Below are 144179 nucleotides of genomic sequence, written 5' to 3' on the forward strand. Positions count from 1 at the left end.
ACCGGCCACTAGCACCACCCAGGAGTGGTTGCAAACAGTACCACCAGTACTTGGTTGCCCCAGCAAAGAGTGCTTTTGTGGTAGACTGTGTCGCTGCCTCCAGTCCTTCAGCCCTTTGTGACCTATTCCCTTTGCCTTGTAACTTATTAATGTTTGACCACATGACCTGCTTGAGCCGAAAGAATGAGGTAGAAGTGACAGTGCAGCTGGAAGCCTAGGCCTTGAGAAGCTTGTCTGTTTCTCCTAGCTCTACTGTGTTTCTGTCATTCTCACGAGAAAAATGTGCCTGAGCTGGCCACTTGGTTACAGCAGGAGGCTGAGGCACACGTGGAGAAGAGCTGAGTCATTCTTGTCAAGGTGGATGCAGATCACCTAGACAATGACTTAGCTTAGGTAAGATTAGAGAGCTGAACCCCTCCGCTATAAGAAATCGCTGAGATGACAAAATGGACCTGTAACAGCTTCTTTTGCAGGCATTCCAGCAGAAGCTCCAAGTCATCTGCCCAAACCCAAGCCAGTCTATACGGTTCTTTGTACTCTCAAACTACAATGGACTAAGGACTTCCCTGGTAAAAGTGGTTAAGAATCTGCCTTCCGATGCAGGGGATGCAGGTTTGGTCCCTGGTTGGGGAACTAGGCTCCCACATGCTACGGGGCAACTAAGCCCAGACGCTTCAACTAGAGAAACCTGCATGCTGCAACAGAGAACCTGAACTTCGAAGACTTAGCACAGCCAAAAAAAACCCCAAAACTACAATGGGCCAAAACTGAGGATGGTTGTTTTCCCAAAGGAAAACCGGAAATCTGTTAGAGAAAGTAGAGAAGACAGTCAGAGAACCACTACCAAATGCTTCACCCATGTTCTATGCAGGAGATTTAGGGACTTAGGGCTTTTTATCATGGCTTCATCCATGTTCTCTGCAGTAAATTTGGGGACTGAGGGCTTTTATCCAGAAAGTCAAGGAGTAAGACTTCCTGATCTCCATAGGAAGATCACCAGTTTGTCCTCTGTTCAGGGTACCAAAATCGATTGTTTCTTAGCAGCATTAAAGATCATGCTCTGAGATGGAAATGTGACAAGGGTCTGTCTCAGAGTCCTGCTAAGACTCGAGCTTTTCTCTACTCAAGGATTTTTGTGTACAAACTAAAAATATTATGAAACAATAAAGTGAAACATTAAATTAATGCTCATATGCATGGCCTCTCTAGCAAAGAATCAACATATGCTATTTAACATTTTAATATGCATGGCCTCTCTAGCAAAGAATCAACATATGCTATTTAACATTTTGTTGTTCAGTTGCTCAGTCATGTCCGACTCTTTGTGACCCCATGGGCTGCAGCATGCTAGGCTTCCCTGTCTTTCACCACCTCCTGGAGCTTGCTCAAACTTATGTTCATTGAGTCGGTATGTCAGTCAACCACCTCGTCCTCTGTCAGCCCCTTCTCCTCAGGGAGCAGGTTCAACCCCTGGCTGGGGAACTAAGATCCCATGTGCTGCAACCAAGACCTGGTGCAGACAAAGGTGTAGTCTCCAAAGGAGAGTAGAAGCAAGCCTGGAAGACATTTAAAGAGGCAGAGGCCGGCATTTGAGAATATATTTATTAACCTCCCCCTCCAAAATTGGTAATTATTTCTAGTGATATGATTTCATGAATTCAATTGCAAATTTTGCAAACAAGCCTTTAAAAGATTACAGATATGTACCTATAAGCCAAAACTTTAAAAATAGAGGTGTTACTGCTAATGTGAATGAATAATTAGGGCTTGAGATACATCCAAAAGTACCATCAACAGCAGGTCCTGAAAGTTTCCTAACTGGAAATGTAGAAGTGCCGATAATGTGCTCCAGAAATCCATGCTAGAGAACTTGAAAAGGGGCATTGTTATGTCAAAGACCAGATGCTACAGGTGCAGGTGAAGATCTGAGTGAAACTACTGCATAAAAAGTGCAGGAAAAGAGCAGTATTTCTAAATTAATATACATTAGTATTAAATGAGTGAGTCTAAATATGTATGAATAGCATCATTTTTTTTTACATACTATCAGTTTAGTTCAGTCGTGTCCGACTCTCTGTGACCCCATGGACTGCAGCACACTAGGCCTCATTTTCCATCACAAACTCCTGGGGTTTACTCAAACTCATGTCCATTGAGTCGGTGATGCCATCCAACCATCTCATCCTCTGTTGTCCCCTTCTCCTCCCGCCTTCAGTCTTCCCTGCATCCGGGTCTTTTCCAATGAGTCAGTTCTTCCCATCAGGTGGCCAAAGTATTGGAGTATCAGCTTCAACATCAGTCCTTCCAATGAATATTCAGGACAGATTTCCTTTAGGATGGACTGGTTGGATCTCCTTGCAGTCCAAGGACTCTTAAGAGTCTTCTCCAACACCACAGTTCAAAAGCATCAATTCTTTGGCACGTAGCTTTCTTTATAGTCCAACTCTCACATACATACATGACTACTGGAAAAAACATAGCTTTGACTAGATGGACATTTTTCGGCAAAGTAATGTCTCTGTTTTTTAATACGCTGTCTACGTTGGTCATAACTTTTCTTCCAAGGAGTAAGCATCTTTTAACTTCATGGCTGCAGTCACTATGTGCAGTGATTTTGGAGCCCCCCCAAATAAAGTCTGTCACTGTTTCCACTGTTTCCCCATCTACTTGCCATGAAGTGAAGGGACTGGATGCCATGATCTTTGTTTTCTGAATGTTGAGCTTTAAGCCAACTTTTTCACTCTCCTCTTTCACTTTCATCAGGAGGCTCTTTAGTTCTTCGCTTTCTACCATAAGGGTGGTGTCATCTGCATATCTGAGGGTATTGATATTTCTCCCAGCAATCTTGATTCCAGCTTGTGCTTCTTCCAGCCCAGCGTTTCTCATGATGTACTCTGCATATAAGATAAATAAGCAGGGTGACAATATATAGCCTTGATGTACTCCTTTTCCTATTTGGAACCAGTCTGTTGTTCCATGTCCAGTTCTATCTGTTGCTGCCTGACCTGCATACAGATTTCTCAAGAGCAGGTCAGGTGGTCAGGTATTCCCATCTCTTGAAGAACTGTCCACAGTTTGTTGTGATCCACACAGTCAAAGGCTTTGGCATAGTCAATAAAGGAGAAAGCAGAAATAGATGTATTTCTGGACCTCTCTTGCTTTTCTGATGATCCAATGGATGTTGGCAATTTGATCTCTGGTTCCTCTGCCTTTTCTAAAACCAGCTGGAACATCTGGAAGTTCACGGTTCATGTATTGTTGATGCCTGGCTTGGAGAATTTTGAGCATTTCTTTACCAGCGTGTGAGATGAGTGCAATTGTGCAGTAGTTTGAGCATTCTTTGGCATTGCCTTTCTTTGGGATTGGAATGAAAACTGACCTTTTCCAATCCTGTGACCACTGCTGAGTTTTCCAAATTTGCTGGCATATTGAGTGCAGCACTCACAGCATCATCTTTCAGGATTTGAAATAGCTTAATTGGAATTCCATCACCTCCATTAGCTTTGTTCATAGTGATGCTTTCTAAGGCGCACTTGACTTCACATTCCAGGATGTCTGGCTCTAGGTGAGTGATCACACCATCGTGATTATCTGGGTCATGAAGATTTTTTTGTATAGGTCTTTTGTGTATTCTTGCCACCTCTTCTTATTATCTTCTTCTTCTGTTAGGTCCATACCATTCCTGTCCTTTATTGAGCCCATCTTTGGATGAAATGTTCCCTTGGTATCTTGAATTTTCTTGAAGAGATCTCTAGTCTTTCGCATTTTATTGTTTTCCTCTATTTCTTTGCACTGATCACTGAGGAAGGCTTTCTTATCTTTCCTTGCTATTCTTTGGAACTCTGCATTCAAATGGGTATATCTTTCCTTCTCTCCTTTGCTTTTTGCTTCTTGTCTTTTCACAGGTATTTGTAAGGCCTCCTCAGACAGCCATTTTGCTTTTTTGCATTTCTTTTTTTTGGAGGGATGGTCTTGGTCCCTGTCTCCTGTACAATGTCATGAATCTCCATCCACAGTTCATCAGGCACTCTCTATCAGATCTAGTCCCTTAAATCTATTTCTCACTTCCTGTGTATAATCATAAGGGATTTGATTTGGGTCATACCTGAATGGCCTAGTGGTTTTCCCTACTCTCTTCAACTTATGTCTGAATTTGGCAATACGGAGTTAATGATCTGAGTCACAGTCAGCTCCCCGTCTTGTTTTTGCTGACTGGATAGAGCTTCTCCATCTTTGCCTGCAAAGAATATAATCAATCTGATTTCAGTGTTGACCATCTGGTGATGTCCATGTTTAGAGTCTTCTCTTGTGTTGTTGGAAGAGGGTGTTTGCTATGACAAGTGCGTCTTCTTGGCAAAACTCTACTAGCCTTTGCCCTGCTTTATTCTGTACTCCAAGGCCAAATTTGCCTGTTACTCCAGGTGATTCTTGACTTCCTACTTTTGTATTCCAGTCCCTTATAATGAACATCTTTTTTTGGGTGTTAGTTCTAGAAGGTTTTGTAGGTCTTCATAGAACTGTTAACTTCAGCTTCTTCAGCATTACTGGTTGGGGCATAGACTTGGATTACTGTGATATTGATTGGTTTGCCTTGGAAACGAATAGAGATCTTTCTGTCATTTTTGAGATTGCATCCAAGTACTGCATTACAGACTCTTTTGTTGACTATGATGGCAACTCCATTTCTTCTAAGGGGATTCTTGCCCACAGTAGTAGATATAATGGTCATCTGAGTGAAATTCACCCATTCCAGCCCACTTTAGTTCACTGATTTCTAAAATATCAATGTTCATTCTTGCCATCTCCTGTTTGACCACTATCAATTTGCCTTGATTCATGGACCTAACATTCCAGGTTCCTATGCAATATTGCTCTTTACAGCATTGGGCCTTACTTCCATTACCAGTCACCTCCACAACTGGGTGTTGTTTTTGCTTTGCCTCTGTCTCTTCATTCTTTCTGGAGTTATTTCTCCACTCTTCTCCAGTAGCATATTGGGCACCTACTGACCTGGGGCATTCATCTTTCAGTGTCCTATCTTTCTGCCTTTTCATAGTGTTCATGGGGTTCTCAAGGCAAGAATACTGAAGTGGTTTGCCTTTCCCTTCTCCAGTGGACCACGTTTTTTCAAAACTCTCTACCATGATCCGTCCATCTTGGTTGGCCCTACATGGCAAGAATCATAGTTTCATTGAGTTATACAAGGCTGTGGTGAATGTGATCAATTTGATTAGTTTTCTGTGATTGTGGTTTTCAGTCTGTCTGCCCTCTGATAGAGAAGGATAAGAGGCTTATGGAAGCTTCCTGATGGGATAGATTGACTGAGGGGGAAACTGGGTCTTGTTCTGATGGGTGGGGCCATGCTCAGTAAATCTTTAATTCAATTTTCTGTTGATGGGTGGAGCTCTGTGTATATATAGTATATATTACATACTATAGATATTGACTATTTCATCACAACCATTCATGTGTTTACTGCAGTTACATAATAAGTCTTGAAATTGGGTAAACTAATTTCTCCTACTTTATTATTTTTCAAAACTGTTTAGGCTATTGTAGTTTTCTCACCTATCCTTATGAATTTCAGAATAATATTGTCCAAATCTACAAACATCTGACAAAGATACGCTGTAAATATGGGTATAACTGGCATCTTTACTAAGTTGAGCCTTCAGCTATTTTTATCAGTCGTGGCTGGTGGTGGTAGTTATGTTGCCTTTTGGATTTTTAACCAGACAAAATCTTTGCTGCACTGCTAAGAGTCATCTGTGGTCATAACCTTCAAAGAGTGTAAGAGTGAAAGTTGTTCAGTTGTGTCTGACTCTTTGCGACCCCATGGACTATACAGTCTGTGGAATTCTCTAGGCCAGAATACTGGAGTGGGTAGCCTTTCCCTTCTCCAGGGGTTTTTTGCAATCCAGGGATAGAACCCAAGTCTCCCCCACTTCAGGCGATTCTTTACCAGCTGAGGCTCAAGGGAAGCCCAAGAGTCATTTCATCTCCTGGCTATATTCTTACGCAAGGAGGGTACTCACGGATCCTAAGGTATTAAGGCTGAGGCAGAAAATAGGTGAGCTTACTGCACAGGGTCCAACAAGATGCCTGTCAACCCATCCCGTCTCCCACTCACTCCCAGGAGAGGGACCTCTTAGCCTCCAGCTAGCTAGGGACAGGGTTTAGGGGCATGACCTCCGCTCCAGCGGCCGAAGTTCCTCCTAGGCGCGTGGGGGCGCTCTAAAGTGGCTGCAGGTCCAAGCGGCGCTCTTTCTCAGCCTCTTTGGTCCGGACTGAGGCTTTCGGGACGGCGGTGGGAAGATGGCGACCTCCAGGGACCGGCTTGGAACCTTGGAGGCAGAGGGGAGCTCAGGTCGCCAGGGATACTCGGGAGTCGAGGTGGTGCTTTCTTCTGATCCCGCCACCCCCGCCCCGCTGTGCCCTCACGGTGGGTCCGCGTCTGGGCTCTGCCTGGCTGTCGAGCGCCAAGGGGCGTGGTTAGCCTGAGGGCGCCTGGGGCATTTAGGGCTCCCAAATTTTTATCTGCCTCTCTCTCCCACTGAGTATAGTTCTAGAAGACGCTCCTTCCTCGGGAAGTTGAGCTTTTCCACTTACTTAAGAAACCTTCAAAGAAGCCTTCCTGTTGTGATTTTGGCTCCATCGCGGTGACATCTTTTTTAAAGGGACGAGGCAGAGGCTAGGCACAAAGGATGTGTGTTATCGAGTAATTCCCAGTGCCAAGTACTTGGATATTTCATTTGTTGATTTGCTTTATTTTTAGTTAAAAAAAAGTTAGGGAGGCGCGAAATCATGAATTCTGCTTAGAAACCAGACCCAGGTTTTCTCTAACTCGCGGAGAGAGAGTGTGTCCAAATCTAAAAGCTGAGGGTTTCACTGAAAAAATAACTGAGCGGAGGTAACAGTTGTTCGAACTCTGTTGTGTCAGGACCTAGACGGTTCACCATGTGGACTGCAACTGTACTGGCACTAGCATTTTCTTTCTGGAGAGACTGGTTTTCAAAATATATTTCCTAAGTAGTCGGTGCCTGAATGTTGTGACTTTCGGTAAAAAAAAAAATCTATATCTATCTCAAAGTATTGCATTTAAGCTCAGAAGGTAAAGCGTCTGCCTGCAATGCGGGAGACCCGGGTTCGTTTCCTGGGTCTGGAAGATCCCCTGGAGAAGGAAATGACAATCCACTCCAGCACTCTTGCCTGGAATATCCCATGGACGAAGGAGCCTTTTAGGCTACAGTCCATGGGGTCGCAAAGAGTCGAACACGACTTCACTTTCACTTTCATCCATAAAACTAAAACATTTTATTTAAGGTCGGTGAAAACTAGAAATTTGATTGATATCGACTGTTTGACATGTTTTTTCTCTTGGAACTAGGACCTACTCTTCTGTTTGTAAAGGTGAACCAAGGGAAAGAAGAAACACGGAGGTTTTATGCCTGCTCAGCTTGTAGAGACAGAAAAGATTGTAATTTTTTTCAATGGGAAGATGAAAAGGTATATCACCTTTTTGGATATATTTATTTATTTTTGACGTGTGTGACATTTTGTTGAGAATGTATGAGATAAACCTCTTAAGAGATGAAGATACCATGTTTTTTGGTCCAGAGATTGGAATTTATATTTACTTTGAACTTACTCTATTGATGTCTTAAACTACTGTCTCAAAGAATGAATTTCCTTTAAAACTTTCTGAGGTATTAATATTGAGTTTGCAAATATAGATTTCTTTGTGAAGAATGCAAGTCATGATCATTCCAGGAAATGTTTTAGAAAAACCCTTTTTGGGAAGTGTTTGCATCAAAGATCCTTTTTTCAGCTACTGGATGGCTGAGGAAGGCACTTAGAGATACATTTATGAGCTTGGTATCCTCTTGGCTCAGTGCCAATTCAAGTTTCTGAAAGTTTTGACTAGAAAACTTTCAGCTTTGTTAGGTTTATTGGCAAACAATCTGTGTGCCACTCTTTTGTAGACTTGTTAAGATCACCATGTGTGAATTAATCTCTCAGTGCTTCAATACGTTGTTTACTATTTGAAACTGTTCTAGAGTTTCCCCAGGTTAATGTCTTTTGTTTTCCCCTGAAATGAATGCCTGTTTACCGCTTTGAGCTGCTTGAGTTTCTGGCTTCTTGGTGTTTGAATATGATACCACTTTTTCTAGGATATTAGCCAGTTTGATGATTTACTAAGTGGGTTTTGTACTTTCTTTCAGTTGTCAGGAGCCAGACTTGCTGCCCGGGAAGCCCATAACCGAAGCTGTCAGCCTCCTTTATCCCGATCTCAGTGTGTGGAAAGGTACTGATGGGATGTCACTTTTAATTTATTATCCCATTGTTGATTTTTTTCGCTGTGCCTTCAAGTTTACTTTAAGTAATTAGTGTATTTTTGTTGTGGTAAAATGTATATTTAACATTTGCCAGTTCAGTTGCTCAGTCGTGTCAGATTCTTTGTGACCCCGTGAACCACAGCACGCCAGGCCTCCCTGTCCATCACCAACTCCCAGAGTCCACCCAAACCCATGTCTATCGAGTTGGTGATGCCATCCAACCATCTCATCCTCTGTCGTCCCCTTCTCCTCCTGCCCTCAATCTTTCCCAGCACCAGGGTCTTTTCAAATGAGTCAACTCTTTGCATGAGGTGGCCAAAGTATTGGACTTTAAGCTTCAGCATCGCTCCTTCCAATGAACACCCAGAACTGATCTCCTTTAGGATAGACTGGTTGGATCTCCTTACAGTCCAGGGGACTCTCAAGAGTCTTCTCCAACACCACAGTTCAAAAGCATCAATTCTTCAGTGCTCAGCTTTCTTTACAGTCCAACTCTCACATCCATACATGACCACTGGAAAAACCATAGCCTTGACTAGACGAACCTTTGTTGGCAAAGTAATGTCTCTGCTTTTTAATATGCTGTCTAGGTTGGTCATAACTTTTCTTCCAAGGAGTCAGCGTCTTTTAATTTCATGGCTGCAGTCACCATCTGCAGTGATTTTGAAGCCCAGAAAAATAAAGTCTGACACTGTTTCCACTGTTTCCCCATCTATTTGCCATGAAGTGATGGGACCGGATGCCATGATCTTCATTTTCTCAATGTTGAGCTTTAAGCCAACTTTTTCACTCTCCTCTTTCATCAAGAGGCTCTTTCCTTCTTCTTCACTTTGTGCCATAAGGGTGGTGTCATCTCCATATCTGAGGTTACTGATATTTCTTCCAGCAATCTTGATTCCAGCTTGTGCTTCCTCTAGCCCAGCATTTCTCATGATGTACTCTGCATACAAATTAAATAAGCAGGGTGACAATATGCAGACTTGATGTACTCCTTTTCCTATTTGGAACCAGTCTGTTGTTCCATGTCCAGTTCTAACTGTTGCTTCCTGACCTGCATACAGATTTCTCAAGAGGCAGGTCAGGTGGTCTCATAGTCCCATCTCCTTCAGAATTGGCAGGTCAGGTGGTCTCATAGTCCCATCTGTTTCAGAATTTTCCACAGTTTATTGTGATCCACACAGGCAAAGGCTTTGATGTAGTCAATAAAGCAGAAATAGATGTATTTCTGGAACTCTCTTGCTTTTTCGATGATCCAGCGGATGTTGGCAATTTGATCTCTGGTTCCTCTGCCTTTTCTAAAACCATCTTGAACATTTGGGATTTCACGGTTCACATATTGCTGAAGCCTGGCTTGGAGAATATTGAGCATTACTTTCCTAGTGTGTGAGATGAGTGCAATTGTGTAGTAGTTTGAGCATTCTTTGGCATTGCCTTTCTGATCACATGGACCACAGCCTTGTCTAACTCAATGAAACTGAGCCATGCCATGTGGGGCCACCCAAGATGGCCAGGTCATGGTGGAGAGGTCTGAATGTGGTCTACTGGACAAGGGAATGGCAAACCACTTCAGTATTCTTGCCTCAAGAACCCCATGAACAGTGTGAAAAGGCAAAAAGATAGGACACTGAAAGATGAACTCCCCAGGTTGGTAGGTGCCCAATATGCTACTGGAGATCAGTGGAGAAATAACTCCAGAAAGAAAGAAGGGATGGAGCCAAAGCAAAAACAACACCCAGTTGTGAATGGGACTGGTGATGGAAGCAGGGTTCGATACTGTAAAGAGCAACATTGGATCAGATCAGATCAGTCTCTCAGTCGTGTCCGACTCTTTGCGATCCCATGAATCGCAGCACGCCAGGCCTCCCTGTCCATTAACAACTCCCGGAGTTCACTCAGACTCACGTCCATCGAGTCAGTGATGCCATCCAGCCATCTCATCCTCTGTCGTCCCCTTCTCCTCCTGCCCTCAATCCCTCCCAGCATCAGAGTCTTTTCCAATGAGTCAACTCCTCGCATGAGGTGGCCAAAGTACTGGAGTTTCAGCTTTAGCATCATTCCTTCCAAAGAAATCCCAGGGCTGATCTCCTTCAGAATGGACTGGTTGGATCTCCTTGCAGCCCAAGGGACTCTCAAGAGTCTTCTCCAACACCACAGTTCAAAAGCATCAATTCTTTGGTGCTCAGCCTTCTTCACAGTCCAACTCTCACATCCATACATGACCACTGGAAAAACCATAGCCTTGACTAGACAAACCTTTGTTAGCAAAGAAATGTCTCTGCTTTTGAATATGCTATCTAGGTTGGTCATAACTTTCCTTCCAAGGAGTAAGCGTCTTTTAATTTCATGGCTGCAGTCACCATCTGCAGTGATTTTGGAGCCCAGAAAAATAAAGTCTGACACTGTTTCCACTGTTTCCCCATCTATTTGCCATGAAGTGATGGGACCGGATGCCATGATCTTCATTTTCTGAATGTTGAGCTTTAAGCCAACTTTTTTACTCTCCACTTTGACTAGGACCATAGCCTTGTCTAACTCAATGAAACTAAGCCATGCCCGTGGGGCAACCCAAGATGGGCAGGTCATGGTGGAGAGATCTGACAGAATGTGGTCCACTGGAGAAGGGAATGGCAAACCACTTCCGTATTCTTGCCTTGAGAACCCCATGAACAGTATGAAAAGGCAAAATGATAGGATACTGAAAGAGAAACTCCCCAGGGCAGTAGGTACCCAATATGATACTGGAGATCAGTGGAGAAATAACTCCAGAAAGAATGAAGGGATGGAGCCAAAGCAAAAACAATATCCAGCTGTGGATGTGACTGGTGATAGAAGCAAGGTCCAATGCTGTAAAGAGCAATATTTCATAGGAACCTGGAATGTCAGGTCCATGAATCAAGGCAAATTGGAAGTGGTCAAAGAAGAGATGGCAAGAGTGAATGTCAACGTTCTAGGAATCAGCAAACTGAAATGAACTGGAATGGGTGAATTTAACTCAGATGACCATTATATCTACTACTGCGGGCAGGAATCCCTCAGAAGAAATGGAGTGGCCATCATGGTCAACAAAAGAGTCCGAGATGCAGTACTTGGATGCAATCTCAAAAACGACAGAATGATCTCTGTTCGTTTCCAAGGCAAACCATTCAATATCACAGTAATCCAAGTCTATGCCCCAACCAGTAACACTGAAGAAGCTGAAATTGAACGGTTCTATGAAGACCTACAGGACCTTTTAGAACTAACATCCAAAAAAGATGTCCTTTTCATGATAGGGGACTGGAATGCAAAAGTAGGAAGTCAAGAAACACCTGGAGTAACAGGCAAATTTGGCTTTGGAATACGGAATGAAGCAGGGCAAAGACTAATAGAGTTTTGCCAAGAAAATGCACTGGTCATAACAAACACCCTCTTCCAACAACATTGCATAGGAACCTGGAATATTAGGTCCATGAATCAAGGCAAATTGGAAGTGGTCAAACAAGAGATGGCAAGAGTGAATGTCGACATTCTAGGAATCAATGAACTAAGATGGGCTGGAATGGGTGAATTTAACTCAGATGACCATTATATCTACTACTGTGGGCAGGAATCCTTTAGAAGAAATGGAGTAGCCATCATGGTCAACAAAAGAGTCCAAAATGCAGTACTTGGATGCAATCTCAAAAACGACAGAATGAAGTGGCGATAATTATATTAACAGTGTTGTGCAACCATCACACCACTATGTTCCTCACCCCAAAGAGAAATTCTGTCACTGTTAAGTAATAACTCTCCATTGCATCTTCCTCCAGTCTGTGATAACCTCTGATCTACTTTTTGTCTCTATGAATTTGACCATTCTGGGTACTTAAGATAATGGAATCATCCGTATTTGTCCTGTTGTATATGGCTTATTTCACTTAGAGTAGGGTTTTCAAGGCTCATCCATGTTGTAGCATGTATCAAAACTTCATCCTTTTTATGGGTGAATGATATTCCTTTGTATATGTGTACCACATCTTGTCTATCCATCAGTGGACACCCAGATGTTTCCACCTTTTGGCCGTTGTATGTAATAGTCAACGCATGTTGGTGTATAAATAGTTTGAGTCCCTGTTTTCATTTCTTTATATATATCTCTAGGAGTAGAATTACTGGATCATATGATAATACTGTTTAGTTTTTTGAGAAATTACCAACCCGTTTTCTACAGTAGCTGCACCATTTTACATCCCCCCCAGCAGTGTAGGCAATGGCACCTCACTCCAGTACTCCTGCCTGGAAAATCCCATTGGACGGGGGAGCCTGGTAGGCTGCAGTCCATTGGGTCGCTACGAGTCAGATACGACTGAGCGACTTCACTTTCACTTTTCACTTTCATGTCTTGGAGAAGGAAATGGCAACCCACTCCAGTTTTCTTGCCTGGAGAATCCCAGGGACGGAGGAGTCGGGTGGGCTGCCGTCTATGGGGTCACACATAGTCGGACACGACTGAAGTGACTTAGCAGCGGCAGCAGCAGCAATGTAGGAGGGTTCCAGTTTCTGCATGTCTTTGTTAATGTGTACTATTATTATTTTTTGCTAGGAGAGACATCCTAGCTGTTGTGTAGTGGTATGTCATTATGCTTTTGATTTTTGTTTTCCTTCTGTATTAATGGTGTTGACCATCTTTTCAAATGCATTTTGGCCATTTATATATCTTCTTGGAGAAATGTCTATTCATGTCCTTTGTCTACTTTAACAAGGTCATTGCTGTTTTTGTAGTTGAGCTGCAGGAATTCTTTATATGTTCTAGGTGTGTGTGTGTGCATGCATGCACTCAGTCGAGTCTGACTGTTTGTGACCCATGGACTGTAGCTCACCAGGCTCCTCTGTCCATGGGATTCTTGGGCAAGAATATTGGAGTGGGTTGCTACTCCAGGGGATCTTCGCAACCCAGGGATTCAACCTGAATCCCTTGTGTCTCTTGCATTGGCAGGGGGATTCTTTACCACAGGAGTGTATCAAAGGGTCTCATCTTTCAATTTTTTTTGTTGTTGTTGTGTGTGCTTTTGTTATCATAGCTAAGAATCATTGCCAAATCCAGTTCCATGAAGATTTACTGTAATCTTCTTTATTGAAGTAGTATTAATAAAAGAACTAAACATTTTTTAAAGCTATAACATCTGTCTTTAAAAATCTACATTTTTAAAATGTTTTATTGGGTTAACTGGAATTGAGTCACAGGTTTAATTTGTTGGTAAACTTGTGAAGAAAATTCATCCTTTCCTTTGTGGTAGGCATTGTGCTGTATGTGCTGGGAGATGCTTCTTACCAAGCCTCTAGTCTGGGTTGCTGATGACAAACAGGTTTTCACTCTCGTGACAGCTCTTTCTGGTTACCTGGGCTGCTGTGTTGAGAAGGATTCTGAAGTCTTGTCTAGGTTAAGTGGAAAGGATACTGGGATCTGTTAAAAATGTCTTCCTGAGCTTTTAATAGATTTTAAAGTCCTTTGATGGAGGTGACTTTTTTTAAGATAACTCTATTGCCCCTTAACTACAGTACTTAGTCATATCTACTTAATTTACGGGAATTAACTTGGTATCTACTTAATTTATGGGAATTAAATCAATAACGAAAAACGTTGAAAGGAGAATTAATGAAAATTCGGTATCACTGAGCCAGGCATTATGTGAGGTGTTTTCCATGAGAAGTGAAGTGAAAGTCACTCAGTTGTGTCCAACTCTTTGCGACCCCAAGGACTGTAGCCCACCAGGCTCCTCTGTCCATGGGATTCTCCAGGCCAGAATACTGAAGTGGGCTGCTGTTTCCTGCTCCATGAGATACTATTTAATCCTGCCAAGGTGGTTTACTTAGATGAAAATTGAGGCTTGGAGAAGTTAAGTTAACCTCATCAACTTCATACTACTAGAATGACTGAGCGGTGACTCAAACTTATGCCTCTCTGATTCTGAAGTGGTATTTTTAAGCATGTAGTTCAGTTGAGTTCAGTTAAGTTGCTCAGTCGTGTCCGACTCTTTGCAACCCCATGAATCACAGCACGCCAGGCCTCCCTGTCCATCACTAACTCCTGGAGTTTACCCAAACCCATGTCCATCAAGTCAGTGATGCCATCCAACCATCTCATCCTCTGTCGTCCCCTTCTCCTCCTGCCCCCAATCCCTCCCAGCATCAGGGTCTTTTCCATTGAGTCAACTCTTCACATGAGGTGGCCAAAGTATTGGAGTTTCAGCTTTAGCATCATTCCTTCCAATGAACACCCAGGGCTGATTTCCTTTAGGATGGACTGGTTGGATCTCTTTGCAATCCAAGGGACTCTCAAGAGTCTTCTCCAACACCACAGTTCAAAAGCATCCATTCTTCAGTGCTCAAACCAGATAGTAATTAATATATGATGTGTAGTAATTTAATTTAAGGAGATTTAAGAATATAAAAGTTATATAGAGATATATTATTATGAGGTTATTGTAACGAGATAGAATAAATGCAGAAAGTAGAAAGTAGGAAAGCATCATTGTGGTTTCTCCTTTTGAAGCCATCACTTTGGTCATTTTCTAGTACTTCTGGCCTTTTTCCTGTGCAAAGGGGTTGTGGTCATAATGTGTACTTAGTTTTGTACTCAACCATGTCACTTTTAGCTAATAAGCATGTATTTCATGTTATTGCATAAAAATATTGGTGATTCAGTTAAACTCCATAAGAAAATTTAGATGATCTTCTTTCCTTACATAATAAGATTTTAGCCTGGAGCTAAACCACTGTGCAAATCTTTGTACTGCCAGAGTATGGATTTTGATACTGAAGAATTTTTGAAATGCATATTTCATGATAATTAGAAATAAAAACACTGGCTAGAATATGAAAATATTAAAATTTTTTCAAAAGGTTATTTCCTGGGGGCCATAATTTCATCTGTTCCAGTGCTGATTATTGAGAGCTTGTCTTAAATCATCTGTGATCCAAAACCTCAGATTTTGTTTCCCAGGCCTCTGTCCGTTTATCTATCCTTCCATCCATCCAGTCATTTATTCATTCTTTGGTGAGGACTCAAAAAGAACTTAAAATGCTAGTAATAATGGAGTTGAGATATATTTAAAAATAATACAGTTCAAAGAAGAATGTACTGTGTTGCCAGTATTCTTAGAAAAAACTGGGTATTTTGGAAGGTCAGAAGCTTTACAGATTACTTGTGCCTTCACTAACTGATTTCAGTTTAAGGATATGGTATTTAAATAGGTTTTGGAGGATTGGTAAAAGTTTCCACTTTTTAAAGTGTAGTGTCATTGATTTTACTGTATCACTTTATAGCTGATGCTCTTATGCTTTCTTATTTGCTTGCTACAGAGTGAAAAGTTTGAAATTAGTCATTCTTCAAAATTAAAAATGTTGCCTTTCTAAAACCAAAGCTTATTAAATTACCTGTTCTATGCTATTAATTGCATATTCTTTTAGTGTGTCTTCAGTTTGAGACTAGCAAATTATTTTTGTGTGTAATGGACCTAAGGATGACATACTATTACTTGAGATTATAATTGTTTTCTAATTTAATTTTATACAACTCATTTGTGTTATCTTATTAAGTAACTATATTTGAAAGTGTTAAAATGCATTTAAACATTATATCTATTCTATAAAGCACACTTTTATCTGTTACTGTGACATAGCATTAGCTTTTCATTGATGTACTTTTGAAGTTGTTAGAAAAGAACAATTGTAGTTATTGAGATAAATTGACCTTTGCTACTTGATTTTTATTATGGAACTGGCAGTGCTGCACAGACTTCTAAGTTCTACAATATAGGATTTGATAATCATTTTCCTAATGTTACTCTTTGAACCATGCTTTATATTTCATATGTGTTCAGCTGACTGATTTACATTTTGTGCCTGAGACTTGACTTTCCTTACAGTTTTTAGCTGCCTGGTATGTATTCTATTATGTAGTATGGTGGCATCTTTATCATGATCCCTGAAGTCTTAGAGAAGATATATTTTAATGCTAAAATCAGCATTAATTTATGTGCATCCAGATAGTTTTGTTTAGTTGATAATTCATTTGGTTATATTTTTTTCAGAGCTCATTTAAACTCAGATTTTCAAGGTCTGCTATTAGGGAAATGCCATAAACATAATTTGTCTACTCCTGGAAAGGCAAATGGAACGTCAAATGGAGATCAATAAAAGTGACATTCAGAATGCTAGCCTGCAGTTTGTGAGTCATGCTGAGCCGTGCAGCAGAATGAATTTCTTCTTGCCCCCGGGTGTGTGTAGTAAGTACAAATGAGGAGGGAGCGCTGAGTAATCCTTCGCTCTGGAGAGTCTCATCTTCTTCCTACCAAGCTTAAAAAAACTCTTATGTCTGAATGTTACATAAAGCCATGTCGTTGAATGATGATGTAATTTTGAATAGAAATATGCCTAAGATCTCAGTTGATCTTGTCAAGAGAAGGTTACTAAACTAGCAATAAAAACTTTCTGAAGGATAGTTTTGACCAGACACAAAATATGTAAGTGGAGGTTCATTTAACATTGTTCTTTTTCTTTTCTTAAAAATAATTATACTAAGTGCCTTAAGATAGTCCCATGTAGTTAGTGAATTGCCACACTAGCCCCTGGCTTTGAACTTTAGTCTCTTCCTGGTGATTTGCACTTCTCCTGCCTTCAGTTGGCTTCAATGGGTGTGTGATAGGCAGTCTTTTTGACTGTTTTTAAGTAGCAGAAGCTGACATATCATCATGTCTTTGGGGAGCTTCCTTTCTCCTTTTTCCTGTAAGGCCTTTGATTGTTTTTGTCATTCATTCAATGATGAGTATTTACTTCTCTGATATCAAAAGTGTGCTTCGGTTCCCAGGGCTTCTTCAGGCGGTGCTAGTGGTAAAGAACCTGCCTGCCAGTGCAGGAGTTGTAAGAGATGTGGGTTTGACCCCTGGGTTGAGGAGATCTCCTGGAGAAGGGCATGGCAACCCACTCTAGTATTAATGCCTGGAGAATCCCATGGACAGAGGAGCCTAGCGGGCTACAGTCCATAGGGTGGCAAAGAGTCAGACACAACTGAAGCAACTTACATGCCTCAGCTCTGTTGCTCTGGTTTGGTCCTTGACTGCAGTACAATAACTTTGTGTTTCGGGACTGAGTCATAGGATGATGGCAGTGACACTCCACCTACAGTCTGGCTGGTGGCAGTTTTAAATCATGTCTCAATATCCTTGATGCTAAAATATGAAAATATATGCATCTTAGAAGTGATGAAATAGGCTGATTGGATTTTGCTTTTGTGATCCAGTCTTTCTTCTAATGGGTGGGTTTATTTAGCCTGTTTGAATGGTAGGTACGATAGATACGCTTGGTCCTGGTTTTGTTGTATGATTTTTATTGCTTCTTTTTATTCTCTTTCACTCTATGGTCTGTGTTTGCTTTTATTTTTTTAATGTGTGTTCCTTCTGTATTTTTGTTTTCATGGTTGCCTTTGTGGTTTTTTAAACCAGATTTAATTTTTATGTTGCCTTCCTTCATCTAAAAATGAGAAATGGTGACTTTATATATTTCTCCTTCTTCTGTCTTTCCTTCTCTATAGTTACTATCTGATTTCAGTTGATTATTTCTTTTTAGGGTTAACCTCATACCTTTGATTATTGCTTATAGCACTTTTACTTGATTTTTCAGTTTTAAATTATATTTGGCCTTTGGCTCTAAAACATGAGAAAATCACTGTACTTCTGCTAACTTCCCCTTTCTCTTCCCCTTCTTCTGCTGGTTTTATTTGGATTTTTATTGTTTCCATTTTATACTCTGATACTCATATTTTTTTCTCATATTAGTCTGTGGTCAAATGGATTTAGTGCTGACTGACAGTCTACTGTTGTTTCATTTGGCTGAAATTTATCCTCCAGCAGTTTTAATTCTTTCATAAAAAAGGCTTTTATTAATTAAAAAATAATTTACATCAAAATATCCATGTGGCTATTGTGTGATTCCATTTATATTAAAACATGTATTAATCATAATAACTTCTTTTCTGTACAACTTTTGTTTTCCAACTAGCTAATAACAGTTTTGAGTTTATTTGTTTTGTAATGACTGTCTGTTTAATTATTTATGTGCTTCAGAAATGATTCAACTGCAAACTCTCTGCCTGTTGTCCGAACTCCCTCAAAACATTTAGATGTAGCATAATCTCTTAGCTTCACCTTCTTGAAGAAATCTGTCCTCAAACTTTCTGAACTGCTCCTGACTGGAAAAGTTGCCCTTTCTCCTTGACATCCAACTGTCCAGCAGTTTCTGCATGAAGTACCCAGATTACAAAACTGTATAACCCGTATTCTTCCAAGTCCAAAAATATTTAATGCCTTTATTCTTTGTTGGTTTTTTTTTTTTGCAATTAGAAATTTAATCTCTGTTTTTTTCTTTTCAGTCAGTTCAGTTCAGTTCAGTTGCTCAGTCATGTCTGACTTTTTGCGACCCCATGAATCGCAGCACGCCAGGCCTCCCTGTCCATCACCAACTCCTGGAGTTCACTCAAACTCACGTCCATCGAGTCGGTGATGCCATCCAGCCATCTCATCCTCTGTTGTACCCTTTTCCTCCTGCCCCCAATCCCTCCCAGCATCAGAGTCTTTTCCAGTGAGTCAACTCTTCGCATGAGATGGCCAAAGTACTGGAGTTTCAGCTTTAGCATCGTCCAATAACAAAACTTGCTTCCTAAGGCACTTTTATCTAAGAAATTGCTGGGAGAAATATTAATAACCTCATATACTCAGATAACACCACCCTTATGGCAGAAAGTGAAGAAGAACTAAAGAGCCTCTTCATGAAAGTGAAAAAGGAGAGCAAAAAAGTTGGCTTAAAGCTCAGCATGCAGAAAACGAAGATCATGGCATCTGGTCCCATCACTTCATGGCAAATAGATGGGGAAACAGTGACTTTATTTTTTTGGGCTCCAAAATCACTGCAGATGGTGACTGCAGCCATGAAATTAAAAGATGCTTACTCCTTGGAAGGAAAGTTATGATCAACCTAGACAGCATATTAAAAAGCAGAGACATTACTTTGTCAACAAAGGTCCATCTAGTCAAGGCTATGGTTTTTCCAGTAGTCCTGTATGGATGTGAGAGTTGGACTATAAAGAAAGCTGAGCACTGAAGAATTGATGCTTTTGAACTGCGGTGTTGGAGAAGACTCTTGAGAGTCCCTTGGACTACAAGAAGATCCAACCAGTCTATCCTAAAGGAGATCAGTTCTGGGTGTTCATTGGAAGGATCGATGTTGAAGCTGAAACTCCAATACTTTGGCCACCTAATGCAAAGAGCTGACTCAATGGAAAAGACCCTGATGCTGGGAAGGATTGAGGGCAGGAGGAGAAGGCGATGACAGAGGATGAGATGGTTGGATGGTGTCACCAACTCAATGGACATGGGTTTGGGTACGCTCCGGGAGTTGGTGATAGACAGGGAGGCCTGGCGTGTTGTAATTCATGGGGTTGCAAAGAGTTGAACACGACTGAGCGACCGAACTGAACTGAACTGAAGTTTGTTATTAGTCTTTGTTAGTTTGATTAGTATGTGTCTCGGTGTATTTGTCCTTGGGTTTATCCTGTATGGGACTCTCTGTACCTCTTGAACTTGCTTATTTCCTTTTCCATGTTGGGGAAATTTTCAGCTATAATCTCTTAAAAATTTTCTCATACCCTTTCATTTTCTCTGCTTTTGGGACCCCTATAATTTGAATGTTAGTGCATTTGATATTGTCCCAGAGGTCCATGACACTCTCCTCAATTCTTTTCATTCTTTTTACTTTATTCTGCTCTTGAGGAGTTATTTCCACCATTTTCTCTTCCAGCTCACTGATTTGTTCTTATGTTTCAGATATTCTGCTATTGATTACTTCTAGAGTATTTTTAATTTCAGTAATTGTGTTGTCTCTGTATGTTTATTCTTTAATTCTTCTAGGTCTTCGTTAATTGATTCTTGCATTTTCTCCATTTTGTTTTCAAGATTTTTGATCACCTTTACTATCATTATCCTGAATTCTTTTTCAGGTAGTTTGCCTCTTTCCTGTTCATTTATTTGGACTTCTGTGTTTCTAGTTTGTTCCTTCATTTGTGTGGTATTTCTCTGCCTTTTCATTATTTTTTTTTTTTTAACTTACTGTATTTGAGGTCTCCTTTTCCCAGGTTTCAAGGTTGAATTCTTTTTTCCTTTTGGTTTCTGCCCTCCTAAGGTTGATCCAGTGGTTTGTGTAAGCTTTGAATAGGGTGAGGTTTGTGCTGAGTTTTTGTTTGTTTGTATGTTTTCCTCTGATTGGCAAGGCTGAGTGAGGTGGTAATCCTGTCTGCTGATGATTGGGTTTGTATTTTTGTTTTGTTTATTGTTTAGATGAGGCCTCCTGCACAGGGTGATACTGGTAGTTGGATGATGCCGGGTCTTGTATTCAAGTGGTTTCTTTTGTGTGGGTTCTCACTATTTGATAGTTCTCTGGTAGTCAGGGTCTTGGAGCCAGTGCTCCCACTCCAAAGGCTCAGGGCTTGATCTCATGAAATGGGCTGTTGTCCACCATAAAATGCCTGTGGTACTGCACACAGTTCCTAGTCTCCAGGTTCCAGTAACTCATTGTCAGAAGATTGTTGGCACAGGATCAAAACCAAATTTCTCTGCTTAACTTTAAGTGCTCGAGAGATGAAGGATTCCTCTGAGTCCTCCAAAGTGCTGGCTTAATGAGTTACTGGTCTCTGTGACTCCAGCTCCAAAACCCTGTGGAGCAGCAGAAAAGCCCCCAAGAAGGGCACTTCTGCACACCAGCCTGTGGAACCCCAGAGATCAGCAGGACAGAATGTTTTGCTGTTTTGCACGTGAGCTTCTCAGAACTGCCTCCATCAATAGTGCTAAGAATAGAGGAACTTTGTGGGAACATTTTTTCTTTTAAGAGGTAATTTTTCTTGCTAAGTATGCCATAAGAAATTGAAGAATGATCTTAATTTCTCATTTTAAAATGACTGTCTTACTGAGCCAGACTGGTTAACACTTCCAAGTTGGAATACATGGATTTGTCAATAAATTTAAAGGTGATAGTAGTCTCCATTACTATTAAGTTGTTTGAGTAATATATTATATTCACATTTTAAATGAATATTGATCTTTATCCAGTGGCTAAATTGGAGCATCTCAATTCTTACGAAATCGCTGATCCTTTTCTACTTTAGGTATGCAGCCAGACATAAATTCTAGCCAACATTGTACAGTTTTTTGTACCTTTACTTCCTCATACAGCACTCTTTGGGCTTCCCAGGTGGTGCTAGTGGTTAAAGAACCAGTCTGCTAATGCAGGAGACATAAGAGACACAGGTTTGATCCCTGGGTCGGGAAGAGTCCCTGGAGGAGAGCACAGCAACCCAATCCAGTATTCTTGCCTGGAGAGTCCCATGGACAGAGGAGTCTCGTGGGCTACAGTCCATAGGGCTGCAAAGAGTTGCACACGACTGAAGTGACTTAGCATGCATGCTTGCACGCGCAACACTCTTTAAGAAGTAATACTTTTTGCATATTAAAACTGGCAAAAATCAAATGCCTTTAAAGTCACCAACTGAGACTGTATTGCTTTGTGTTTTGTCGCGTCTTGAAGGTACTTGAAGTTTATCGAGTTGCCCTTGTCTCAGAGAAAGTTTTGTCAGAGCTGTCAGCAGTTGCTGCTGCCGGATGATGAGGAGAAGCATCATGAACATCAGGTAGTGGGTGATGTTTCTATCACCCAGTTAAAAAGGCCCAGTAAACTCCTCTATCCACTGGAAAACAAGAAGACAAATGCCCAGTATTTGTTTGCTGACCGGAGCTGTCTGTTCTTGGTAGACCTGCTCTCGAACCTTGGATTCAGAAGAGTACTGTGTGTTGGGACCCCAAGGTATGTGATAACAGTGTTTTAAAGGCTTCTCCCATCACCACTTTCTAAACTGTAAGAAAATGTAGTGAGTAGTTATTTGCTGTATAGAGGGTACAACGTGCAACCTTAAGTATACAGTGTAGTCCTTCTCTGAAGGAGTTTGTAATTTTTATTCCATTCAAGAGAAATCTTTCCAGATTTGTGATGTATGGTAGAAGATTCTGGTTTGAATCTTCAGTTATTTACTATTAATTCTAGAGTTTTCTGTTTTAGATGAGATCCAGCATTTAAAAATACTTCAAAATTGAAACTTTGCCTATACCTGCGAAATTTTCTTCAGTGTTTCATTGAAATGTTAGAAATATCAGGAGACCACTGATGGGTTTTTTGTTTGTTACATGTGACATTAGTCGTTTCTTACTAAATTTGCTTTCACTAATTGCTTTAGGTTACATGAGCTGATCAGGTTGAAAGAATCAGGTGGCACGAAGTCTAACATTAGAAGCCTTTTATTGGATATTGATTTTCGGTAGGTTTACAAAGTATAATATTTATTCTCCTTCATTGTGTTCTGTTTTTTTTTTAATGTTTTCCTTTTACTAATCCTGTTATAATCCTTTACTTAATATAGAAGTAGTAATTGTTTATAAGGTATTTTTTCAGTTAGATAAACTCAACATGTAAAAGTTAAAGGCACTCAGTTGTGGCCGACTCTTTGCGACCCCATGGACTACACAGTCTGTGGAATTCTCCAGGCCAGAATACTGGAGTGGGTAGCCTTTCCCTTCTCTAGGGGTTCTTCTCAACCCAGGGAGTGAACCCCAGTTTCCTGCATTACAGGAGGATTCTTTACCAGCTGACAGGGAGGCAGTAGGCTTTTTGCTAGTATGCTTCCTAAATTTTTTCTGTGAATGTATCTAGTTGTCTTTGGCTTATAATTTAGACATACATTTCTATTGAGTGAAATTTCTTCTTATATACTTACTTTTCAAGGGTAATTCTGAATTTCGTCTAGGATTTTGTTTTATCATAATGTCTTAAATGGGATAAGATGTGTATTTTAATATTTTTAATGAAGGATGTGCATACTACCTTTCACTGGGTGAAGCCTGGAGTGAAGGGAGTGCTAACTAGGAAATAGGTTCTGAGGCGGAGGCTAATTAATAAGCAAACAGATAAGCTTTGTGGGAGAGAATCAGAATTTAAACAGCACCTGATATGTTCGAACAAACAGATGAGACAGTGGACCACGTTTTGAGTCTTCCCTCTGGTTGTAATTGAGAAAATACAGATTTTTGATTTACAGCACAGGATGGCAGATGTGTCCATCCACGGACTCTCTGATTCTGTAAACTTGAAGCACTCTTCCTGTTTTCTGTAATTGTTTGAATTCTAGGAGTTCATGGTAAGTCTGTGAGACACCATGTCCTTAGTATATTTTTCTTGTTCTTGAGTGTATTGAAGGAATGAGTCTTTAAGTTTTTTTTTTAATCTGATAGAACCTATTTGGCCAATAGTCCAGTAGTTGTTGTGTTCTCTCCAGCATTACTCAGATTCTCTGTGAAATTACATATGCTTTTTCTCCCTAAAAACAAGGCAGACAGAATTTTAAAGTGTAGAAGTCACAATAAAAAGTACAACTTTCATCATTTATTTTTCTTTAGATTTCCAGGTTAGCTTTGGGTTATCTACTGTAAGCCTGTATGTGTCTCAGAAATAACCCACATTTTCTGCAACTCATTCCTTATTAACAAGACGAGCACACTCTTTACAAATACCTATTTGATGTTAGTAATCTTTGGGAAAATGAAATTCCACGAGTGATAATACAGACTTCTTAAAGATAAACTCAATTTATTTTTTTAAACTGAGATATAACTCATTTTAAATAGACCATTTTAAAGTGTGTATTTTAGCAGTTTTTGGTATATTCACTGTTTTGTATCTGCATTCTATCACCCATAATTGCAGAACATTTTTAATCACGCTAAAGAGAGACTCCTTACTTCTCCTGATAAGCTCCTTACTCCTCCTGATAAGCGTCAGTCTTCTTTCTTTCATTCGGATTTGTCTCTTCTGGATATTTTATATAAATGGAATCCTGCAATATATGCCCTTTGTGTCTGACCTTTTTCACTTAGCATAATGTTGTCAAGATTCCTCCATGTTGTAGCATCTAAGTGTACTTCCTTTTATGACCATATACTATTCCATTGAGTGAATATATCAATTTCTTTTTTAACTACCTTGTTTATTTCCTAAAGTATTATTAAATGATTATAAAGGTATTATTTTAAAGGTAGAAATTTAACTTCTGAATTCTTATAATAACATGAAATATTAACTATAACTGATATTTAGTAAATGCTTGTCACATATCAAACCCTATTCTAAATTCTTTGGTCCCCACAGTAGCCCTCTAGGATAGATACTATTAACATTCTCCTTTCCTCAGAACAGAAAACTGAGGTACAAAGAAATTAAATAACTTGACCAAAGTCACAGTCATAATTGTCCTATGGTAATCCTATGTTTAACTTCCTGAAGGACTCCCAAACTGTTTTCCAAGGTGACTGCACAGTTTTTCTTTCCCAACAGCAGTATATGAGAGTTCCAGTTTCTTCACATGCCCATGAACACTTGTTACTGTCTGTCTTTTTGAAATAGTGTCTCATTGTGGTAATGATGTTGAGCATCTTTTCATGAACTTATGGCCAATTGTTTATCTTTTTGGAGAAATGTCTATTCAGTCATTTGCTCAATTTTAAAAATTGATTATTTGTCTTATTGTTGAATTGAAAGAGTACTTAATGTATTCTGGGTACTAGACTCATATATAATTCATAAATATTTTCTCTCATTCTGTGAGTTGTCTTTTCACTTTTATGTAGTCAAAAGTTATTCTCTTTTCTTTGGTTGCTTGTGTTTTAGGTGTCATACCAAGAAACTATTACTAGTCTAAAAGCATGAATATTTATACTTCTTTTCTTCTAAGAGTTTTTAATTTTTAGTTCTTACATTTAGTTAATTTTGAGTTAATTTTTTAGTAGGATGTGAGGTAGGGGTCCAGTTTCATTCTTTACATGTGGATATCCAGTTGCCTTGGCATCATTGTTTAAATGATTATTCTTTTCCCATGGAATGCTCTTGGAACCTTATTGAAAACCATGTGACCATATCTGTGTGGATTTATCTGTAGACCTTAGATTCTGTTCCATTTATCTGTGTCACGTGACCATGTATCTGTGGATTTATCTGTAGACCTTAGATTCTATTCCATTTATCTGTGTCTGTCCTTATGCCAGGCCCATGCAATCTCAATTGTTGTTTTGTAGTGAGTTTTGAAATTGGGAAGTGTATATCTTTCAACTCAATTCTTTTTTGAGATTATTTTGGCTATTGTGGGCTTATTACATTTCTGTATGAATTTTAGAATTACCTAGTCAGTTTTTGTAAAAAGCTAGCTGAGCTTTTTAATAGGAGTCACATTGAATTTGTAGATCAATTTGAGGGGTTGTTGTTTAGTTACTTGGAGAAGGCAGTGGCAACCCACTCCAGTCCTCTTGCCTGGAAAATCCCATGGACGGAGGAGCCTGGTAGGCTGCAGTCCATGTTACTAAGTCGTATCCAACTCTTTTGTGACTCCATGCACTATATAGTCCACTGGGCTTCTCTGTCCATGGGATTTCCCAGGCAAAAACACTGGAGTGGGTTGCTATGTCTTTCCCCAGGGGATCTTCCTGACCCAGAGGTCAAACCCACATCTTTCCATCTTAAGTGTTCTGTTTCATGAATATGAGCTATCTTTCCATTTATTTAGCTCTTCTTTAATTTCTTTAAACAATATTTTATAGTTTTCAGTGTGCAGGACTTGCACTTCTTCTTTAAATTTATTCCTAAACACTTCATTCTTTCTGTTGTTTTTGTAAATTAAATTTTAAAAAAATTTTATTTTGTGTTGTTCATTGCTCATGCCCTGATTTACTTGCTTTTTTTTTAAAGTTGCAATAAAATATACATAGTATAACATTTACCATGTTAGCCAGTTTTTTAAGTATACCATTCAGTAGTGTGAAGTAAGTGAAGCATATTCCCATCAGTGTGCACTGTTCTCCAAAACTCTTTTTTGCATCTTATCTGATTTACTAGTATTATTTTTTTAAGTTAATCATTGTCACATTAATTTTTAAAAATTGCTTAAAAAGAACTTCTAAGTCTTATTACTGTTTTACTTTTAACTTGAAAGATTTATATTGTGCTTTGACTCTTTTGCCTTAAATGCCATACCTTGCAGTTTCACCTTTCTTGAGCCTATAGTTAAATCCCCTGGTCTAAGTAGGGAGTAGGTGATGTAGATAAAGTTGTTGTATAACCTATGGAACACACAGATGCTTTTTTCTTTCTGTGTCTGCAAACCTCTGTGTGTTGCAAACAAAAGCTGAAGGTATTGAACTATGGTCTCCTGGCTTAGCTTCTTTGAAAGCTACTCTATTTTTGAGTCAGTTCTATAAAAGGTCAGCACTGAGTGCTAAGAGAGAGCAGGTTTAACTGAAATATGTTACTAGTCAGAATGAACTCTGCCTGTTGCCTGTATTTACATTATGATGGAGTGTGGGGTTGGTTCACATTTTTCACAGAGACCACAATTAAATCAGGGAAACATTCCTGTGTAGTATAGTGTGGCAGTAGATAGTTCCTTCGGCACTTTGAATTTGGCTTGTTGTTGCCCTACAGAAGGTCTTTGCAGAGCTGCAGAGAACCATCTCAACTCTAGGGCTCTGTGTATACGTGCTGTACATGTTCTTTCCTTTCCTTCCCTCCCTCCTTCCATTTATTTTTGCCTGCATTGGGTCTCTGGGTATGGGCTTTCTCCAGTTGCAGCAAATGGGCATCTTATTGCAGTGGCTTTTCTTGTTGCAGAGCACAGGTTCTAGAGTGCAGGCTGAGATGCTGTGGCTCGCAGTCTTAGTTGCCTTGTAGCATGTCAAATCTTCCTGGACCATGGGTAGAATCCATGTCCCCTGCATTGGCAGGTGAATTCTTAACCACTGGACCACCAGGGAAGTCCTAAATGCCCTTTTCTGAACATCTAAGATATGAACTTCATAAAGAGATGGAAATACCAGATCACCTTACCTGTCTCTTGAGAAATCTCTGTGCAGGTCAAGAAGCAACCGTTAGAACCGGACATAGAACAATGGGCTGGTTCAAAATTGGGAAAGACGTATGTCAAGGCTGTATACTGTCACCTTGGTTATGTAACTTATATGCAGAATACATCATGTGAAATGCCAGACTGGATGAATCACAAGCTAGAATCAAGATTGCCAGGAGAAATATCAACAACCTTAGATATGCAGTTGATACCACTCTATAACGGCAGAAAGCGAAGAGGAACTAAAGAGCCCCTTGATGAAGGGGAGAGTGAAAAAGCTGGCTTAAAACTCAGCATTCAAAAAAAGAAGATCATGACATAGTTCCATCACTTCATAGCAAATAGATCGGGGGGAAAGTGGAAACAGTGACAGATTTTATTTTCTTGGCCTCCAAAATCACCACAAACAGTGACTACATGAAATTAAAGATACTTTCTCCTTGGAAGAAAAGCTATGACAAACCTAGACAGTGTTTTAAAAGGCAGAGACATCAGTTTGCTGATAAAGGTACATATAATCAAAGCTGTGGTTTTTCCAGTAGTCATGTATGTATGAAAGTTGGACCATAAAAAAGGCTGAATGCCACAGAACTGACTCTTGAATTGTGGTGCTGGAGAAGACTCTTGAGAGTCCCTTGGACAGCAAGGAGATCCAACCAGTCAATCCTGAATATTCATTGGAAGGACTGATGCTGATGCTGAAGCTGAAGCTTCAGTACTTTGGCCACCAGATGCAAAGAGCTGTCTCACTGGAAAAGACCATGATGCTGGGAAAGATTGAGGGCAGGAGAAGAAAGGGGTGACAGTGGATGAAATGGTTGGATTGCATCACTGACTTGATGGACATGAGTTTGAGCAAAGTCCAGGAGATAATGAAGGACAGTGAAGCCTGGCATGCCGCAATCCATGGAGTTGCAAAGAATCAGATGTGACTTAGCAAGTGAGCAACAAGAAAAAGAAGATATGAAGTTAACATTTGCTAAGATGGATTTCTGTATGCTCCAATTTTAGCATGAAAGATGTGAAATTCTGTTTGGCAAACTACATCCAAATAAAGTTATATCAAAAAGCTGAATTTCTTAAGTTCATTTCGTGAACTAATTTTATTCAGCTCTTGATTACATTTCCTGTGTGTAGAACATGTTTCATACTTGGTAACTGGCTCTCATTTAAAGAGAATGAATGGCCAAATTAAATGGATGTCCTTTTGAGCAGTTTTCAAGTGTATGCATTTCTGATTGGTTTTGTTTGCCTTATTCAATGGAGAGAATAATTCTTTGTGGCCAATTTCATTTTAAGAGGGTAATGTTGAGTGCTTTTTCGTAATTTAAAATATGAATAATTATGCTCCCTTATTTGTGTTTGATGGAAGCTTAGAGCTGAAACCTTGGCTTTTTTCTCTCTCTGGCTCTGCCCACTGCTACTGAGAACATTTTGGACAAGTGTGCTGTGCTGAATTTTATGTAAATAACATTTTCTTTTTTAATTAAAAAAAATATCTATTGCATTGTGAAGCAGTGAAAAAAGTGGAGGGCGGTAGAAATACATTTAAAAAGGGATTGTACACTGGGATGACCCAGAGGGATGGTATGGGGAGGGAGGTGGGAGGGGGGTTCAGGATTGGGAACATGTGTACACCCGTGGCGGATTCATGTTGATGTATGGCAAAACCAATACAATATTGTAAAGTAATTAGCCTCTAATTAAAATAAATAAATTTAATTAAAAAAAAAATTCCCACTGTTGGTGGGAATGCAAACTAGTACAGCCACTATGGAGAACAGTGTAGAGATTCCTTAAAAAACTGGAAATAGAACTGCCTTATGATCCAGCAATCCCACTGCTGGGCATACACACTGAGGAAACCAGAAGGGAAAGAGACACGTGTACCCCAATGTTCATTGCAGCACTGTTTATAATAGCCAGGACATGGAAGCAACCTAGATGTCCATCAGCAGATGAATGGATAAGAAAGCAGTGGTACATATACACAATGGAGTATTACTCAGCCATTAAAAAGAATACATTTGAATCAGTTCTAATGAGGTGGATGAAACTGGAGCCTATTATACAGAGTGAAGTAAGCCAGAAGGAAAAACATCAATACAGTATACTAATGCATATATATGGAATTTAGAAAGATGGTAACAATAACCCGGTGTACGAGACAGTAAAAGAGACACTGATGTATAGAACAGTCTTATGGACTCTGTGGGAGAGGGAGAGGGTGGGAAGATTGGGAGAATGACATTGAAACACGTAAAATATCATGTAAGAAACGAGATGCCAGTCCAGGTTCGATGCACGATACTGGATGCTTGGGGCTAGTGCACTGGGACGACCCAGAGGGATGGTATGGGGAGGCAGGAGGGAGGAGGGTCTAGGATGGGGAACACATGTATACCTGTGGCGGATTCATTTTGATATTTGGCAAAACTAATACAATTATATAAAGTTTAAAAAAAAAAAAAAAAAAAAAAGGTAGCCTTCTCCAAACAGACATGAGAGCCTGTGGAAGGTCTGCATGCAGCCACCTGTATGCCAGGGATTGACTTTTTCACTCACTGTAATTTCCTTATGATCCATCCAAGTTGTTTGAATTTTTATTACTGAGTTATGCTTCATTTATTATTTTGTTTCTTATTATTGCCAAGTGATGCTCTATTGTAAAGAGATATCAGTTTATTCACCCATTAAAGGATATTTTGGTTCTTCCCAAAAAAAAAAAAAAAAAGGGATTGTATTTTTCCCTTGCTCACACAAGGAAGAACACCTCAATGATGGTTGATCTACAGCTGTACTAGTCTTAATATATATGTAAATTAAATAATTGATATGGATATATTATCAGCTATTTGGGATTTGGTTAAAGAGGAAGACATTTGTTAAATAATGGTAATTGACATTGTCCCACAGTTTTTGGAGTATTCCTTAGGTTACAGTGTATAGTTTAAATATTTTCCATTATTTAAGCCTTCTGTTTATTCCTTCAGTTTAAATTTATGTCAGCAGATGTACTAACAGTATCTTAAATGATATTGAGGGATATTGTATTGAGAATGGTGAACAGATGTTCTTCTGTCTGCACAGAATAAGAGGAAATGGGTTTAGATTACAGGAGGAGAAATTTTGGTTGGACATAAACCTAATTCCTTAATATTAGAGACATTGAGACATAAATCTTTATAGCTGGTATTTATTAAAATAATGATACCTGAAATCTCAGTATGTGCTTTATAGCTGGCATTGTATTAAACACTTTACATAATTATCTTATGTATTCTTACCTAGTCCTATGGGGTAGAAATCATTTTCCCATTTTGCAGATGAAGAAACTGGGGCTCAGATAGGTAAAATAAATTACTAAAGTTATACAGCTAGTAACTGAGAGACTTAAGAGTTTGAAACCATGCCCCCTGACACTCGAGCTGTACTCTTAGTCACGGTGTAATAGAAAGAGGATAAACTAGGCTTGTCCATTGTATTAAATACTCAGCATGGTTGGTGATTATGCAGATGGTATTAAATAACTATCAGTAGAAGTAGACTCAAAGAAGTGCCTCTATCATGATTCGGTAAAGAAGTTGTATAAGTAAATATGTGTCCATGATTTTTTTCAGTCTTTCCACTAGCTTATGTGTTCTGTAGAAGGATGGTGTGGTCCTGTGTGAATCGTTTTTGACAAAACTATGAAAGTTCAGAATCCTATTGAGATGAAAGAGGTTTCTATATTACACAAAGAAAACCCTCAGAAGTCAGCAAGAAAGACATTAAGACCCATAGACATAAATGGGGAAAACAGAGATAGGCAGTACAAATACAATTAAGGAAGAAAGAAATTTCAGTTTTGTAAGAAATCAAGTAAATGCAAGTTTAAGCCATAAATGTGATATGAATTTTGCCTAGTAAATTAGTAGAAATTATAATGTGTTAATACCCAAAGCTGGTGTTCCCATTCATTAGTGATTGCATTTTCAAGTACTATGTTAGAAGAATAAAATGATTCAATCAGTAAATAAATATCCTCTTTCCTGGCACTAATTCAGTAAATATGAAATGCACATAAATTCTTTTTCTTGTGTATTAAGAAGCATATTTTATTAAGCTAATGTGCAGTAGACAAAAAAAACTGTATTAAATACCTTTTTTGTTAGCCACAGAAGAAAATAACAGCTATTGAGCAGAAATGTTGATTCAGTATTTTCCTTAAAGTTATTAGCTTTTAATATTAGAGACATATTTTAACTGCCAAACCAACTCAAGCTTAAAATGCGTAATAATCTATCAGGAACATAATTATTTATTTATAATCTTCTGGTCCATAGGAATATGTGTGTTTTTTGTATATGAGTTTTCTGTAGTTTTCCCACTGACTTGTTAAAACTTGGGACCATAATCTAAGTTTGTTATTCATCCACTATTGTTAGCTTCTTGAGGTTTGGGGAAAGTATTCTTTATTTCAGAAACCTGAAGGATGATGAAATTGATTTTATTTAAGGTGTGATTTCATAATTTTAAAATTTAGTTTACATTTATTTACTATATGTCTGTGACCAGACAAGTAACTACAGTAATAAATTATTTTACAGGTATTCACAGTTTTATATGGAAGATAGTTTTTGCCATTATAATATGTTTAACCATCACTTCTTTGATGGAAAGGTAAGAGTTATGACCATTATCTCTTTCTTCTTTTCTTGTATTTCCTTCATTATTTTTCTACAGTCTCTCAAGAGCAAATGGTGACTGTTCCTCTATTTATTGATATTTACTTTTGTTTGTTCACTGAGTGTTACCGAGCATCTAGGGGTGATCATGTTATTCACCTTTCATGCATTTCACTGCTTCTTGGGTAAAGACCTACTTTCTCAGCAAGACCCATGTAGCTTTGTGTGATTTGACCCTTCCGCCCTCCAGCCTGTCTTCTTTCCGTTCCTGCTTTGCTATTTGTATTCAGGGCACATGACATTCGTCTCAGGCTGGCCTTTCCATCACAGGGGCTTTTGCCATGCTGTTCCCTCTTCCTTCCACTCCCTCTTTGCCCTGTTAATTTCACCTCATCCTTCAGAACCCTGTTCCAAGTTCCTTTCTCCAGCTTCTCCTACCCTCAGACAAGGTCAGGTTCTCCTTTGTAGATTTATGATACTGTAATTAAATAATTCTGTGGTTAGTTGTTTGATGTCTTCCTCTCTGATAAATTTCATGTCCTAGTTAAGGGGATTTATGGTTTTATTAAACTAATCCTTAAAAAATAGACAGTGTCAAGAAGAGTTAACCCCAATATATGAACTCTAGGTGATAATGATGTGTCAGTTTAGGTTCATCACTTTTAACAGATGTCCCACTCTGGTGGGGGATATTGGAATAGGGGAGGGGTAGGAGCAGGGGGTATGTAGGATATCTTTGAACCTTCCTCTCAGTTTCACTGTAAACTTAAAACTGCTCTTAAAAATTAGCCTTAAAAAAAGGAGAGTGGCTTAAAAAAAAAAACCTTCTTTCAGTATGATGTTAATAATGTCCTTGTGAATAAACAACATAGCAAGAACTGATATTTCTAATCTTGTTTTGAACTCTTTGTTAGTCCCATTACAAAATAAAATCTGTAACCAACAAGTAATCATACCTGACAGAAGGCTGGCCTAAAATATTTGAAATTATCAAGACTACCTGAAGCATATCCACACATGTGCTGTGCTGTGCTATGCTTAGTTGCTCAGTCGTGTCCCACTCTTTGTGACCCCATGGACTGCAGCTCTCCAGGCTCCTCAGTCCATGGGGGTTCTCCAGGCAAGAATACTGGAATGGCTTGTCATGCCCTTCTGCAGAGGATCTTCCCAATCCAGGGATCAAACCCAGGTCTCCCACATTGTAGGCAGATTCTTTACTGTCTGAGCCACCAGGGAAGCCCAAGAATACTGGCTGGAGTGGGTAGCCTATCCCTTCTCTAGGGGATCTTCCCAACCCAGGATTGAACCGGACGTCTCCTGCCATTGCAGGTGTATTCTTTATTAGCTGAGCAATAAGAGAAGCCCATGTCCATACATATATGCATATATATTTATATTTTTTAAATGGTGAACTATGCTTAAGTATATATTGTGCTTTAAGATATTAACTGACAGACTGAAAATCAAGAAGACCAAAAGACCTATGCATTTAGGAAATGAAAGTAGATTCTAAATTGTTGGTTGGGATTGAAAAGTGAGTCTCCTGATTTAGTAGGTATAGCCAATGAAGTACTCCTTCCATCAGAATCAATTTAGCATTGGGATACACATTCTTCAGCAGTGAAAGCTATGAAAACCAAGTATTGAAGTAAATAGCAGTTACAATTAGATGTATTTCACTGTTTCCTGAAGGGCTTATGTGGTTGATAATCAGCAGAATTTGAGGACTGATTAGATGAGCTTTAAGGAGAACAAGAAATTGAAAAATCACTTGACAGTAGATGAAGAGGGGCTTTTCACCTCAGACAGTGACAGTAAGAAAAGGAGAGGAAAGAAGTGGATTCTGAAGACATTTCACTGATGGAAACCAGCAGACTTGATGTAATTACTATGTGTACACATGGCAATTATACCTCATTTGGGAAAAAAAGATGACTTGGTGATACCTGTGTTGGGGAAGAGATCAAAGATACCATGGGGCCATGACCTGGGTTCATCTTTCACTCTTCAAAATGCAGAGTGGGAAGTTTGTAAGTGACATTTGGAAATGTTGAGTTTGTGGGGCTGGCAGAACATCGACATGCAAGTGTCCAGGGTGGCCTCTTGGAATTGTGGGGCCTTGAGCTCGGGGGTGCTGTCAGTGTTAGTGACACAGATGAGGGAGTAACTGAGCTTCTGTTACTGCTTGATGGTAGTGGTCAGGTATTCATTTGTTCTTAATACTAGACCATGACTTTGCTTTTTATTTTGAACCATAAAGACGAGTAAAATTATATTTAAATATCTAACAGTTGGCCAGCAATTTTGTATATTTCAAGAAAGTAACACATAATTAGCATTTCTCTAGGAAATTCTGTGTAAGTTTTATTGAGAGTTTATAGAATTACATTGCAAGTTTCTAGAATAACCGTTGGAATAAGCTGTAAAGACTAAGCTCCATGTTTTCTTTCCTAAAAGAAAACAGTCATCCAACTCAGGCTCTCCTTTCTCTGTGTTTTAGGAGCAGCCTCTAAATAGCACTGCGGTTGTAGAGAATGATCTGTAGAAAACTGTTGTTTAATGATTTTATTGTCTGCCCCTTTTCTACCTACTGGGAGTCAAGGTTTTCAGTAGAGATTACCATGTAATAATCACTAAAGTATTTAAGTGTCTACCAGGTGCCTGTCTGTGAAGGCATATAAGCCTTTGAGGCACCAAATACCTTTGAGGATCTAAGCCTCTGCCACTGCACAGCTCTCCACAGTTGACTGGATTAAAAAGCAGAAGTTTACTGTACAAGATTTTTTTCATAACAATATAGTCTCTCGAAAAATAAAAAATGTCATACACCTTAATGGTTAAGTTGGTTAAAGTGTATACAGAGGGTGCCTATTTAAAATGCCAGCCATAAGTCGCCAGTCCAGGTTCGATGCACGATACTGGATGCTTGGGGCTGGTACACTGGGACAACCCAGAGGGATGGTACAGGGAGGGAGGAGGGTGGAGGGTTCAGGATGGGGAACACATGTATACCTGTGGCGGATTCATGTTGATATATGGCAAAACCAATACAATATTGTAAAGTTAAAAAATTAAAAAGAAAAAATAAATGCCAGCCACTGAGATGAAGAAAAGAGTTAAGTTATTGTCAGCTTTGGTGGCATATGCAAGCATCTTATTTCCCGCCTTGTTTCCTAAGGTGATCAACCTTAGGACCTTCAGCCACTCAGAACAGTACACCCCACCATTGATTCTTACCTGGAAAGATACTCTTTAATGTTTTCTAAAAATTTGGTTAAGTGTTCAGGCTTTGTTTACTTTTTTTTCCTGCTTAAAACTCTTAGGGATTTGAAGGTTTTTCAATAACATCATCTGTAATTTTAGTCCTTGATCATGTAGGCAGGTTAAGGAAATGCCAGGCAGCACTTGAAAAATGATTAACCTTCTTGACACCATCCTTTGCTGTAGGACTTCCAGGAGGAAGTTAATACTTTCTTAGAGAAAAGAGATTAGGGTGTTGTGATTTTTCCTTTCTTCAATTGGGTCTTCTAAGTTGATTTAATAGTAGAACAAAAGTACATATAGGTTTATTAAAGTTTAAATGCCATTAAACTTTAAAATCTACTGTTTTGTATACTAAAAGTGTTGATTTGGTTTTATAGATGAGTACTTGAAAGCTACTACAAAGTCAGTAGACTGGAGCTAGTATTATAGGTCTGTCTCTTGTTGATCTTTCCAGAAGCAAAAAAGGGATAAATATACTGGACAGTTTTTAATGTTAACTTTGCAGTTACTGGTTCAGTTCAGTTTAGTCACTCATTCGTGTCTGACTCTTTGCAACTCCATGGACTGCAGCACACCAGACCTCCCTGTCCATCACTGGAGTCTACTCAAACTCATGTCCATTGCATCAGTGATGCCATTCAATCATCTCATCTTCTGTCGTCCCCTTCTCCTCCTGCCTTCAATCTTTCTCAGTATCAGGGTCCCTTCAGATGAGTCAGTTCTCCGCATCAGGTGGCCAAAGTATTGGAGCGGCAGCTTCAGCATCAGTCCTTCCAGTGAATATTCAGGACTGATTTCCTTTAAAGTGGACTGCTTGATCTCCTTGTTGTCCAAGGGACTCTCAAGAGTCTTCTCCAACACCACAGTTCAAAAGCATCAATTCTTTGGCTCTCAGCTTTTCTTTATAGTACAACTCTTATATCCATACATGACTACTGGAAAAACCATAGCCTTGACTAGATGGACCTTTGTTGGCAAAGTAATGTCTCTGCTTTTTAAAATGCTGTCTAGGTTGGTCATAACTTTTCTTCCAAGGAGTAAGCGTCTTTTAATTTCATGGCTGTAGTCACCATCTGCAGTGATTTTGGAGCCCCCCCAAAATGAAGTCTGTCGCTGTTTCCATTGTTTGCCCATCTATTTGCCATGAAGTGATGGGACCAGATGCCATGATCTTAGTTTTCTGATTGTTGAGCTTTAAGCCAAATTTTTCACTCTCCTCTTTCACTTTCATCCAGAGGCTCTTTAGTTCTCCTTCACTTTCTACCATAAGGGTGGTGTCATCTGCATATCTGAGGTTATTGATATTTCTCCCAGCAATCTTGATTCCAGCTTGTGCTTCATCCAGCCCAGCATTTCTCATGATATACTCTGCATATAAGTTAAATAAGCAGGGTGACAATATACAGCCTTGACGTACTCCTTTCCTCATTTGGGACCAGTCTGTTGTTCCATGTCCAGTTCTAACTGTTGCTTCCTGATCTGCATGCAGATTTCTCAGGAGGCAGGTCAGGTGGTCTGGTATTCCCATCTCTAGAAGAATTTTCCAGTTTGTTTTGATCCACACAGTCAAAGGCTTTGGCATAGTCAATAAAGCAGAAGTAGATGTTTTTGTGAAACTCTCTTGCTTTTTTGATGATCCAGTGGATGTTGGCAATTACTAAAAACACTTTAGTTAGTTTGTTGGGAAAATATGTTAGTAACACAGTTTCATGGCCTGGATAAGCTTTGTTATTTGTGAACTTGCATTTATTTACTTTTCATTTTTCAAATATGCCTGCCATTTACCTGGCACTCAAAAATACATGCGTGTTTAACTGGTGATTTGGGGCTCATTAAATTGAAATTATGGTGGTGGACAAACCAGATAGGAAAAATATGTCTTATTCATCTTTGTGTCTCCAGTGTTTAGTACAGTCCCTGTTTGTTGTTTGTTGTACAGTTTCTGTTTGTTGAATTGAATTTAGCATTTTAGATAGTCTTCATGGATAGTGAGTTTCTCTCTTTTAGGTTACTAAGTTTAGTTTTTTAATATAACTATTTGAAATGTGTAGTCCTCTGATAGTGATGGTATTTGAATTTGCAATTTTATAAACCCACTTATCAAGGAACCTGAAGATAAAATCTTACGAGGCCAAATGAGAGAGGCTTCAGGATGTCACTGAGGGACTCTGGGGTGATAGGGTGGGTGAAGTTCAGGATGAAGAGAGAGACTGAGCCAGTGCATTCTCCTTGAAGTAGGGCGAAGTACCTGACTCTAGTCCTGATTGAGAAATGAGTTTCTGTTTGTTCCAGGCTGCCCTTGAAGTGTGCAAGACATTTTTACAGGAAGATAAAGGTGAAGGAGTCATCATGGTGACAGATCCTCCATTTGGTGGCTTGGTTGAACCTCTGGCTGTTACATTCAAGAAGTTAATTGCTATGTGGAAAGAAGGTCACAGCCAAGGTGTGTGATTTATTATTTACTGCAAAATAAACATGTATATGCGTCTACTTCCTATCACATATTAGCAGACCTTAGTGAATCAGAGCACTGAAAAAATACACATGCCTTGAGTTCTCTTCTTTGTTGAAAAATAGGCTTATTTGATGATGACTTCATCATGATACACTTAGTTTTATTCTAATTATGTGTTTGAAAAATGGCTCATAAGTAAAATGTTTGATTTTGGTGGGCATAAGGAGGCATTATCCGTGAACATTTAACAGAATATCAGTGAACTCTTGTCACTTATTTACTATTTACTAAATGGGCACTATGTTCCAGATACTGTTTAGGTACTGGAAATGGAGTGGTAAATGGACACTCACCTCTGCCCTCATGGACCTTATATTTCATCTTCCAGAAGCCTTACCCACAACTCCAGAAGGGCACCTAGCCTCTGGGCCAAAGCTCTGAACTATGCACAGATTTGTTGGGGAAGGCTGGCCATCAAGTAGCCTAGCAGTCACGCATGGACACCTGACTCTAGAAATGGGTTAATGACTGGGGGATATTCAGCTTAAAGTGGCTTAGGACTTCAAAGTGTTTTATATAATTGCCTAATTAGTCAGTTTAATCATTTTTCAGTTTCCAGCCTGCAAATTGATAAATATAAGAGTGTCAGGAATTAAGTGATCAAGCCTCTCCATTAATTGTGCTATATAAATAGTGTGCTTTGGGGATAGGATGCAAATGAAATCTGAAAAGTGACTCATAGTGCTAAGTATCCTACTTATTTTTGGTTCTGAGGTCTACTTTTCAGAGTGGACAAGTCATTGTTGTTGGGGAAGCAGTAAAGAACCCTGTGGGCTTGAATTTGGTTCTACTGCTTATTAGCTGCATAAATTTGAACAAAGTGCTTAAATTTTGCAGCTTCGGTTTCCCCATCTATGATATGAGATTACTATATTAATATCTGACGCCAGGTGTTGGTAAAGAGATAACATATAAAAAAGTTCCTAGCATTGTGCTCAGCCTGTATGAGGTGTTCTGTAAATAATAGCTATGTCCACTGTCTCTCATAAAAATTAATTTTGATGGAATTGTTCATAAGAATCTCCCATGATTCAGAAAAGATGTATCCACCCTGAAAGCTGGCATAGTGAGTTATGGCAGAGATAAGGATTCAAATCTAAGGCCTTCTGCCTTCTGGTCTAGGAATCCTTCCACTGTGTCACAACCACCTTTGTGCTTCATAGTGAAACTCATTTTTTATTTCTCACTTTTTAGGTAATATCTTTGCCTTTACCTAGACCACAGTGATATGCATATAAAGTTAACTTTTATATACATACCCCGTGTAGCTGTGGTTAAATAGACGAGAATGTTTCCATTGACTTTGGGGAAAAGTCAAGTTGTAAATGGTACTCCAGTAAATAGTCTCTCCTTTTGTATGATTTAAATGTATTGAAGGATTACAGTTTCTCCCAATACCATATTTTTTTCAGTAACAACTCTCTTCTTTATGTTTTCTCTGATATCAGTTTTTTCTTTTCTGTTTTTTTTTTTTGTGATCCATTAGATAACAGTCAGAAAGAACTACCCATATTCTGGATTTTCCCCTATTTTTTTGAATCCCGAATTTGTCAGTTTTTCCCAAGCTTCTGCATGTTGGATTACCAGGTATAGTAAATATTCTGTTTTCTGGCATGGTTGGGAAGTAGATATTCTGCTTAAATAAATATCCTGGTAGGACTATCCATCAGTTTTAGTAAATGCAAACACTATAAGCTATATGAGACACTAAAACTCTATCATATGTAACTTAGTGCAGTGGTTCCTGGTGTCTGTAATCTCTAGGGTGCCTATTAAAAATATAGATTTTTAGGTACCAAAATAAGCCTACTAAATCAAAATCAGAGGGTAAAGCTGTAAGAAAAAATATTTTACCAAGCTTCCCAGGTAATTCTGAACTCAGCCAGGTTTTAAACTAAATGATCTAATGTTTCACATCACCAGGAGAGTGGGCAGCACCCCAGGATCATCATTATGAACATGGGATTTCTCCATTCAGAGGTGGTAGAGAAGTAAATCACTTTTTCTGGTGGGTGGAATGCCTTGTACACTTTACTTTGTTGTCCAGAGGATGCCAGGAGCTCCAAGGAGGGGTTTGCCCAAAGTCGTGTTGAAACAACTAGTGTTTCAGAGAAGTGAAGATGCTGAGGTGTGAGTGTGCTGATTCAGGGCACTGACCAGACCTTCTCCGTCACGTCCCTGCCGTTCAGCTCGTCTGCTTTAGTGTCCACTCTCCTGGATTCATTTCCTTGAGTTCTGAGTTTAACCCTGTTGTTGCCATCACAGTGTGTGGTCAGCAAGTGGGCACTGTTTCTTCTTCTGTAATGACATTTTTCTGTTTGAGTTTTCTGAGCAGTTGACTAGTCTCTGATCAAGGTTTTTCAGCCCCCAAACTGTAAAAGTCTTCACTAGTCATTCCAAGCCAGCAGTTGATTCTTTTCTTTTATTAATTGAAGCATAGTTCATTTACCATACTGTGTTACTTTGAGGTGTACAGCCTAGTGATTGTATTATATAATTTATTATATAATATACATTATATTATATGCAGATTACATTATATTATATGCTATTACAAGATAATCAGAGAAGGCAATGGCACCCCAGTCCAGTACACTTGCCTGGAAAATCCCATGGATGGAGGAGCCTGGTGGGCTGCAGTCCATGGGATCGCTAGGAGTCGGACACAACTGAGCGACTTCACTTTCTCTTTTCACTTTCATGCATTGGAGGAGGAAATGGCAACCCACTCCAGTATTCTTGCCTGGAGAATCCCAGGGATGGGGGAGCCTGGTGGGCTGCCATCTCTGGGGTCACACAAAGTCGGACACGACTGAAGTGACTTAGCATAGCATAGCATAGCATTACAAGATAATAGGTATAATTCCTGTAGCACTTGGCTCTAATCTTTGTACATCCTGAAGATGTATACTATTATGAAAATTATTTAGAAATAATGTGAGAAACAGTGTTACTAAAAATGAGGGCACAGATCCTACCTGTAATTCTACTCCAAACAGCAAATATATTGTTGAAGTAGAGTTGACCCTTGAATAACCAGGGGGTTAGGGGTACAGTTGGAAATCAGTGTATAACTTATAATTAGCCCTCTGTATTTGAACTTTCTCCATATCTGTGGTTCCGCATCTGTGGATTCAGCCAAATTTGTTTTGATAGTATTTACTATTGAAAAAGATCCATGAATAAGTAGACCCACACAGTTCAAACTTGTGTTGTTCAGGGGTCAACTGTATTCACTTCTAGTCTTCTCAGAAAATAGTTTTACATATTTGTAATCATAGCAGATGAATATGAATTCTGTTTCCTTCATGGTGCCTTATATAAATGTATGTTTTAAAATGTAGCTATATAATCTTATGCTTTATTATTTCATTAGCAGACTGTATTGTTATTCTCTCTTTTTTCAGACTTAAGAGGTTGCTTCCACCTTTAAACATCTTTTATTCATAGAATTTTTTAATATTATACATAACTCCCTTAAAATAAATTTCTAAAACTGAAATAGAGTTACAGAAGTTACATTGTCAAGTTTAATGGACATTTTCATGGCTGTTGAACCACATTAACAGATTCCTTTCCAAAACTGTGTAGCACAAGTCATTTTAACCTTGATTTCTTGAGCTCTGCTTTAGGCAAAATCTGTATCATAATTCTTCTCAAAGCTGGTTTACTTTCCTTTTTAGGGCATCCAGTTTTCTGTTGCTTATCTGAAGGATGCTTCTACTGTAATATGGACACTTGCAATGCAGAGATAGCTGACATATCCTAGAGATGTTAACTGAGCAAGCCATTTCTGGCTTCCAGGTACACCTGCTGCCTTTGACAGTGAATAATCATACAGTATAATGTTTGGCACATAGTAGGTGCCCTATACACATTGAGTGAGTAATTGAATGAAAAAGAGAATGAACTCTGGAGTTGAAAAGGAACTAGGTTTTAATCCTAGTTCTGGCACTTAATAACTAGGCCTACACATTTTATCTAACTCTCTGAAACTTATCTTGTTAAATGAGCATAGTAACAATATATCTGGCTCATAAGGTTTTAAGAATTACTTGAGATAATATCTTAAAAAGCTTAGCCTTGTCCCTGACCCACAGCAAACGTAGAATAAAGGTCATTGCTATCAGCATTGTTGAAACCATCTTGATACTGTCATCATTCAGATGGTCCCAGAGTCAGGGTAAAACTTTTCTTCAGGTCTCGTTTGTACAGCATCTGAGACATTAAAATTGTGAAACACATCATTCCTCAGAAAACTTTCATCCACATTTTGTTGTTGTTCAGTCACTAGGTCATATCTGACTTTTTGCAACCCCATAGATTGCAGCGTGCCAGGCTTCCGTGTCCTTTGCTATCTCCTCGAGTTTGCTCAAACTTATTTCCATTTTTTCACTGTGGGCAAGAGTTTGAAATGGTGAGGAGGCAGAAGAAGGCAGATCCAGGATAAGGCAGATGCCAGCAATTAATGTGGATTAACCAGTTATTGTTTGTTTAGACAGGCAGTGTTACTACCAAAGAACTGTTACAAATGTTGGAGTTTTAGTTTTGAGAACTAGTTCCAAGGTCCAAGTTTACTGAAAGTAGTTATATAACTCAGTGCATTGGGGGAAAAGGTTCTAATTAGATCATGTATATCAGACAGGGTGAAAGCAGTGTTTTCAATTAGAGAGAAAGCCAACTTTTGAGAAGAATTAGAATAAAACTATAAAACAAAACAAATCTTCATTTTTTTGTGATTCCTACTAAAGATAAGAACTACTGCCCCATTACATGCTCACTGGGAGAAGATTTTGCCAGATCTCCTGGGGCGAATGTAAACCTCGTTTATTGTACTTCACCTTTGATGGTTTTTCTGTTTTTTGTTTTTGTTTTGAGACTTTCTCTAGACTTATTATTATCCTTTCCAAACCTTTTGCATTCTTTCTTTTTTTTCTATTGTTACTTTAGCTTCATTTTGTGGTAATTTTTTCCCTTTTATATTAAACTGCCTTCATCAATTGAAAAATTTTCAAGTTTCCTCTCCTCCTTCACAGATCTTTTCCCATAGACCTTGATTAGGCTTTCTTTCTGACTTGGTCTGAGATAATTATATGCCCCCAAACCACAATACAGTAAAAAAAACACACACACACACACACACACACACACACAAAATCTCTTTTTTCAGAAATACTTTTTAGGTTAGAGGAAGGCAGAAATGCTGCAAATCTTCATAAAATATAAATCATGTAGAATCTTCAGTGATAAAGTACTTGATGAATACAGAATAAATAGTTATCTAAGACCTAGAAAGGAAGGATTTGGTAATGAAAAGAAATTCTGATTTAGAGTCAGAAGTTTGAGTCCTAGCACTGCCTTTTAGAAGCTATTTAATCTTGAGGGAAGTTACTTTATCTTTCCAGGTCTCTGTTTCCTTACCTGTAAAATAAAATAATTGAACCAGAAAAGGGATCGCAGATAAGTTTTACTTTTAGACGTAAGCCTGATGAATTGTCAGTGACTTCCTGGAGAATTTGTTGAGAATACCATACTCAGTGGCAGAAAGTAGTGAGATTGATTAGTCATGTCTGCCACAGGGTCAGGGTCAGAGAGTGGTAGATTCAGGTCCTGTATTTACCATATCTGAGCTGGATCATCTCACTTCCCTTCCACCTGGAACATGCTATGATCTCTTGTTTCTACTTAGTCTGGGACATTTATCTGGATTGTTAAAAGTAGAGATCTTTGCTTTTCTGGTTTTTTTTTAAAGCTATCTAAAAAAATCATCCCATTAGAAAACAGTTTTTCGAGGCTGATTTCATGTTAAGAAATGAAGACACTTTGACAGGAATTTCTGAGAAATGATTGTAAATTATAAGGTGACAAGAAATTCTCAAAACTCAATATATAGTAAACATAAAACATTTAATGGATTTGAAGTGATGAATAACACACAAACATGTCTGTGTATGTCTCTGTATATATCTATATGTATCTATACGTATGATATTTAAAATAAGAGGTTACATGGAATAAGGTTTTTAACCTTTTAGAAGCTCTTTAATCTTGAGGGAAGTCACTTTATCTTTCCAGGTCTCTGTTTCCTTACCTGTAAAATAAAATAATTGAACCAAAAAAAGGATGGCAGATAAGTTTTACTTTTAAACTTAAGCCTGATGAATATATTACATATGTAATACATATGTAAAAAACCTTATTGCTATGGCAGAAGTTGAGTGATGGAGCTGAAGAGTTCACTTGGGATCTTTTGAATATAATGAAATTAAACAACATACTTTAGGGAGTTCTGAAAATACAAGTATGTACTGTTTTTATTTAATCTTTATTTCCCAGCATGACATTTCAAGCATAGTAGGTGCAGAGTAATTGTCGACTTGAATGTCTTGGTTTCCATAGAACTAGTTTCAGTCTTGTGTTGCAGAAGACATTTGCTTATAGATAAAATTAAAAGTTAGGAATTGCAGATATTTTGTACTTTCCCTCATTTCTATACAGTACTTCATCACATTAATCAGTTCCATGGGAGAAATTTTCTATTTGAAAATGCCTCTCATCATCATTGTGAGTGAAATGTCAGGGATAATGATGGGAAAATGGTGTATCAGCTCTACCACTAGTGATATGCAATTTGCAAAATTGTGTTTGCTTTACAGCACTTCCATAGGAGGTTTATTTGTGTGGATGAAGCTATGAAATATGGATGTATGTTAGAGGTACATTAATTTACCCTAGCAGCATGCATTTTACATACCATATGTTTATAGTTAATTAGCACAACAAACCCACATTTAAAAATAATAATAATCTCAATTAGGTTATGCAAAATCAAGTAATCAACCACCTTCCTGACACACACATTCTCTGACTCCTTGGGTAATCATAAAGAAATTGTTCTTTTCCCCCCTCTCTTCCATCTGCTATCTATTCTGTTGCATGGAGTATTCCATTTACTTAAAGTCTTTCTAAGATACTCTTTTCCAGCATTTGAAAATCTTCATAAGATTCTCTTGGAAAGAATTTTTTTTCTTATGACACTCATAAATGTTTAGAATATCTTTGTTGGATTTAATAAGGTGCCATATATTTATTGAGTACATTGAGGAAGTGCGTTAGGGAAAAATTATGAATTTAAACCATTTTAAAAGAAAACTACTTAAAGTACTGTTTTAAGGTGATTGAAGTAAAGTCTGCTTTTGTGTCTTAGCCTCTAATAGGTAACATATATTCATAGAATTTTAAAGTTGGAAACAAGCATAGCTTTAGCATAGGCTAACTTCCCAATATAATAATCCTCTCCACTAAATTCATGACAAGCAGCCATCTAGCCTCACTTGAATGCTTTCAGTGAGCAAAGTCCTACAGCCTTACAAGGCAACTCAATTTATTTAATAGCTCTAATCATTAGAAAATTTTCCCATATGGAGATAAAATATGCTCCCTATTAACTTATAACCATTGGTCCTACTTCTCTTTTCCAAAGCAATGAAGGAGAAGTCTAATTTCTATTCCACTTGACACTCCTTCAGTTATAAAATAGCCATCAGATCCTCCCAGTCTTCTCTTTTCTGAATAAACACCCCCAGTCTGTAAAACTGTAAGTCCTATTTATCCTCATTACTTTCAGTAGAAATGAACTGGCTTTATTAATGCCTCTCTTAAAATGTAGCAACTGAATGCAGAGCTTTGAAAGTGATCTAACCTCTTCTCCTTTCCTTGTTAATGATACTGTAGTTGTTATACTCCTGAGCAATCCAGCTGTAGGCCCACACCTACTCTTACATGCTTACTCTAGACTGTGGACTCACTACGCTGACCTGTGTATGCTCACCATGCAGAACACCCTAGGGCTTTTTTCCTCACTGTCTCTCATTTAGTTGGGTCTCCTCACCTTGTACTTTTCTTTCCCCCCACTGCTGAAGCTTGTTAATCAGTCTTCCTAGTTTTGTTCCCCTGTACATCTAGCCAGCAGTGCTACGGCCATGGGAGAACCTAGGAGTCTCCCATTAAAGGCCTCTCTTTCCATTGTGCTCAGTGCCTCCAGTTCAGTCAGTTCAGTCGCTCAGTCGTGTCTGACTCTGCGACCCCATGGACTGTAGCACGCCAGGCTTCCCTGTCCTTCACTATCTTCCAGAGCTTGCTCAAACTCATGTCCATTGAGTCGGTGATGCCATCCAACCATCTCATCCTCTGTCGTCCCCTTTTCCTCCTGCCTTCAATCTTTCCCAGCATCAGGCCATAAGGGTCTTTTCCAGTGAGTCAGTTCTTCACATCAGGTGGCCAAAGTTTTGGACACTTTGACAGGAATTTCTGAGATGCCTTATGCCTTATATTTTTGCAGTTCTCTCATTAAATAGCTAGCTTGTGAGTTAGTTCTGTTGTAAATTCTTAAGTGTAATCTTATGTAGAATCTATGCAATTTATTACTTGAAGGTTGGGATCTATCTTATAAAAATCTCATAATACTCTTGTGGGTGATCTAAAGCAGTGTTTCTCAAACTTTAGTGTGTGAAGAGGGCTTGTTAAAAATACAGATTGCTAAGCCCCACCCCCAGAGTTTGTGTTTTTAGGTCCTAGGTGGGACAAGAAATTGCATTTCTAACATGATCCCAGGTGATGCTGATATTGCTGATCCAGACACCACACTTTGAGAGTTAATGATCTGAAGAAAGATGGACTTAGTGGCTAGGTGGAATTCACGGCAGTTTTAAAACCAAACTGAGAATGTTTATGGTTGATAGGCTGGAGGAGGAGACGGGAGCCAGAAGCTGATAGGAATCATGCTTGTTGGTTTCAGTTTACTTTCCAGATAATCTGTAGAAAGGGAAAGTTGAGTTAGGGATATTAAGGAGAGAGGTGAATGCTTGAAGTAGTCATTGTGGGGAGAACTGTAGTTGATTTCCCTCTGTGTCTCCATCCTTCTATCACCAACATATGCCAGGTCCTGAATTCAGTGTTTTACATACACTGGCTCATTTAACTTTCACAGCAACTCTAAGGTAAGTGTTAGTAACCTCCTTTTCCAGATGAAAATGATGCAGGCTTGCCTGCAGTCATATAACAAGTGAGCGGCAGAGCCACTGCCTGGCCTCGACCTGGCTCTATCAGAAAGTGACGGTGGAGGGCCAAACCAAGGTGGCACTGAGCCTCAGGGAGCTGAAAACTGACATGCAGTGAATGCAGCCTGAAAAACCCTAACCAAGCTGGCACAGACCATCAAAGATGGAATTTTTTAACCCCCAAAGCTAAATTCTTAATTATGTAATAGCACTTCTTGCAGAGTCTGTTGCGTTGGATACAAGATTAGAGTTCTTCTCTTAATCCCAGGTAACATGAATTTGTCGTAACAAATTTTAACTTTTTTATAATAAAATTTTACTCTCATGGAGTCCTCTCTGAATCTGTTGACTAATAAATAAATTCTTGCTTTTAAGAACTTATTGTCAAATGCTCTGATTTAATTTGTATCTTGGCATCAGTTTGTTCACTTATTGGTTAAAGAGTCTTAACAAATGTTGACTCAGTTGAGGAATTTTTATTTTAATTTTTTTTTTTTTTACTTTCTAGGTAGATTATGATAATCATGCACTTTATAAACATGGAAAGACGGGACGGAAACAGTCTCCTGTGCGTATTTTCACGAATATCCCACCTAACAAAATAATCCTTCCTATTGAAGAAGGGTACAGGTAGGATCATAGAGGGACCTTGAAATACATGAGTCACTGAAAATGAAGTTCCATATATCTGACACAAAAATGCCTTTCATATTGACTCATGTAGTACTTTTATTATTGTTAAATGTGGCCTAAAATGTTGTATTGAATTTAATTTGAATTATACCGAGTTTTTGTAACATGCCTTGTGAACTTTTATCTACCTTGTGAATCTCAATAGGTATAAATATATGCAGCTCATTTCATCGAGTCTTTCTTTTCTCCTTAGATTTTGCCCACTGTGTCAACGATATGTTTCTCTAGAGAATCAACACTGTGAACACTGTAATTCTTGTACATCCAAGGTATAGTTTTCTTTAGAATGTGTTTTTACTCAAATATGTTAGTTTTATTTTAGTTCACTAGTTTCATTACATTTGCTTAATGCTATTTTTTTTAATATTATAATTCATATTACTGTATTAATGCCAAAGAATGTTCAAACTACTATACAGTTGTGTTCATTTCGCATGCTAGCAAGGTTATGCTCAAAATCCTTCAAGCTAGGCTTCGGCAATATGTGAACCAAGAATTTCCAGATGTGCAAGCCGGGTTGAGAAAAGCCAGAAGAACCAGAGATCAAATTGCCAATATTCATTGGGTCATGGAGAAAGCAAGAGAATTCCAGAGAAACATCTACTTCTGCTTCATTGATTATGCTAAAGCCTTTGACTGTGTGGATCACAACAAACTGTGGGAAATTCTTAAAGAGATGCAAGTACCAGACCACTTTATATGTCTCCTAAGGAACCTATATGCGGGTCAAGAAGCAACGGTTAGAACTTAATATGGAACAATGGACTGGTTCAAAATTGGCAAAGGAGTACATCAAGACTGTATATTGTCACACTGCTTATTTAACTTATAGGCAGAGTACATCATGTGAAATGCTAAGCTGGATGACTCACAAGCTGGAATCAAGATTGCCAAGGGAAATATCAACAGCCTCAGATATGCACATGATACTACTCTCATGGCAGAAAGTGAAGAGGAACTAAAGAGCCTCTAAAGAGGAGAGTGAAAAAACTGGCTTGAAACTCAACATTCAAAAATCTAAGATCATGAAATCCAGTCCCATCACTTCATGGCAAATAGATTGGGAAAAAGTAGAAGCAGTGACGGATTTTATTTTCTTGGGCTCCAAAATCACTGCAGATGGTGACTGCAGCCATGAAATTAAAAGACATTTGCTCCTTGGAAGGAAAGCTATGATAAACCTAAATAGCATAATAAAAAGCAAAGACATCCCTTTGCTGACAAAGTCCATATAGTTAAAGCTATGGTTTTTTCAGTAGTCATGTACGGGTGTGAATGTTGAATCATAAAGAAAGCTGAGCTTCAAAGACTGATGCTTTTGAATAGTAGTGTTGGAGAAGACTCTTGAGAGTTCCTTGACCAGCAAGGAGATCAAATCAGTCAATCCTAAGGAAATCAACCCTGAATATTCATTGAAAAGTCTGTTGCTGAAGCTCTAATACTTTGGCCACCTAATGCAAAGAGCTGACTCATTGGAAAAGACCGTGATGCTTGGGAAAGATAGAAGGCAAAAGGAGAAGGAGGCAGCAGAGAATGACATGGTTGTATAGCATCACCAACTCAATGGACATGAATTTGAGCAAACTCAGAGAGATAGTGGAGAACAGAGGAGCCTGCAGTCCATGGGATCGCAAAGCACTGGGCACGGCTTAGCAATTGAACAACAACAAGTTAGTGAATTATTGTTTATTAGTTATATTTTAATACAGTACCTTTCTCTAATCATAAAGTACTGCAGGCTTTTAAAAATATTTAGTTGCCTTCATTATCATTAATAATTTTTGAGTTATTTTTATATAGTACTGTGTGACTGCTAAAATTATTAGTGTTTCAAATAAGGCACTAAATGAGGACTAAATTTTGTTGAGGGCAAAATTGTTTCAAATAAGGCATTGAATTATTAGATACCAATCACTGTTCTGATGAAGCAGCAGTTAATAACAGGACTTTTTATGTGCCAGGCCCTGTCTTAAGTGCTGTACATGGACTGAGTCATTTACTCCTCACACAGCACTAGTAGACAGGGCTTTTCACGGGTGGAGAGGGACTGCAGAGGACACGCCTCCTAGTGACATTGTTAGGGAGGCAGGATCACCCTTGGGATATTCTGTTATTTTAACTAAATCCAGTCAAAAAGAACATGTGAAGTTTAGTTGGCTGATAAGCACATACTATTCTCTAAAGGAAAGGCTGTATTTTTATAACTATTGGAAAGTACATTTTTTATAACTTTATAATTGTATTACTGGTTATACTGGTTTTTTACTATGGTAGCATTGATTATATTTATTTCCAATTAGTTTAGAAAGTGTCTGTATTCTTCATTAAAAAAAAATTATGCCCAAATCATACAAATTACAAAATGAGAAAAAAAAAGAAACAATTTTTTTAATTTAGAGATGCACACATAAGTGGAAAAGATAAAAACAAGGAAGTGAGCATCAGAAAAGCTAGGATAGGTGCTTCTCAGTGGGGAAGGAGGAATGCTGGACTAGAAAGGGGCATTTGGGGAAGTGTCTAGGGGACTGATGGTATTCTGTCTCTTGACTTATTGGGTTCTTCAGTGTTCACTTTATAATACTCACTAAACTGGATGTATGCATTTCATGTACTTTTTAAGGTATGTTTTATTTCATAGTTTTTAAATTACCCAGATAGTAACCTCCATCCTTCTAAATTACATTTTCTCAAATATGAACGTTATTAAGGATTATGTCAGATAGACTATAAAAACTATGAGTCATTAATTCCCTTGAAATTTTCTTTGAGTCCTTCTTCATGCAGTTTGGGTTGATTTATCTGGAGTGGACTTTCAAGATCATTTAAATAAATCCCCCAGTTTTAGTGTTAAGGAATCTGGGGCATTTGAGTTGAGTGGAGAAATGCATAAATTAAAATCAAAGTATTTAATTGTAAAGCTCAGGAAAGTGAGAAATAAGGAATGAATAATTTACATAGCTTTTAATAAGCCATTTTAATTTTTAATTATCAGACTTGATTCTTAATGACAAATTAATCATAATTTAAAAATTGTTTTTGTAGGATGGCAGGAAATGGAACCATTGCTTTCTCTGCAAAAAGTGTGTAAAGCCTTGTAAGTATTTAGACTTAGTGTTTGAGATCCTATGAAAACATTTGGGTTTTTCTTCATCTAAATGGAATTTTTATTTAACTGTATTGACAAAAGAAAAAAATTAATATAGAGACTTACATTAATTTACTTTCTTTTTAATTTTTACACTTATTAAAATGAACTTTCTCTTCTTCAGAGAGAGAGATGACTTTACCTTGTTTGGTTTGGCTTATTTTAGTAGGATTTTGTATTGTTCAGCCAGTCCCCATTGTATCAGTGGTTTGTGACTCATTGCAGAAGGGTGGAATTTGTTGCCATGTATCAGAAAGAAGTTAGCTGGTTTATGTGGGATTCCAATCTCTTAACCTTGGCCTCTTTAGCCAAACTATAATTAGCTAGGCAAAGCGATCACAATATTTGAAGTAAACACTATTCATACTTACTCATCATAAAGATTAATCTAATGAAAAATTCTATTAAATGAACCTCTTCTAAAACCTAATTTTTTATTTTACAGCCTGGATCCACTGTAGCATTTGCAATCACTGTGCTCTTCCAGACCATTCTTGCAAGGGCCCTAAAGACGGCTGCTTTATTTGTGGTGAATTAGATCATAAACGGAGTGCTTGTCCTAACATCTCTACATCTAAGAAAGTTAACAAGTTAGTTGAATTCCTTTATTTACTAGAAAAAATTTTTCTTGTGTACAGAACAATCCACAAAAGTGTGCAATACCTGAAGGACCCATAAGTGCTAAATTAATTGTTGCTTTCAGTGTCAGGCATTGTTTGCATAGATGGGGAGGAAGGGTATCAAGGTGAGTCAGAGAGTTTAAGATTTTACAGGCAAGACCAGTAAATAACCAAAATATAAGGTAGAAAATGACTGACTAACTTTCCTGTATGTGTATGTAATATAGTAGTTACAATTCAGAGCAACATTATACCAATGACAGTAGTTGATTTAGAAATATTATTGGTATTTCAAATGGGCTGACTTGTGATTACATTTTTTTCTTTTTAAACTAAAGGGATGACATGTATTGATTGAATCCTCTTGTTTTGCTGATGTGAAAACCAGATATCTAAGTTTAATATTACATTAAAATTGAGATCAGGATAAAAATTTTGAGCAATCATATAACTTGTGATAAAAAAACATCTTTTAGTATACCTGTGGTGGATTCATTTTGATATTTGGCAAAACTAATACAATTATGTAAAGTTTAAAAATAAAATAAAATTGGAGAAAAAAACAAAACAAACAAACAAACAAACAAAAAACATCTTTTAGTATTAGAAGTGTTAGGTTGGTGCAGAAGTAATTGCGGTCTTGCATTGTTGAATTTTGCCATTTGATACTGGAATACATTCTTAAATAGATGTTACTTTATACATCCTTTTAATGCACATTTCTTTTCTTTTTTGCTAATGAGTTATTGTTTATTTTATATTTATGTTAGACTATAGAAATGATATTAGACAAAAAAACAAATTTGAGCAATTCTTTTATTCGAGGTCAAAATGGGTTGTAAAGCAGCCGAGACAACTCACAACATCAACAATGCATTTGACCCAGGAACTGCTAGCATACATACAGTGCAGTGGTGGTTCAAGAAGTTTTGTAAAGGAGACAAGAGCCTTGAAGATGAGGAGTGTAATACAGCTGGTCATAGGAAGTTGACAACGACCAATTGAGAGCCATCATTGAAGCTGATCCCCTTACAGAGAAGTTGCTGAAGAACTCAACATTGACCATCCTATGGTCGTTTGACATTTCAAGCAAATTGGAAAGGTGAAAAAGCTCAATAAATGGTTGCTTCATGAGCTGACAAAAAATAAAAAAAGTAATTGTTTTGAAGTGTCATCTCTTATTCTCGGAGAAGGCACTGGTGACCCACTCCAGTACTCTTGCCTGGAAAATCCCGTGGCTGGAGGAGCCTGGTAGGCTGCAGTCCATGGGGTCGCTAAGAGTCGGACACGACTGAGCGACTTCACTTTCACTTTTCACTTTCATGCATTGGAGAAGGAAATGGCAACCCACTCCAGTGTTCTTGCCTGGAGAATCCCAGGGATGGAGGAGCCTGGTGGGCTGCCGTCTATGGGGTTGCACAGAGTCGGACACGACCGACGCGACTTAGCAGCAGCAGTTTCTCTTATTCTGTGTGGCATTTCTTGATTGGATTGTAATGTGTGATGAAAAGTAGACTTTATATGACAGCTGTCAATGACCAGCTCAGTGGTTGGACCAAGGACAAACTCCAATGCACTTCCCAAGGCCAAACTAATACCATAAAAGGTCATGGTCACTGTTTGGTGGTCTGCTACCTGTCTGATCCACTACAGCTCTCTGAAGCCTGCTGACACCATTACATCTGAGAAGTATGCTCAGCAAATCGATGAGATGCACCAAGAATTGCAATGCCTGCAGTCAGTATTGGTCAACAGAATGGGCCCAATTCTCCACAACATCGCCTGACCGCGTCACACAGCTGCTTCAAAAGTTGAATGAATTGGACTACAAAGTTTTGCCTCTTCCACCATATTCACCTGACCTCTCACCAACCAACTACCACATCTTCAAGCATCTCAACAACTTTTTGCAGGGAAAATGCTTCCACAACCAGCAGGCAGCAGAAAACGCTTTCCAAGAGTTGGTCAAATCCTGAAGCACAGATTTTTATGCTACAGGGATAAACAAACTTATTTCTCACTGGCAAATATGTGTTGATTGTAATGGTTCCTATTTTGATTAATAAAGATGTGTTTGAGTCTAGCTATAATAATTTAAAATTCATGGTCCAAAACAGTTACTTTTGTACCAACCTGAATACTTGATGCTTTACTAACTACTTACGATTGTATTCTTTTCCATCTGTTTTTATTTTTTTGGTCAGTAGAAATTTTTTTCCATTAAAGCCCAGCCATTTGAATTCTGCCTACTATTTAAACTACCTTTTCCACTGAAAAGTGAAAATGAGAGTGTCAGTAACTTAGTCGTGTCTGACTCTTTGCGACCCCATGGACTGTAGCCTGCCAGGCTCCTCTGTCCATGGAATTCTCTAGGCAAGAATACTGGAGTGGGTGGCTATTTCTTTCTCCAAGGGATCTTCCCAACCCAGGGGTCAAACCTGAGTCACTTGCATTGCAAGCAGATTCTTTACCATTGGAGCCACTAGGGAAGCCCATATTGAATCTACTTTAAATAATTTAATTTATTTATTTATTAAATAATTTGAATAAATTTAAATAATTATTCCCACTAAGTAATAAAGGGTAGAAGTGGTATTATAAAAATTAATTAAAGAGGTATATTGAGTCTTAGAAAATACTTCTCCTTATAAACCTTTAAGAATAGAATACAATCTCATAAAGTAGGGGTGATCTAGGGGTGTTTTACTATTTACAGTTTAATTCTAGTTGCAAACAGGAGTTGGTATCATGCTCAGCCTTTGATCCTGTGATTTTATGATACATGGAAACTGAATTTGCATTTTGGTAATACACTGTAGGCTCTTCCTTGGTTCTTAAATAGCTCTGACTAGTCTATTTGTTAGTAATATATTGTTTTCATTGAGGAAAATCATGTAGTATCTTTCAGTACTAGATTTTATCCATTTTAATTTAAGACCAAATCTTTTAGGACGTGGTATACCTGATAATTCTTGAATAATATCACCTTCTCTTAGAGAAGACATCTAAATTGTTAATGGTTATTTTCAGATATTGCTTTCAAAAAGTTTTTACAATGAATTGACAAGGCATGAACTTTTTACAATAGTAAAAAATAATTTTTATGCTTTTTTTTTAAGCCTATATGGCATAAAAGGTCTTTTCATCTTGTATGTTTCATAGTTGTCTTATGTTACTTTAGTTTTCCTTAGTGTTAGTTTTTGTTTGGTTATGAACTAGAATGATGCTGGCTCCCTCTTGTGGTTAGAGCTCGTTTTATCAGTCACATAAATACTTGTAATTTAGAGGACAAATACCAATACCAGGTCAATTTAAAGTCAAAATAAATCAGCCAGTTGATTTATACTCAGTTTATCACTGTTTAAAGACTCTACCTCTGGAACATTTTGTTTATTCATATTACAAATGAGTATTTTCTTTCTGTTTTTGTTTACCATATCTTCTAGTGAAATCTGGTTCATGTTTAGTTCTTATCAGTGGATAAGCCAAAGAAAATTTGTTTGAATTTTGTATACAGGCATGCATAATAACATCATTGATTTTGCCATCAAGAGATTATACGTCATCACATTTGCTAAATCATAACTTTCCAGGACATTTTCCTACTTTAAAATAAATGGCTAGAAAAAAAGGAGACTTTTATAACATGCACAAAACAGAACGATGATGACTGTTTTGTTTTATTTTGAACTTAAAAGATACCCTAGTGCAAAATCTAAACACTTTGGAAAAATATTAGATTACCAAGCAAAATTCTGAATAGTAGTCATGTGGAGCTACTAATAATAGCTAGTATTTATTTAGGAGTTACTATATGCTGAGCATTTTATATACCTGAATAATTTATAGTAGTGTATGTAGTATCAAGGTAAAATTAAGAGCACAGTTCCCTGAATCATGCTGGTTCTGCCACTTCCTCATAGATGATTTCTTAGCCTCAGTTTCTTTCCCTAAAAAAGAAAAAGTGAGGAGAAGGAAAGGGAAGGATGATGTCTGTCTGTCTTGTCTGTCTCCCAGCTCCTTGAAGTCAGGTGTGCCCATTCATGTTTGTATTCCCAACACTTAACATGTATACTGAAGGAACCAAAAGAGAGGCTGGGTTTGTCCACTAGGAGATTATAGACTGTATATGAAGCTGCTTTCCCAGATTTTGGTCCTGGGAAGATCAAGAAGCTTTCCCCTAGGACTTGTGGTGGTTTATAAGAAGGAGTCTAACAGTTGATATTGCTGGGCAGCCTTGGAAGTTTCCAGGTTTGCCAGTGCTGGCAGCCCCAGCCCACCCCTTTGTTCATGATATAATAAATGGCATGATTCTGCTAGCTTGGAGAAAGTGAATGAACAGACCAGTAATCTTTCTCAGCTATAGATTGCCTGTAACTTAGTTCAGAGAGCACCTGAAACAAAGGATCTGTTTTTGTTTTCTGGTATGATTTAATATTTTTTAGAGATTGACTTTCAGCTTATTCATTTTGAAGCTAGTCTTCAAGAGACCACTAAATGTGGACTTCCTGTATGGCACTTGTCAGGCTTTTAGGATACTGAGGAAAGGAAAATTACGACTATAAGATGAGCTTCTGTAAGCCTTTTCAGAGCTGCAGCATTCTTCTACCATTGCTGTCAATGTATCGGTCTTTTTCTGAAATATGTAATTCAGGGATTTGGAGATAGAAGTGCTGAGTTGAGCGGTACAGATGTACAAGGGGGAAAAAAAAAAAACCCTCCCAACTCATTGGCTTGACTATTTACCTCTGTGGTGTATTCGTCCTGAATAGATTGTTCTAAATCTGTAGTAACCATCTTTCAAAGAAATTTCTTCTCTAAAACATTTTGCTTGGTCAGGACTCTATCTCCTTGTTACTGTGGTCAGGATTCTGAGGATTTATACTTATAATACAGTAAATTCTTTCCCTTCTGTTTTCTTATTTGGTTAGCTAGTTAATTAAACTTCAACATAATTACATAATTCACTGTGCTCATTCTCCAAAATAATTTAGCACCTTGTTTTTCAGAGCTGTCAGAAAGCAGAAGCAAAGAAAAAGCAATAAGATGAAAATGGAGACCACTAAAGGACAATCCATGAATCATACATCTGCTACAAGGAAGAAGAAAAGGAGAGAAAGAACCCATCAATATCTTTGCTCTTAAATGTCCAGTGACTGGAGAATAAGAAAGATTTATAGTGCAACCTTTGATGCCATTTTCTGAAAGTGCCATGTTGGACTTAAATTCTGTTGCTTTCAAAGGTATGCACCTTTCTAAGCTTGAAAATAAGGAGGTGGTATTTTGCTGGTTTATAGACACCCCCCCTTTATACCCTCCTCCCCCTCCACACACACACACTGCAGCCCCTCTGGAGACCTTCGCTGACTCACTAGCTTTTGGTGCCTTTTTTCTCTCTTGACATCTCTTCCAGTCATACTATTTTAGCCTCTTTTATCTGAAAAATGGGCACAGAGCATTCTTTTGCAGAAAGAAAGAAAAAAATAAGAATGAAAACCTGAGGTTTTGTTTACATTGAACATAGGAATATGTTGCTAGATATTTTAAATTAAATATTAAAATATTGTACAGTGGCTTAAATCTCACTTGTAAAGAGAAATACAGTGTACAGTTGTTTTTTTTAAGACAGAATCTGAAGATGGAAAGAATTTTGACAAAGGCAGTCTAAAACAATTATGATTATGGTTATATTAATATTAAATATTTATTTTTCAACTACTCTTTGCAGTTATCCTTTGATGGTATAGAATCACCTAAATGTTTGTTGAATTATGACTTGCTCTGTCATCTTATTGTCTTTTAACTTATGCAGGATGTTTCTTTATAAAAGTTGTAGCAGAGGCAGTCTATTTTGGTGATTCAAACTCTTCTTTCCTATTCTAACACTTCCTGGTTGTATGTCTTTGGCCAAGTCATTCACTCTCTAGAAGCCAGTGTTTCTTATCATTATAACGGGGACAACACATCTCAGGTTTGTTTGTGGTTAAATTAAATGAGGCACATGCACCTGGCTCTCAGTTCGCTTGTTAGCCTGGAGAAATGTTAACAGGTGAAGATGGTAATTATCTGGTGGTCCAGGGTTGCAGCGCTAAAGAGGAGTTTGAACAAAGAATTCCCCTCCCCATTTCTCTGCTAGGTATCTGACATTATCTTCTTCAGACTTAGTAGTTTTGAATGGCTTGTATTTGCATAATGACTCTCCTCTCTTTCCCACATGACTAATTTAGAGCACGTTTGGAGGCATCTCTGCTTGGGCTTAGCTGGAGCCCTCTAAGTAAAAGTAGAAGAACTGTACTTCATCTTTTATTTAAATTCCACCTGGTATTTTACGTTTGGATGGTTTGGTACCTGCTGTGGAATCCTCACACATGGCCCTGACAGTGTAGTCCTGATAGATCAGGTGACATCAAAAGATGAGCCAAGCTCCTGGATTTAACAAGCATCAGAAAATTCTTCTCTTGCCCCATTTTTGTGGGTTGCTGTAGTGATAGGAGGGGCAGGTTTTGAGGTGATTGGATGAGATATGAACCTTGTAGAGTCATTGTAAGAGTCTCTCTGATTCAGGCATAGGTGTGGACATTGCCTGACTTTCATGGTGTCCATGATACTATGGTTAAAATCTATTGAAATCTGCCCAGAAACTCAGACACCTGAGGGACCGTGACTGCTGAAGAATTGGGTCCTGATGGCCAGTGGTTATCATTACCACATTTTCTTAGTTTTAAGATACCATCAATTGTAAAGTGTGCTATTGATGGAATCATCTTTTCAGGGGGAAAACACCCTTATCTTTTTAATTGTATATATTAAGTTTTAGATGTATCTTATTTCAGAAATACTGAAATGTGAAAAAAAGCCCATATTAGTATTGAGCAAATAGGGTGTTACTTATAATCAGGAATTCTGTACTTGAAAACTTCGTTACCTTCTCAGAGAGTTAAAAATAGGAAGTTTGATGGTTTTGTTCTTGTGTTCAGTTAATGGTAATTTTAAGGACTTAACCTCTTTCTTTTCTCAGAGGATAAACTAACAGAATGTGAAAATGTCTCTGGGACATAAAGTGTGATGGGAGATGAGGTCATTTGTTCTAATTAGGAATCTGCATAGCTGAACATTAAGATAGTTACTTAAAACAGCAGTAAAAGAAAATCCCTGAAATTTGACAGACAAACCTTTTTAAGCTTTTTAAAAGGAAATTTTTTTTTGGCCATGCCTTGTGGCATGTGGAATCTTAGTTCTCCCACCAGGGATTGAACCTGGGCTCCCTGCAGTGAAAATGTGGAGTCTTAACCACTGGACCACTAGGGAAGTTCCCGAAAAGGACATTTTTCTTAAATAATTGCAGCTAAATTTCATTCTGTTTCTTGTTTATATTACATAACGTAATGAAATATGATGTTACTTTGTCATATTTTTGTACTTCGTCGCTTTTTGTCACTTTGTAGGCCCTGAATGAGATTAGATTTTTTTTCCCCTACATTTAGTGTGACATTTGGACTAATTTATTTCTCTGGTATGCCTCAATCTTTCCATCCCATTCTCTTTTTTCTGTTTGGAATATTTCCCTCCATACAGCCATCTTTTAAAGTGTTACGGAGCCTTTAGGCCCTGGTCCCAATCCCACTCTCTCCTGGTAAGTTTGAGACTGATACCAGCTAAGACCTTCCTCTCCAAGCCGCTTACTCTTCTGCACCACACTTGAGTCACTTTTTATGTATTATGCCATGATTGTATTGACAGCTTCTGTTTCCCCGAAAGGTTTCAGTTTCTTAATGTCAGTACCCACTTCTTACAGTCTGATGTCTCCTAAGTGTTGTAGGTACTCAATAGAAATTTGAAAGTATGGAATTTTCTACAGGTTTTCAGGTGGTAGGTATATTAATTTGCTAGGGCTACTATAACAAATGTATTGGATGGCTTAAACAACAGTAATTAACTTTGTCACAGTTCTAGAGCCTGGAAGTTCAGGATAAACGTGTTGACAGGCTTGGTTCTTCTGCGGCCTCTCTCCTTGGCTTGCAGGTGGTTGCCTTCTCTCTCTGTCATCACATGGTCTTTCTTGGGTGTCTCTTTGTGTCCACATTTCCTCCTGTAAGGATGGTCAGATTGCATTAGTGCCCACCTTAATGGCTTCATTTTACCTTTATCTCCTTTTTAAAGATGGTGTCTCTAAATCCAGCCCCTGTCTGAAGTACTGGGAGTTAGGTCTTCAGCATATAGATTTGGAGAGATACAGTTCAGTCCCTAACATTAGGCTTGCCTAAGATATGGAGACAAATTGCTCTTTTTCTTAGAAGGATTGAAAAAAAAAAAAAAACCTGGAGGCTGAGATGGTAAGGAATCTGCCTGCAGTGCAGGAGACCTGGGTCTGATCCCTGGGTCAGGAAAGTCCCCTGGAGAGAAGGAATGGCAGCCCACTCCGGTATTCTTGCCTGGAGAGTTCCATGGATGTAGGAGCCTGATGGGCCACAGTCCACCGGGTCACAAAGAGTTGGACACGACTTAGCAACTAACACACAACACTTTATTACTAAAAAATGCTAACCATCATCTTATAACAAAGGGATGCCACAAATCTTCAATTGTAAAGAAACAATATCTGTGAAATACAATAAAACATGGTGTGCCTTTGACTTAAATATAAAATGACAGCCTACGAAAGGTTGTGGTCTGATGCCACCTCCTTCATGATGTCCTCGATGGTGTCTCCAGTGAAACAGTCTTCTTTTGCCATGGAAAAATAGGTGTGTGTTTGTGTGTCTTGGACTTGTTTTCAGGCACTTAAATCACGCCCTGCACTACAATGACTCTCTGTGCTTGTTTCCCTCTCTAGCTTAGAAGCTTGTTGGGGCCGGGGCCTGTGGACTTCATGGACTCAGGGAGCCAGTGAGCTGTGTCTTGCACACGGTGATATCAGAGACAACCAGCTGCAGGACCCATGGCTGCCTTCCTTCTTCCACAAGCCTGGGAAGCTAACACAGTTAACTGGAAGTTAGCACCCAGGCTAACACTGTTCTTCACTCACCCAGTAGAAGCTCCTCATAAATCAGGGTTGGGTCAGGTGAATGGAAATGGTCATTCATGCCTCCAAACCCAACTGTGCTGCCTAATAGTAAGACGCTAATACACTTAGAGCTGCCAAGAAAGAAAAGCTTTAAAAAAATGCAAAGGAAAAATCTAATTTGACTTATTTGATGTGGTTTTAACTGGAAATTAGGACATGGATTAAAGTACTTGAGGGTCAGCTAGAAGGTCATTGATAAAGTGACGATAAGATCTCTACAATTTGATTTCAAGAGACTTAGTATAAATGTTAACTCTGCAAGATTGAGGGGGAGGGAAAGCATCAAAACTGAGCAAGCAGATCTCAGAGATTCAAGGGGTAAGTTATATCCCTTTAGCTGAACAGTCACAAGATTCTCACACTGTTGCACAGCTTAGTACCCCTGCAGACTGCAACTGTGACATCCGTTCGTCTTTAAGAAACTAACCCTAATTAGATAGGCCAGTTTCTTCACTTGCAAATGTGGAGGTGAGGAGTGGGAAAAAACGAGATAGCCTAAACATTCTACATGTTTAAAGAAGACAAAAGGAAATAAGAGTTGCTGCCTGTTAACTTTACACTTAATACATGAGCCACCTGAGTCAAAGAAAATGAAAAGTAACTCTGATTCTACTACCCAGAGATAACTGTCACAGCTTATGTGTATTTTCTTCCAAAAATAAGATTACTGTATAAATAGCTACAGACACTTTAAATTTTTAAAAAATAGAATTGTAAAAATAGTTTTGTAATCCTCTCATAAAGATGTGAACATCAGTTTATATACATAATGACAGTATTATTCTTAAGTATGGATATATTGTATTTAATCAGTCTTCTGTGGTTGGGCAGCTAAGTTGTTTCCATTTTTCACTATTGTAAACAATTTGCTGAATGTACTTACAACCAAATTTTTTCTTATTTCCAGATGGCCACATCTGGAACTTCACACCTATGATATTTCCTATGTTGTTATACGTATCTTGGGGAAAATTCATACTTTTCTGTGAAGGTTTCATAATATGTAGGTAGTTACTCTCCTCTGTCTTGTAACACTGAGGGTATAGCTTTGTTCACAGTCCTTTTCCTGTGTGGTATGAGAGACCATATTCAGGATAAGTTTCAGGAAAGTGGGCATTCAGTTTCCATAAGATTGTAAAGCAGGTAGACAGTGGATTTACCTAAATGCACCCCACCATCTAGATTATTGCCATGTATTAGAGGATGGAGAAGGTTATCATGAGACCCGGAAACCAGGCAGCCAGCTCCATATTATCAATGGATCAGTTTATTACCAGGTAACTCACAAGTTGGGGTCAGGCAGACAATGATCTGGAAGCATTTGCAACTGCACTCAGCACCACCAAAGGAGCATTGCAACAGTTTTATATTAGTTCACCTAGAGAAACAGGAAGTGCATTCTGAAGTCAAGATTTATGAATGGGTAATTAGTCCTGGGCTTCCCTAGTGGCTCAGACTATAAAGAATCCGCCTGCAATGCAGGATTTGATCCCTGGGTTGGGAAGATCCCCTGGAGGTGGACATGAAAATCCACTCACAGTATTCTTGCCTGGAGAATCCCATGGACAGAGGAGCCTGGTAGGCCACAGTCCATAGGTTGCAGAGTCAGATGTGACTGAAGCGACTTTAGCACTAGTCTTGTGGGTGCCAGGAATACGTCAGGGAAGGTCTTCATCATTGTTTGGGGACTAACAGAGCATAAAGGCCACCCGGGCCTAATAATTATTTAACAGTATTAACTGCAAAGCTCTTGATGACAGAGAAGTGATTTACCACACAGTACAGTCCTGGGTAGGGCAATGGAAGGACAGGTGGAACTGTACATGGCTCAAGGTGGCACTGGTTGTGCTAACAACTATACAACACTCCAGAACATTAATACCCGAAAATGCATTTCATTAATAACAAAAGCAAGTCCATTCTCACCTTGGGATACTGCCTCTGGACAAATTTGGGGACCGTGCTTAATCGTTTGCAGGAAAAGCAAGGTAAAAGACCCATCTCTGAAAGGGAGCAGGGTAAACATCATGAGTTACAAACTGCCTGGCATAAAATATGCCTGAAATATTTGTTGCTGAATGAATTAGTCTACTTCTGTCACCTTTTCCCAGGGGCTAGATCCAGATAGATGGCAGGAAGATAGGGCTTATTTAGAGTTGAAGATCTTCCCACATTTCTTGTTTGAGCAAGTCAAAGGAAGTGAAAGGTAGATGGCTTTCTACCATAGATTTTAAGATGGAGAATCACAGGATGATAGTCACATTATTTTAACCAGGTCCATAACTTATGGGAACTTTTCAACAAGTTAACACATTTAGATGTGTAACAAGAGGCATCAGATGGACACTGATTCACACATCCGGCCAGGCTGAGCCCATGTCCCCTGCACTTGTGGAGCCCAGATTCCTTCGTATAGTAGACGCTCCAATAGCTATGAGACAAATCCTGACTGAGCCCACGGTCCTCATTTATTACAATGCGGCTACTAGTATCAGTAGTTATGAAGCTTAAATGGGACAAAGAATCAAGGTATTTGCCTATGTCGGAGATTTTAAAGCAGAACTCTCCTACGTAGGCTGCAAATTGGCAGCACTCTGAGTGTTCCATAAATCCTGGGTCCCATTCCGTACTGTGCTGTGCTGTGCTTAGTCGCTCAGTCGTTTCCGACTCTTTGCGTAGCCCCTAAGGCTCCTCTGTCCATGGGGTTTCCCAGCAAGAATACTGGAGTAGGTTGCTATGCCTTCTTCTAGGGGATCTTCCCAACCAAGGGATCGAACCCAGGTCTCCCGCATTGGAGGCAGATTCTTTACCGTCTGAGCCACCAGGGAAGCGCTTTTCATCAGTCTGGCGTGCTGCCTGGGCACGGTGTTTAAAGCAAAAGAAACAAAAAACCTGTACTGAGCAAGCAAGACTGAGGACCACCGGTTTGGAGACTGTTGAAGGGACTCTGGCTGATCGAAACCTCGCCTCCGTGCTCTCGCGAGGAAGTTCGGGCACCGGAAGTGCTCGGAAAGCGCGCGGCGGCGGCGGCGGCGGCAGCGCGGCTGGCGCGGGCAGGGAGAGCGGGAGGCGGAGACCGCCCGGGCCGTGTTGGCTGCGGTGGGGCACCTCGCTGGTACCGCCGCCGTCGGGGCTCTGCCGGAAGGGTCCGGGGCGGGAGCGGCCGCGGGGGCCCCCAGCCAGCCTCGGACTAGGGAAGTCATTGCAGTGCCGTCCCCATGTTGCGTTTCCCGACCTGTTTCCCATCCTTCCGGGTGGTGGGAGAGAAGCAGTTGCCGCAGGAGATCATCTTCCTGGTCTGGTCACCCAAGCGGGATCTCATTGCTTTGGCCAACACCGCGGGCGAGGTGAGTGAGCCGGCGCGCAGCCACGAGGACACCGAGCCCGGGCCACCTGTCTACCCTGCCCCTCTCTGCAGTCTTGCTGCATAGTCTAAGTGAATATAACGGACCATACACAGGAAAAGTCTTTCGTATACCCATTTCGCGCATTCTGTGGCCAAGTTTTCACACAGCTTGACACAATCACACGGTCCTGCATCCCGGAGACTCATAGTTATTTGTTAAATGGGGCTTTTAAAGGCTCATGAATCACTTATGAGTTGACATAGTAGTGGGTCCACAGATTCCGCCCTTCGTTTACTTACAGTTCAGGCAGAACAAAGGTGAGTTGTCAGACTCGAGCTGTGAATATGCATGTCTGTAGCTGCCAAACAGGATGTTTAAGAATCTTTATTCTGTTGTCCAGCATTCACAGTGTTGGTTGGTTGGCCACCTCCAATTAAAAATACCTTTAAATTGAAACAAAGAGTCATGCTTCACCTGATGGAATGTTCCTGATTCACTGATTCCTGATGGAATGTGCCTGAGTGTTGTCAGTATTTCTGCTGCTGCTGCTGCTGCTGCTAAGTCGCTTCAGTCGTGTCTGACTCTGTGCGATCCCGTAGACGGAAGCCAACCAGGCTTCCCCATCCCTGGGATTCTCCAGGCAAGAGTACTGGAGTGGGTTGCCATTTCTGGTTCACATTATATTACACGTCATCAAGTGTAACCCAGTTGTAACTTTCTACTGAAAGTTTCTAATTACTTGGCAGACATTTTGTAAGGAAACCTTCACCTTTGTGTCTTTACTCCTTTGTCCCTTTGGCAGGTGTCCTGATAGTTACTTGGCCAGGTGGGAGTTGTCTTCAGCCAGGCTTGGAAACTAGTTGGAAAAGGGAACTTAGCAGTCAGGGAAACGTAGCAGCCTGGAAAGTTGTGTTGATTGTCATGGCTTTGTCGCCAGGGTATTGATGTCTGCTTTCTCAAAGCCCTCTATGAAATCTAGTCTCCTTCCGCATCCAGAGTGTTCTGGAATTCTGTCATGGCTCTGAGAGGAGTGCAGTTCCTTCAGCCACAACTGTAGAAGGGAAGGGAAAAAATAGGAGCATCAGTGTGACCAGATGAGTAGGTATAATTGTGGGCACTTGTTGCTTACATTTTCTTAGTGAAGAAGAAAGGGCACTGTTTAGGAGTGAGGATGGAGAAGAAAATATTGGACTTTTGAGGACGGAAGAGAAGTTTGAAGAAACCGACAGGGCGAGTGGACTAGTGAATCTAATAGGATTGTTCTTCAGTGTTAGAAGGCACATGAGGTTCGTGGTTCTGTAGTGAAACTAGTGAGCACGGTTGTGTGTCTCGTCTGTTCAGCTGCGTGGGTGCAGGTGTGGTTGGGTTTAACCAGAGTTGTTGTGACAAAGGGTGACAAAAAGCAGGAGATGCAAGGGAGTCGAAGTTATGTACAAGAGAAATGATTGTAGTGATGAACTTTGGATTCTAACCTGATTCCGTAGGGAAGTGAGGTCATGTGTGGGGTGAGGGAGAATCGGTGGTAGACTCATTGGATTGTATGTCTTGGTGAGGTTGAAGAACTGAAGTTGGGTATTAGTCGGGATGAGCAGGAAAGATACAGACAGTGATGGAAAGTGGGAAGTTTGCAGCTGAAGTTTATGGCAGCATTTGTAGTTGTCGGTAATGACAGTGTAACAGACATGACCCTGGGAGTGACTGAGGTGAGGCAGAAGCTGTGATCATTGAAGAAGAGGTAGTTGAGAACCAAAAGCCAGGACATTGTTGCTCTTGAAATCACCAAAAATGATGAGTAGTGTTGGAAGGCATGAATGAGCCAGTGCATGCGTGTGTGCTGAGTCGCTTCAGTTGTGTCAGACTCTTTGCGACCATATGGACTGTAGCCTGCCAGGCTTCTCTCTTTCTGGGATTTTCCAGGCAAAAATACTGGAATGGGTTGCCATTTCCTTCTCTAGGGAATCTTCCCCACCCAGGGATCATACCTGAGTCTTCTGCTTGGCAGGTAGATTCTTTACCGCTGAGCTGTCTGGGAAGCTGTATTCCTTTCTAAAACATAAGTCTCTTGTTGACATAAAAGTTAGGAAAATGTGTAGAGTACAGGGTTAAATTAGACCTTGTTTCACTCATTTCTTTGAAAATACCTTAAGTTCATTCAGACACTCTTGACTTTGAATTTTTTTCTGATGGCTAAATATTATACTTGGTACAATTTTAAAAAAAATTTATAGTGGGGTTTAGATTTATTTTATTTTTGGAAATGGATGTTTTTATTATCTGCCATTATATCTGTTTTGTCTTAGGTTTTACTTCATCGACTTGCAAGTTTTCATCGAGTTTGGAGTTTTCCACCAAATGAAAATACAGGAAAGGAAGTGACCTGTCTCGCTTGGAGACCAGATGGCAAACGTAATGACAGTATTATAAAATATATGTTTTTGTTTTTCAGAAAGAGTATTCTGTAAAAAGAACTTATAGAAAGAATTTATTTTTCTTACACTGTACTAGAATTCTAAATACTGATTTGGGAATTTTGTTTTTTCAGATGCTTTATAGTATTTTCATGGAACTCAGATTAATTCTGCCATCTTGTTTCATGGCAGAGATATCTCTAAAATGAAATCTGACTTCTTGGCAAAGATAAGTCTAACAGGAAGTTTTATGAGAATATACAGGGTACTTTGGTTTTGTTCTTTTGCTGTCTTGTTCTGTACTGTTTTCCCAGAGCTTCATTTGCCAGTTACTAGTCAGTTCAGGGAGAAGGCAATGGCAACCCACTCCAGTACTCTTGCCTGGAAAATCCCGTGGATGAAGGAGCCTGGTGGGCTGCAGTCAATGGGGTCGAAAGGAGTCGGACACGACTGAGCAACTTGACTTTCACTTTCATGCACTGGAGAAGGAAATGGCAACCCACTCCTGTGTTCTTGCCTGGATAATCCCTGGGACAGGGGAGCCTGGTGGGCTGCCGTCTATGGGGTCGCACTGAGTCGGACACGACTGAAGCGACTTAGCAGCAGCTGCAGCAGCAGTCAGTTCAGAGCCACCATGGCCTTTTTTTTCCCAAAATGTGTTTTAGCATTAAATGGGTGTTTTGTAAATATTCCCTCTGCACAATTGTTTACCTCACCTGAAGGACTGTCAGTTTTGACCCCCTTCCTTCAATTTCCATGTGATCTTACTCCTGTTGGTACCCTGCATGTTGTAGCTTATGCTACTGCTCTGAGGACTGAACTCTCCTCTTCCATGTGTTGTTACACTGACAGTCATTTGAGCTGCTGTATATATCGGGTCAGCACAGGAAAATGCTGCAAGTGATCTGTATCATTGGTGCCTAAAAAAAACAAATTGTTTTTGTAAAATGATATGTATTCCTCCTTGTTGCCTCCTTTTTTCCCTAGATAAATATAAGTATGTAAAAATGCCCTGAAAGCCTGTCACTCTACAGATAACAGCTATTTTGGTCTATATTCATTTTGCTCAGTTCTTGTTTCTTCTACTGGAAAAAAAAATAAGTATGTGCAAAATTAGAGAACTTGTGTAAGTAGTATTTTGAGATCTTGCTCTCTTCATCCAAAAACATCAGGATCTCAAAAATCATGAAAGTTAGTGTGTGTGAAAATGTATTTAAGTAAGTGATATTTTTATCATTAAAAAATGTCTTCTGTTTTTGGACAGTAAAATAGGGCTTAGCTTGGTAATGATTATTTCAAGATTGCTTTAAATTGTTTTAAAGAAGAGGAGACTTGGATTGCCTCTCATCTCACAGAGTTGTGTGTATTGGTATACAGTGAAACACACAGCCTTCTGTCTAGACGTTCTTCAATTTTATACGTTAGGAAGACATTAAAGACTTCTGTAGAGAAACGATACTAGATGATTCAGCCACAGTGAAAGGAAGAAGACCCATCAGTATTTGATATCCCTGTTCAATAAGGGTTAGAAATTTAAAAGAGGAATAAAAAACCTTCCCAGGAACCAAGCAGATGGAATCACTTTGTAACTTTCAGGTGGGGACCGGTATGTCTTGGTGATACAATATTATTGTTTATATGTTGATGTCTGTCTGTGTTTTCTGCTTGGCATCAAGGTTCCAGTCTAGAGGCTCTGAAATGTAAGATGTTCAGAACAGTACACAAGACAGGAGTAGGTTGCTCACAAAAGTCTGAGCATTTGAAAGTGTTGATACCAGCGTAACTGTATACAAAGATACCTTTCAGTTTTTTACTTATTTAAAGGAAGGATTTAAGGGTTAAATCATTTCTATGATTATGATATATTTAAAATAGTAAAATTAGGCAAGAAATGAAATACCCATTTTTCTCTTAAAATTACATTGACTTATTCTGATTATTTCTTCTTGTTTTAGTTTTGGCCTTTGCTCTTGCTGATACCAAGAAAATTGTGTTGTGTGATGTAGAAAAACCTGAAAGCTTGCACTCTTTTCCTGTGGAGGCCCCAGTTTCTTGTATGCATTGGATGGAAGTGACTGTTGAGAGCAGGTAGAGTGATAAAGAAAAACCCCAGTGGTCCCAGTAGGATGTTCATGAAATTTTCATTTTTTAAATGAAAAAGTGGAAACTTAGGTGTATCTGAGTATTGAGTATGTGTATTTGCTTTTAACCTTTTGTCTTAAGCTTATCAAGATGAATTTTTTTAATGTTTGCTAGATTTCTTTCTCTTCTGGAAAAAAATCTGTTTTATTATTGGAGCAGCAATGCCTGAATGGCCAAGATTTTTCTTCTTGGTTATTTTTAAAAGTTTATATCAATGACTTATAGTTTCAAGTAATATTAGTTAATATTGCTGATTAGCGAATTAAGGTTCTGTTTTTCTGTTCACCATATATTTCATTCTGGAACTTTGTGTTTCTGTGTCTGAGTAAATGTTCTTCGACGATGAAAAGTGCTGAATTGAGCATTTTGTTTTGATACTGAATGAGTTCTTTTTGTTTTTGTGGTCCCTATAGGTTCCTTATTTTGTGCAAATAGTTTTGCCTTAGTCTGTGAAATCAAGGACTCTGCCACGTTTGCAGTAAAGATAGCCTAAAGGGTCAGTAGGCTTAGTGAGTACTGAACATAAAAGTTGTTTTGGTTTTTTTTTTGAGGAAATAAGATCATTTTCTTCTTGTTAGCTTTTCTGTTCTAATTAAGTTTTAAGTTAATATCAAATGAATTTGTAAATCCTGATTATTAATTCACAAATTTCCTCAGGAGGGGCTTGTAAAAATATTAGATAATAAGGTCTAGCCTGGGGTTTAAAATTCACTGTAGATAAAACAAGGATCAATCCATCATCAAATAATAAAGGTTGCAAGTGGTCATGTGAATTTATAGAGGAACAGAGTATACCATGTAATTTCTGTCCCAGTCCAGTTACCTGCTAAGTGTATTCCTAACACACTTTCTGTTAAGAGTTCAGAAATGTTATATGGAGATTCCAGGGTCTTTCAGGACACCACTTTTCACCTTATTCATTTCCGTCTGTATTTGGAGGTAGGATTGAAAAAAATGGGAGGATAAATAAAACTGTTTCAAAATACTTGGTGTCATCTTATATACACCAACTGGATTGTTACGTCTCCAAATGTGTGTGAGTCATAGAACCCATCATTACATCATGTAATAACTGCAGTGTTCTTTAAAAGTACTCTTGGTACTCCTATGTTCAGTGTTGGTTTTTAGAGGAAAGATAAGGAATCATAAATTCTCAGTCCATATCTGGTACTGCTACTGAATACATATGGATGCATTTCATATGCTGAGAAAATTGTTTATGTTCCTCTTAACATAAAGTGGGTAGGCTGATTTTTTTTCTTTCAGAGATAAAGTTCAAGATAAATGAAGAATTTCCAACTTTTCTATTTCTTGTGTGTGATTGTTAAATGCCATACACAGTTTTACCACTGTAAAAGTCACTATTTTATTTGGTAATGTGTCATATGTAAAATTGGGCCTTTAAAAATTAATATTTTTTAATGGAGAGAGAAGTAGAATCTTTGTTTTTATAATACTTATTTTTGTCTTATTTTCCCCTTTGTAGTGTTCTAACATCCTTTTATAATTCTGAGGATGAATCAAATCTTCTCTTACCTAAACTTCCTACACTGCCAAAAAAGTAAGTATCAGAGTTTAACTCATTAGAATTAACCTTACAGATTTCTTTCTTTTACTTTTAATGTTGACAATTTTCTCATGTGTTTTAAAAAAATGCATTTCTATTGAGAGTTTTTTACCCTAATCTGTTTGTTTTTTCTAGTTATAGCAATACCTCAAAAATATTTAGGTAAAGTATGCCTTTTTTGTTTTCAAGTAAGATAAATCTTTTATTATTTGAAGCATATAGTTGAAAGATAACCCAATTTATTTTTATATTTTAGTGAAGAAAATTCTGATGAAATTATTAAGCTTTTGGGAGATGTCAGGTAAATCTTGCAGACATCTTAAATAACAAGTTTTATTTTCTTAATTTGATACTTTAGGCAGTTTTATACCAGAGTTCCAAAGATATTTTCTTTGTCATTTTATTTCATTGCTGACAAATACCTCTGAACAATAAACAGACAATATCTATTATTCACTCATTTTTATTGTATGATATTTGTGTCAAGTTTAATATTATGGTATACTTTGATTTTTAAAAAGTAAAGGAGGATAAAAGTGCTTAAGTTTCTGAAATTTAAGTTGAAATCTTCAGGTTCTTTAAGCCCATTTAATATGTTTAGCATCAGGGCCATGATAAAACTGATGGCACTTTATATTAACTGGAAAAGAGATGATTTTATTATTGAGGGTATATAAATACAATTGTTAAAATAATATATTCTTATTTTACTGTAAACTGAGGTTTTTTAGGCCGAATGAAATTTATGTTGTTCTTTAGGGGGGAAAAAAAGAACAAGCCCAATGTAATTGAAACTTGGTGAATTTATTTAGAGGTTCAGTCTCCCTGCTAGGCAGCTTGAGTGTGCAGATTATATGAGGGCAGCAACAACTTGTATCTTGGTGTAAGAACTTGGTCCTCTCTGTTGTCCTCAGCTTATTGCATTATTTTTAATCAGGCTTAATATTCTTGTCCTTGGAGGAAGCTCTGGTTTTATTGAGCTTTATGCTTATGGAATGTTCAAAATTGCTCGAGTCACTGGGGTAAGTTTTTCTTTAAGATTCTTTATTTTTGCCTTAGAATGTAACAACTGACTGATTTATGGAAAAGAATAAAACATTACTTTTTTCCTCAGTTTCATGTCTTGGATTTACTTGTCCTTAAATGTTAAGAGGATAATTTTCTTACTAAGATAAAATAGTGATATGATGTCTCTGAAGATCAGAGGTTCTTAGTAGAATTAGTCAAAAAAATTTTTCTTAACTAAAAGATTGCTATGGTACACTTGATTATGATTTAATGTTTTTCTAGCCTTGCGTTTAAGAGCTACCATTTGTGATTGGAATGTGATGAAAGTCATTAGAAGCAATCTTAGGCTCAGTCTTGGTCTTTTCCATACCTTTTTCTTATTCTTACAGTTCCCTAAAAGGATGGAAAATGTTGCAGGCTCTGTGGGCTGTATTAGTTCTCCAGCACTTGGGTGCATTGGTAGGGTCTGTGTCTGTGTCCTTGCAACTAAGTGGACACATGCCTTTATCTGCCACATACGTGGCAGGAGTTAACTGCTTTTTAGAGCTCTGAATTTTTGCTTCCTGTATTGTAAGCAGATGCAGTGTAGCAGTAACACTAAATATAATGGGGATTTGACTGTTTTGCAGATTGTTGGTACTTGTCTTGCGTTATGTCTGTCAAGTGATTTGAAATCATTGTCAGTGGTCACAGAAGTTTCTGCCAGTGGTGCTTCAGAAGTTTCGTATTTTCAGGTGAGTATTTGAACCAGCAGAGAGTAAATATATATTTTTAAAGGTTTGATTTTTATTATCCATATCACTGGATTCTAATGGTCATTAAAACAAAAAATTGACTTGGAGCTTCTAAATCTTAGAGTGTTACTGGTGAATACCTTATTATTCCAATTGCTAAGCATAATTTTCATCAAAACAGTGTTTCGATGGTCTGTTAATGACCAATATTAACTTGTTGCTGTACCAGTTCATGTTTGTAACAAGTGTTTTCTTGGGATTTTGACCATAATAATAATAAAAGCTAATATTTATTAATTATTTAATGTGTGCCCAGTACTGAGTAATTCAGTATAATTTTATGTGAATCCTCACAGTAACCTAATAGATAGGTACTGTTATTATCCCCATTTTGTAGTTGAGTAAATGGCACGCAGAGGAACTGTAACTTGCTTGGTAAGGACTTGAAGGTGATGCTGGGCAGCCTGGCTCCAGAGCTGGGGCTCTTAACTAACACATTGCCTCTTGTGTGAGATGCCTACTGAAAGCCGGGGAAAACCTTTTCATTGTGTGCTGTTTGTGTCATAGACTGTGGAAACTGGGCTCCTACAGAGTATTTAGATGGTAGCTTTGCCTTCAAGAAAATCTTCCCGAAAATTTCATCTCAAATAACCGAGCCACTTAATCTAAGTATGTGTGAACTCTTAAACAAAAGTAGGACGAAAAGATGCAGGATGTGACGCAAATGAGGCCTTAGAGTTTCATTGTGTTCACAACAGCAGAGAGCTCTTGACTTCCTGCTGTTTGCTGGAAACAGTTGTTCATGGTTGCTGTTCATCTTAAGGGTCTGTGAAAATACGATTTCCTGAATTGTGTTTGGTGCTATAGTAAAACAATTCACTCTTTATGTGGAAATTGTAAGAGATGATTTTAATAACAACTCTATTGTGATCATTCATGTACCTCTGTAATAGATAACTTGTATTTATTAGTAGCTATAATTCCTTAAAAATTTTTTAGATATTTGTGATCATTTTAAAAGTCTCTCATAATAGTGGTATAAATTAGATTATTACATTTATTCTAAGTAGAGAGTACTGCTAACTTAGAGGGGGTAATCTGTACATAGTTAGACGCTACAGATGAGAGAATCCTAAAATTATATTCTGTTATTTTTTAATTTGTTTTACTGAAAAGGAGCAAAATTCTGAGGTAGTCTTTCTGATACATAGTTATACCTTGACTCTTCCTTAAAAGTAGTAAATATATCTGTTTGTGACTCACTTTAGTATTTTGATTTGACAGCTTGAAACCAATCTATTGTACTCTTTCTTACCTGAAGTAACTCGAATGGCCAGAAAGTTTACTCACATTTCAGCTCTTTTACAGGTATTTATTTATAGCTTGTTTTATGTGACTGTTTACTACAAGTTTCTAATGTTGTATAAATAAAAAACTTGAAAATCTTAGGTTTTAAAGCCAACTATACATGGCAGAGGTGTCTAGTCTGATAGATAAGCTTATAATGTCCACTGAAACAAGAAAAAGAAATTTAATTGAAAATCTATTCCAACCCATCTCTATATCTCCAAAAGAAAAGAAAAAAGTAGTTTAAATCTTTTTAAACATTCTCATAAATAAGATACTTTGTAATTTTAAAAGTTTCTTTGCAAATCAAATATTATGGAAAATAGTCATTCTAACAGCTTTTGAATATAATAAATACCCCCAATTAGCAGGTGATTAGTGTTTTAGTTAGTTGACTGTTTGGGCCAGGCCCAGCTGAAGGTTCTGTTGTTCTGGGCTAGGTTCAGCTATTCAGGCTGGTCTTGGTCGTACAGCAGTGGTCAGCTGGCTAGTCCAAGTATCTGTTAGCCATGATGGCTTTATCTGAACTCCACACTCCCCATTTCCCAACAGGCAAGATCAGGCTTGTTGGGTAAGTGGTGTCGACAGCGGGAGTGTCAGGAGTGTAAGTGGAAGCTTGCAAAGCCTTCTGGAGCCTTGGACTCAGTGACATTCGTGCTACTTGTCACACTGAGACACACGGCCAGCCCAAATCGACAGACTAGAGAAACTGACTATACACCCGGATAGAGGAGCTACAAAGCGCTGTGACCTTCTTTCTTCAGTCTGCCACAGTCACTAGTGTACTTCGTGTCAAAGATTTCTAGAGATCAGTATCTTTTTAAAAGGATACTGTTTGAAGATTGAATAGTTGACCAATCAGCATTTTAACAGTTAATGTACATAAAACACATCGTATATGTAAAAAGTTGAAAAATATCTATTTTACCAGATAAAAACTTAATTTGAGAATGTTTGGTAGTTAAATAAAAACTTAATTTGAGAATGTTTGATAGTTAAATGATTATCAAGTGTGAGCCATGGTCTCTTCTTTCTCAGGCTTAACTGAGTTAAAAGTGGTTTACAGTAAATCCTGGATTTCTTTGAGACAATTGGCAGTAAGAAGCATGTATTATTTAGTTAGCATATTGACTTAAATATTTTTTGCTACTTTAATACTTTTTCTTTTTGCTAATAGTATATAAATTTGTCACTGACGTGTATGTGTGAAGCCTGGGAAGAAATACTGATGCAGATGGATTCTCGTCTTACCAAGTTTGTGCAGGTGATGTAACTGGAGTTTCCCATGGAAGGTGTTTAGAGTGTATGATGTCCTTACTCAGTTCATGAGGGACATGAGAAAAATCGGTCTGATTTGTTCAAGGCTCAGATCATGATTTCTTTGAGATGGCTTGATCTAACCTCAGACTCTTGTCTCAGAGAGAGATAATGCCAGTCCTTCCCATTGGAAAAACTTAGGTGGGGACAGGATTGTGAAGTGGAGCTAATAGGATGTGGCGATTAAGGACAGTTGTTGGAAGAGCTGACTGGCTGTTTCCTCATAACTGCTATTCAGATAATCAGTTTAAATATGGATTTGAGAGAAGGTTAAAGGTAAGAAAGGGAGTCATGTTCCTGTGATTTTGAATAAATAATGCTTATTTAAAAACACTTATCATGAGTTTATCCATCTTTCTCTAGGAAAAGAACACAACCACATCAGTGCAAGATGAATTCATGGACTTGTTGTTGTGGGGGAAAGCAAGGTAAGAAACTTACATTAGATGCTCTTGCTTTACCTTCTCTTTTTAAAGTAATTTATTTCAAAAGCAGTTCATTGTAAAAAAAAATAGAAAATTCTGATGCACAAAAAGCAAAGAATAGTATGTATCTTTCTAGGCTTTTTTATTCACGTATTTATTTTCTATGTAAATGTAATCATTTTATGTGTATGTACCATGTGTACATATATCTGTACTTTTTAAATGTATAAAAAATTAAAAATTTTTATGTAGCTAAATCACTCTTTTCCTTTATTGTATTTACTTCAGCATTATTCTTAAAAAGATCTTTCCCATATTAAGCAGTCAAAGATCTTTATTTTCATCCAGAGATTTTTTTGGTGGTTTATGATTTTATTCCATTTACATGTTCCAGATATGATTTATTTGGTTGTATGTTATGAAAGACATAACAACTTATTTTTTTCTAAGTGTCTAGATAATTGCCCAGTATAACTTAATGAGTAGTACATCTTCTCCTTACTGACGTGAATTACCATTTTAGTGTATAGCACATTTCTCGTGTCTATTTCAGTCTTTTGTGGACTTTAATATTTCCTGTTTTTGTCTGTTTCTCTGAGTACAACAAAGTCTTAATTTTTGTTGGGCTATTTCTTTTTATTTGTTTAAAATCTTTGTTTAAATTTGTACTTTGAAATTAAATGTTTTAAGTGATGCATTCAGATTTTAAATAGAGAAGACTAAAAATACTTTCTTTTTCATTCTAGTGCTGAACTTCAGACCCTCTTAATGAACCAGTTAACAGTAAAGGTGTGGTTATCTTTGTATTTTACTGGCTATGAACATAGTCTTAATTTTTTTAGAATGGCATATAGTATCTTGTATGCTAAATGTTATATTTTTTTCTCTTAATCAGGGCTTAAAGAAGCTTGGCCAGTCTATAGAGTCGTCATATTCCAGTATACAAAAACTGGTTATAAGTCACTTACAGAGGTATGAAGATGACGTAGAATCTTTTGGTGTTGCATCCGCACGTACTTAGCTTTGGTTTCTTTCTTAGCCTTCTTTTCATCATCTGGCATTCTCTGTTTGAGTGTCTTCTAGATGAAATTTTTGCCTTAGCATTTGAGGGGAATCTTAGAGTGCCCAAGATTTAAAGAATTGATAATAGTGACTGCTCTGTGAAATAACTTTCCAACATCTTTCCACCACCCTAGGCCCTATCTGGGCTTTTTTCTCCCCCAGACAACCATGAGTTATGTCTTGAATAGGGCATATACCCTTTTTTGAGCAGTGAAATTAAGTTTGTTTGTATATCATTTTATATGTTATGTAAAAGCATGTTATATATTTTTGCATTTAAGTCCTTGGCAAGGTGTTGGTTGTGATTATCCTCATTTTCATAAGAAGAAACTGAAGTTCAGAAAGGGCATATGGCTGCCCCAGAGTTATTACGTGTCAGAGCCAAGACTGTTCTAGATCCTCAAGTCTCATGCCATTTCTAAACACCGCCACCTCAGTGAGGCGGCTTGCAGGTTGATGTTCAGTGTTTGACTTAGATTTTGATAGATTTCTTTTGCTGAGACCCCTGGCCCTACCCCTCTTTGAGCTGAGGGGTAGGGCTGTCTGTAGGGCTGTCGGCCTGCTCTCCAGTCCACACTGTGTCCCTCAGATGTGTTCTCCACAGTGGATCTGATCATGCTACTCTTATTAAAACTTCCAGTGCCTTCCCATTTCTTAGCACCCATGTCCTTGGTGGCCTTCTCAAACTTGGCATTTTTGTCTCCTACCTGGGGCTTTTGTACGTCTCTTGTGCTTTTTGGAACACTCCCGCTGTGTTCTTCACTTATGTTTTCCAGCTCTCAGCTCAGATGTTCAGGGAATCCTTCTCTAATTCCCAGACTAGTTCAGGTTCTTCTCTTTCACCTATACCTGGTGTGTTTTCCTCTAAGGCATTTATGTAGTTGAAATGGTCTGATTATGAAATTATGAAACTGTCTGATTATGTGGTTATGACTCTCTCCCCCATTAGACTATCAGTGTTATAAGGACCCTTTCGTTTTGTTTACCATGAAGTCCCCATAGTGCCTGACCTGAAGTTGGGGCTTAATAAATATTTGCTCAGTGTTAAATACTTAGCTGTTCGGTGAACAAGATGACCATATGACTATCTTAACAGTGCCAGGACCAACTGTGGGACATAATTTGATCTTATAAAGTTTAATCATGTGGCCAATTCATCTCACTAGTCATGACAACCAAATGATTCTGCTACAGTTTTTTGAAATAATTTTGAGAGCTAATAGTCTCTCATAGAAAGAAAATTAAAGTTACTTTCAGTTTTTATTTTTGAAAACTTAGAAATATTCAAGCAAGATGGTAGGTGCCTGCCACCATGATAACGGTGATGATACTAATTTATTTCTGCTCTGTTTTTGATAGTGGCTCAGAGTCTTTATTATACCATTTGAGTGAACTGAAAGGAATGGCTTCATGGAAGCAAAAATATGAACCTCTTGGACTAGACGCTGCAGGAATTGAAGGTGGTAATTTTATTTCTCAATAGAATGCTTTAAACTCACTTTACTTATTGGACAAATGATATTATTTATTTACTTCTTTTCAGATGCTATTACTGCAGTAGGTTCTTTCATTCTCAAGGCAAATGAACTTCTTCAGTAAGTATTGGGGATACTTGAATATTGAAATCATTGACGAGAATATTTCACTTTTTGTAATTGAGAACCTAGCAAATTGTTGTGATTTTCTTAAAATGAGATTTTAAGTTCTTATGAAAATTGCATGTTTATAGGATTAAAACAAACCAATAGCACAGTGATTGTAAAAATTCGCATGGTATTTTCCTATCTCACCCATCCTCACCTCAGGTCCTCTCTTCAGAGGGAATCCTTTAAACTCTTATAACTGTTTCTGGTTTTAGTTCTCTAGGTTACTTCCATATTTCTAAATTGTATGACTGTACTGCATTTCTTTTATTTATCAGTTTTTTGAAATTGTTCCTTTGTTTCTGTTTGTTTTTCCTAGACTCTCTTTGCTTTCTTTTTTCCTTGCACTGTCTCTCTTTACCACATTTTTAGGTTTTCTCCCTGTCTCAAGGGTAGCATCACATCCCTGGAATTCCCCTCTGTCCCTGGTGCCTCCTCTGTTAGCCTCCCACCTCACAACACCCGCAGCACCACCACCCCGCACCAATCTGTCCATTGGTTCCGGCTCTTGTGCCAGCTACCACCCAGGCGTTTTCTTCATTGCTTTCATGGGTTAGATCCTTACTTTCAGGATCTCCTCTGTTTCTTGGTTCATTTAATCACTTTGTGGAAAATGTCCTCCAATAACTTAGAAAACAGATGTGTAAGGGTAAGCTTTCTGTGTCCTTTTGTGTCTTTTCTCCTCCTGCCACACTTAATTGACGGTTTTGACTGGGTATGGATTATGAAGGGAGATTTATGTTCTCTGAGAGCTTTGAAAACATTGCTCTGTTGTGTTCTGACCTGTTTGTTGCTGATGGCAGGTCTGGTGCTTCTAATTCTCATTCCTTTGTATGCTGTTTTTTTTTTTCTTATCTTGAAAACTTTATTCTTCATCCTTGATACATTGAAATTTCACAGTAGTATTTTAAATGTGGGCCTTTCTATATATTGTACTGATAATAAAAAAAACGCTATTTTTAAGCTGAATTCTGTTGTATTACTATTTTGATAATTTCCTCTTCTCCCCCACTTTCTAAAACTAGATTTTTGTTCTAGAAATCTAGTTGGTCATATTAGACTTCGTGGATTGACCCTCTATGTCTTTTATTTTTACTCACATTTTTTAAATAGCTTTGTCTTTACTGTTTCTTATGAAGTTTTCTTGACTTGATTATCCAGCCCTATCATTCATCATATACATTTATTGTGCGTTTTTAACTATGTTTTAAACACTATTCTAGATGAGAGTATAGTAGTGAACAAAACTGATAAAAATCTTACCTTCATAGGTACTGTATTCTAATGTGATGAGACAGATAATAAAGAAATGGATAATTAAAGTCTATAGCAGGTCAGATAGTGGTTTGTAGTGGTGGGAAAACCCATGTAGGGAAGGAGGATCTAGGGTGTGCTGGGGTTAGAGGTGCAGTTTTTTGGTCGGGGGGGCCTTGAGGGTGGAAGGAGTGAGCCTTGCTGATACTTGGGGCAAAGGGGACAGCAGGTATAAAGGCCTTGAGTTTGGAGCATGAGGTTGGAGCATGCCTGGCATAGGGGCCTGGAGGGTTCCCTGGAGGGGAACCTCCAGGAGCCACTAAGTGAACGTAACAACAGTGTGAGCGATAGGATGAGTTGAAAGAGGTCATGGAGGATGGGCCAAGTTGTGTAGAGCCTGTAGGCCGCTGTAAGGACTTTGGCTTTTATGCTGGACATAATAAAGAATAACATCATAAGCTCTTACAGGCAGTCGGGGAACAGGATATGACCTAGGATCTTTTTGATCCCTCTTTTTATTTACTTAGTGTTGAGAATAGATTATATGAGGGCGAGGACAGAAGCCAAGAGAGAAATGGTGGTCAGAATCTGAAATGGTCAGAACTTGAATATATTTTGAAAGTAGAAATAAGTGGGTAAGAGACAGTGAAAGATGGGAAAACTAGTAGGGTAAGTCTTGGTGGTACAACTGTTGGGATGCTGGCAAGAAGTGGACTGGAAAGAAAGCTGGTGGCTGTGGTTGAGTAGGATGCTTGAAATTGAGATTTAGAAGGCTCAGGTTGGTAAAGAGGGTCTAGGGTGTGAACTTTGGAATAAGAGCCCAGGTAGAATGGAGAGTGAGGTCACTGGCCCGAGCCATGCTGCTGCATGTTTTATTATGGCAGTCCTGTCTTTTAATTACTAAGTGTTTTCTTATTTGTTTACTCATTTTTCAAAGCAGTGCTCTTGCTCTGTAGATATGACATTTCATGGCTCTCTGAGGACATTAATTAGATTTTTTAAGTCTTTGCTGCTTCCTGAATTATCTCCTGTTTATATGTCACTTTGCTGTTTGTTTTGGTCTCTTGTTGCAAGCTTTCTTCAAAAACCTGATGCCCGATTGTTTACTCATATTTATTCCTGAGGCAGTTTAAAGTTGCTTGGAGTTACTGGGTGCAGGGTGGACCAAAGCCAGCACGAGTGCCAGGGCATGCAGGCCTGTGCTGTGCCCTCTGTTTCGGTTTGTCCTCCTTTGCCCAGCCCCAGACGTCATCGCATGTCTTCTGTTGAACTTGATGTTTCTAAGGACTGAGCGTCCCCGGAGTTCTGCTGGCCGGATGACTCCGTGCTGCTCCCTCTCTGAAGTGCCTCACATGTGGCCCCTGCTGGTGACCTTCACCAGTCACCAGTCTTCTGTCTGCTTTTGAGATTTCTGAAACTTAAAAAAGCTTTTTTTTCTATCATCTTTTTGTATGTGAGTTTATAACATGTACACCCCTCCCCACTGTCGTTTTAATGGATTTTAGAATATAGATGTGTGTGCTCAAAGAACGGAGCAGGAGGGAAATGACATTTCTTTTCCTGAATGTTGAATAATTTTTTGGTTCTGCATATTTGCAGAGAGTAAACATAAAATACTAAGTTTTCTCTGATCATGTTTTAATATGAATGAAAGGTTGTTGATTGAACTTCTTGCTCCTTGGAGATAAGTGAAATATAGCATTATTTTAGATTATAATGGAGAAACTGAGACAGTGAGAATTTTAACATTAGCCTATAACAGATCAGTGATTGCCTGGGGTTGGGGTGAACTGAGAAAGACAGGAATCTTTTTTTTCCCCCATTTTTGCTGCAGGAGAATTTTGATCGTGGTGCTTGGTAATGCAAGAGATGTCACAGTTTTTTATGTCAGGTGTTGTACTGTGTACAGAAAGGTTAATGATACTGACCTACTTCTCCAGTAGTATTATGAGACTTAATGCTTAGAAGGGACTTTGAGATTTAGGGGTAAAAAGGGCACATATTATTTGCTTAGAGTAATTATCTTACAGATATGAGCTTAAAGAGCTTTTAAAAAAATGATATCCATTTCTATATTCAGAAACAGTTTCATCAAAGTGTAGATGACTTCCACTTATAACACTTAATCTTCAGGGCACATTTATGTAAAGCCCAAGGAAATTCGATTTTTGAGATCTGTTACTGTAAGGATAAAAATATCAACTTCCATAAGTAATGTCTTATTGATATCAGAGGTAATGGTAGTGACATAGTATACATTTATAATAATGATTTTCTGTTATGGTTGATATTTTTTCTTCTTACTGATCAGTGATTTTTTTTAAAAAACTGAGAATAGTGCTGAAAACTGTGTTGTTGTTTTTTTTTTTTTTTTAATTTCTTTTGGTTCCAAAGTTAGAAAAGGATTTCATACTTTACTGAATGCTTGGAGAGACTATTACAGTTTGTGGTAAGGCTGTTATGACCAGTTAGAATCTGAGTTATTTGGTTTATTTTTGAAAAGAATCAGGATTTGCTCTTTTGAGATTTTATTTTTAGCTATGTGTTTGATTTGTTAAATCTGTTCTAAAGCTTTAAATGTCATCCAGATAGGCTATACTAGAACAGTAAGGATTATTATATTCCATAGTAATTGAACAATGATATATGAACCTCATGTAATAATTTCATTTCTGATTTACTTTTATCTTTTAGAGTTATAGATAGCAGTATGAAAAACTTCAAAGCATTTTTTCGGTGGCTGTATGTGGGTAAGTTAATTGAATGAAGCATTCTTGTATTTTTAACACTTTTGAAGAAAAAATGTGGGAATATAAATTTGGAATATTCAATTACACTAGTAAAATTTTAAATACTTGTCAATGTAGAAAGAATAGTTTAAATGACCCCACTTATACACTTCACTCAGTTTAAGCAGTTTTCAACACATGGCCAATTGTATTTCTTCTTTATACCCTCCCATTCCCGCCCCCACAGATACAACTTCTAACATTGATTGTCTCTATCACTTACTGATAATTGACCTTTTTTTTTACTCTGTAATGTCTCTTAAGGTTCAAATAACATTTTTTAATCTATACTTTGTATTAGGCACTGTTAAGTGTTAGATTTGGAGTGGAAAGGGGGAGAGAAAATAAGACAAAGCCTCTGCCTTGAATAGTTGAACTCCTGTTTTATACTTTGATCTTCTGTCTGTAGATCTGTGCCGTTCATTATGGTAGCCACTAGTCAATTATGGCTGTTTAAATTAGTTGAAATTATAATTACATATGCAATTCCTTAGTCATGCTAGCCGCATTTGAAGTGCTCAGGAGCTGCTGGTAGTTAGTGGCTGCCACGTTGGCCAGCACAGAACTAGAACATTGCCGTTATCACTTCTACTGGACAATGATGCCCTAGCTAAATAGATTGCAGGTGCACAGAGTCGGACACGACTGAGCGACTTCACTTTGACTTTTCACTTTCATGCATTGGAGAAGGAAATGGCAGCCCACTCCAGCCTTCTTGCCTGGAGAGTCCCAGGGACGGGGGAGTCTCGTGGGCTGCTGTCTATGGGTTCGCACAGAGTCGGACACGACTGAAGCGACTTAGCAGCAGCAGCAGCAGCAGCAGCAGTCCTTTCTTTGTGTCTCCGCATCTCTTTGCATTTGTATGTAATTAACAAATAGTTACTGACATGATATTAAATGTTTTAATGTTCATCCTACAGAGTGTGCGTATCTTATGTATGTAGTCCATTTGTACTGCTATTTTTGTGACCTCTCTTAATGTCTTTGAAATAATTTAGCATCCATTTCCTTCCAACACATGGAAAATTTAGTTGTAAATATAATTTATTCCATAGTTCTTAAAATTCTAAAGAGTAAAATAGAAAGTAAATTACCTGTACTGTGCTAATATCCTTTTAAACAAATGCCCAAATCTTTTTTTAATTGATGTTTTTAAAACGTGACTTTTCATATTTGTTAGCCTAATATAATTGCTTTTAATAAAAAAATGAATGCAGTCAGTGGATGTTGACATTTAAAATTCTTGGATTTTTCTCAAAACCATACCAACACTAGCCAGAATGGGGAGCCAGAGTGTTTATCAGGCCAGCCTGTTTAATATCAGAGTTAATTAGAATAAATTGCAATGTTCAAATTAAATGAAACCTTAGAAGTGACTTTCTATTAGAGAAATAGTAGCTTGGTTTTACTTATAATTACTGGAGTAATTAGGCAGTTTATATTCTTATTGCATGTCCTAACTGTAATAAGAAGCTGCATTAGAAGATAAATGAATTACCACTCAGTCCTTATCATTAGAACAAAGCACACTAAATTGATCCCTGGGTCGGGAAGAGCCCCTGGAGAAGGACATGAAAACCCATTCTGGTTTTCTTGCCTGGGGAATCTCCCGGACAGAGGAGCCTGGCGGTCTACAGTCCATGGGGTTGCAAAAGAGTTGGACAGGACTTAGTACTAACAACAACAAAACAAACGATTGGAGAACTGGAGACCTAGGTGTAACTGGATGCTGCCACTAGTTAGCGCTCTAACCCTGGTTTGCTCTTTTGTAAAATGCAGTCTCCATGAAGGCAGGGATTTATTTATACTGCTTTGTTCCCAGTACCTGTATTACGCTCAGTAAGTAATTTTTGAATGGATAAATGAATGAATGGAACTAGATTATGGCTGGTTTTTTTTTTCAGATGAATTAGAAGTCTGAATTAATTAAGAACAGTTTCTTAAAATAATCCCTATTTGCAGAATCATGTCTAACATGCTTTTTCCTGGCCAAACATTAGAAGCATATTCAAACACTATGCAAAGCACATGCAATATATTTCTTCACTTAGGTGGATGTATTATGTATAGAAAATACAGTATTGATGAACACGCCCCATGAAAGGACAAAAAGGGTCAACCACAAATATTAAAGAAGGTATATAAATACATATATACACATATATAAGTGTGTGTATACACACATAAATCTTAGTGCAAGCATCTTCATGTGGCAGAAAAGCCCAAGGGGAAGAAACACATCTGTTTGGCATTCTAAGCCTTTTGGAGGAAAGAAAGAATTGCCTGCACATTTTAAGAGAAGAAACATGACTAAGTCAGGAGGGATTCCTGCACACGCAGTCTTTGCTAAAGGCAGCAGTTTGGTTTGTTTGTCTGGAGTGGTAATGGGTTGTATTGAAGGAGAAAAGGAAAAATGGTTTAAGATGGCTATATCAACCGTTTTGAGCCTAAGAATATAAATCAAATTCTTCACTCTATAGTTCTTAGAAGAAAAATAAGTTTTCCTTGGTGACAAGAAGCTGTTGAAAATAGAAAATGTAGTCCAGTGAAATACATTTAGACTTGAAATGCGTCTATAATTAAAATTATGTTTGGAGTTTCCCTTTAAAGATAGTTTTAAACTTTATATTTTCAGCAATGTTGAGAATGACAGAAGACCATGTACTTCCCGAACTGAACAAGGTAGTATATAATAGTATTTTTCCTATATGTGTTAATATTGCCCTGGTTGAGCTCAGCTGTGCTGGTCATCTTAGTAGTCTTATGCAGTTATTGTTAAGAGATGTTAGGCTGTAGGCACAAGAGAGATTCCTAGTAAGCCCTTTTTTTAAATATGCATGTTTGATATTTTTTATCTCACAGTATACTTTTATTATGGCTAAGCTTACCATTTTCATGTTTGTATAAGATTTTATAGTCTGTATAACATAAGGTATTTGGATTGCTTATTTTAACTTCCTAAAATCTTAAATGCATTTTTATTTTCCTTGAAAGTCTAGTATTTAGATATTAGTACCTATGTTCATGTCTGGTGAGTACCAGTTTCTTTCTGACTGTAATAAGGATTGCTACTGTGACAAGTAGCAATGGAATCTCCTTCTCAGAATATCTTACAGAATAGGGCAGAATTCCCTTTTGGTTCCTGCAGCTCACTCATTCTCACCCCTCCCCAAAGTGTGATTCAGATAGATTAGGTGGTTTTCAGTTCAGTTCAGTTGAGTTCAGTCACTCAGTCCTGTCCGACTCTTTGCGACCCCATGAATCGCAGCACACCAGGCCTCCCTGTCCATCACCAACTCCCAGAGTTCACTCAAACTCACATCCATTGAGTCGGTGCTGCCATCCAGCCATCTCATCCTCTGTCGTCCCCTTCTCCTCCTGCCCCCAATCCCTCCCAGCATCAGAGTCTTTTCCAGTGAGTCAACTTTTCGCATGATGTGGCCAAAGTACTGGAGTTTCAGCTTTAGCATCATTCCTTCCAAAGAAATCCCAGGGCTGATCTCCTTCAGAATGGACTGGTTGGATCTCCTTGCAGTTCAAGGGACTCTCAAGAGTCTTCTCCAACACCACAGTTCAAAAGCATCAATTCTTCGGTGCTCAGCCTTCTTCACAGTCCAACTCTCACATCCATACAGGACCACAGGAAAAACCATAACCTTGACTAGACGGACCTTTGTTGGCAAAGTAATGTCTCTGCTTTTGAATATGCTCTCTAGGTTGGTCATAACTTTCCTTCCAAGGAGTAAGCGTCTTTTAATTTCATGGCTGCAGTCACCATCTGCAGTGATTTTGGAGCCCCCAAAAATAAAGTCAGCCACTGTTTCCATTGTTTGCCCATCTATTTGCCATGAAGTGATGGGACCAGATGCCATGATCTTAGTTTTCTGAATGTTGAGTTTTAAGCCAACTTTTTCACTCTCCACTTTAACTTTCATCAAGAGGCTCTTTAGTTTCTCTTCACTTTGTGCCATAAGGGTGGTGTCATCTGCATATCTGAGGTTATTGATATTTCTCCCGGCAATCTTGATTCCAGCTTGTGCTTCTTCCAGCCCAGCGTTTCTCGTGATGTACTCTGCATATAAGTTAAATAAGCAGGGTGACAATATACAGCCTTGACGTACTCCTTTTCCTATTTGGAACCAGCCTGTTGTTCCATGCCCAGTTCTAACTGTTGCTTCCTGACCTGCATGTAGGTTTCTCAAGAGGCAGGTCAGGTGGTCTGGTATTCCCATCTCTTTCAGAATTTTCCACAGTTTATTGTGATCCACACAGTCTGAAAAAATGGGGAGTATTAAAATTAGTCTTAGTGAACGAGATAAGTAAGGGATCACAGCTTTTATTGAAGTAGGTCTTTTGTGCTGTGGGATGACTGGCCTTGCAAACCAGGGATGTTCACATTAGCTGTTTCTCTGCCATCACTCTTACCTTTACTTTGGGAGATTCAATATGTTAGTTTTTGGCAGAGACCTCAATGTGTAATTTTTGGAGGGCTGAAGAACTAGGATAGGGAGAAATTGGGGTCATTAAAAGAAGCAGAGGCCAACACTGAAGCAAGCAGTGTTCTCAGGTTGCTGCCCTTAACCCAGATTGAGGTTATTTATCTGAACAGACGTCCTCCACTCCCAAAGGAGGGACTCCACACTCATTCTTCAGTTCAGTTGCTCAGTCATGTCAAACTCTTTGTGACCCCATGAACCGCAGCACGCCAGGCCTCCCTGTCCATCACCACCTGCTGGACTCGACCCAAACCCATGTCCATTGAGTTGGTGATGCCATCCAACCATCTCATCCTCTGTCGTCCCCTTCTCCTCCTGCCTTCAGTCTTTCCCAGCATCAGGGTCCTTTCCAGTGAGTCAGCTCTTTTCATTAGGTGGCCACAGTATTGGAGTTTCAGCTTCAACATTAGTCTTTCCAATGAATACCCAGGACTTATCTCCTTTAGGATGGACTGGTTGAATCTCAAGAATCTCAAGGGACTCTCAAGAGTCTTCTCCAACACCACAGTTCAAAAGCATCAATTCTTTGGCACTCAGCTTTCTTTATAGTCCAACTCTCACATCCATACAGGACCACTGGAAAAACCATAGCCTTGACTAGATGGACCTTTGTCAGCAAAGTAATGTCTCTGCTTTTTAATATGCTGTCTAGGTCGGTCATAATTTGCCTTCCAAGGAGTAAGCGTCTTTTAATTTCATGGCTGCAGTCACCATCTGTAGTGATTTTGGAGCCCCCCAAAATAAAGTCAGCCACTGTTTCCATTGTTTGCCCATCTATTTGCCATGAAGTGATGGGACCAGATGCCATGATCTTAGTTTTCTGAATGTTGAGTTTTAAGCCAACTTTTTCACTCTCCTCTTTCACTTTCATCAAGAGGCTCTTTAGTTCCTCTTTACTTTGTGCCATAAGGGTGGTGTCATCTGCATATCTGAGGTTATTGATATTTCTCCCAGCAATCTTAATTCCAGCTTGTGCTTCTTCCAGCCCAGCATTTCTTATGATGTACTCTGCATATAAGTTAAATAAGCAGGGTGACAATATACAGCCTTGACGTACTCCTTTTCCTATTTGGAACCAGTCTGTTGTTCCATGTTCAGTTCTGACTGTTGCTTCCTGACCTGCATATAGGTTTATGCATTAGGCATAACATAATAAATAGCCTTAGACCATGAAGAGATCTCTAGCTGTTGGAGTTGCTGATTGGAAAAGTGGGTTTAAAATATTTAATACATGCTTGTCACATTTATTGTTATATAATTTTTTTTAAGAAGCTTTTCTTTATCTTGATTTGTTTTCTTTATGTTCCTTTTGGATTTGATAGATGACTCAGAAAGATATCACATTTGTTGCTGAATTTCTTACTGAACATTTCAATGAGGTAGGAAATTGGCATTTCTATAGTGCTTTTTCAACAATAATTACAATAAATCTGGATAATGGTAAGAAGTAATCAAATTTAATCCAGTTTAAGCGACCTTATAGCAATTATGTGTGCTTTTTCAACTACTGAACTAATTAATGGCAGTACTTATTTATTAATTGTAAAGCATATAAATTGAACTTTGTTTTTGTGTCTTACCATCCACAGAAGAAAAGAGTAACTGCTACTAACAGCTTTCTTAAAAAATAGAGTTTTTGGTTAAAATGTAAGATGATTTTTTTCTTTAATGAGTTGACTTAAGAATTAAACTTTATTTATTCTTTCTAGGCTCCAGATCTTTATAATCGAAAAGGAAAATACTTTAACGTTGAAAAAGTTGGTCAGGTATGGGCTCTGGATTGAATGTAGTTACTAATTTTTTAAAAATTAATTTTAAAACATTAGCAGTGTTAGTCTTTATTATACAAAACTTTCTGAAAGTAGCATAATGCCAAATTATATAGTAGCCCTCTCCTTTTACTAAAATCACCAAAGAGTGATTGGGGGGTCTTCGAACCCTTTATATTAAAGTTATTGAAAACTCCCAGAGAGCTTTTATGTGGGTTGTGTCTATGAATAGCATATATTGTTAGATATTAAAAATTAAACAGAAAAAAGAATTATTTCTTAATTCACTTAAAAAGAACAAACCCTCTTTTCATTACATGTTAAAATGGAAAATAACTATTTAACAAAACAAAATTATGTGAAGAGTGACATTGTTTTATATGTTTGCAAATCTCCTTGATGTATGGCTTAAGAGAAGGCAGCTGCATTTGTTCTGTTGTGATATGTTGTTTGATCAGAAAGCCTGGTTTTACACAGGTGTATAGTTGGAAAGGCAGAAATATTTTAATAGCTTTTTAGAAAATTGTGAATATTCTTTGATACTACACCAAATTCTGACAAACAGTAGTATCTTAGGTTAGTTCTAGTGTGGAATCTACATTGCAACAGTAGACTTTCCATATTATGATTCATTAAAATTTATTCATCTGCTTTTCACTTTGGAAGGATCTTGTTACCCTGTGGTTGATTTATCTTTGGGAAAATACTGATTCACTGAATTACAGAGATCTTCCGTAGGCTGAAACCTTTCTTCATACAGTATCCAAAAGTCAGATTTTGTTAATATCATTACCAATCTCATCAGACAATCTTTAACTACTATGAGGCTGTCAAGCACATAGTAGCAGATATGGGTTTTCCAAATTTTTAATTTTTGCTTGAACGTTTAAATTTTATCACTGACAACAAATACTGTCAGTCATTTTGCTTAAAGTGACAGGATCCCTTTCTTTAGTTTCAAGAAAATATCTGCCACATACCCAAGAACAAATAATCAGAGTTTGCCTGCCAGTCATTCTTTTGAGTAAAAATGGAATTCCAGGAGCAACAAGGACGTGCCTAGCTTGACTCAAGTGCATTTGCATAAATGCTTTTCCTCATGGTAACTGTCATGCTTTGGTATGCAGCGAAAGTGCTTTATTCATACTCAATTCTGTCTCTCAGAATATTAAAAAGATTTTGTTGAGATTTAATAAAATTAATAATTTTAATAGCCTTATCAGAGATTAGTGAAACTGTATGTGGCAAAAAGGAATCCAGTGACTACTAGCATGGTTTGATTCTTGGTGGCAGTGCCAGCAGTTGTCCCCACCTGTGCTTTTGACCACCAGGGCAGGTGTCATTACAGTGGAAAAACAAATAATAGCTTTATAGCATTATAGAAATAGTAATGACCTCATGGATCTTGGAAAGCATCTTGAAGACTCTCCGAGTGGTGTGGACCACACTTTGAGAATTACTGCCATGAAGTAGATTGACAGTTGATAAACAGTTGAAAATTAATTTATAAACTTGAATATCTAAGTTTAAAATATGTTAGGTTAAAAGTTCTATTTTCTATGAAAATAGAACATGATACTTAAACTCTATTTATGGTTTCTATGTCTGTTGCATTCTAATCTTTTAGTAGTCTGCACTTTGTTCAGTAGCTTGGCATTTAGTAAATTTTGGTCATCTCACAGAATAATGTGGTTTCAGAGGACTTGACAGTAAAAATAACTTGAGTAGAATAGTGTTAAATATAAGCAATTTTAGAGCCTAATTCTTTGGTTTACAAAGCTGAAATGTCTAATTCTCTATTTCTAGTACTTGAAAGATGAAGATGATGATCTTGTGTCACCCCCTAACACAGAGGGAAACCAGTGGTATGACTTTCTTCAGAACAGCAGCCACCTTAAAGGTATTTTATGAACCAAGCAGACTTGGGCCATGTTCATATTTATTTGAGACCAGTACCTCAGCAAGTATACTTGCTGAATACTTATTTAAGTTCTTTGATTTATCTTTTTGTGTCCATTTTATTTGATTAGAGAAACAGGAAAATAATAACAGGGTATGATATTACCATGTTCAAAAACACAGTATGTTAACTGTGATGTAGTAAGATTGCTTATTTTAAGTATTGTCTATTATAAAAAATAGGATATTGGGAAGAAAACTACAGAGCCTATCAGAGAAGTCTGTTTAAGTCAGTTCCAATTTATTAGCTTTTAAAAGCGTATGATGCTTTTAACTCCTATAATGATGCATCACTGTATTCTCCTGAGGTGGCTTTTTTTTTTTTTTTAACTTGTTATGCCTTTTATTCTCTGGACTCTTGATACGGTAAAATTTTATTAAGCCAACATTATTGGGGATGCAATACAAAATAGCAACCATTATGTATCAAAACTTCTCCATTTTAGATGAAAAGATGTTTAAAGCATCTATTTCTTGGCTTTCTCAAAGAGTAATTTAACCAAGATTTAGCTGTTTCTTAGATCCTTGGGGTAATAGCCACCTGCTGCTGCTAAGTCGCTTCAGTCGTGTTTGACTCTGTGCGACCCCATAGACGGCTCCCCCTTCCCTGGGATTCTCCAGGCAGGAACACTGGAGTGGGTTGCCATTTCCTGCTCCAATGCATGAAAGTGAAAAGTGAAAGTGAAGTTGCTCAGTCGTGTCCAACTCTTCTCGACCCCATGGACTGCAGCCCACCAGGCTTCTCCGTCCATGGGATTGTCCAGGCAAGAGTACTGGAGTGGGTTGCCATTGCCTTCTCCCTGCTAACTTGAGAGCCTGTGTTTTTAACTGCAGTCAGTAATGATCTCTGCTTCTTTCTGTTTGCTGTTTATCTGAATGAGGAGTGAGTGGGAGAAGTAGAGAAATCCCAGGCATAGAACTTTGCTTGTTCCTCTCTTGATTTAACCCTAGAAGTCCGCATTCTTTTTCGGAGCAGAACATGTTTTATATTGCTTGAGAGTCTTCAAGATCACTAGAGAGATGTATTAACATAAGTTAGTATTGAATGGAGGGATAATAAAAGTACAGCTGACTCAGCTCATTTATTGTATTGAATCGGGATGCCCACGGAGTAAGGAACGATGCCTGGGGAGGCTGATAGCAGTGTGCGAGCAGTGATGGCACCAGGACCCTGTCACTGTTGGGTTCGTATCCATCCTGAGGACTTTGGAAAAAACTGGTCCTACCCTTTTTTCTCCCCACATCTTCTGTAGCTGAATAGAAAGGCCTAACCTTAGTTACAGGCCTCATATTTAACTTCAAATTAATTCCATCTCTTAAGATGTTAGAATGTGACTTCAGACCAGCTCATTAATTTCCCAGTTTCTTAGTAGAGTATGAAGTAGTACAAATTGTCACTACATATCTTTTAAGAAACCCTTGATGAAACTTCTTCCTAGAACTTTGCAAAAATCAAGTGCCAAATACTCAATGTACATACCTTCGCAGGGGAGGTGAGAGAGTTGGTGTCACATGTGGGTGAGAGTGGGTGTGCTGGAGGCAGGGCTTGGGGACCTGCCCTGCCACTTGCTGGTGTGTGGCTGCGGGCACATTGCCTGACCTCTCTGTGCCCCAGTGTTCTCTTCAGTAAAGCGAGGTGATCACAGTGCCTCCCTCAAAAGCGGTTGTGAAGATTCAATAAGTTGATCTAAGTGGAGCACTTAGGATAGTGCCTGCCACATAGCACGCAAGCAGTCAGTGTGCATTTCAAGTGTTTTTACTCAAAACACTTCTGACTCCAAAGTGAGAGTATTCTTTTCCTCCTGAGATTGTCTCTGATACCACCTGGGTATCCCACACTTGCGTTATGACACTAACTCTGCAGAGTTAGCTCAGACTCCAGGGTTCAGGGCTTAGTCCCACAAGACTGCCCCCACTTCAGAGTTCTGTCACCAGGACTGGGTTCCCAGGTTACCCACATTTCTGTTCCACTTCACTACAAATTTGAGGGTTCCCATAATTCAAATTTAATACTTTGCTAAAATGGCTCACTAAACTAAGAAACACTTGACTTACATTTACCAGTTTATTATAAAGAATGCAATTCTGGAATAGCCAAGTAGAGTTGCACATGGGGTGAGGGATGGAGTGGGGGATGTGGAGTTTCCATCCCCTCTCCAGAGGCACACCCTTCCCAGCCCCTTAATGCAGGCATCAACCCAGAGGCCCTAGCTCTGTCATCTAGGGGTTTTGTGGAGTTTTCATTATGTAGGTGTGGTTAACTTACTGGCCATTGGTGACACTTCATATTTTCCCTCCATTGTCCTTAGGATCCCACACTGTATTGAGTTGTGTCTTCTTAGTCTTCTCCAATCTACGATAGCTCCTCAAATCTTTCCTTATCTTTTTATGACCTGATTTGATGAGTACTAGTCAGGTTTTTCTTGGCGGGGGGGGTGCACAGCGCTTCCCTGGTAGCTTATATGGTAAAGAATCTGCCTGCAATGTAAGAGACTTGGGTTCAATCCCAGGGTCAGGAAGATCCCCTGGAGAAGGGAATGGCAACCCACTCCAGTATTCTCGCCTGGAGAATCTCATGGGCAGAGGAGCCTCTTGGGCTATAGTCCATGCAGTTGCAACTAAGCAACTAACACACACAGTCATTTGCTTTGTAGAATGTCTCTCAGTTTGGGTTGTTGATGTTTTCTCATTGTTAGAGGGACTCAATGCTGACTTCTCTTTTCTACCTGGTTGGGGTATGGGGCTGAAAGTTCCAAGCTTCTAATCGGGGCTTGGTCTTTATGGTGACCAACCTGCATCCTGAAGCTATCTAGGGGCTCTTTAAAACAGAGGATGCTCCTATCATTGTTATCACTCAGGAAATTCCAAAGGTTTTAAAGAGTTCTGTCCCAGGAGCTGGCAACAGAGGCCAAGTATCTTTCTGTGATACCACAGCATCTGTCACCTGTTGGGAGCTTAAAATGTTAACATGATTAAAAACTCCTTTATCCAGCATAGCTGGGGCAGGAGGTGCTATGAGGGAGGGCCAGTAGAACACAGTGGAAGAGGGTGGGCTTGGGAGTGGGACCCGGGCTTGATTCAGAGGTCTCACTTCTTGGTCATTCTCACACTGGGTGATTGCCTAAACCTCCTAGGGTTCATTTTTTTAAAGAAAATTAGTAAAATAAACAGTATGATACTTATTTTATACAGTTGTTATAAACAATAGAATTAACAGATATAAAAAGAATCTAACATACTTGGTGTCAGTAGTTGACAAATTATATATTACTTTCTACTGATAAAAGTACCCTTTTCAGAAATGAAGAGCTTATTTTCATAGCACCAATTTCTTATCTCCTCTTTTTGTTTTCACCATCATACTCTTCCAAAGTGATACTGGGTTGATATTGTTACACCGTTGTGGCAAAGAAGAGGGAAGAGTGAACTTATTGTACGTCTTCTGGTTTTCAAGTCATCCTTTTCTTCTTATAGCCTTTTCTTCTTATTTTTTGGTGGAAAAATAAAAGAATAGTAAACTGCCCAGACTCAGCTTGTAGTAAGTGTGGTGGTTTTCAGTGGGCTGGCCGCCAAGGATGTTGCAGAGCAGGAGGCCTTGGTCGTTTTTAGTGAGTTTGTGTGAAGGTACAGGAGAGTGGCCAGGGAGAATTCCACCATCAGATACGCTGTGAGGGCTGGCTCTAACAGTAGGTTAGTTTTGCCTAACTATCTGGTTTGTTATAGCTTTTTGTTTTTTGTTTTTGTTTTTGTTTGAAACCAGAAAGTCCTTTGCTGTTTCCTTATTATCCTCGAAAATCATTGCATTTTGTGAAAAGGCGGATGGAGAACGTTATTGATCAGTGCTTGCAAAAGCCAGCAGTAAGTTTGAAAGAAATGCATATTTTTGTATAGGAGCAAGAATATCTACAATATGTGGCTCATTTATGTAAATTATTATTTACATAATTCTTAATTATCATATTTTTATATCTATTAATCATAATTATTAAGATGAACCATATGAAAATGCTGATACTCAACTGTTTTTGACTAACAGAAGTGGCAGTTTCACATGATTCACCCTAATAGTTCCTCTTACTGTTGGTTTCTTACATAAATTAAAAAATAAATACATGGTTATTGAATATGTTGGCATCTTTAGTATTTTATTGATCCCCAGAACAAACTTATTATAAATGATCTTAGTTACAGAGCTGATCTGTCTGTTAACTGCTGAAGGATGGATGATTGATGCTGTGAAACTTAAAAGAGATGGTTTTTCACCTGCCATCACTTATCTCCAAGGTCCTTTGGCACTCAGAGTTTTCTCTCTTCTTTACTGTCGTGACTGTCATTAAAATTTCTTGCATGAAGGTTTGGTGACATAGATGAATTTTCACTAGACTTAAACGGTGATGATCAGTCACTTTCTGTGGAGTATTTATTTCTGTGTATGTACATGCTTTAATTATATTTTTAAATCTTATTTAGGATGTAATTGGAAAATCAATGAATCAAGCAGTATGTATTCCATTATATAAAGATAGTAGAAGGTAATTCTGTTTACTTTTTGGGTGGTATAATTCAACAGCCGATTAAAATTTTTCTTACCTTTCTTTTCTTTTGTTTTAGTGAGGACTCCACACGTAGACTATTCAAATTCCCTTTTCTGTAAGTGTGTGTTTCTTCCCTGTCTTCTGTGAACAATGCAGTTTTGTTGTATAAATTGATAGCTAAATGTCATGTTTTGACATTAACTTTTTTCCTTAGGTGGAATAATAAAACCTCAAATCTACATTATCTTCTTTTTACTATTTTAGAAGATTCACTTTACAAAATGTGCATCTTAAGAAGACATACTGATATTTCCCAGTGAGTATTAATCTGAAGCTTGAATCAAGGAGATAAGATTCTAATGTTTTTAATAATAAAACATACTGCTTCCCTCCCCTCCATTTCAGCTTTTAGTTAAGCTCCTTTGACTTTAGACTTGCTAACTTAACTCTTCTAAGTCTTAGTTTTCACATTATTAAGGTGGTAATGCCAAATTAGGAAGCTGTGTAATCCCTTTTAATTTTAGATTATTTAATTTTTTACTGGTATATAGCTACTACATATAGGATTTCTTTAGGCTTAGGGAAAGTATAACAGCAAAACAGTTGGTATTATATCTCGTGAACTTGTGGAACTTCAGAATTGTATTTGGGCTTCCCTGTAGAAAGGATTTTTCCCTCAGGTTTAGTGTTCAGTTCAGTCTCTCAGTCGTGTCCAACACTTTGTGACCCCATGGCCTGCAGCACGCCAGCTTGCCTTTCATTTGAGAATGCAAATAAAAGTTTTGAAAGATAAATCATATTCAGAATGTCACTAGGATCTTAAATGGTTTTAAATCTAAACCAAAGGAAACTTTTTGAAACCAAGATGTAGCCCAAGAGAAATAATTTGGGTCTGTGGCCATACCACCCTAAACGCACCCGATCTCATCTGATCTCAGAAGCTAAGCAGGGTCGGGCCTGGTTAGTACTTGGATAGGAGAAATAACTTGGTTGTCCAAACATCCTCATTTTGTAAGGTATCTTGCTGCTTTGGTGACTGTGAGATTTTAAACCAAGTTGTAATTTTGATGTTAAGTTTGTCTGTCAGGGATTTGCATTAGTTATCAGTATTCTAGAGTGAGTGTTATAGTATTTTGGTCTGGGGTTTGGTGATTATGTAAATGTAATGACAGTCATTTTTTTTTCAAGCATATATAGATTATTGCCTATCCAAGTTGTTCTACAAAGTCTCTCCCCACCCCTCTTCTTTCTTCAAGATCTGTAAGTAATGGACTAATTGCTGTTAAATTTGGGAGCTTCACATATGCCACAACTGAAAAAGTGAGAAGAAGGTAAATCTTGAACCTTGTCTGGATGAGCTGTTTATATAGTAAATACAAATATAGGATATGGTTAGAATCAGTTACAGTGATGATATTCTTAGGCCTTTGTCACATGCAACATAGGGTGGTTGGGTTGGTTATGTGTTTTATACTCAGAGGGTGATTTGACATACAGTTGAAAAGAACCTTACTGGCCTGCAGGAATTTCGTAGTATGGTTTCCTACAGTTAATACTTCTGAAGTCTCTGTCCCCTAAGAAAGTAATGGGATTTCAGGGGGCAGATGGCTAAAGGTCTTCTTATGACCAACAGAGATGTGAGGTGGTGGTGTCCTTCTTACTGCTCTGGGGCTTTCTTAGGTTAAGTGTAACAATACCGATATCAACTGGAGGCTTTGCAAGAGAAGGAGCTGACACTAATCCTAAACTTACCTTTTTCTTACTGTTTTCCATACATAAAGGAAGTACTTTGAAGTTGTATCTTTTCATATGTAAATCTTATTTTTACTTTTCATTCTAGTTAACTTTGATTACTCAATATGTTTATATGGTGTCATTCATAGAATTTCCAGAGGCTTAAGTCCTGACCATTGATGTCAAGAATTTTCTGGCACTGTGAACCAACCTCACAGATTTTTCTTTTTCCATGATTACCTGTTTTCAGGGCCTAGTTATATTTGTGAATAATCAGTACCATAGGTAATTGTGACTTTAGCGTAAACTAATGATATATTTTAAATGTTACTGCATAGAATGTCAACTTGACATTTTCATTGTCAGTTTTTGGTTTGGTACCAGTATAATGCTATATATATAGTATTTTCTCAGTCATGATAACTTTGATATAACGGAACTTACTTAATTCTAGCACCTACAGTTGTTTAGATGCCCAGTTTTATGACGATGAAACAGTCACAGTAGTCCTTAAAGACACTGTAGGACGGGAAGGAAGAGATAGACTCTTGGTGCAGCTGCCACTGTCTTCAGTGTACAACAGTGAAGACTCTGCAGAATATCAATTCACTGGGACTTACTCTATGAGGTAACTCATATTAGTAAGGTTGTCTTTCTGATAGAACAGTTAAATGTTCTTTTTTTAAAATATATATTATACATTATAGTTCTTTAGGTATGATAAAATCAACTGAGCAGAAGTACTTCTATTTTCTTAATTGAAAAAATACTGGCTTCAACAGCTCTCTTGTCCTTTTGCTTTGTTAGTAAATCAAGGATTTTTGCTGGAAGAAGGTGGGGGATTATTTTGTGTAGAGAACAGCACTTCTGTTTTCAAGGATGACATTAGCCCTAGTTTGTAGTAGAATTATTTTATATTTGTCTTTAGTATTTTCCTTTCAGAATTAGGACCTTAATAGCCACAGAAGGGGTTCAAGGTCATTTCCAAGAGCTACCTTTAGATTGAGATTTAAGTAAGCAGATCTCTAATTTATTAATAAAATGAGTTCATTTGCTTGCTTACCTTAAAAGTGAATCAAAAACCTTATTTTCTAAGGTTTCTGCTTTAATAAGATAATTTGGTCCATTTGGAAGTGCAGTGTTTTCATAGAATATAGTATCACAGCTTTTTTATACAATAGCTGGGAGAATTATGTTGGAAATGGGAATGTTGGTAGGAATCAAACCCTGATGCCATCCCTAGTAAATGAGGAGAAGAGCCTTGTTTCACTCCTAGGTCGGCTTTCTTCCCTCTCTAGGCTAGATGAGCAGCGTCATGCCATTCCCACCCGCACCATGCACTTTGAGAAGCACTGGAGACTACTGGAAAGTATGAAAGCACAGTATGTTGCTGGGAATGGTTTTCGAAAAGTGTCCTGTGTGGTAAGTGTTTACAAACTGTTACTAAGAGTAACAGCAGTGGCAGGATCTGTAAGGGCCTCTCAGTGCAAACATTCTGTGATGTAAAGCTTTTATTGATTATGAACATGTAGTGGTCTTAGCTATTTAGGTCTCTTGTTCTAAGAAAGCTTACTAAGTAATTATTAACTGTTTTAGATTTTATTAATCTTGAAATTGTCACTGTATATGTGGAGTACAGAATGAAACCTGAGTTGAGTGATTTTGTTGGAAGTTGATGGGAAAATAATTTTTCTATGAAACTACTCTTCAGATTTCTGATTTTTAATATATAATATATTAAGCCATTTAAATTTTCTTTATTTGGCCTTTTCTTTAGTTAAGCTCAAATCTCCGTCATGTGAGAGTATTTGAAATGGACATAGATGATGAATGGGAGCTTGATGAGTCTTCGGATGAAGAGGAGGAGGCTGGTAACAAGCCTGTAAAAATAAAGGAAGAGGTGTTGTCTGAGTCGGAAGCAGAGACCCAGCAAGCTGGTGCTGCTGCTTCAGCTCCAGAGATGGTTATTAAAGTAGAAAAAGTAGACCCCGAGCTAGACTCATGATCTGGCTTGCCTTTATTTTATATGTTCTCATGTCAGGAAGGACATAGATGATGATCGAAGATGTGTTGGACCGCTTAATTTTCTTTACAAAATAAACAGTAAATTTGCCTTGAGTTTTTTATTCTGCTCCTTCTCTTAATGGTATAACCACTGTGAGAGGCTTTCTCCTTTTACCGAGATTTCTTTTTAATACTGGGTGCAGCTGCTGCTAAGTCGCTTCAGTCGTGTCCGACTCTGTGCGATCCCATAGACGGCAGCCCACTAGGCTCCCCCGTCCCTGGGATTCTCCAGGCAAGAACACTGGAGTGGGCTGCCATTTCCTTCTCCAGTGCATAAAAGTGAAAAAATAAAGTGAAGTCACTCAGTCGTATCCAACTCTTAGCGACCCCATGGACTGCAGCCTACCAGGCTCCTCCGTCCATGGGATTTTCCAGGCAAGAGTACTGGAGTGTGGTGCCAACTAGTGTTAAAGAAAATATAAATTGAATGTGAAGAAGTTTAGTCTTTTCTGTCAAAAGGTAGTATAAGGAATCATCCCTGTATCAGGAAGAAGTTACCTTTAGTCATCCATCACTGGAAGTTTTGATGCATTTAGTACTTTTAAAGTGCAGGCAACATTTATTTGTATTTTTCTGTCTTCCCTTTCTAGTTCATTTTAGAGCTACAGAATGCTTTCAAAATTACATTTGTTTTAATTAATTTATTTTTTATTGAAGGATAATTGCTTTACAGAATTTTGCTATTTTCTGTCAAATCTCAACATGAATCAGCCATAGGTATACATATATCCCCTCCCTTTTGAACCTCCCTCCCATCTCCCTTCCCATCCCACCCCTCTAAGTTGATACAGAGCCCCTGTTTGAGTTTCCTGAGCCATATAGCAAATTCCCCTTGGCTATCTATTTTACATATGGTAATGTAAGTTTCCATGTTACCCTTTCCATACATCTCACCCTCTCCTCCCCTCTCCCCATGTCAATAAGTCTGTTCTCTATGTCTGTTTCTCCATTGTTGCCCTGTAAATAAATTCTGCAGTACCATTTTTCTGGGTTCCATATATATGTGTCAGAATATGATATTTATCTTTCTCTTTCTGACTTACGTCACTCTGTATGATAGGATCTAGGTTCATCCACTGCCAGGGTCCAGCCCCCGTGGATCCAGGGAATTCAAAGCAGGGACGGCATCGGCAAGGATCAGGAAACAACTGCTTAATTAAACATTAATTAAAGATATAAAGAGTGGTTAAATAAGGATAGCTCAGTGAGGAAATTCAGTGGAGAAAAGAGGCTGAATAACTTGGTTTACGTGGAAAGCTAATAAAATTCCAAAATAAGGAATTTGCGTCACCTATGTAGGCCGCAGGCATCCTCCTGTTCTCCCAAAGGAGAGGAGACACTAAGGCCTCCCCGGTCAGATTTTAGAAGCCCAGGCAAAATTAGTAGGCATGACGAGCCTTCCCGCCCCAGATGGGAATTCAGCTGGAAGGTGAGAGAAAGAACGACATGGGGAGACCAAGTTTCGGTGAACAAGGCCTGCACTTTATTTTCCAAAGTAGTTTTTGTGCCTTAAGTTGCGCATAGAGGATAATGGGCGAAGGGGCAGAGTCATGCAGGGACAGCAGTCCTTGATCCTAATCGAAGCCAGGCTTTCAAACTTATCATATGCAAAAGTTTAGGTGATTTACATCATCTGGCCAGGAGGCCTGTTAACATTTTAAGATCCTTTCTTCAGAAAACTTATTTTTCTCTAAAGGTGATTATTCTAAAGTCAGGTGCCACCCTCCAAAAGCATTAGATAAAGTTGCATTCCTATAGGGCAAAGGTGTGGTAGGCTATAACAAGAAAAGAATTAACTCAAGGGTCCAAGGTTACAAACATAATCAATGCACTGCCAGGGACACAGTAGGTGAGGGATATGGAAACTTAGCAAACATTGGCCCAACAAGTGAAAAACCCTTCACCAATACAATTTCTAATCAATCTTTTAACTGCTCAAGGGAATCTGTATTTAGACAGTTTAGAACACCTCATGCCTCTCACGGTTGGGAGGCTGTGAACAATCACATGTGGCCGGAAGAACCTCAGGCAGGCTAGAGGACTTCCAAAGGAGTTTGTAGGTTGAAACACTCTTGTCATGCCCAGGAACTTTAGTAACTGGAGCTGTAAGTTAACTCTCTTTTCAGAGAAAGGTGGTGGGGGACAGCCCCCCGTAAAGTCAGAGGTGTAGGTGAGAGCACAAAGCAGAAAGTAGGCAGACTTTGGTTTTGGGGGTAGATGCTCGAGAATTTCCAGGGTGACTCCTGAGGCTCGATCCCACCTTTGCATATGCCAAGCCTCCTTCCTCATGACCTTTGCCACGGGCGGAGTTCCTCACGCTGGCTCCCGGCAATCCACCTCATTAGAACTGACTCAAATGTGTTCCTTTTTATGGCTGAGTAATATTCCATTGTAATATACCACAACTTTTTTATCCAGTCATCTGTGGATGACATCTAGGTTGCTTCCATGTTCTAGCTATTGTAAATAGTGCTGCGTGAACAATGGGATACATGTGTCTTTTCAGTTTTGGTTTTGGATAGAGATGGTGTATTTGGAAAGGTGATTTTTAGTATAAAAATGGCGACACAGTGTTTCAGAGGAGTGTTGGTAGCAGAGGCCCTATTGGAGTAGATATGAAATAGATGTGAAGTGAGGAAGTGGACACCACAGAAGTAGGCAAGTCTTGAAGAATTTTGCTGCAAGAGAGGAGAGAAAAGAGGCCGGAGACAAGACTTCGGAGGCTTTTTTAAAAAAGATGGATGCTCTGAAGGCATATTTATATTACCAGAGGAGTGATCCTCAAGAGAGACATTGACCATTAAGTGAAACCTTCGAGAAGGCAAAGGGCCAAGACCCAACAGCCAGAGGAATGGTCAGCCTCGGGTTGGAGCATGGTGTTCCTTCTACATTCACAGGAGTGTGTGGGGACAGATGCTTGTGGCTGATGGAACTATGGGTACGACAGTTTTCCTCAAGAGATATTGTCTCAGCAGAGAGAGATGACGAGAGGAAATCCTTGACCTCAGAGGGAAAGTGAATTCACTGAAGAAGTGTTAGCATTGAAGGTCCACTGGAGATTTGTAGCATAAATTAATAACGAACCCAATTAATGGAATCATTTTCTCCTGCTGCTCAGATGTTGGGTGAATTAAGTGGATCTTTGGCTTTAATCTGGGTTATGGTTTTGTCAAACCACTGCAACAAGAAAGGGATGAGCAGCTTGGAGAAAGTAATAACACCGTGACAGGGTCAGTGGGTTAGAAGGTGGAGGACTGTGGGGTTTTAGGTTCAGAGGGATGGAGAGATGGGTGTGGTTTGCAGTGAATGGTACAGAGGACAGGAACTGGGGCCATGGTGGCTGCTGTTAGGGATGGAGAAAATCACTGGGGCTCAGTAGGTCAAGAATTGAATGCTTGGTGCTTTTGGATGACTTATCCATGTGGCTGTTCATGTAACAAAAATGACAGCAAGCAGGATGGAGAAAGTTACCCTGAGTAGGGTGCTGGGATCACCATTGCAGGAGGAGGAGGAGCTGACAGCTCTTTGAAAAGCTGCCTGTGCTCAGGGCTTTCAGAGGCCCAGGGGAGGATCTGTGACTTAGGTCACTTAGGAAGTTGGGAGGAAGCGGGGAATTGGACCCAGGCGGACTGAGGCAAGGCTGGGCTCCCAAGCCCCACACTGACCTCTGGAGAGATTGAAGCAGAGCCCAGGGTTATAGAGGACCCAGTGCAGAATAAAATTATGAAGCCAGCTTGTGAGCACAGCAGTGTCTTCCAGTCCTGTATCAGCTGTAGGTTGGCACTGCCTCCATCTGGGAGATTTGACTAAAGGCCATGATGGGGAGCGGGGGGTCGGGGGAGGTCCTTAAAGCTGACTTTGCAGCTCTCCTCGCTGGTTCTGGGAAACAGGTGTTTGTTTCCCTGGGGGGAACAAACTTAGCACAGCGCTGGTCACAGAGAGAATCCTGTGGGGTGAGGATGCGGCCCAATCTGATGGCCTGGGAGAGTGGACCAGAGTGAGCCCTGCTCAGAGGCCCAGGGCAGGACCAGGGATGGGCAGGCACTGAAGCACCCGTCTTTCCCCCGGTGTGGGGTGCATTTCAGGGCCTCTCTGGTACTGGGTGCTCTCCTGGGTCATCTGAAGCATGACTGGGAGGAGAGCTACCCTGTTTAGGGCTCCGGCTGTTTGAAAAACCAGGCAGTTCCCAGGCCCCCAGGAGATGGCACTAGGCTGCTTAGCAGACCCAGGAGGGCCTAGCCCCAGCTGGCCCATGGACCTTTGCATCTACCAAAGTGTACACAAAAATCCCAAGTGCTCAGGGCCAGATGTTCTGGGGCCAGGCCGGGCCAGACCCGAGGCTGGTTGTAATCAGAGGGTCTCTACCTGCACCTGCTGCCACCCATCCCCCTCCTCCTGGTCTGCGTGCCTTTGGTTTTTCAAGGTTCTCCTGTGCAGAAGCCTGTCATGGAAGAGAAATAGTGTGGGAGAGGCTTTGTATACATTATCTCATATGGTTCTCTGAACACCTCTGCAACAAAGGAATTGCTCTCTTTAGTTCACAGAAAAGAAAAATGTTCAGAGAGGCTCCATGTATCCCAGTTACACAGCTAGTCAGTGTAACAGCCAGGATGCAAAACCCCAGGTAGCAATAATTGCTGCAGCTGAGAACTCAGTAAGAGCCAGGTGCCATTCCAAGCACATTGCACAAATAACTCATTCAAGCCTCAGCCCAGTCCTATAAGGAAAATGCTGTTATTAGCATCGTCTCCATTTCACAGATGGAGCAGCTGAGGCACAGGAAGTGTTTGCTTGTTCACAGGAATCACACAGGCTGCAGGGGCAGGATGGGGATGCCTGGTGCAGCCCCCTTGCCGCCAACCGCGACACGTGCTGCCTTTCTGGGGTCTGTGTTCCACAGCCCCACTCTCCCTCCCGTGTCTTGGCTGCCTTGCCCCTAACCACGCTCTGGCCCACAGTCTTCCTGCAGTGGCACAGCCGCTGTGATGTCTGTATGGCACGACTGACAGTGATGCCAGGGCTTCATTCTCAGAGCTCCGTCCTTCATAATCACCATCAGCTCTGTGAGGAAACAGGCTGTGAGGGGAAGCAGTGCTGCCTTTCCTGCCGATTTGGGAATATGTGGGGGAACCCCAAATCCTGCCCCCAAGGTCAGTGTAGTTTCCTCCAAGACAGCACTGCCCATGCCTGTGACCACGGCCTCTCACTTTGCCTACTCAGCAGGCTCGTGTGTGTGTGTGTTCAGGATTCGCAGAGACAGAGCCGTGCTCTCCCCAGAAAGGTGACAGTGGGGAAGCTACCCACTATATTTGTGCTGTGGACGTCCTCTGTCTCATTCCCAACGTGTCAAGATATTTTGCATTTTGTTGGTCTACAGACTTCCACTGGGTAAAGGCTTCCACGGAAGATGGGAAGCAGGTAAGAAGCAGAGATGATCTGAATAAATACATGGCCCAGGCAGGGGGTGAATCTGCAGTTTGCAGCAGAGAAACCATTCAAAACACAAGATGCTTGGTGGTGAACACTGAGAGGGACTGTGTGACTCTATGGAATACAGACGAGAAAACCCACTTGGCCCGTTAGTTGTGGGCTAGGATCGATGATAATGCAGTGTCGAGAAAGTAAGTTCCGTCTTAACGTTTTTCCACAAAATAGCTCAGAGCATGACGTGTCAATTATCCCATTTACTCATCCAACATGTAAAAGGGACTTGAGGTGACAGTCTTGGGATGGAACAGGAACTGTAATAATGTAGTTTCCATTCCATAGAAACAGAAGTTGGAGGAAAAGATATGCAAATTGGCTCAGCAACTCGGTGAAAATGTGAGCCTTAGAACTCTCAAATGTCTAACCCAGTACTTTTCACTGCCCTTAGTTCCAAAATTCGTATAAGCGTCTGTTTATGTTTAAATGCAAGACTAATTTACAGCTAGTTTGCTCTGGGCTGCACACTAGGTGTGTGACACATGCCACGTGGTCCAGCACACTTCTGGAAGCCGGAGGGACGGATGATGGGCTGCTGCCAGAATGTGGTGAAGATGACAGTTCACAAAATCACTGGTAACGGCAGTGAAGACATGTTTTATGGGTTGAAGCAGAACAGAGTGGTGTGGCTCTAAGGGGAGAAGGGTGCAAAATGTGCCCACCTAGTTTGGAAGAATAAAGACTTGCTACCCCTCTGTTGGTCCCAGAGTCCAGTTCAAATGCTTTTCCAAAGCCTCCTTTCACTCCTCCAGCCCTCACCATCCCAGTCCCAGGCTAGCTGTCATCTCTGCCTCGAATCCTCACCATACCCATTGTGTTTCCTGAGCACTAAGCCCAGGAGAGGACCTGGACTAATCAACTCCATACTGTGGGTATGAACTTGTCCAGCTGCCCCCACCCCAGAAACAGGGAGCATTGTTAATTCCCTTTGTACCAAGGAGGACGGAGAAGCCCAGAGAGGTTAGATGATTTGCCTAAGGTCACACACCTGGTGAGGGAGGGGTCAGCCGAGTTTCCTGACACAGTACATCTCTGACATCAACCACTTCCTCCCTTGCTTGTGAACAACAAACCTTCCACTTCTGGCAGGCGAACTCCTCCAGGGCAGGGACCCCTGCTGCCTGGTGGTAAATCCTCACTAAAGATCTGTGCCCTATTGGAAGCTCTGCTGTTGAAATTGATGTTATTCCAGCACTTTGAGTCCTATATTGGAAGCCACAGCGCCCCCTTGTGCCTGAGAAGTCTTAACTTAAGCGCCAAGCTAGCCAGCATGGAAGGTTCCCAGGGCTCTGGGCCAGGGCAGCAGAGCTGAGCCACCCAAGGTAGGAGGGGCTGCTCCCCACAGCTGCCACATGCGGATTGCTGAGCCTGACCTGTGGAAATGCCTCAGTCCAAGAAGCTCGGGCACCACATGGCCTTTCTGACTGATGCTGGGTCGCCGGGCAGCACTCTGCCAGGCCCAGTGGCCTAGGAAGAACATTCTAAAGAGGAAGATGTGTGGGAGGGTCCCCATCAGGAGATGGGGTTCCAAAGGTCGAAGTGGCCTGCAAGTTGGAGGATGGCTGAAAGGCCCTGCAGAGGGCAGCAGTTTGCTTGTCTATGCTGTTCCTGCTGGGCTGGTTTCCTGACATGGGTACAACACAGGCCTCGTGCTCTGAAGGGCTCAGGCCCAGTTTAATGCTCTGTGGAACTAACCACATGAGAACAAGCAAAGGCTGTTTATTCTGAGCTTTCCTGAGCAAGGGAGGCAGTCTTGCCTTTGGGTAGAGACTAGAGAGCAGGCTGAAGGGCTGGGAATGCTGTAGAGTGAAGAAGAAGGAAGGCTGCAAGCCTAACGCTGACTAGAGGCAGTGGGCCCCGGAAGGCTGAAGGAGGCCTAATAGAAGCAGGACAACCTATGTGGCTGTTAGGAGTGTGTATTTGGCCTTATCTGGTTGGTCCTGAGTTGGAAGCAGGAACAGAAAGTAGGAAAGCTGTCAATTACTTCAGTTCAGTTCAGTTGCTCAGTCATGTCTGATTCTTTGCGACCCCATGGACTGCAGCACACCAGGCCTCCCTGTCCATCACCAATTCCTGGAGTTTATTCAAATTCACGTCCACTGAGTCGGTGATGCCATCCAACCATCTCATCCTATGTCGCCCCCGTCACCTGCCCTCAATCTTCACCAGCATCAGAATCTATTCCAGTGAGTCAGTTCTTTGCATCAGGTGGCCAAAGTATAGGAGTTTCAGCTTCAGCATCAGTCCTTCCAGTGAACACTCAGGACTGATCTCCTTTAGGATGGACTGGTTGGACCTCCTTGCAGTCCAAGAGACTCTCAAGAGTCTTCTCCAACACCACAGTTCAAAAGCATCAATTCTTCGGTGCTCAGCTTTCTTTATAGTCCCATTCTCACATCCATACATGACCACTGGAAAAACCATAGCCTTGACTAGATGGACCTTTGTTGGCAAAGTAATGTCTCTGCTTTTTAATATGTTGTCTAGGTTGGTCATAGCTTTTCTTCCAAGGAGCAAGCATCTTTTAATTTCATGGCTGCAGTCACCATCTGCAGTGATTTTGGAGCCCAAAAAATAAAGTCTGCCACTGTTCCCCCTGTTTCCCCATCTATTTGCCATGAAGTGATGGTTACTGATCATTGGCTATTGAAGCCGATTGTTGCAAGAAGATTCTTTGGCTTCCTGGATTGCCACTGTTGAGGTGGCCGTCTCCCTTCCTGCATAAATGGCTTATAGAAAGCAGATAGTTTCCTGGGCAGATATCCTTGATGAGTCGGTTTTCTGGGCAGGCTGCTGTAGGCTGCAGGTCAGAGTTCCATTTCATGCATGGTCTGGCCGTTGACTGTATATTCAGTTTCTCTCTGCTGTCACCGTCTTGAAATTCTTGACAAGAGGCCCTGTATTTTCATTCCATACTGCGACCTGTAAATGATGTAGCCATTCCTGTGTTCTTTGGACTTGTGACCAAGGAAGCTTTCATGATCTAGTTGCAGTTTTCAAACTTTTACTTAGAATTCAAGTTTGTGCTGTTTGCAAGGACTGAAGGCCTCCTGGTGAAGCCGAGGCACAAACACCCTGGAGAATGTCTGCCTGTTGATGAGTCTGTTTCATGTCTGTTTCATTTTCAAGCCTGCAGAACTTCTGCTGTTTTTTTCTGTCTTGGTATGGCGGGGGGTCTTCTGGGCAGTAAGGATAGTCGGTGAGCCTGGCCTGAAACAAACATCTAACTTGGGTCTCAGCTCACTAATTTAGATCCTGTTCATTTTAAATAGAAAAGGTTTGATCAATATTTGATGAAAAGATTTGCTAAGCAAATGCACTGTGCAAAAAGTTTGCAGGAGGAGGGCAATATTTAATCTGTCTAGAGCAAAATTTTCAAGGACCTAATCAACACTGTGTTATGCAAAACCAATGAATTACCTTATAAGCATAAAATCTAATTTCAATGCATTCTTTGCTGTTCTTGTATTTGGAGGAGGTCATTGAGAGGTCGTGACCACCAGTTGACCTGTGCGGGGACCTTAGCAATCAGAGGCTCCTACCCCATCCCCTGTCCTTGGAGTCTACATTCTTCCCACTGTTTCCACACTAGGAGCTGTCTCAAGAATGCAACCTTGAGATAATGTGCTGTTGAGACCATTTGAACCCATTTAAGGCCTCTACATAAATTTTAAGACCAATAGACAAGTGTGGAAATCTGGGGCCACCCCAGACAAGCCTCATTTGTTAGCTTCCTTTGCTTGTTGAACTTGCCACCTACCAATCTGGAGCAGCTTTCTCTTTCTTAGTCTCTCCTTGTCCCCTCTAACCTATTAGGGACAGTTTCTGATTTCACCTGGGGGAAGATCCTGAGCTTATTATCATGAAAGTGGCTCTGAATCCTCCTGCCTCTGGACATAGCCTCACGAAAGTGTCCTGAAATACTGAAAAGCAGGACAGTAAAATCCTTCTGCAGGGATTTGCTAATTTAGGCTTATTGCAAAAAAAGCACATCTTTTTCGGGTCCCTGCACCCAAGTGCTGAGGCGTTTCTGTACCTCTGTTACCCAAACTGCTCCCCGTTTCAGGTTTCCCGGGGACACCAACCCCACATGGGTTTCCCTGCAGTGCTTTGTCCTTCCCCTCCTTCCTCACCGTGAGTCTTTCTGCCGTTGTCTCTCCTTCCTGCACAAAGACTGCCTTCTCCAAGTGGTCCCTGCCTTCTGCCCCTCCCCTACCTGGTCCCACTGAAAAGCTCCGGAGGCAGACAGAGCAGCTTCCAGGCCACACTCTGCCACTTAGTCACAATGAGAACTTAACCAGGCTACTTAACTACTCAGAGCCTCATCTTCTTTATCTGTGAAATGGGGACACTGATCCTAGCCTTCCTGGGTCCTGGTGAGGGCCAAGGGGATAACGTTCATGGAAAGGGATGAACTAGCGCTAGCCCAGCCCACACTCAGTAAACTCAGCCTGTGGTGGTGAATTCCAGATGGTAATGCCATTCACCTCATTGCTTTGGTTACATTTGTCTTTCTGGTGAAGGAAAATTTCCTTATTTATGTGTCACCTCAGACATCAGCTCTGGTTTCAATGCCCCCAAACTCAAAGGATGAAGACTTTTCTCCACTGAGGGTACTCAAGAGAAGATGCCATGGAGGCTGGCAGCAGCTGCCAACGAGTCCTGTCTTAACCTTTTGGGAAGACAGTACTATGGGCTGGAGCACAAGAGTGGCCTCTCAGGTGGCCATTTGCAAGGGGGCGGGCTCGTTTGCACACACAGTTTTGAAGGATTGTTTTAGGAGGAGTCCCTTTGCTCTGCAATCACCCATCTAAAGGAGAGGGATGGGGAATGGCACTGATTCATAACCAGAGGCGTGGGCACCGCTGCCTCCCTCTCTCCCAGGTTCCTCCTGGCTCTACCTTCTGACACTTTGGGTTTGAAGACTGCTGTGTTTGGCTGGTACCTGCATGGGGCAATGCAATCGTTTGCAAATACTTGGTGCTTACCTTCGTTCTCAGTGGCTAGAGGCACACAGTAAGTGCTCACTAAAATGACTTACCTGGCCACATGCCCCACTGCCCTGGTTACTTGGTGACCTTAATTTACCCTCCAGGCCTTCAATATTTGCAGTCTTCATGAAAGTCTCTGGGAGGCCTGAGGAACACCTGAATTATGGATCAGAAAACAAGACTGAGATGTAGTTTTTTTCTGATTGAAAAAAACTCAAGATCTTTGTTCCAGGGTTTTTTCAAACGCGAGTACCAGGCTTCTTATAATTAAAGAGGGAGAGGTAGGACCATAGAAAACACAAAACAAGAAGAGGTGTTTGACCGGCCCCAGCAGCCCTGCGGCTGTGGCTGCTGGGATCCCGTACTCCCTCCCACCACCCCCAGCGTCTCTTAATTCCTGGTCTGTACCTTCCTCTTTCTCAGCCAAATCCCCGGATCATGTTTTCTAGAAGCTTCCTGAGGGTGGGTACACAGAAATAAACTTTCTAAAATGTCTTATCTCTGAAACTGTCTTTGCTGTGCTCTGACTTCCACTGACAGGTTGGTTGGGTGCACACTTCAAAGTTAGAGATGGTTCCCTCACAGTTTTGAAGGCGTTGCTACCTTATCCCTTAGCTCTCCTGTTGCCAGTGACTTGTCTGTCATGTGTGATGACCTGCTTGTTGGTCTCGTTTCTATTTTCTCTTCTGGGTGCCTTTTGTACCCTCCCTTCTCCCCTAGTATGCTGAGGTTTCATGATAAGGTGTTTAAGTGGGACGATTTTTATTCATTTATTGAGCCATTAATGGACTTTCATCTGGAAAGTCATGCCCATCATTTACAAATGATAGTAAAATATGCAGTACTCTCTGCTGTCAATTCAACAGGGCTGATGGACTCTCAGAATGCTTTCATTGCTGTTGTTGTTTAACTCTTTATACCTTTCGTGGCAATTCGGGCATGATCTGACAAAACCAGAAAAAATGAAGCAATACCTGTTTACTGTTCCGTTCAGGAGAGGTGTTCACATCACTGATGAGCAAGTGTACATCCCGTATCACTGTCAGTGGGTATTTTCATCTGTGTTAGAGAGTGAGACCAAAGTCAGGCCACAAAGCTGTGGACCTCACAGATACAGATACGTAGGCATTAATAACCTCGAAAGATATATAATAGTGACGTGTTGTAAAACGTAATAAAATGTGGTAAAGTAATTAGGAAATAATAGACGAGTATTCATTACATTTGCTTTTAACACAATTTACTTAACTGTAAGTTTATATAACTGTGAATAGTGGCTTTGCTTAGCAAACAGCTTAAGAAATTCCTGAAAATTTTAAAAATGTTCTCTCAAGTCAGAATGAGACAGTTACAATTCACCACTAGAACTGAATATCCTTCAGTTTGGGAACTTTAAAAAAAATGTTTCTTAATTTTTTTCTGCTCTTCAGTTTCTCAGTTCGCTCTCTCTGGAGTTCTTGTGGACTGATTCTCTTATTTTTTTTATCTTTCTCTCATTATTTTTGAAAATCTTATTGACTTTTGTGTTATTTTTTGAAAGATTTCTTTCCTCAACTTTGTCTTCCAATCTTCTAATTATTTTTTATTTTTTCTAGCATATTTTAATTTCGAAGAGCTCTTTCCTATTCCTTGATTGCTATTATTATTTTTTTCCTCCACCTCCTCCTTCGTATAGAGCTGCAATATCTTGCCTAATGTCTCTGAAGATATATGTGAACATCAGGTACGTGTGTGTGTGTGTTTAGTTTTTATTTCCATGCAGTCTTTAGCTTGACTTTGGACACATAGAATTCAAGATGCCCTTGATATATACAAGTGTGATTGTTAGCTCTCTGGGAATGTTCAGAAGAATGGACTAAATTGTAACATAAATTCAGACATTGGCCTGGGTGTGATGATGTCATCTAAGGACAGAGCAGAGAGCGGTCTTGGTAGTGCTCAACTTAACACCCTGTTTATTGCCTGGGCACCCTGATCTCCCTATTCTGTGGTGTTATTCCCCACCTCTAAGGCACCCATCACCTTTGCCCATGATGATATATTGAATCCATGCCTGACTGCCCTCTCCACTGAGAACAAAGGCTTCTGCTGTTCTGTTCTCTGATGCATATGGTAGGTGTTCAGTAAACTTCCTGGCATATAGCAGGTACTCAAAATACAGTTATTGAATAATTGAACGAATAAATGGCTATTTTCCCAATTTCCCTAGGAATGCCTGAGCCTGTGTCATTTCCTTCTTACTTCTGTTGCCATTTGATTCTCAGTGAATCTTAAAGCTGATTAGGACAGAAGTGGAGGCCGTATGTGGACTGTGAGTTTCCACCTGACCTTGGGTGGGGATGATGGTCAAGGCCTCTTCCCCAGGCTGAGGGGCAGAAGGAAGAAATGGCTCCTCTAATCCTGGTTCCTCTGCCCAGCGCCTTCAGCCTTACTCTGATTTCTGGCCCGTCTAAGGTAGGTGGGGAGGAGGAGCCCAGAGAGGGGTTCAGAATTGGTTTGCATTTCTTGGTAGGAATAGGGGCAGGAGGACCAAGACTTAGGCACCAGATTGATTTTTTTTTTTTTTCAATCTGAAGAAAGATGCTTTTCTGTCTCTCCCATCTTTAACTTCTGCTGCAGCCAGCACAGCAGGTAGGGATCAAAAATGATTGACCCACAGTTTGGGAATAGAAATTAGAGACAGAATTGAAGTTTTAAAGATGGGACCAGGGGACTCAAGACCTCTTGGATCAAGAACCCTGTTCCTCAGAGCCACATCACTTTTATTTAGTATCTTGGCAAACAGAAAGTATCTGTTGTGCTATCATAAAATCAGCCTCCTGTATCCCTGGTCATGTCTCCCATTTGATTGATTTCTTTGAACTATCTTTGATAGAAGGGGTATCACCCAGCTGGAGTCATAGACTCACATATGCTCTGGGAAAACATCTTAGTGTGTGCACAAGCAGTGTCCTAAACTTGCACTGACCTGGCTTTCCAAGGTCCACACTATGTTTTTCCTCAGCTTAGCAGGGCATGACGACCCCAACTAATCAACCTGATGTACTTTTGTTCAGATTGTACTGTATTGCTGTATTTTTCTTTTGTTCTTTTCCCACAGTGATTTCCTCATGGCTTAGCCAGAGCAACAGGCTACTGATTATTAACCCCTGCAAACTTCTCTGCCTCTGGCTAGGTTTTCAAACTCAACCCAGTCTAACAAGGGCACTATAAGAAGAGCTGAAAGGAAAATTTCTAGGAGCTTCCTAGGTAGGTGGTCCAGTGGTTAAGACTCCATACTTCCCGTGCAAGGGGTATGGGTTCAATCCCTGGTTGGAGAACTAAGATCTCACATGCCACATGGCAAGGCCAGAAATATATAATATAATACATGTGAAGTGTGTGTTAGTCGCTCAGTCGTGTCCGACTCTGTGTCCCCATGGACTGTAGCCCACCAGGTTCTTCTGTTCATTCTTCCCTGTCCATTCTCCAGGCAAGAATACTAGAGTGGGTAGCCTTTCCCTTTTCTAGAAGATCTTCTCTACCCAGGGATCTAACCCATGTCTCCTACATTGCAGGTGGATTCTTTACCTCTGAACCACCAGGGAAGACCATATAATCTATATTATTATATAATAAATATAAAGAAAGCTTCCATTTTGGTGCTTTGCTGGTAAAGCTGGGCTTTCCTGTCCCATTTTCTCCCCTGATCTGGACTCCGCATCACCTTTCTCCTGTGCATTGCCAGCTGCTCTGGAGCGGCTGTTGGCTCCTTTGTTAAGGAGGAAGTTTGCACCCTGAGTGCTCGGCCCTCTTGGTGACAGGTCCTTCAGGCTGAGCCATGCCAAGATGGGAACATGGGTGACCTTGTTTCCAACTGGCTTCTCCACCACCTGTCTTCACAGAGCTGTCATTTTCAGAAGCTATAACTCTGTGACCCTCATGCTTTTAGTGGAAATCCTAAAGGCTGTGAAAACCAAAAATTGTTTGCTATTTATTTTTGTAACTAGCTTGGCATCAAAATATGACCTGAATTTGGTGGCAAAACCTCACCTGAATGGAGGCTATTAATAGCTCCACTGAGTGTGAAGATTTGTATATTTTGGTGCAGAAATATTACTATGTCTGATTTTGTCATGCTATGTTCATATGTTTAATTGTGTGCTGTCCTGGATCCCCTGGGTGTATCTCAGATTGTGCCATACCAAACTGCATGAGCATTCTTAAATTAGAGTTTCCTGGATTTCGACTCACAGCTGATCCAGGATTTGGATATGGGCCGTGGATCTGTGTGTGTCCTATGATAGGGAGAAGGGGAGCAATGCCTCTCAGAGTCAGACAGCCTGGCTTCAGCCAGCACATACTGGCTGTGGGGTCGTGGCAAGCCTCGTATCCTCCTGGACCCTCTGTCTCTTCCTCCGTAACGTGGCGGCCATGACAGTGCTCTCGCGGCACTGGGGCAAGGTCTGCCCTGGTTGCCTCACCACCTGCATCTCCCATCACATCCTTGCTGGTCCCTTTTCTTGGATTCATTCTCCAAGAATGAATGGAGATGTCTCCACCTGGCTCCCACCCTGTGTTCTCTTAAGTCGCCTCCCCCATGAAGGCTTCCTGACCCTGAAAATGAGGCATGGTCTTTCCCTACTTCCATGCACTGCCTCTTTCTCCCACTTTGCTTCTGCACCTAGCACGTGTCTCCACCTGCAGTGATATTGTGTGACTATTAGTTTACTTGTAAATCGCCTGTCTCCCCCACTGGGAGGTAGGCTCATTCAGGCATGACTCTGGCCTGTTTCATGGCCACCTGCCCGGCAGGTCCAGCAGCCCTGCTCATGCCCAGTGAGGAGCAGAGAGGTGCCCAGAGAGAAAACAGAGGTGCCCAGAGAGAAGGGGAGTGGCTCCCTTGGATACATGCCCTCAGGGAGCAGGGTGATGATGGGTACAAGACCACGGGGGGCTCACCATGCCCCTGCACTCTGGGGTGCTGCCGGTTCATCCCTGGAGTTGGTGAGTTCTCCTTTTATATTTAGAAAGGATTGGAGGAGGCAGCAGAGGCTGCATGTGTTTGGGAGTGGGGGGTTCTGAGACAGGAAAATGGAAGGCAATTTTGGGTTTTTGTCAGGACTCAAGTGGAAGCCGATTAGATATTTCCTTGAAGGCCTTTTTAGTATGGATTTCAGGAAATAACTCAGAGGGGCATTGCACTCTGCCCACGCTGTGAAATCCTTGAAACCCTGGAGTTGGTCTCTGCTTTTGGCAAAGGCAATCCCCAGAAGCCTCCTGAGGGTATAGATAAGCCGAGGGCTCTGCGGGGAAGCCAAGCCTCTGGGTGCCACGGTTGCTGGAAGAGCCATTCTCTCTGGACCTATGTCCTTAGGTTTCCTGGTACCTGGACTGGGCAGGGTTCCCTGGGAGGGAGACTGTGTTTCCTGAGTCCTTTTACAGGACTTGAAGCCTCTCCAGTGATGAAGCAGAAGCAAGTCAAATGTGCTTGGTGGCAGCCTGCATGTCAGATGATTCTGAAAACAAACTGAAGCAAATGCTGGACTTAACAAGAGAGCACTTGCCCAAATTTCAGGGCAGTGGGGTGAAAACTGAGAGCTCTTACACAGCGGGAGGGCAGTGTTTTAGAGGAGGGTCAAAGTGTTTAGGAAACATGTGACTGAAATTGGTTAATTAGAGGTGTGATTTGAAATATTGAGCCCAAGGGTCCCAGAATGAAATATGTTAAATATTAGAGATCTTCAAAATGTATGCACGATGCCAACAAGCAGAATAGCCTGGCAGCCATGCACCTGCTATCCGGGTTTATAAAATTTCACCATTTTGCCAGATTTCAAATAAAAGAACAGTGTTACAGACACAGTTGGAGTCCCCTATGTACCCATGCATTTCCTCCCTCCCTCTAAATTTGGCTACTACTCATAGGCATGTTTTTATATTATTGATATAAATACTGTCTCCTTAAATAATTCTATTATTATATGTTGCTAAAATTCTATTTACTTATAATATAAAGTTTTCATTATGTAATAATATATACTATGTACATACATGCATTAGAAACTATTATGCCACTGCGTACAGCTTTCTGCAACTTACCTTTATGTTGTTCAATATTATGCTTTGGAGATTTGCCCATGTTGGTCCACAGAGCTGTACTTCAGTCATTTCAACTCTGTAGAACATTCCATCATGTTAATACATCACAAGTTATTTATCCATTTTTCTGTGGATGGCCATTCTGAGGCTGTTTCTGCCATTACAAACACTACTTCAATGAATATTTTCATGCCACATTCTTGTGCTCTTGCTTGAGTTTCTTCAAAGTATTTATCCATGAGCAGAATTGCTAACTCAAGAGGTCTGCAAATATCCAGCCTCGTTTACTTTTGCCAGATTGGTCTCCAGTCGGTCAACACCAATCTAGCCTCCCATTAGCTGAGTAGAAGACTTCCTGTTGCTCCACACCCTCAGCAACTCTTCAATGTTGCCCAAGCGCTTCACCCAGAAAGATGAGGGCTCTGGAATTTGAGCCCACCATGAGGGCAGACAGCTGAGGGCAGTCTGCCAGCAACACCCCCGGCCCCTGGAAGCTGAGGAAAGCGTCCGTCTCTTCTTAGAGGGAAACAGAGGCCACCCTCCGCCTTCCCCCAGCCCCATGGCTCACTCCAGTCTTGAACCCTGTGTGGAGCTGGCTGATCTCTATGGATCGAATCACCCTAGCTCCCTGTCCTCTGCCTTCCCCTCGGGTCTGACCTGAGTGAGAGGCTGGGACAGCAGATCAGGAGATGAGAGTAAACACGTCAAGGTGTCTATTCCTGCCACCCCCTTCTTTGGCCTCAGTCCCTCTGGGCCACCTCCAGTTCATCCTACTTCCAGGGGTGCTGTTCTCTCCTCTCGCCCCTCTGGGCTTTGTGTGTTACCTGTTCCCCACTGCTACTGGTCTCACTGGCTCCCTTAATCAGCCTGCTTGTTATGAACAGTAACTAAACCCTTGGAAGTGTGCCATCTCCATCTTTCTCTGAATGATATTCTTTTTGATTTTTTAAAATAATTCAAATACTTATGAATACCATCCTCCATCAAGTTTTTCCATAAAAGGAGAAACAATGAGATATAACCAAGTGACACAGAGAGCTGAATCCAGCCTGTGAGCAACTGAGCCACCCCCCAGCCAGATGACCTTCCCACAAGGATTTAGATTTAAGCCCCAGCAAAGTGACCAATGATGTCACATCACAGACCATGATGTCACATCACAGACCCCCTCTGGGGGGGTCTTGCAAATAACTGAACTTGTCAGTGTTAAATCTATGAACTTGTCATGGGGGGGTTGAGGGGGGGGCACTGCTATACCTTCCTGAGAGGGTTATTGAGAAACAAGAGGAAATAGTCTAGGTCAATGGCAGAGAGGCCCGTGGCTGACCCAGCCCCCCTGGATGAACTAGGGAAAGATGCCCCTTCCTTGGGTGCTCACAGCCCTACAGGTAGTCTGGCAGGCAAAGCCCTTCCTGCTAGGGGAGGAGGAGGCCCTTGTACAATCCACAGCCTATGCAACAGCATGCAATGGCCCTGCTGAAGTCCTCACCCAATGTCCTTGCCAATAGTGGTGAAGATACAGTGGCTCCTGGATTCAGACAGATCTAGGCTCAAGTCCTGTTCCAGTCTAGTCTACTCCAGAAAGTTCTGCGGCACATCCAGTGAATCACCTGAACTCTTCTTGCCTTGAAGGAATATAAACACAGTCTCTACTTTGGAGAGCTGCAGTGAAGATGGAATGAAGAAAATGTCTGTACTGTGTATGGACTTCCCAGGTGGCTCACTGGTAAAGAACCCACCTTCCGATGCGGGAGATGCAAGAGTCACAGATTCAATCCGTGGGTCGGGAAGATCCCCTGGAGGAGGAAATGGCAACTCACTCTCGTATTCTTGCCTGGAAAATTCCATAGACAGAGGAGCCTGGCAAACTACAGTTCATGGGATTGTAAAGAGTCAGACATGACTGAGCGACTGAGCCCAGACTGCACAGTGTAATATGTATACAAATGTCGGGCACACAGAAGGTGCTCAGTGAATGCTACTATTCTGACTTAGCTACTGTTATCTTTATGTGCAGTCAGCGTGGTCCTCATCTTTCCTTGCAGGTGAGATCTATAATTCTCACTGGGAGGGACTCATGTTAGGGAAGGGGTGCTGCCATCATTTGGAGTTGGTGCTCTGAGATAATTTTCCTTCTCTGAAATCCTCCTGCTGCAATTACCCCAAAGACAGTTTTTCACTCAGAAGACCAGCCTCAACATCATCACTTTTGCTTCTTAATGTCTGGCTCCTTCCTCTAAACTGTTCTCCAACCCTCCTCTCTCCCCCCTTCTCCCCTCTTTCTTCTCCAGTCCTTCCCTCTCTCTGTCTCCCCGTCCCCTCTCTCCTCTCTCTTCTGAGCAGCCTTCAAGCTGCACAGATGCAGTGCTGGGTCCGAGGGGAGAAGCAGCTTCCCTGGCTCCCAGGTCTCAGGGTAACAATTGCTCTTCTGGAAGGAAATAATCACTCAGCTTCTAAAGGGAACCTATGGCCTCTCCAGACCCATGCCCAGCCTCTGCTCTGGGGAGAGAGTTTGGCGTAGCAGGAAGGGATGGTGAGGAGGTCAGGAGTGTGTCCACTGCCCCACCCTACCTCTCAATACACAGAATACACTTTCTCCTCCCAGAGAAGTCGGGTCAGGGTTCCCAGAGAGGGCAGTGGAAAGGACCAGGACGCTGGGAGCACATGAAGACCAACCAGGCCTAACCAGTCAGCATCCCCTTGACTGGGCAGCTGGTTTGGCTCCAGGTAGCATCTGGCAAGGTGAAGCCCCACAGTTTGTAATTGGTTCAAATTTATATGATCCAGTAGATGACTTTGTTTCTTGATGAAGACTGTTTTAGAAAGATCATAGTCATGTGGCTTTACTTAGAAGAAAGAGCACTGTTTCCCTAAGCAGCCGTGCTTGTGCGTGTGAATGTGTGGGTGTGTGTGCATGTGTGTTTGTGTGTGTGTGTGTGTGTGTTTGGGGGTGGGGTGGGGGAAGTGACTCCCTCTAGTGGGCAGCTGTGGTAACACTGTAAACATGAGCAGTGAGCTGTGGGTTGAGAAATGCAGAAATGTACGGAAGGAGCTGCAAGTTGACTTATTTCTCCTCTTGGGATCCCCTCTCCACCTCCACGCCAACCTCCACCCCCACCCAAAATAGCTTCCCTGGCAAATAGGCTCCTCTGCCCCGCAAGATACTTTATTTCTTTTCATTTTTATTTTATTTTGGAGTACAGTAGTTTTGTATACAGCAAAGTGATTCAGTTATACATAGATCCATTCTTTTTTTAAGATTCTTTTCCCATGTACGTTATAACAGAACACTGAGTAGAGTTCCCTATGCTATTCAGTAGGTTCTTGCTGACCATCTATTTTATGTGTAGCAGTGTGTATATGTTAACTCCAAATTTCCAATTTATCCATCCCCCACATCTTTTCCCTTTGATAACGATAAGCAGCCGTGCTTGTGCATGTTTTTGAAGTCTATGAGTCTGTTTCTGTTTTGTAAATAAGTTCATTTGTATCATTTTTTTGATTCCACATATAAGTGATAATATAATATTTATCTTTGACTTCACCTAATCCATTCATATTTCTACATATGGCATCATTTCATTATTTTTTATGGCTGAGTAATATTCCATTCTACATATGTACACATCTTCTTTATCCATTCATCTGTCAATGGACATTAAGGTTGCTTCCATCTCTCGGCTATTGTATGAACACTGGGATGCATGTATCTTTCTGAATTATGGTTTTCTCCAGTTTTATGTCCAGGAGTGGGATTGTTGGACCATATGTTAGTTCTATTTTTAGTTTTTTTTTAAGAAAACTCCATACTGTTCTCCACAGTGGTTGTACCAATTTGCATTCCCACCAACTGTGTAGGAGGGTTCCCTTTTCTCCATAGCCTCTCCAGCATTTATTGTTTGTAGATTTTTTGACGGTGGCCATTCTGAGCAGTACAAGGTGATACCTCACTGGAGTTTTGATTTGCATTTCTCTAATAATTAGCGATGTTGAACTGTACAAAAAAGATCTTCATGACCAAGATAATCACGATGGTGTGATCACTAACCTAGAGCCAGACATCCTGGAATGTGAAGTCAAGTGGGCCTTAGAAAACATCACTACGAACAAAGCTAGTGGAGGCTATGGAATTCCAGTTGAGCTATTTCAAATCCTGAAAGATGATGCTGTCAAAGTGCTGCATTCAATATGCCAGCAAATTTGGAAAACTCAGCAGTGGCCACAGGACTGGAAAAGGTCAGTTTTCATTCCAGTCCTAAAGAAAGGCAAGGCCAAAGAATGCTCAAACTACCTCACAATTGCACTCATCTCACATGCTAGTAAAGTAATGCTCAAAATTCTCCAAGCCAGGCTTCAGCAATACATGAACTGTGGACTTCCAGATGTTCAAGCTGGTTTTAGAAAAGGCAGAGGAATCAGAGATCAAATTGCCAACATCCACTGGATTATGGAAAAAGGAAGAGAGTTCCAGAAAAACATCTGTTTCTGCTTTATTGACTATGCCAAATCCTTTGATTGTGTGGATCACAATAAACTGCGGAAAATTCTGAAAGAAATGTGAATACCAGACCACCTGACCTGTCTCTTGAGAAACCTATATGCAGGTCAGGAAGCAACAGTTAGAACTGGACATGGAACAACAGACTGGTTCCAAATAGGAAAAGGAGTACATCAAGGCTGTATATTGTCACCCTGCTTATTTAACTTATATGCAGAGTACATCATGAGAAACGCTGGGCTGGAAGAAGCACACGCTGGAATCAAGATTGCCAGGAGAAATATCAATAACCTCAGATATGTAGATGATACCACCCTTATGGCAGAAAGTGAAGAGGAACTAAAAAGCCTCTTGATGAAAGTGAAAGAGGAGAGTGAAAGAGGAGAGTGAAAAAGTTGGCTTAAAGCTCAACAGAAAACGAAGATCATGGCATCTGGTCCCATCAGTTCATGGCAAATAGATGTGGAAACAGTGGAAACAGTGTCAGACTTTATTTTTGGGGGCTCCAAATCACTGCAGATGGTGATTGCAACCATGAAATTAAAAGATGCTTACTCCTTGAAAGCAAAGTTATGACCAACCGAGATAGCATATTCAAAAGCAGAGACATTACTTTGCCAACAAAGGTCCATCTAGTCAAGGCTATGGTTTTTCCAGTGGTCATGTATGGATGTGAGAGTTGGACTGTGAAGAAAGCTGAATGCCAAAGAATTGATGCTTCTGAACTGTGGTGTTGGAGAAGACTCTTGAGAGTCCCTTGGACTGCAAGGAGATCCAACCAGTCCATCCTAAAGGAGATCAGTCCTGGGTGTTCTTTGGAGGAACTGATGCTAAAGCTGAAACTCCAATACTTTGGCCACCTCATGCGAAGAGTTGACTCATTGGAAAAGACTCTGATGCTGGGAGGGATTGGGGGCGGGAGGAGAAGGGGACGACAGAGGATGAGATGGCTGGATGGCATCACCAACTCAATGGACATGAGTTTGGGTGAACTCCAGGAGCAGGTGATGAACAGGGAGTTCTGGCGTGCTGCGATTCATGGAGTCGCAAAGAGTCGGACACGATTGAGCAACTGAACTGAGCTATCATATTTTCATGTATTTATTGGCCATCAGTATGTCTTCTTTGGAAAAAAAGGTCTTTTTATATCCTCTGCTTATTTTTTGATTGGGCTGTTTGTTTTATTGATATTGAGCTGCATGAGCTATTTGCATATCTCAGAGATTAATCTCTTGTTGGTTGCTTTCTTTGCAAATATTTTCTCTCATTTTGGGGGTTGTCTTTTTATTTTGTTTATAGTTTCCTTTGCTGTACAAAAGCTTTTAAGTTTAATCAGATTGCATTTGTTTATTTTTGTTGTTATTTTCATTACTCTAGGAGGTGGATCCAAAAAGATATTACTGTGATTTATGTCAAAGAATGTTCCGCTTATGTTTTCTTCCAAGAGTTTCATACTATCTGATCTTCTATCTAGGTCTTTAATCCATTTTGAATTTATTTTTGTGTGTGGTGTTAAAGAATGCTTACCTGCTGATGAAGTACTTCCCCACCACTGATGGCTAAGAGCAGGACCTGAGTTTCAGGTGTCAGCTCTGTGGGATCAGTGTTACCTGAAGGGTAAAGGGTGAAGAAGACATAGAGAAAGTGATTTAAAATGTTCCTGGAAGGTGATTCAAACCCCCTCATTTATTCTTACTAACCCACAAGTCCCTGGTGGTTTCAGGAAAGATAGGTCCTGGTTCAGAGCTATGTTGGATTCCCAGCTTTGTCCAAATCACACAGCTTTGTGACCTTGGGCAACTTAAACTTTCTGGCTTTAGGTTCACTTGGGTTCCTCATCGTTAGTGGGAAAAATAAAACATAAAACATAATCACTAGACATTGCAGCGCTGCTTACAATAGCCAACACGTGAAAGCAACCTAAATGCGCATCAATGGAGGACTGGATAAAGAAGATGTGGTACATATATACAATGGAATATTACCCAGTCATTAAAAAGAATGAAATGATGTCATTTGCAGCAATATGGGTGGACTTGGAGATTATCATACTAAGCGAAGTAGGTCAGGCAGAAAAAGACAAACTTTGTATGGTATCATTTATATGAGGAAGCTAAAAAAGTGATGCCAAGGGACTTACTTATGAAACAGAAACAGACTCCAGACTTAAAGAACAAACTTACGGTTACTGGGGGAGGGTTATTTTGGGAGTTTGGGATGGACACGTACACACTGTTATATTGAAAATGGATAACCAACAGGGACTTTCTGTACAGACAAGGAACTCTGCTTACTATTCTCTAACAACCTAAATGGGAAGAGAATCTGAAAAAGAATAGATACATGTCTAATTGAATCACTTTGCCATACACCTGAAACTGACACAGAATTGTTAATCAACTACATATATAGTAATGTAAAATATAAATAATTAAAATAATTATAAATAATTTATAATTATAAATAATTTAATTATAATTTAAATGATTCCAATATAAAATAAAAATTAAATAGGAATGAACAAATTGTATGAGAAAAATCATGTTATCATTAGAGTTGCCATGAGGAGTGAAGGAAATAATGCAGTGAGGCAGGAGGTTACTTGGTGGGCATCCAGAATGAATGACTTCCCCTTCCTCCTCTGTTCCTCCTTTCTTCCAGAAGGAAATGTGAGACATCGCGATCATGATGTTAAGGCACTCCACTGAGCGGGTGGCTCTTTCTCTCTGGGAAATCTTGCCACGTGGATGTGTAGGTGGTGGGTCAATATGTAGTAACACACTCGTGGCAGCAGCAAACATGAGACAGCTGCATCCATAGAGGATCTTGTTGCTCCGCAAACTCTATAAGGCCATGATATTTGTTTCCCTTTTATAATGAGGAAACTGCAGCACACTTCCATCACGCCCATCCTCATCCAGTTATTGGATGCCTGCCACATGCTGGCTTTCACTAGTTGAAGGGGACGATGGGAGAATTTGCAGGAGAGGATGTGTGCGGCTAGCCCAGCTCCAAGTTCTTTGCACTTGCCCAAGGTGCTTCCAGCTCAAGAGTTGGTGGTTCCAACATTTGCAATTGGGAGTTATTGAATTCCTGCTTATTATTGTTGAGAAACATCAATAAGTTATTAATCAAAAGATGAGATAACATAAAACTTGATTTGTAAATAAAATTGGAAGGACAAGGGTATATCCAGGTTGCTTTAAACCTCTATCTTTGTTCTTTGCCAGGTTCCTCAGGGCTTCCCAGGTAAGGAATCTGCCTGCCAATACAGGAAATGCAAGAAACGCAGGTTTGTCCCTGGGTCAGGAAGATCCCCTGGAGTAAGAAATGGCAACCCGCTCCAGTATTCTTGCCTGGAAAATTCTAAATGGACAGAGAAGTCTGGTGGGCTGCAGTTCATGGGATCATAAAGAGCTGAAGACAACTGAGCACGCATGCATGCAGTGTTCCTCAGGGTCATTGGTTTGGAATAAGCAGATACTTATCCCAACACGTTGCTTTAGAATACTCTTTCTGGAACCCCATGGGTGTGAAACTAGCTCTTGACATAAGCATCTAGGTGCTTTGAGATCTTCCAAATACAGTGCAGCACAATGGTTGGTGGTAAAACCTTGAACTATTATACCAAAGGACAAGGCCACTGGACGGGAGGGAATCATCCCCTCCTGCCTCCTTTTGTCAAATGATTTGGTTGCCATGGTGGTGGGAGTTGGGAAGGAGATTGAGTACACATTGTCATACTGGAACTTTTAAAGCCTTTGTGGGAGTGTGACAGCTTCTCTTGTCACTGAGTCCACCTTGGCCTGGGACATGCCTGACCCTGGTAGATGCAGACCCCAGTAGAAGCAGAGTGGATGCTATGTGAATGTGTGATTTGCCATATGTGTGGTTTGACCAAATGGATTCTGTGTGCCTTTAAGTTGTTCCCCTGGTAACAAGCACAGAAGTGGGTCCTGGCAATTGGCTGGTCTGCACTGGTGTAACCCTTCTCTTTTGATGTTTTAGTCTAATCTCTCTTGGTCCTTCCTTCCTCCTCCCAGGTCCTATTTTTAGACTGTTGTTTCCTCTTTGATCTGTCTGGGAGTTGAGGCTTCCTGCCTTGTCCCAAAAGATCCACTGTGAGTTTTTCCCGTTATGGCACTATGTCTATTTCCTCATGCCCACCACCCTCCTGCCTTATCCTCCTTGCTGCAATCAGGCAGTTATTTCTGCCCAGAGCTGGAGACAGAGTAGAGAGAACTGATGGGCAGGATAGCTGGCTGCTGGTCAGCGGCAACAGCAGGAAGATGGCGTTGTGGGGACTCTTGAGTCCATTTTCATGCCAAAGCACATCCTTCATGCTAAACTCCAGTGTGGTTCTACAGATGCCTGAGAAGCCAGCCCTGCCCACCCCAGCCCTGCCTTTGGCTTCATTCCTGGCTCCTATTTTCAATTAATCGAGAGAAGAAAGGCTGGTTAAAAACCTTTGGGGGTGGGCTGGTTTGAGACTGGGTGGTTGTATTAGTCTGTCCTATCCTCTCTCAGAGAAGTTTCATACAGGAAGGCTGCTGGCCAGTAGTCAATGCTATCATCTGCAAGGTTCCTTTACTGAGCACCTTCTATGCATTCCACTGTCCTACATATCGTGGGGGATGCAGACCTGATCTATGTACTCAAAATAAAAAAAAAAGTTGTGTGCAAGAATAATGGCATATATAGATCAAAGACATACACCTGAAAGCTGAAACTATAAAACTGTTAGGGGGAAACAGAGAAAAGCTTGATGACATTGGATGTGGCAATGGTTTCTCAATATGACACCAAAGGCACAGGCAGCAAAAGAGTAATAGAAATATTGAGCTGCATCAAAATAAAAAATTTCTGTGTTTCAAAGGACACAATTAGAGTGAATAGGCAACCTATGGAATGGGAGAAAATACTTGCAAATCACATATCTGATAGGGGGTTAATATCCAGAATACTCAAAGAACTCCTACAAAGCAAGAGCAGGAAAAAAAAAAATCAAACAGCCTGATAGAAAAAGTAGGCAAAGGAAACATCTCTGAAGGTGCAGTGGTTAAGATTCTGCACTTCAACTGCAGAGGGCACAGGTTCAATCCCTGACTGGGGAACTAAGATCCCACATGCTTTGCAGCTCAGCTAAAAAAACTAAAAAGTAGATAAATAGATAGTCTCCAAAGTAGATATAGAAATGGCCAATAACCACGTGAAAAGATGCTCAATATCACTAATCATTAGGGAAATGCAAACTAAAACCACAATGAGATACCACTTCACACCTATTGGGACGGCTACTATCAAAAAACCAGAAAATATTCATGGCAAGGATGTGAAGAAACTGGAAAACTTGTGCATTGCTGCTGGAAATGTCAAATGATGCAGTTGCTATGGAAAACAATTCGGTAATTCCTCCAAAAATTAAAAACAAAATTACAATGTGATCCAACTATTCCACTGTGGGTATATAACTGAAAAGAATTGACGGCAGGAATCTGAAGAGACATTTGTACACTCATGTTCATAGCAGAATATTCACAATAGCTAAAACATGGAAGAAATCCAAGTGTTCATCCATGGGTGAGTGTTACATACATACAGTGTGGTATATATACACAGACCATGACATATGATTCAGCTTTATAAAGGAAGGAAATCCCAACACATGCTACAACATGAGTGAACTGTGAGAAATTAAATAAGTGAAATAAGCCAGTCGTGAAAGGACAGATAATGTAAGATTCCATTTATATGAAGTACCTGGAGTTGTCAAATTCATAGAGACAGAAGGTAGGATGGCAGTTGCCTGGGGCTGGGAAGGGGAATAAGAAGTTATCATTTAACGGGAACAGAGTTCCAATTTTACATCATGGAAAGGGTTCTAGAGATAGATAGTGGTGACGGTTGTACAACAATGTGAACATACTTGATGCCATTGAAAAGTACACTTAAAAATAGCTAAGGCGATACATTTAATTGATGTGTAATTTTGTCACAATTAAAAAAAACAAACCTCTTAATTCTATGAAGTAGGCAAGATTCCCATTATACAGGTGACGAAACTGAGGCATAAAGAAGTTAGGAGACTTCCTTAAACTTACACAGGTAATAACTGATAGATCTGGGAGTTGAATCAGTCAGCCTGCTTCCTGTAAATATCCGTATGGCATCCTCACTTGCTTCAGGGCTCTGCTCAATGTTCCCCCAGTGCCCCTTCCCCTTCCCTCCCTGCATAAACAGCTGTCCCTTCTCTAACACAGCCCCATCCTTGTTTTTCTGCTTTAGTTTATCTTCCTGGAATTTGCCACGACTTGAGTTATAATATACTTATATGGTTAATTTGTTTTACGTGTCTGTCTCCTGGCTTCATGATGACAGGGAGTTGGCCTTTTTGTTTACTCTGGTGTTGGTGTGCCAGGCATATAGCATGTACTCAGTAAATATTTGTTGAATGAATGAATCAGACATGTATTAGGTATCTTCCATGTGCCAGGACTGGGAACATTGATGTATCACTGAAATCTGGTCCTTAGCCCAGGCCTCCTGGCCTGGTGGCAAGACGGGCAAACAGGTAGATGTCCACAGTAGATAGAGAGGAAACGCACAGCCCAGCCTGGGAGGAGGCCAGGAAGGCTTCCTGGAGGAGGAACAACTCCCTGAGCTTAGTTATGAAGAACAGATTGGGAGTGTCCAGGTGAAGAAGAGGAAGAAGGGCTTTCTAGGTAGTGGGAATAGCATGTGCAGAGTCCCCAAGGCCTGAAAGAGTGCTGACATTTAGGAGAACTGAGTTAGTGAGTGGAAGGGAGGAAGAGGTTTGAATGCTGAGAGCATCTGCCCAGGCAGATCTTAGCTTTCTGGGGGCCCCTGTTAAGTCTGGAGAGCTTAAGTTTGGAGAGCTGTTCCTCTCTTTGTCTCCTTTCCTGTTTCCTGTGTTCTAAGGGATGCCTTATAGTAAACCTATTTCAGCTTGGTGGGGCCTGGATTTCCATCAGCGATGTTTAGAATCACCATAAAAGGAATTCCCTGGGAGCCTAGTGAACTAAGGTCCCGCAAGCTGTGTCAGTTCAGTTGCTCAGTTGTGTCTGACTCTTTGCAACCCCATGGACTATAGCACACCAGGCCTCCCTGCCTATTACCAACTCCCAGAGTTTACTCAAACTCATGTCCGTTGAGTCGGTGATGCCATCCAACCATCTTGTCCTCTGTCATCCCCTTCTCCTCCCACCTTCAATCTTTCCCAGCATCAGGGTCTTTTCAAATGAGTCAGCTCCTTGTGTCAGGTGGCCAAAGAATTGGAGTTTCAGCTTCAGCATCAGTCCTTCCATTGAATATTCAGGACTGATTTCCTTTAGGATGGACTGGTTTGGATCTCCTTGAAGTCCAAGGGCCTCTCAAGAGTCTTCGCCAAGATTTTGAACCACAGTTCAAAAACATCAATTCTTCGGCGCTCAGCTTTCTTTATAGCCCCATTCTCACATCCATACATGACCACTGGAAAAACCGTAGCCTTGACTAGATGGACCTTTGTTGACAAAGTAATATCTCTGCTTTTTAAATGCTGTCTAGGTTGGTCATAGCTTTTCTTCCAAGGAGTAAGCGTCTTTTAATTTCATGGCTGCAGTCACCATCTGCAGTGATTTTGGAGCCCTCCCCCCCCAAAATAAAGTCTGTCACTGTTTCCCCATCTATTTGCCATGAAGTGATGGGACCAGATGACATGATCTTAGTTTTCTGAACGTTGGGTTTTAAGCCAACTTTTTCACTCTCCTCTTTTACTTTCATCAAGAGGCTCTTCAGTTCTTCTTCACTTTCTGCCGTAAGGGTGGTGTCATCTGCATAAAAAGTCATCATAAGTACAAACCTCACTGGGAAAGGGATGGAAACTGGCCTTGTTGGAGCAGCCCTCCTTGGGGTCTGAAACTTGGCTTGCCTTAGCCATGGAATCCGCACACCCGCCCTGAGTGGCAGGTAGAGGAGTGCGGCCAGCCTGCCCACCTTGGCACCCTGGAACTACTGCTCAGTGTTAAGATCACACAGGTGGAAGAATCAGGACCTGAACTCAAGGCCATGGTTCCAGAGCCTGGGTGTTCTTGCAGCATGGAGGACAATGGACCTCCCCGTTCTTGCTCTTCTTGACTCCTCTGAGCCCTCTACTGGCTTATGTCACTTGATTGGCCTCACCCTGCTGACCAGGGCAGCAACAGAGGAACCTTACTGAAGTCTTGGATGCAGACTACCACCTGGAAGTTCTTTCCAAAGCCTCTCAAAAGGTTGTAAACCAGGCTCACACTCTTCCTGGCTTCCATCATTGAGCCAGGCAGCAATAGGACACTGGGTTTAGCGGATACAACAGGACTCAGGTAGCTACCCTGCAGTGCAACCTGGGGAGGAATTGCTGTTTCTCTTGGGATGCCTGTGTGTGTCTCCTCTGCCAGAGAAGGCTGTACCATGCTACTGGCACTCACAGCAGAGCCAGGAGGCTGTGCATGGCCCTGGGGTCTTGGTGGTTTCAATAAAGGTGGTGGATGCAAATAAGCTTTGGACCCTGACAATCGCTGGCTCTAGAGCAGAGACAAAAGGTGGCGGTTGGGCATTTAAAACGCAGCAATAGATGGAAAAGTAAATCCCGTCTTGATGCCTGATGGGCTGATGGAAATAACCCTCATTGTGTTTTCTGCGCTCTTTTCTCTCTGTTTTCTTGACACGGGTGCATTTCTGGAAACTTCCCACCTGCACTCAGAGAGGGAGGGAGGGAGGTCAGTCCTCTGGGTTTGTGTGTCTGCACGTGTTTCTTTCCAGGGAGTGTTGGTGCCCCATTTGTGTGTGTGTGTGTGTGTGTGTGTGTGTGTGTGTGTGTAGCAGGGTGGATCAACGTCACATCACTGGCAGATACATTTCTGCCTTCCAGAAAGTGGGTGAACCAAATGTTGGTTTCCCTGGGGAGGGATCCATCAGAGCTTTGTGGTTTATTGGGGGATAAACTCTTAGTCACTGTTTGAGGAGGGAAAAGGTCGCTGGATGATGTAGGACGACCCTGGTCTCACTGCTATCACACACATCTGCTTTCTAGAGGCTTCCATCTTGCATAAGTGTTACCTGCATTTGTTTTTTCCCTCTAGACCACAGCCTTTCATCTTTGTGCCCCCAGAGCCAGTTGTGGCTTGGCCCAAGTAGGTAATAAATCAATATGTGTTGAAAGGATGGATGATTAAATGGTAAATGATGGAGGCACTTCAGTAATCGGGACCCTAGTGTCTGAGACATTGTTCTCAATGTTTCCATGTGGCCCATGCAGGAGTAATGTTGATTCTGAGGAGTTTAGTTGAGAGTTTTGAACAGGCTCCCCAAATCAATGAGGATGCTATTGGAGCTTTCTTGTTTTCCTACTAAATTGCAAATTCTCTGCTCTTGTCCCATCAATCTTCATTGAGGGACAGAGTCTGGCCTCCTGTAGAGTGAGAGGAGGCTGTCTGACTCCATCTGATCAAAGTCCTCAACAATGGACAGCCCAAGAGCCAAGGGGAGTGTGGATGCAGGGAGTTCTGCGTGGAGTCAGGCTGAGCCACAGGCTTGGTTTGCAAGTCAGTGGGACAAGGAGATATCCATGAATGCACAGATTCTCATGAGCCTGTATACAGTGAATTTAGCATTCCAGACACCCAGCACCCTGCACCCTTAAAAATTCAAGCCAACAAATTCCAGGCTTCCTCTGTGACCCTGCAGGGTCTGTGCAGGTTAATAGTTGTCACTCTGGGTTATAATTATTGTGGATGCATGTATTCTCCATGCAGTGAGAGTGGGGGATCCTTTAAGGCAGGGCCCATGCCTGGTCTTTACTTTCTGGGACCTCACTGAGGTGATAGTGCTCCTGCATCCCCCAGTAAAGGTTAGTTGAATGAATGATGGAGCACCAGTTGCCTATTACCAGTGACTGAATAGATACTATGAGGGATACTAAAAATGACAGGAAATAGTCAGTTCCCTCAAAAACACTATGATCTATTGGCATAATGGATATGTTGGTTTGAATTTTAAAAAGCCATGGAAGAAAGTTTTCACAATGTGATTCAGAATTAGACCAAGCAAAGGTGAAGTCCTCTTTAGACGTTAATTTATTGTTTCTTCCTTCCCCAGACAATGAAAGAGAGAAGAGAGAGAGAAATCAAAGAATTTCTTAGTTTCTGCTCAGGTTTGGAGGCAGCGATGGGATATTCCACATGTGATGAAGTGGGTGAAGGGAGACCCTGAGACAGAACTATCTTTTTTCTCTTTCTTGTATAAGGAATAGTTTTTCATGGCTGACATCAGAGATGAGCGAAAGAAAAAAAATCTTATCATTCAGAAATAACCACTGTTTCTATTTTCTCTTTTTAAAAAAAAATTTGTTTTTATTTATTTATGTGGCTGAGCCAGGTTTTAGTTGCAGCCAGGTTTTAGTTTAGCCCTGTGCTTCAGTCTCTCAGTCGTGTCTGACTCTTTGCAACCCATGGACTGCAGCACACCAGGCTTCCCTGTCCATCACCAACTCCTGGAGCTTCCTCAAATGGTGATGCGATCCAACCATCTCATCCATGTTCACATGTAAATGGGTTCACATTTACTAGCTGTGTGGTATGCGGTATCTATAGTTGCAGCATATGGGATCTAGTCCCCTGATCAGGGATTGAACCCAGGTCCCTTGCATTGGTAGCATGGAGTCTTAGCTGCTGGACTGCCAGGGAAGTCCCACCACTGTTTCTATTTTCATATAGTTTATTCTGTTTCATTTTTTTTCTCTCAGCTACTTTTTTTTAAAATGTATTAATCTGTATAGTTGCTTTACAAGATTGTGTTGGTTTCAGGTGCTCAGCTTCAGATTCTTTTCCATTATAGGTTATTTCAAGATACTGAATAGAGTTCCAGATGCTATACAGTAAATCCTTGTTGTTTTGTCTTTTTCACTTTTTAAAAACAAGACAGAATCCTTATTGTTTTTTGTTTTATGTGTAGGGATTTTTTTTTGTTGTTATTACAAAAGCAAAGAATGGTCATTGCAGAAAGAGAAGAAAATGTAAATGAGAAAAAGCAAGAGAAGAGCGATTGCCTTTGGGATCCCTGAAGGAACTCCAATGTCGGTATTTTGTTAAATTTCCCTTGAGTCTTCCTTGTTATTCCCCTTCCTTGTTTGGCTTCTGTCACACACACACACACACACACACACACACACACACATAAATAATAAAACCCCGAAGGTTTCCCCCCATCCTGTTTTGTACCAAATTAGAGAACACAAATAAACAAATAAAAAGAAAGCAGAGATCAGTGGTCCAGGATCACCATGTGTGTTTCAGAGCCCATGTATCTGAGTCAGGATTTCCTTCTCTCCCCTACTCCGTTCCTTTTCGTTCTTTTATTTTTAAGGAGAAATGGGAACAAACATTGGGTTAGGTTGAGGCAGGTCAGAGGAAGATACAGAAAACCCCCCTGCTTTGCAACTTGTTTTCTACTTGGTGTTCACATTTACCAGCTGAGGAACAGAGTGACACTTAGGCTTGTCACTCACTTGAGGAACACTCTTCTCTTCTGCTTAAAAAAATCCTGAGAGGAGGGGGTGGGTTTATCAACAAAAGACATGCTTAACTTGCCCTGGAAAAGTAGGGAGAAGGGAACATTTTGTCACTATCTTAAATAAGAATGTAAACAAATTCTTTCAACAACCTTCACTCATCCATCCAGGAGGGCTTGAAAGAAAGAAAGAGTTAGTCACTCAGTTGTGTCTGACTCTTTGCAACCCCATGGACTATAGCCTGCCAGGCTCCTCTGTCCATGGAATTATCTAGGCAAGAATACTGGAGTGCGTTGCCATGCCCCCTCCAGTGGATCTTCTAAACCCAGGAATTGAACCCAGGTCTCCTGCATTATAGGTGGATTCTTTACCAGCTGAGCCACAATGAAAGCCCAAGAATCTTGGAGTGGGTAGCTTATCCCTTCTCCAGGAGATCTTCCCAACCCAGAAATTGAACTGGGGTCTCCTGTATTGCAGGTGGATTCTTTACCAAGGGAGCTATCAGGGAAACCTCATCAGAGGGCTTGGGTAGAGGGAAAGCAGGGAAGGGCTTACAAATGGGAAATACCCAGAATGTCCACGGGGGCTCTGGGCTGATTGAACAGAAAGGTTCTCAGCCATGTAGGACACCTGAGGAAGGTTTGCGTGTCTCCATCCTCCAGAACTAAAACATTGCATATTCAGTGTCTTTATTTCACCCTACATCTCTTCTGTTTGGAGCCAGCTATTGTTTTAATTTACAACATGAGCCACTATCACTTCTGGAAGTATTAAATATTTTCAGTTCACTCCAGTCACTCAGTCATGTCCAACTCTGCAACCCCATGGACTGCAGCACGCCAGGCCTCCCTGTCCATCACCAACTCCTGGAGTTTACTCAAACTCACGTCCCTTTAGTCAGTGATGCCATCCAACCATCTCATCCTCTGTCATCCCCTTCTCCTCCTGCCTTCAATATTTCCCAGCATCAGGGTCTTTTCCAGTGAGTCAATTCTCATTAGGTGACCAAAGTATTGGAGTATCAGCTTCAGCATCAGTCCTTCCAATGTATATTCAAGACTGATTTCCTTTAGAATTGACTGGTTAGATCTCCTTGCAGTCCAAGGGACTCTCAAACGTCTTTTCCAACACCACAGTTCAAAAGCATCAATTGTTTGGCACCCAGCTTTCTTTATAGTCCAACTCTCACATCCATACATGACTACTGGAAAAACCATAGCTTTGACTAGATGGACCTTTGTTGGCAAAGTAATGTCTCTGCTTTTTAATATGCTGTCTAGGTTTGTCAGAGCTTTTCTTCCAAGGAGCAAGCATCTTTTAATTTCATTGCTGCAGTCACTATCTGAAATGATTTTGGAGCCCATAAAAATAAATCTCTCACTCTTTCCGTTGTTTCCCCATCTGTTTGCTGTGAAGTGATGGGACTGGATGCCATGATCTTATTTTCCTGAATGTTGAGTTTTAAGCCAACTTTTTCATCCTCCTCTTTCACTTTCATCAAGAGGCTCTTTAGTTCTTCTTCACTTTCTGCCAATAAGGGTCAGGTCATCTGCATATCTGAGGTTATTGATATTTCTCCCGGCAATCTTGATTCCAGCTTGTGCTTCATCCAGCCCAGCATTTCTCATGATGTACTCTGAATATACATCAGGGTGACAATATATAGCCTTTATGTACTCCTTTCCCAATTTGGAATTAGTCTGCTGTTCCATGTCCAGTTCTAACTGTTGCTTCCTGACCTGCATATAGGTTTCTCAAGAGACAGGTGAGGTGGTCTGGTATTCCCATGTCTTTAAGAATTTTCCACAGTTTGTTGTGATCCACACAGTCAAAGGCTTTGGCATAGTCAATAAAGCAGAAATAGATGTTTTTATGGAACTCTCTTGCTTTTTCAATGATCCAACAGATGTTGGCAATTTGATCTCTGGTACCTCTGCCTTTTCTAAATCCAGCTTGAACATCTGGAAGTTCTTGGTTCATGTACTGTTGAAGCCAGGCTTGGAGAATTTTGAGAATTACTTTGCTAGAGTGTTGAGATGACTGCAATTGTCTGGTAGTTTGAACATTCTTTGACATTGCCTTTCTTTGGGATTGGAATGAAAACTGACCTTTTCCAGTCCTGTGACCACTGCTGAGTTTTCCAAATTTGCTAGCATATTGAGTGAAGCACTTTCACAGCATCATCTTTTAGGACTTGAAATAGCTCCACTGGAATTTCATCACCTCCACTAGCTTTGTTCATAGTGATGCTTCCTAAGGCCCACTTGACTTCTCATTCCAGGATGTCTGGCTCTAGGTCAGTGATCACACCATCGTGGTTATCTGGGTCATGAAGATACCTTTTTTGTATAGTTCTTATGTGTATTCTTGCCACCTCTTTTTAATATCTTCTGCTTCTGTTAGGTCCATACCATTTCTGTCCTTTATTGTGCCCATCTTTGCATGAAATGTTCCCTTGGTATCTCTAATTTTCTTGAAGAGATCTCTAGTCTTTCCCATTCTATTGTTTTCCTCTATTTCTTTGCCCTGATCACTGAGGAAGGCTTTCTTATCTCTCCTTGCTATTCTTTAGGACTCTGCATTCAAATGGGTATATCTTTCCTTTTCTCCTTTGCTTTTTGCTTCTTTTCTTTTCTCAGCTATTTGTAAAGCCTCCTCAGACAACCACTTTGCTTTTTTGCATTTATTTTTCTTGGGGATGGTCTTGATCACTGCCTTTTGTATAATGTCACGAACCTCTGTGCAAAGTTCTTTAGGCACTCTGTTTATCAGATCTAATCCTTTGAATCTATTTGTTAGTTCCACTGTATAATCATAAGGAATTTGATTTAGATCATACCTGAATGATCTAGTGGTTTTCCCTACTTTCTTCAATTTCAGTCTGAATTTGGCAATAAGGAGTTCATGATCTGAGTCACAATCAGCTCCTGGTCTTGTTTTTTCTGACTCTATAGAGCTTCTCCATCTTAAGCTGCAAAGAACATAATCAGTCTGATTTTGGTATTGACCATCTGGTGATGTCCATGTGTAGAGTCTTCTCTTGTGTTGTTAGAAGAGGGCGTTTGCTATGACCACTGTGTTCTCTTGGTTAAAAAAAAAAAAAAAAAGCCTTTTCCCTGCTTCATTTTATACTCCAAGGCCAAATTTGCCTGTTACTCCAGGTACTTTTTGACTTCCTACTTTTGCATTCCAGTCCACTATGATGAAAAGGACATCTTTTGGGGAGTTAGTACTAGAAGATCTTGTAGGTCTTCATAGGACCATTTAATTTCAGGTTCTTCAGCATTACTGGTTAGGGCATAGACTTAGATTACTGTGATATTGAATGGTTTGCCTTGGAAATGAACAGAGATCATTCTGTCAGTTTTGAGATTGCACCCAAGAACTGCATTTCAGACTCTTTTGTTAACTATGGTGACTATTCCATTTCTTCTAAGGGATTCGTGCCCACAATAGTAGATTTAATGGTCATCCGAATTAAATTCACCCATTCCAGTTCATTTTAGTTCACTGATTCCTAAAACGCCAATGTTCACTCTTGCTGTCTCTTGAATAACCACATTCAATTGCCTTGCTTCATGGACCTAACATTCCAGATTCCTATGCAATATTGTTCTTTACAGCATCGGACCTTACTTCCATCACCAGTCATGTCCACATCTGGGCATTGTTTTTGCTTTAGCTCCGTCTCTTCATTCTTTCTGGAGTTATTTCTCCACTCTTCTCCAGTGCATATTGGGCACCTACTGACCTGGGGCGTCCATCTTTCAGTATCTTATCTTTTTGCTTTTTCATACTGTTCATGGGGTTCTGAAGGCAAGAATACTGAAGTGGTTTGCCATTCCCTTCTCCAGTGGACCACATTCTGTCAGAACTCTCCACCATGATCCACCCATCTTGGGTGGCCCTACATGGCATGGCTCATAGTTCCATTGAGTCAGACAAGGCTGTGGTCCATGTGATCAGTTTGATTAGTTTTCTGTGATTGTGGTTTTCATTCTGAGGGTGTGGGGGAGCTTGGGGTGGAAGACAAAGATGGTCTCATCATTCAATAAGTAGATTTTCACTTACTGCCTCCTTTTTCAATTGTACAAGGTTCTTCAACTCTGCCTGCTGCACCCCAGGCCAGGGTACTTCTCTACTTAACTCAATTTAATTAAATATCATAATTTAATTAAATATTTTAATTAAATTAAAAAAATGTTTCTCACTGCAATATGAAGTACAAAGCTTGTGAAGCCCAAATAGGGCTGCCACATTCCCCTCCCATTATTAACAGAAGGAATTTAATCAGGAGAATGACTGTATAAGTGATGGAAGAGCTAAAAGGTCAGACAGGATTGTGAGGCAACCCAGGGGTCAGCAATAACAAGACGCTGTTACCACCTCCAGTCTGAAGAGACAAAAGGGAGCTAGCACAACTCGAGCCCTGGGGCTTTGTGGTATCCGCATAAGCTGATTCAAGGTAGGGATATGGCCACTGCCAGGGATGCTGCCTAGGAGAGAGCAGAGAGGCAGAGGAGAGAAAGGGCTTCCGCCTCCAGTGGCTTCTCGCCCTAGTCTCCTGTCAGTGTCTTCCACTGTCTAACCTAGTGTTTCTCAACCTTTCCATCATTATCACCCACCACCTCTTCCCCACCACAGCAAGACTTTATAGACATTTTGTTCCTAGTTGCCTCTACCCTGTACAGTTTTCATATCTTAAATATACATCTGTTTAGGTACTGTATGTATAAATGAGCTTTGAAAGTGAAAGTGAAACTCGCTCAGTCATGTCCAACTCTGCGACCCCATGGACTACACAGTCCATGGAATTCTCCAGGCCAGAGAACTGAAGTGGGTAGCCTTTCTCTTCTCCAGCGGATCTTCCCAACCCAGGGATAGAACCCAGGTCTCCCGCATTGCAGGCAGATTCTTTATCAGCTGCACCACAAGGGAAGCCCTGGAATACTGGAGTGGGTAGCCCATCCCTTCTCCAGGGGATCTTCCTGACCCAGGAATCGAACTGGGGCCTACTGAATTGCAGGTGTATTCTTTACCAACTGAGCCATGAGCTTTACACTAAAAGAATAAAATTTTTTCACCTGACTGCCCATGTCCTGGAAGCTGAGGATATGGGGGAGCTTGAGGGTGGAAGACAAGGATGGTCTCATTGTTCAATAAGTAGATTTTCACTCACTGCTTCTGTTTTCAATTGTACATGGTTCTTCAACTCTGCCTGCTGTACCCGAGGCCAGGGCACTTCTCTATTTAACTCAATTTCTTAATCTATCTTAATTTATGATATGATTTATGATCAAAACAGAGTTCTCACCTGTGAGAGCTCACAGACTAGTGTGAGGAATGGACACACAAACAGGCAACACATATTTATCAAACTTTAACTCCATTTTGAGGCACTGGGTTGGCACTGTATAAATAGAGAGAAAAAGCCAGTACCTGCCCTCAAGAAGGTCACTGTCTAGAGAAAAAGGAAGACCAAGAGACAGGTGGTTACTATCTAGCAGGCCCAGGGGAGGACCGAGCTAATTGCAGGGTGGGGTCCTGTGGGAGCACAGGGAATGGGCAGCCAGACTGGGAGAGGTGGTCAAGAGGAAATGTGTCTGAACTTAGCCTTGATGGAGGACATTCACCAGATGGAGGGGAGCTGGGCAGGTGGGGACAGGGTGATGCTAGTGGGAGGTGGAAGGATCTTCTAGAAAAGGAAGGAGCACGTGCAGAATCAGAGTGACCTGTTACCGGATTCACACTCTAGGCCAACACCACCCTGTACCTTGAGGTTTTGGAGAAATATGTCTTGGATGGATGAATGATCAAATACAGATTTGATTTGATTTGATGATTTGAAGGCTGACAGCCCTCCTCCGCCACCGCCTGCTTCCTGCCACCAGCAAGTGTTCACTGCTCCTTGAGTTCTGCATTTGATGTTGTTGGGGTGGGCTGCATGTGAGCTCAACTGATCCAGGGAGACATAGGGGTTGCCCAATCCCAGTCAAATCTAGGGCAGGAAGGGCTTGACCAAACTTCTTCAGCTGAACATTAATGTTAATTGATATTTGAATGTTGGATGAAAAATCCCTGCAAAAACAGTCCTAGGTGTGTCATGAATACAGAGGGGGGGTGGGGGGAGGGCGGTGCTGTGCGTGGGTTGTTGCCTAGCTGTTACTTTTGACTGGTGTTAGGCCCAGGAGGGGGCAGGAGTATAGGTCACAAGTTGTTCAGTCACTTAGGCGTGTCTGACTCTTTGAGACCCCGTGAACTGTAGCACACCAGGCTTTCCTGTCCTTCACTATCTCCGGGAGCTTGGCCTCTTACTATGCCCCTATTCTGACTTCCCCTGCACCTTGACTCAGGACTGGCTTGCCTGTTTCCTGAGGGACTTTCTTCTCTCTGCTTCCCTCCCTATTCCCAACTCATGTAATCACAGCTGCACCATGTAGTAAGCCCAGCAGGTGAAAAGCTTGGCCTTAACAGAGGTGAGCTGACCACACCAGGCCACTCAGCTGGTGAAAGGGAGAGCTGGGTTTCAAGCCTTGGCCTTTTGCTTCCCAGAGTCTCTTCTCTTAGTAACTACCCTGCACCTCTCTCTTTCAAACACTGATTGAGTACCTGTCATGCCCTGGGCTAGCCATGGCTGTCGTCTTAGTAATGATTTAATTTGTTTCTTTGTTTGCTTGCTGGGGCCTCTTTGCCTTGTTCACTGTCATGTCCCCAGGGCCTAGCTTGGTTTCTGGCCCAAAAAACACCTCTGGTAAACCTTGGCTGAAACCCTAGCACCATGAGGCCAAGGGTTTTTGCCTGTTTTGTTTTCTTGCTGTATCCTTCAGCCCTGTGCCTGACCCATAATAAACATTTGTTGACTAAACTAAGGAATTGAAGGAACAAATGCTGGAATTTGGAGGATACAAAGATGCATAAGCTTAGTCTTTGCCTGGGGAACCTCACCACTGAATGGGGGAGACAGGCATTAGCAGCCCACAAGTCTGAGATTTGTGACCATCAGGCTGCATGTTGTCAGCATTAAGAAGTATATTGATGCTTTTCCAGGGGCTTGGAATGTGGCAGGTGACAAGGCAGACAAAGACTCTGCCTTCTGAGAGCTTATATTCTACTGGAATCATGTGATTTTCACATTTTGAGTGGTGGCTTGTGGTGGGACCAGCATCCCTGCCCATGACAGCACCCAGGCCACCAGCAGGTGATTGGGCAGAGGCCTGCTGTGGGCTCCTGGGGACAGGGGCTTTGCTTCCACAGGTGGAAGGCAACCACACTTGTCTAGCTGCAAAGGTGAGAGACTCACACTCTGGAAGACATGTGGGCACTCACAGTCCCCAACAGGCAGAACAGATAAGAAGTGACCAGGGTTAGGACGCACTGGCAAATGGAGGGGGGCCCCCAACATAGCACGTGGGCTTGGCAGCAGGCCCTGGATTTGAGACACCTTCTTCCTTGGTGACCTTGGCTCCACATCTCTGAGCCTCAGCTTCTTCATCTAAAAATGTGGGGGCCACGGTACCTCTTGGGCTATGGGACAGGTTAATCACAGTAAGGGGTCAAGTCCTTGACATGGGGCAGCACAGGGAGTGTTTGCTTGGGTTCAGAAGTTAGGGATCAAGGTGGATCATCTTCATGGCTGCTGCAGGAAGGTGTGTTCTCTGCTAGAACAGGGCTAGGGAGCTAATGGGTACAAGACTGGCAATCAGTCTCACCACCTGCACCGTTCTTCACAAATTTACTCTTTCTTACTACGTATATATTTACATGTGGCACTTTAACTATTGGGGCTTCCAGGTGGCTCAGAGGTTAAGAATCTGCCTACAATGCAGGAGATGTAAGAAACTCGAGTTCCATTCCTTGGTTGGGAAAATCCCCTGGAGGAGGGCACAGCAACCCACTCTACTATTCTTGCCTGGAGAATCCCATGGACAGAGGAACCTGGCAGGCTGTAGTCCATAGAGTTGCTAAGAGTTGGACATGAGAGAAGCAACTTAGTATGTATGCATGCATGCACTTTTACTATTAAATTCCAGATTAATCAGAAAATTACTGATTAAGTAAGCATTTAACAATCTATTCAATTTTAGCCTTGACTTTTCTAAGAAGCCTTGTCATAACACAGTGTTAGGTAGGTCAGTGCTCATGTACAGGGAGATTTTGATTTAATCAGGGTCCCCAACCTCTAGGATTTAATGCCTGATGATTTGAGGTGGGGCTGATTGATTATATTCTTTGCAGCCAAAGATGGAGAAGCTCTATACAGTCAGCAAAAACAAGACCAGGAGCTGACTGTGGCTCAGACCATGAACTCCTTATTGCCAAATTCAGACTGAAATTGAAGAAAGTAGGGAAAACCACTAGACCCTTCAGGTATGACCTAAATCAAATCCCTTATGATTATACAGTGGAAGTGAGAAATAGATTTAAGGGCCTAGATCTGATAGATAGAGTGCCTGATGAACTATGGAATGAAGTTCGTGACATTGTACAGGAGACAGGGATCAAGACCATTCCCATAGAAAAGAAATGCAAAAAAGCAAAATGGCTGTCTAGGGAGGCCTTACAAATAGCTGTGAAAGAAGAGAAGCGAAAAGCAAAAGAGAAAAGGAAAGATATAAACATCTGAATGCAGAGTTCCAAAGAATAGCAAGAAGAGATAAGAAAGCCTTCTTCAGCGATCAATGCAAAGAAATAGAGGAAAACAACAGAATGGGAAAGACTAGAGATATCTTCAAGAAAATTAGATATACCAAAGGAACATTTCATGCAAAGATGAGCTTGATAAAGGACAGAAATGGTATGGACCTAAAAGAAGCAGAAAATATTAAGAAGAGATGGCAAGAATACACAGAATAACTGTACAAAAAGATCTTCATGACCCAGATAATCACGATGGTGTGATCACTGACCTAGAGCCAGACATCTTGGAATGTGAAGTCAAGTGGGCCTTAGAAAGCATCATCGTAGGAACAAAGCTAGTGGAGGTGATGGAATTCCAGTTGAGCTATTCCAAATCCTGAAAGCTGATGCTGTGAAAGTGCTGCACTCAATATGCCAGCAAATTTGGAAAACTCAGCAGTGGCCACAGGACTGGAAAAGGTCAGTTTTCATTCCAATCCCAAAGAAAGGCAATGCCAAAGAATGCTCAAACTACCACACAATTGCACTCATCTCACATGCTAGTAAAGTAATGCTCAAAATTCTCCAAGCCAGGCTTCAGCAATATGTGAACAGGAACTTCCTAATGTTCAAGCTGGTTTTAGAAAAGGCAGAGGAACCAGAGATCAAATTGTCAACATCCGCTGGATCATAGAAAAAGCAAGAGAGTTCCAGAAAAACATCTATTTCTGCTTTATTGACTATGCCAAAGCCTTTGACTGTGTGGATCACAATAAACTGTGGAAAATTCTGAAAGAGATGGGAATACCAGACCACCTGATCTGCCTCTTGAGAAATCTGTATGCAGGTCATGAAGCAACAGTTAGAACTGGACATGGAACAACAGACTGGTTCCAAATAGGAAAAGGAGTTCGTCAAGGCTGTATATTGTCACCCTGTTTATTTAACTTCTATGCAGAGTACATCATGAGAAACGCTGGACTGGAAGAAACACAAGCTGGAATCAAGATTGCCGGGAGAAATATCAATAACCTCAGATATGCAGATGACACCACCCTTATGGCAGAAAGTGAAGAGGAACTCAAAAGCCTCTTGATGAAAGTGAAAGTAGAGAGTGAAAAAGTTGGCTTAAAGCTCAACATTCAGAAAATGAAGATCATGGCATCCGGTCCCACCACTTCATGGGAAACAGATGGGGAAACAGTGGAAACAGTGTCAGACTTTATTTTTCTGGGCTCCAAAATCACTGCAGATGGTGACTGCAGCCATGAAATTAAAAGATGCTTACTCCTTGGAAGGAAAGTTATGACCAACCTAGATAGCATATTCAAAAGCAGAGACATTACTTTGCCAACAAAGGTCCGTCTAGTCAAGGCTATGGTTTTCCCTGTGGTCATGTACGAATGTGAGAGTTGGACTGTGAAGAAGGCTGAGCACCAAAGAATTGATATTTTTGAACTGTGGTGTTGGAGAAGACTCTTGAGAGTCCCTTGGACTGCAAGGAGATCCAACCAGTCCATTCTGAAGAAGATCAGCCCTGGGATTTCTTTGGAAGGAATGATGCTAAAGCTGAAACTCCAGTACTTTGGCCACCTCATGTGAAGAGTTGACTCATTGGAAAAGACTCTGATGCTGGGAGCGGGGCAGGAGGAGAAGGGGACGACAGAGGATGAGATGGCTGGATGGCATCACTGACTCGATGGACGTGAGTCTGGGTAAACTCCGGGAGTTTGTAATGGTCAGGGAGGCCTGGCGTGCTGCGATTCATGGGGTGGCAAAGAGTCGGACACGACTCAGCAACTGAACTGAACTGAACTGATGTCTGATTGACATTGTTGTGTGGCAGAAACCAACATATCATTGTAATGCAATTATCCTCCAATTTAAAAAAAAAACAAAAACAAAAAACCCTGTCTCTAAATTTGGCTGTATTTTGAGGTACCTGGGAGAAGGGAGTGGTTTACACTTCAACATATGAATTTTTGCTGGGACACAATTCAGTCAGTAAAAAATGACCCATGAGCCCAGGATGGTGTTGGGTGCTGGTTAGCTGGTTCATCTAAAGCTCTAGACAGCTAAGAGGATATTCCTTCTCCCTGGGGCCTTTTCCTACAGGCTTGCTCCTCCCATAGCCTGGTCTTCGATCCTACCTCCTTCTCCCCGCTGAGCCTGGAAACCCCTCACAGGACCAGCCTGAGTTGCTGATTGTGGTCTGTGATTGGACTGTGATGAGACCATTGTTTATATTTTCTGCTGTCCTTCCTTACTCATTAGCCAAGCAGCCCAGTGAGTGGCACTTTTCCAGGCAGGGATGGACCTGAGGTGTTTATGGGGCTTTGTCCGCAGGCACTTTCCCAAGATGTCAAGGCAGATCCCACAGCAAAGCTGGGCTTGGGGAGCATGAGAAGCATGTGTGCCGGGTGGTTTTCCAGTGTTTGACCATCTTGGGACCAATATTATCCTCATCTTTTGTTGATTTTGGCTTTAGATGATCTAAAATTCTATTGTGACAAGGCAAAGTGTATAAAATAGTTCACCCAGTACCTGGTGAGTAATAGACCTGTAATGCATAGTACTGCTATTGTTACAATCTGCCTTCACCTTCTTTTCTTTACAAAAGGACTTAGAGATGGTCACATCCTCAGAGGCTACCAATTATGCTGATGCCACTGAGTCCCTATTGAATCATCACTGTATTGTACCCATCAGAGGATTCACTACATACATAACGGTACAAAGTGGACATTTTTATCCTCATTTGACATATGAAAAATTGGAAACTGAAAGGTGCATTGACTTGCTTAAATCCACACAGTTACTAAGGGGAAGAGGAGGGATTTGAACTTAGGCATTGGAGCTGGAACCTAAAATGTTTTCACTACCTCCTTTTCTCTCCTTGTCTAAAATAAGGTGCTTACATCTTAGGTCTTAGCATTATAGCACCAGCCCAGATTGTGAGGTTGCAAAGAAGAAAAGGCCCTTTGGATGGTTGAAAGGAAAACTAATTTGAAAGACTTCCACTATGATCATTGGCTGTGTAAGCCAGAATCTTCTACTTTTTCCTCCTAGAAATTCACAAAAGTAAGATGACCAATAAAAATCCCTCTCCTTATCTCAAATCTCTCCCACAATTTACATTTTCAGAAAAATAAAAAGTAGCAATAATCCACAAACTCTGAAATACCTGTAAGGACTGCCCCAAACATCTGAGGTGAAGAGTTGCATAGAAGGAAGTACAAAAGAAGCCCTTGACATAGTGAGATGGTTCAGTGGTGGTGCATCTCAGAAAGTGCCAGCAAAATATGCTTCCTGAAGGCAAGCAGCTCATCCTAAAGCACATAAGCCGTAGCCTTTGTTTGCAACCCCTTGTGAGGGAACTGGGATATGTTAGGAACAGAAGCTCTTCTAGATGCAGCTATATTCAGAGAAGCAGTGGAGTTAGTGCTGTGAAATACACTGTGGAGCCATTTTTGCAGGAAGCAGTTTGTCTTTGTGGCAGCAGAGACCTTTGTGCTTTAAGCTATCCTGACCCCTTCCTGGTCCTTCCCAGTGGATAGTCTGGGAAAATTCAATCCATTAAATGATCAAAAATTTTTTTAAAAAAGGGACTGGCATGCCATTTATACAAAGATCATATAAGAAAAAAATCTGGAAAAGAGGAGCAAAATTAATATTAGGCAAAGTGCACTTATCAGAAAACTATATACCAGGAAAAGTCCCAAAGAGATCAAAGATTTTGTTGTACAAAATAAAACCATAAAAATGCAGAAGAAAATATAGAAACATTTATTTCTAATTTTTAAAAGTTGTTAATATGATTAACAAAAGCAAATAATGAGCTAGGCAGAATTTTAGCATAAATGAAGAGCTAATCTCCCTAATGAATATAAATCCCCCAGAGACTGATGATGACAACAACAGCAAAACAAAGTTCATAAGAAAAAATGGAGAAAAACCTTAATAAATAAATAGAAGAACAAGTAGTTTAAAGCAAAAGCAGTACAGATGGGTTCTTGGTGGTGGTGGTTTAGTCACTAAGTTGTATCCGACCCTTGAGGCCCCATGGACTGTAGCCTGCCAGGCTCCTCTGTCGGTGGGATTCTTCTGGGAGGAACACTGGAGTGGGTTGCCATTTCCTTGGGCAGGGGATCTTTCTGACCCAGGGATCGAACCTGGGTCTCCTGCATTGCAGGCAGATTCTTTATCTATGGAAAAATTCTCACCCTCACTTATGATAAAGTAAAATAAGTGAAAATCATATTGAGCCATCATTTTCATCTCTCAGAGTGGCAAGGCTAACAAATTTGGTAACATACTCTGCTGGTGAGACTGGGGAAAGGCAGACACTCTCACACTTTGCTGTTGGGAAGATTAAGTCCCTGAATGGGGATATGTGAACAAATAATGCTTGTGCTGTTTGACTCAGCACTTCTACTTCTAGAAACTTATGCTGGAGATACTCATGTACATGTAGAATGCTCTATACGCAAGGTCATTCATTGTGGCAGTTTAAACTTCAAGAGACTGGGAACAACAAAATTGTCTATTAGAGTCTATTGTCTGGCTGAAAAAATGTATGAGAACACTATGTAATGACATGGAAAAATTCTAAAATATATTAAACAACAAAAAAAGATGCAGAAGATAATCTTTGGGAAAGTGCTACCATTGGTTAAGGAAATGGGGGTAATAAGAATATATGTTCACATGTGCATATATTTTCATGTATACAAATATAATACATATTATATGTATATTTATTTGCATATATGTACATATACATACATGTGGAGACAGAGAGGGAGGGAGAGAGCTGGTGTCTCTTCTTAAAACAGCACTAATGCTTTAGGATCAGGGTTCTACCCTTGTGACCTCATAAAACCTTAATTACCTCCTTATCCCAAATACATCCACACTGGGGGGTTAGAGCTTCAACTTACTAATTCAGGAGGACACAGTTCAATCCATAGCAGGTATTTTATTTTTAATTAATTTATT

At 40.3% G+C, this 144179-nt stretch overlaps 2 protein-coding genes across 6 annotated transcripts; both read left to right on the forward strand.

Annotated features, from left to right (window-relative positions):
• Positions 1-6278: 6278 nt before the first annotated feature.
• On the forward strand, positions 6279-57020 carry ZCCHC4 (zinc finger CCHC-type containing 4). 5 transcript variants are annotated; one of them, XR_009736944.1, is made up of 13 exons: positions 6279-6442; positions 7388-7506; positions 8223-8305; positions 21930-22205; positions 22633-22713; positions 31929-32001; positions 37563-37713; positions 39272-39372; positions 47353-47474; positions 47731-47806; positions 47979-49207; positions 50580-50631; positions 51128-51159. XR_009736944.1 is itself a non-coding variant. In XM_061419829.1 (13 exons), the coding sequence occupies exons 1-13, from the start codon at positions 6316-6318 to the stop codon at positions 56445-56447; spliced, it is 1542 nt and encodes a 513-aa protein (XP_061275813.1). In that variant the 5' UTR covers positions 6279-6315; the 3' UTR covers positions 56448-57020. The 5 variants fall into 5 exon arrangements, 4 of the variants coding, with proteins under 4 accessions (XP_061275813.1, XP_061275816.1, XP_061275814.1 ...); XM_061419829.1 differs by lacking the exon at positions 47979-49207 and adding an exon at positions 56312-57020 and having other exon boundaries at positions 51128-51272; XM_061419832.1 differs by lacking the exon at positions 47979-49207 and adding an exon at positions 52073-56304 and having other exon boundaries at positions 51128-51272.
• Positions 57021-63584: 6564 nt separating this feature from the next.
• ANAPC4 (anaphase promoting complex subunit 4) lies at positions 63585-98020 on the forward strand. Its single transcript, XM_061419834.1, has 28 exons — positions 63585-63713; positions 66014-66119; positions 68077-68209; positions 69750-69824; positions 69966-69992; positions 70087-70131; positions 70768-70852; positions 71468-71572; positions 72857-72940; positions 74097-74183; positions 74600-74664; positions 75408-75450; positions 75557-75633; positions 77083-77183; positions 77267-77318; positions 81315-81370; positions 84045-84091; positions 87228-87284; positions 87615-87671; positions 89481-89574; positions 93394-93491; positions 94104-94165; positions 94245-94283; positions 94383-94484; positions 95425-95499; positions 96357-96530; positions 97201-97324; positions 97680-98020. Exons 1-28 carry the CDS (start codon positions 63585-63587, stop codon positions 97905-97907), a joined length of 2427 nt encoding a protein of 808 aa, XP_061275818.1. The 3' UTR covers positions 97908-98020.
• Positions 98021-144179: the final 46159 nt, after the last annotated feature.

Source organism: Bos javanicus, chromosome 6 (assembly GCF_032452875.1).
Source record: "Bos javanicus breed banteng chromosome 6, ARS-OSU_banteng_1.0, whole genome shotgun sequence".
Lineage (NCBI taxonomy): Eukaryota > Metazoa > Chordata > Mammalia > Artiodactyla > Bovidae > Bos > Bos javanicus.

Coding starts and splice junctions, on each gene's coding strand:
- ANAPC4 (XM_061419834.1), top strand. CDS start 63,585: ATGTTGCGTTTCCCGACCTGTTTCCCATCCTTCCGGGTGGTGGGAGAG. Junction 87,285..87,614: donor TTACTGAACATTTCAATGAG/GTAGGAAATTGG, acceptor TATTCTTTCTAG/GCTCCAGATCTTTATAATCG. Junction 87,672..89,480: donor ACGTTGAAAAAGTTGGTCAG/GTATGGGCTCTG, acceptor CTCTATTTCTAG/TACTTGAAAGATGAAGATGA.
- ZCCHC4 (XM_061419829.1), top strand. CDS start 6,316: ATGGCGACCTCCAGGGACCGGCTTGGAACCTTGGAGGCAGAGGGGAGC. Junction 32,002..37,562: donor ATCACTTCTTTGATGGAAAG/GTAAGAGTTATG, acceptor TGTTTGTTCCAG/GCTGCCCTTGAAGTGTGCAA. Junction 37,714..39,271: donor GAAAGAAGGTCACAGCCAAG/GTGTGTGATTTA, acceptor GTGATCCATTAG/ATAACAGTCAGAAAGAACTA.